The following is a 131,516-nucleotide window of genomic DNA, read 5'->3' as shown; positions in this document are numbered from 1 at the left end:
TTAGATTCGTAAGATTTTGAAGAATTTTCAACTTATTGTAGTTATTATTTACATTCCAAGCAATTTCCAAGAAATGGAAGCTATTACAAATTGGAATTGTTTTATTGATTTATATATGATTTCTTTTTTTTAAATTGGTTAGTTGTGTAATGAAATAAAATTGATTGATATTGATATTTATATGGATTCTTGAACTTGATGGTTTGAAAATGTTAAGTATAATTAATTATTTTGAAAAAACTATGTGGATGGCTTGAGTTGTTTTTTTCTTTCAAAAACTAATGTTTTATGTATAAGTTGCTTGTGTATTATACTATCATTTGAGCAATACTTAAATGAGTACTTTAATCTTAAGTGTAAAATACTATTGGTTATGTGAGCAATGTATGTTTCATGAATAACTCTTTTTATTTAGGCCAAAGGTCGTGAGTTCTTATGGATTAAGACGAGACTTTGTTTTTTATATTCTTAAGTTATAATACTATTATTCTCAAGCATTGCTTTGATGCTTAAATAATACGACCTATTGCTCAAGTGATATATTGTATGATGACTGAGGAGTAAGTTTTGTTTTAATTTAGTTTATTTTCTTGGTTTTGGTTCTAACTGAGACCGTAAACCCTTAAATTTAATTAATTAAAGGGTCTATAGCTTCGGTTGAATCTAGAACTGAGACAATAAACCCTTTTTTGCCTTGGTTATTACCAGAACCGTTGTGTAAAGTATTTTTTTTTAAATGATTGTTTTTGTAAACATTTCATATCATATAAACCATATCACATAAACCCAGAAACAGACTTGTACATAAAAAAAAGTATCCACAACCCAGAAATACAGTCATGCATATAACTATTTAATGTGATTTTTTATTTTGATAGCTATGGTTATTATTTTTGAACGAAAGTTTTTTTGACCACTCTTTTAAACTCCTATTTCAGGAAAAAAAATCCCAAAAGCTCTTATTTTGGGTGAATCTGAAGTTTAAATTTTTTTTGAATTGCAGATCTTAAAATGATCCTAACTTTCACTCTGGTTATAAGTTTTTGCATTATTATATACGAATTTGGGGTATAAATTTTTGTTATACCGTGATAACTCGCGTAGCTCGCTAATCCTTCTAGATTTTTCAGAAAATGTTGTTTTCTATATTTCGGAAATTTATTTTGTTTTTTTTTTCAAACTTTGCAAAAATATTTAAAATAGTTGGACTTTGAATTTTGAGCTGAATTTTTTTGTGAGTGGTTTTTATGATTTTTTTGCCATTCCAACATTTTTTCAAGTCATTTGGAGTTCGTTTGAGCATAATCTCAGTTTTACCTATACCTATGTTTTGATGTGTATGTTGTATGAAGAACAAACAACCAAACGAAAACATGGAAAACATAAAACGAAACTAACCTTGAAGGTGAGTTTGATGCTGAAACGAAACGAAATGAACATCACAAAGCGCCTATCCAAAGAGCACATGTGCACATAATCAATTGGTCAAAATGAAAGAAAATCATACCTAAGTACTCAATCAACATAAAATGAAAGAAATGTTGAAAATGATGGTCGCGAAAGTGGAAGATGAGAGAGCGGCGCATCATAGCAGAGAAAATGTTGTTTTTGTCTGAAATGTGCAAGAGACCTATTCGTGAAATTTAACCCTAGAAACAAGTTATTACTTCGGTTATTTTATTAACCGAGACAATAAGGACTCTATGACCTCAATTTTATTAAAAATCACGGCCTAAAACCTCTAAAAGAATTAAGTTATTTTATGCCTCAGTTTGCGGCATAACCGAAACATAAGTACTATATGGTCTCAGTTCTCTAAACAACTGAGGTCATAGACTTCTTTAGGCTTTGATTCTTTGTGAACCAAGACATATATGTTTGTGATAATTGAAAAAATGTCATTGCACCATTTATGCTTTGGTTACAATAAAATTGATGTCAAATGCCGCATCTCATCGGAGATTGTCCACTCCTCTGTCGCGCGCTGCTCTTCCTCCGCCGCCGCCGACTGCGCGATGCCTCTCCTTCCTCTTCATCGCGTGCTCTTTACGGAAACGGTGGCAGATCTGGGGCTGGTAGTGGCGTGGTGTGGTTTAGTTGTGGGAGGTTCGTGGGGGTAAGGAAGAAGCGGCAATGGAATGGAGGGAGAGAAGAATCCAAGAGCGAGAGGAGGCGAGAGCCTGGGGAGGGAGGCGAGAGCCAGGGGAGGGAGGGAGAGCCAGGGAAGGCGAGAGTGCGGAGGGAGCTAGGTTAACTTAGGGAAAATTTTGGGGAAAAAAAGAAAGGCTTATATGCCTCGGGTCTGAGGCAGTAGAGGCTTATGCCTCGGTCCTTCCTACCAACCGATGCCGTATAGTTCTTTCACCTCGGGTTTCTCTTAACCGCGTCAGAAACTGCGTCAGACACTGATAATTAGGCACCGGTTGCCTTCACAACCGAAGTGATATCTCTTTTTGGCACCGGTCTCGTCTGAACCGAAGCCTATAAGGTCTCGTTAATTACGAAACTGCCACCGTGTCTGAATAGGCAGCGATTTTGTGTAAAAAGAGATCTATTGTGCGAGTTTAAAAGTATATTTTGTACTAGTGATTAAATGAAAGAATCGTTACAAATCTTTGTTTGATCTTTGAATCAACTTTAGTGTGACTTATCAGTAGTTAGTTGCACTTTAGTGTGACTTATATTAAATAGCTTTAATATAAAAGATGCATGCACTCCATGTATACATAAAATGAACATATTCTCTTGAAGCAATATATCAGTAGTTAGTTGCACTTATCATGAACATTGGATTTTTTACTTGAAGCTGTGTAATATATAGAGATATATTACAACTTGAAAATTGTATATATAACATTTAATTTAATTTTTCTTTTGGGTGAGGTGTAGGATTTAGGTGGAACCCTAGATGCAATGAGTTGTGCAAAAGAGAAGAAAAATAGGGTGCAGATAGTACAGTTGAATCACGCGTGTGTTTGTAATGAATCAAGTGGTGGAAAATTAGAATGAGATTGGCGCGTGGGGTAAGGTAATCCCACGTGGTGAGATACATTGCACAGAGCCAAACACAGAGAGAAGATAGTATTAATTGAATTGTAACCACCACTTGCACTGCATATATTCTCCCTCTTCTCTCATCCACGCATCATTCTTCATTTACCTATTTATTTCATCATGCCATTTCATCATCATAATCATCATGTGATATTCTGTCTCTCACTCACCACCTTTGATTTCAACCAAAAGGATATCTTTTTGTCAACACTTCTACCACATTCATTTCAATGATTCATTTTTATCAATGGGTATCACAAGATTGATTAAAAAACCAATCAATGCATAAGATCAACAACTCCTTTATGGTGCACGAATAAAATATAAAAAAGTTATTGCTTTAATTAACTTTTAAATTTATTCTGAATTTAGATATTTTCAGTTAAACTTTATTAATTAAATCTTTTTATATATTGAGTATCAAAGCTTTTATATTTTAATTTAATAAGAATGCAAGGAGAGAGTGAGTAGAAGTGTTTGGAAAGTAATGTGATATATTAGAATTTGTGTGTGAGAGAGAGAATGAAGAAAAAGGCAAGATGAATTTCGACAGAAAATGAGGTAATGCAATGAAGAGAGACACTTAGAAGGTGAAAGGGAACGTGAGCATTTCCTATGTTGATTCTTGTCTCGTGTCTTCATCCTATTCCCACTTCCAACATCAAAGCATTCTTGGACTTTGGAACACACCATATCTCTCAACTCAGAAAATTTCTGGACTATGTGATTATCTCATAATCATAAAGTATGGTACTCCATAGCATCAACTTTTTCATCTCCTCTTTCCTAATCATCAATAAATTCACCACAATTAAATACTATTTTCATTCTTCATATTTTCATACTTTTCATATTTCTTTTCAACTTTATTTTCTTCTTTTCATATTGTTGAAGTACAAATTTATATATGGATAGAAAATATTATAATGAGTCTAATATAAGTGAGAATCCTTTCAAAAATTATAAGATGAACAAGTTAACGGGATCAATTTCAAGTGTCTACTACTAATGAGTTGTAGATATTTTTAAGGATTTACAACTCAAAACAAGTATATAAGTTAAATGATTTGCAAACTGTTACAAATCTAGCAACTTAAGCTGATGTTACATATGAAGAAATTTATGGAGTGTTTAAGTACAACAAAGTTTAGAGTTTAAAATAGGAAGAAATTGTATTTGATGAACATTTATAAGAACATGAGTGCATGTATAGGACAATAGAGCACCGTCAAGTTTCATTTGGTTTGTGGTGATCAATCACATAACAAATAAAATTTAAGACTTTAAGCTAACATGTACTCAAAGAATATTTTAAAGCTTAAGTTTGAGATGTAAAAAATGTTTATAAAATCTATCATCAAATATTTGTGTCAAGTTCAAAACCCTTATTAAAAAATCTTCTGAGATTCGACCTAAAGTTTAAATGTCTGCCAACTTTACGTGACACAAACATATGCCAACTTTGGCTTACTATTTATTTAGTGTGATGTGTATTTTATCACTTATAGAAATAAAAATATATGAAACCAAATGAGAAAATATTACTTGTTGAAAGGGAGAGCCCTTCAAGTTCTTCAAACCAAGTAACTCAAAGTGTTTTTGATGATGATAATTAATGTTCAATTCCTGGATAAATAGGTTGTAAAGATAGGTTAGATTTCATGTGAAACAAGTCTATAGTTGTTTAAATGTTCATCTCTGCAAAGTGTTAAAACTGTCAAAAGCTGGACTTTACTCACAATTTTAATTGATTAAGAAAAAGAGGTGATAGATTAAAACTGTGTGCAAATTTTAATTGATTAGAAAAATAATCTAATCAATTAAAATGGTCTGATGCACACTAGGTAGATTGTTCTCTGTTTTAGTCGATTAAGAACAATACCTAATCGATTAAGACAATGTGTAAACAAATGGTCCAATGTAAATGATTTTTTAAAATGATATATGCATCTTTTCTTCCTCACTTCTTCCTTGAAAGCATATGCATGTGACTTGTCTCTTTTCTGAAAACTACCATAAGTGTGGTAGAGGCGTCATTGGTGATCAAAATAGTTCATTTATTCATTTTTTGTGGGTGGTTTCTTATGGAGAGTGGTTTTGTCCGATTGCATTTGTGTTCTGCACTGAGGTTAGTTGTTTAAACCTTAGTTTGCTCACATTAAAATCGTGTTTTTTTTGGAGAACTCAATAATGTTTTTCTTTTTACTTATGACTTTTGGTGATGATTGTGAGTGTATTGTGATGGTTGTCGCGATTGTATTGGATTTCTTATGGATCTAAGTGTTTCATTAAGATATGTTTTGTAATATGTGTGGTTACTTTTAATATCATAATAAAAGGAATACATAAATATTTTTATTGTGATTCTCTCTTGTTTTTCATATAGTTGTAATTTGTGTTTCGTACATATAGAATGAAGTCATTACAATTGATTTTTAAGCGAAAATCAATTTTTTTTAAACAACACAAATTTACTTAGATGTTATAAGACTTGACGTAAATTTATATTAATTGTATAATATTAAGATTATTGACAAATATATAAAAATTAAAATTATCATACATCAAAAAGTCGTATTTATCCTATTTTCCAATCAATTTGAATATATATATATATATATATATATATATATATATATATATATATATATATATATATATATATATATATATATATATGGGTTAAATATGTTTTTAGTCCCTAAACTATTGACCGTTTTTGGTTTTCGTCCCTCTTCCAAAGTAAGGTACAATTTGGTCCTCAATCTTTAAAAAACGTTCGTTTTAGTCGAAAAAACGAACGTTTTGAGGACTAAAACGAGGACTAAAAACAAAATTTTGAGGACTAAAACGAACGTTTTTCTAAAGAATGAGGACCAAATTGTACCTTACTTTGGAAGAGGGACGAAAACCAGAAACGACCAATAGTTTAGGGACTAAAAACATATTTAACCCTATATATATATATATATATATATATATATATATATATATATATATATATATATATATATATATATATATATATATATATATATATATATATATATATATATTTCAATTTCAGAATTTCTTAAAAACATACCTTAACTATGCAAGTTCTGTTCATAATTTTAGTCATTTTTCTCTTTTAAATATTATTTTAAACTTATTTCTAATTTAAATTTTTAAAAAATTAAAAATACCATTTTATTATAGTATAAATTATATATTATAAATATTAAGTATAAATTACAAAAATAAAATATCTTTATGATAATATTTAAATCATTTATATATAAAAAAGGATTTAATGAACTGGGTTCTTTTACGTGGTCTTGTTACTCAAGTCTTGGTAAGCTTCTTCTTTTTTTTAGTTTTCTTGGTGCAATAATAATAGTATTCTACGCACGTAAACATGGTAGGTGCTAGTTAACATCACCATTATTTTAAAGCTGATAAGAACATTTCTATTTTCAAACTATATAAAATAAAATTGAATAAATATGTATTTGAATGATGCAATATATTGAAACATTTAATTTAATTTTCAATTAATCATAATTATATTTTTACATGTGTATAATCAATATTTTTCAATTTTAATCGTATAATCTTTGTATTAATGTTTGCATAGAAAAACATCAGAGGAGATGAATAATGGTTTCAAAATATTTTCACAAGACAACGTCTAATGACTTGTGAAAAAAAGTATATAAAGATATATACTATGTTTAGACGTTGGGTTCATGAGATAAACATAAGAGTTCTTTTAGACGATGACATAGAAAATTTAATAATAGTTTTAAAAGAAGAAAACATTAAGGCATAATTTTTATATTGGTTCACTAAACCTTGAGTTACGTGTCCAGTTCTTTCTTGAGAACTTTTAAGAGGTTTCATTAATCTTTTCAAGATTATATGAGTTTAATCCATTCCTGGTTGTAAGTATTATTACACCATTCCTGGTCCCTTAGACAACACGTTTAGTCCAAGTTTATCCTCTTTAGGATCTATTCCTAGACAATTGTCTAGACTGAGTTTACCTACTCTTGGTTAAGTATTCTTACATCACTACTGGTTTCCTAGACAACGCTTCTAGTCCGAGTTTAGTCTCTTTAGGATCTATTCCTAGATAAATGTCTAGTCCGAGTTTAACCACTTATGGTTGCAACGTCCCTAGACAATTGTCTAGTTGCAAGTGTTTTGATTCTCTCCAAAATTTATAACAAATCCACAATAGGATTCTCACAAGATACAAATTAGAAACTCTCAATGAAAGGATACATTTTCAGTATAATATAATTTGAAATCTTGTTTAGTTATAGTGAGTAACTCTCTAAAAGAGGATAGATGTATTGAAGCGCAGTCTGATATCTAATGAGATTGTTCCTTTGAGTTGAATAACATCAGACAATGTATGCTTGAAGCACAATGGAGTATATTTCAATCAAATTTCTGATGCTTGCTCCTTTCTTCTTTTCTTCTCTTCTACTTCCACTCTTTCCTTCATTCTAAAAGCTTCAGAAGTTGTAGGTTTGGAGATGTAGTAGAAAGCTAGATGTGATGAGAGCTTTTTTTCTTTATATTTTCTTTTGCTCGAGCTTGCTTTCATAATTTTCCTTTGGGTTGAAGGTTATAAGACGATATAAGAGTTGGGATAGATTAAAACTGAAATGTTATGATCTCTTTTGAGCATTCTTTCCTTGTTTCTTTCTCATCGCTTACTTCTTTTCATTTCTTTTTCAACTTTTCATATCTTCATCATATTTCTTAATTTGAAGAGCATCAGACTATATATGCACTAAGGTGAAGTAGAGTAAATTGTTCTTAAATATATTTCTAAATTTTACTTTTAACTCTTTCTTTTTCACTTCTTCTCTCTTCTACATTTTTCAACAACACTTTCTCTTGGGTTGATCTTCTTTACATATTACTTCATGAGTTGACCATTGGATAGGCTTAATAGACTTTTTCAGTAGTTTGGTTAAGCTCAGATCTACACTGTAGAGCAGTAGAGCTTTTTCTTATATCCTTAACCGAAACTTGAGCTTGTACGATGTGACAAGGCAGATGAATTCTAGTAAACATTCTCAAAATGTTCTTCTTTTCTCACAATGTCATTTTCTTGGATGTCGTGATTCTGATCACATCTTTATGCTTTATTGATCTGAACAAATAACAAGAAATAAAGTATATAAGCATAGAAATACTTTTTCGTACATGCATTAAATATTTTGAACGTTGATAAACGTTAAGTAGTGTAGCGTGTTCAAGACATTTTATCTGTTGTCATTTCATTAATAAATGCATCGTTTGGTAAAAACATGTATATTCATTAGATGGTATAAACATAAAATGCCTTCTCAAGGCTAAAGCATTTAGTAGTCACTTATCAGACGATATGTTCTACAAAAAGCTTTACTTGATATAATATTGTATTTGAATAAAACATCTCTTTTATCCTTAATGTTATATAAGAGTTATACTTTTGTTTTCATAAGAAGCTAGCTTATTTTTTTCATTTGATCTATTGAGAGATTTCAATAAGAGACGTTGTTTGTGATTTTTTAATTCATTTAAATAGTTTGGTCTAGAAAACATTACTTCATCTCTTGGCTTCGGATGTTATAAAATGCTTATTCATTAGACACTTCTTATGAGAGTGTTCGTGTAACTTTGTGTCTATGTTCAAGCAAGGTTAGTGCTTGGATGCTAGATCATACATGTGTCATTTAGTTCAGAAGTATAGGGTATAGATACTCTATCATGAGTTTTATATCGTTTAGCGTATGTATTTGAGCTAGTGTTTTGTTTAATGGGATGACTATCATTTATCCTGATATGTTAAACATTCCTATAATTTTCATAGAAAACTTTTGTATGTGGCTACTAGTTACATGCCACGTATCCTGGGCAGTAAAGATTCATTCTACACGTCTTTGTAACGATTGTTGCTCTATTATGTTTTTCAATTTGCTTTAATCCTTTGTTTTGATTTTCCTTCTCAATCGATGTTAGTTATATTTTTTTTTCTTTTTTCTCTTTCGATCATCTAACAAGAGATAAATAGTCGGCCTCTAATAAATTAAATATCTATTTTATGACATCCTTTACTTTTATCACCAACATGATATGTTTCAACTTCTTCCATTTTACCAATTTTGTTAGCTTGCTTAACTATACAAAACACCTTTCTACTAACCCTTAACTTCATAACTAGTTTAAATAATTTCTTTTCACTTCTTTTAATATTTAAAAAATCATGAAAAACGCCCATGCATTAATACATATAGAAGATAAAAAATACACCAGAATGTTTTAGTAAATTGTAACACACTAAATGCTGAATGTAAATAAACTAATCATATATTAAAATGTCATATTTTTCTAATTACGAGTATTTTAATACAACTGTATTTATTTTTTCGAAGTATGATATCAAATCTTCCTGTATCTCCTTTGAATAACCAAAACTTACCTCCCTATTAATAGTCAAATCATATAAATTACTCCTGTGATTTAACGTGAATTACCTATGTGACAATCTTAACTTTAAAATCACTCTTATGACTTTGTTATTTATCACCAAATCAATTTGAGTCAACATTCAGTTCTTTTAACAAATTACCAAGTTATTCAATTAATAAACAAAATAAAGCATCACAACTACAACATCAAAATAATTCAACATTGTCAACTCCTTTCAAACCAATACATTTACAAAACTCAAAGATATGCATAAATTCAAAATAATCATCAATCATATACACATATACAAATCAATGTCATTATTAGACCATTTCTACCTACAATGTTTCTCATAACAAGAGTCTACATTTTACTATAAAGAAAAGTGAAATATTTAGATTTTAAAGAGAGTAAATATTTAAAATAAACGTGTTGTAGAATAGTGGTGAAAATAAATGTATAGAGAAAAGTGGTCACGTTTTCATTTTGGTACTCATAAAAGTTGACGCAGCCAGAGAAAGTTTGAAGCAATGTGCAACGGATAGTCGTAAAAAGACGATGAAAGTTGAATATGATTGGTTAAAACAACAACTAAAGGACCCAAGTCAAATTAATGCTTTGGTCCAGACATCCTCTTCTTCCTTCTCACGTGATCTTCGCGCATTCTAATCTTTTGCCTCTTTCACACTATTCAAAGTGTTTTCGACGAAGGATAAGGATAAATTATATAGATATAATTTTAGTTCAGCAGTAAAAAGTTTAATATAATTTTCAACTCAAAACTTTTAAATAATAATTTTATAAATTATATGTGATATTTAATTTTCTCAATTTTATTCGATATAAAATTTAAATTCATACTTGTCTTTTCAACAAATGAATGTTCTCTTTTTTCTTATTATATTTGAATGTAGTGTTTTTGCAGTGGAAATATAAAGGTTTTAATAATAGAATTGCTGTCTTCTTGAGAGTTTCGAATTTCTAAGAGAGATATAAAAATTCACCTGTAAAATATTTTATGTTTAATAGTATAGTAAGTGACAAATAAAAATTGGGTGAATATCTATAATAGTAATATATATATATATATATATATATATATATATATATAATTATGTACAACAAATTGTTTTACTTTATATATGTCTCAAAGATAATCAACTATCACATCATATCAATTTTTTCAAACCATTTAATAACAAAAATATATTTAATAATATTATTAATTGTAAATATGATGAAAATTTGCTTCAAATATTAGTCCAAATACTTCGGATCGAGTAACACAAATTTTCTAAAGTAGAAATATTTAAAGAAAATAATTGATGATTTAAAAGAAGGTGTGAAAAATAGTATGAAGAGTCTTTAAACTCTTTCTTAGTAAAATGTTCTTATTTTTTAATCATACATGTTTTAGGTCCATGTTTTTTCAAAATTAAGAAAAGATAGTCAGGTATGTTAGATAGTCGTTCTTAATGTTATAATATTGAATGTAAAGTATTTAGTTTGATGATTATACTATTTATAGGATAATTATGATGTTTGTAGACTCTCACCTGTATGAGTCTAGATGAGTGCAATGACTCATTTAATTCACAAGTCAGTTGTTTGATTGAGATTTTACTAAGTTACAAAGTAATGTGATATTAGGCTTTTTAGTCTGAAAGGTAGTCAGACAAACTAGCTCGTGATCGAATAGTGGCAGTCAAACATTGAACTTACAAGGTCAGCTTGTGATGGGTAAAATCAATTACACAGGTCGGTTTGTGGTTAGGTAGAAACAACCAAACATTATACTTATGAAGTCGACTTGTGACCAAGTACCAATTTGTGGTTAAGTAAATCACCATTAACGTTAGCAAGTGACACATGATACTAGTATGAGGCATGCACTCCTAGTCAGGCAATGCCTAACTATCAGGAGACGACTCCAGGTTGAAAACACATAGTCCTTAGTAAGCAATACATAATGTTCAACAAATAGTTTGTAACATTCAATACGTAGTATTCGACTTCAACATGCACCACATGATTCTCAGTAAGCAACACTTAATCTTGACAGGTAATACTCAACCTTTGACAAACAACACCAAATGTTTAGAAGACGACACTTAACTCTTAATAAGTAACACTTCTCAACGACACTTAATTCTTTAATGTTGATAAAAATAATAATTAATCGTAAATATGAAACATGTGAATGAATTCTCATAAGTTGAATATGATAAATAAAAATATAATTTATGAAAAAGAAAAAAATGATACTTTAATGAATACAAATTTTTTATATCATTTAATATTTTTTACAAAAAATTAATTTTTAATAACGATTTTATCTTTATATTTTAGTGTAGGTTAAATAAATATCACCATTAAAAAAATGTAGAATGGAAAGAACAAAAATGAGAGGCAAGTTGATAAATGAGTACCGCAATAAAGAATAGATAAAAACTGCAGAGGCGTATCAAGAGTGTATATATTGGGATCTGTTGTTACGATTCTGCAGATTCCTACCACCACCCCATCACTCTCTTCTGCAAAAACTTACTTAACATTTTTTTCTTATTTCTTTCTCCCCCCTCATAAAATTCAATTTAGTCAATAAAAAATGTTAAATAATATATTAACAACACTTTCCATTAAATTAAACATTATTATTACCCCCACCCCACGTCAACTCAAAATCAAAATAATCACCTCAAGTTAACTTAACCAACCGCACACATCCAGCACATGGGGCCCACACCACTTGGTCCATCCATCGAAACTCGAGCCATAGAGAGAGAAACAGACCCAATCCAATGCACCACGCGCCACGCCTGCTATATATATATACACACACCCAAAACCGCGTCACCACTCTCTGTAACTCAATTTGCAAAGCCCAAAGTTAGCGTTTCGGAGCAACACATACACAGTCAGAGGTTCAGAGAACGCACCTTGTCGGAAACTACGCTTTTACCCTCTCGCGGTGTCGGAGAGGAACATGATCGTAGGGAGAACAACAACATCATCGTCAGCAGCAAAAACAACATGGTGAGATGTTTCAGCTTAGGATCCGTTCTCATTCTGGCGGCGCTCGCGGCCTCCATGGTGGTGCTGCCGCTCATGCTGCCGCCGCTTCCGCCGCCGCCGCTCGTCCTTCTCTTCTTCCCCGTCGGGATCATGGCGGCGCTCATGCTTCTCGCCTTCTCGCCCTCCGACGGCAACGGCGTCGTTTACGCCACGTAGGATCCATCGGTGCCACATTTTGGTGATTCTGGAATGTTCCGATGGGATCGCTTCGTTTCTAATAGTTTTTTTTTTTTCTTTAATTTTTTTTAAGTTACGCTGTTTATATGAAAAGGAATTAATTGTAAAAGCAAAAAAAGGAAAAAAGGAAAAGAAGAAGGAAGGATTCATTGTATTGCGGCATAGACACGGAAATTTCATTTTTGTTTCGTTAATTATAGTTATTATTATTAATTGAAACATACTTGTCCATCATCCCCACCCACATTCTTATGGTAATAAAAAACGGACAATATAATTAAAAATTTAATTATTATCACCTTATTACGTTAAAATAAATGCTTACCAGATAAAATAATATATATATATATATATATATATATATATATATATATATATATATATATATTCTTTTTTTTCTGCTATTCTTTACGTATTTAACATTTGCAAACTTTACTAATTTTTTTTAAAGTGACTTCATTGTAATTTTATAGTTATTTACTTATTGTACTTGTAAGTACGACCGTAAACAGATATAAGAATAGACTAAAAGGATGAATTGATCGGTAAAATATTTTATTATTTTAAACATTTTTAAATAATGACAATTAGTGACATTTTAGTTCTCTTAATTATATCATTTTTAATTTATGGATTGGTGTTATCTTTTTAATGAGAATAGTTGGCAAGTTAACTAAAATTGGAAAAATACTTTTTTTTTGTTTATAAAAATAAACGAAATGGTGTAATCATTTTATGAAGAAGTGTAAATGATCTTAATTTCATTATAATTTAAGACTTGATTCAACGAGTTCTGTCGAGTTTCTAATTTTAAATATATATATATATATATATATATATATATATATATATATATATATATATATAATTGTATAACATTATATAAATTTTAACAATTAATTTTATAATTATACTTTTATATTTTATTATAAAAATATAGATGGATGTGTTTCCACGGATTAATATAATATGTTTAGATTAAGTTGAATGGAGTTTAAAACTTATTAATTGGATATCTAACTAAACTTTAATTAGGTAAAATAAATTAAATCTAATAAAGTGCAATTCAACTTTATGAGTAAATTGATTCAAATGTATAGTTAGGATTGATTTTTTTTCATTAGATATTATTATTAAACTTTAAAATAAGAGTTGTTAGAAGATCTTGTCTTAATATAATATTGATATTTTTTCTTCTTCAAATAAAATATACATTATATGATTGTTATTATATATTTAAATTAGTTAGATTGAGTTATGGATTTAACTATAATTGGACTGAGTTCAGGTTTAAAATTTTTAAAAGTTATTAAGACCTTTAAAAGTAAAAAAAAAATGAATATTTCAAAAAAAAATTATTCTTTTATAAATGTGATATTTGAAAAATAGAATATATAGTTGTGTGCATGTTTTCGTAAGATAATAAAGACATAAAATTAAATATTAATTATTAAGAAACTGAATAATAAATTGATGGTAATAAAATATGAAAAATTGGATCAGCAAGCTAGTTTTCCATTTGTTCAATTTTCATGAACAGTATTTTTTATTTTGTTTTTTCTGAGATGAGAATGAAAATTGGAGGTTCATTAAGTAGTGTTTTATGCGTAAGGGCTGAAAAAATCATACTTGTAAGAAAAGCTTCTTTTGTTGGAAGAAGATAAAGATTGAAAGACCTAATAGTATGTGAGGAAACCTAACTACTTAACTTTTTCTAAATCAATATATTATTTCCAATTATTCAATAGACAAAGTTCCAATAATTAGTATTTACTTTAATAAAATTAAAAGAATTCTACAAATTTGTTTGCTATAAAAGAAATTTAAAAACGAAAAAGTGTAGGATAAAATATTAAAGAGAAACAAGTATAACATATTATTCCACCACCGTATATTATACGTAGACATCTTATCTCCATTGTACAAAATAGTATTATTGGAAGCTAAGATTTTTTTTGTATATATTTGGCCAACTTGTTTTTTCTTTTTTTCTAAAATAATTTTTTATCAAAGTAAGTAGTTTCTTTTGTTTATTTTTTTCCTAATTTTATTATTTTTTTAAAAAAATCCTATGGTTCTTAAATATATACTTTGTTAAAAAAATATTAGTGGAAGTGACTAAAACTAATCATTATCCACACACAATAAAAATTAACTAATTAATATTATTTAAATTTTCGAATCACGTAATCTTTTTCTTGAAATGTTTTTATTTGAAACTTGGTATCAAAATAAAGAGTCGTTGAACATATAACCTCAATTAGTTAAAGAATATAAAAAGATGAAAACAATTCAAAACTTTATAATTGAATTTACGAATTTTATATTAATTAACATTATTTTTAATTGAGTCTCAAAAAGGTATATTTTTGGCTTTTTATTATTTGATCATATTCTTTTGATTGGATAACCTAAGTGTTAGGTGAAGCATGTATTTAATTGTACAAAGTGGAAGAAGCTTTTTTCGTTTTTATATATCCATTTTAGTTTTGGATAGAAATAAATATATATGTCTTATTCTTTTCCATCAAAATCAGAGAAAAAGGTAATTAGGAGAGAGAAAATGTAAACAAAAATAAAGTATGATTTAAACATGATGAAATACCTTGTACCAAACTTACTTGAATTGAATTAGTTGACCTAAGGCTGCTAGCTACACCACGAAAGGGAAATGAATATCAACAATTTTAGTATTATTTTTGGATTGGAAAAAAGAACCTTAAAAACATTGAAACATTAATGTACATATCACAACTTTGCTTTTTCATTTGATTTCAAAGCATGAGACCATAAATTAATGCCTATGAAAAACTTCTAGATAGTAACTTTTCTAACTAAGTAAAATTGAGGAAAATAAATAATTTTAGATTTTAAAGAAATAAAAATGAGAAAGATCAAAATTTTCTGGTGGATCATGTTTTTTTAGTCGTCATACGAGAATTAAACATTTGGAGAGAGTAAAATTATAATAGAGATATTAGTCTTTAGTTAGAAGAGAGATGATAAAAATATTGGTATTTATATGTATTTGCGATTAAAACCAACGATAAGATATTATAATATTTATTATCTTTCGGTAGTGGATAATAAACCGGTTGAATGTGAGTATTATATTATAACTTCACATATTTGTTACTTACAAAAAATAAAAAAAAATTTAATTTATAGTTAATTTAATTTATAATAGTGTTTGATATGGTATCTTTTGTACAATTTGACATAGTATTTAGTGTCACGTCTGACATCAGATTTAGATAAGTATTAAATAACCCATGATATAAGTAAATATTGAGAATTTTTAGCATGAGAAGGGTTGGATTGAGTATTAATCAAATAATTCAAGTGAATTTGAATTTGGATAACATTTAAAATTATCTATTTAATGTGAATTATATGAAATGTAATCTTTAATCAGTTATTGGTTACCAATTAAAAAATGTAATAACTATTTTTGACAATATCAAAATTCAAATTTTATAATCATGACTAAAGTGATATTTCACGTCACTTTTAATATTAGGTTCAGATAAACTTATAAATGTGAAACATAATTATTTAATCATGATACAAGTTAAGATTTTACATGAATGAGATTTAATGAAGTCTTAACCAAATAATCTATAAAATTATCTATTTAGTGTAAATTATGAAAAATCATGATCATTTATTAGTCATTACTTACTAATTAAGTCATAATTTTTATTTTGATCACAAAGACGCTATAAAAGTATAAATTTTATAGCAGTTTCCGACATGATATCTGACGTCACGTCTGATCCAGCATCTGACGTCGACAAATATAAAATAATCTAAACTTTTAATCTGATATAAATAAAGATTGAGAACTTTTAAGATGAGTCGGGTCGAATTGAATGTTAATCGGATAATCCGTAAAATTATCTATTTATTTAATTTTGTGTAAAAAATTGAAAATTACATATTTCTCTCTTATCTTTCTTTGTGTGAAACTTTAAGAGAGAGAATACAAAGAAATACAAAAGAAGATGGTGGGATAGGCTAAAAAGGAAAAACATTTGGTATGGTATCTAAATTTTATAGTAGATATATATTTAAAACCAAAAACAGATAGTTGATATTCATATATTTATTATCTGAATAATAAACATGTTGAGTGTGAGTATTATACTATCTGTAACTCCACAAATTTGTTATTTACAAAAAATAAAAATAAAAATTTAATTTATATTTTATTAAATTAAATTTAGTTAAAATTAAAATTAATTTATGTTTTATCATATGTTAAATTTAATTAAATTTATATTTTAATTTAATTTATATTATAGTTTATGTATTTTTTAATTTCATTTATAAATTTATAACATATATATTTAAATATTTTTGGATATTCACGAGTATACGTGAGTTTTAAATATTCGTGAATATCCATGAATATTTAAAACATATATACAGATATCCACATAAATAGTAGGTGATTTTTTTTCGGCTTAGATAAAAGGTAAGCATTATCTGTATAAGCTCGACCCGTTATTATTCCTTATCATAAGTCCATTTATATAATCTTAATACTATTTCTAATTCAAAATTTTAATGAATTTTTTCTTATATTGTTAAATTTGCTGAAATTCTAGTGTTCTATCCATGAATCCTTTATTTATATAATATTTCTTAAGAACATCACCAAGTATTGGATTTTTCAAATAAACATACGGAAAAGAGTGGATATGTAATCAAAGAGATCAAATACAATTATAAACATTAAGATGATGAATTTATACATTTTCCCCCCCTTATATAAGTAGCAACATTTTCTGTTTCTTAACCAATTTATTTAAAAGATTATTTTCGAAACCATGTTGAGAGGATATTAATCATCTTGTTTAGATTTAAAATATAAAAAATATTATTTATATTTTCCAATAATATTTATTCTGTATCAATATCAGTCTAAGAAAAAAAAATTATAAAACGTTTATGAGGATTAAAAAAATGGTTTTTAGTCTATTATTTATTGAAAGCAATTTTTTATGTAAATATTATTATTTTAATTGTTATAAATACATTATTAATTCTTCGAAACAATAGTATTTATTAGAAGAGAATTAAAATTAATTTTTTAATATTCAATGAAAATTAAAAAAAAATCAATGAAATTACTATAGTAGGCCTTTAAAACATCAATCATCACAATTTGGAAAATTCGCAAAAGTGAAGGTTGTTAAAAGGATTATTTATCCTTATCGTTTCTCTGATTAAAGGAAGAAAGAATGACTATGCTCGATTTTTTTTATGTCAAACCTTTGTTGCTCAATACCTAATAAAAAACGAAGTTATAGGATAATAATACTAAACATCTTCACCAAAAATGCAAATTATTTAAATAAATTTCTCAATATAGAAATTGATACGTAAATTAAATCAGTTTGAAATTGTAATTTAATTAGATCCAATGAAAACCAAATTATTTAATTTTGTTCATTTAGTTAATTAATTATTTTACATAGCATTTGATGATATAGTTACATAACTTTATAAAACAATTGTGACTATTATTTATTTTATGCAAGTGAATTATAATAAAAATGTTTTTCATTTCGTTTAGTGAAAGAATTATGTATGAATTTTTGGATAATGATATTTTTTTCTATATATATGTTTGTATATTTACATATAGTCAGATTCAATTGGTCTAAATTAATCTATTTTTTTATTAGATTAGTCTAGTTTGAATTATTTTTTCTTGAATCCAAACTAATCCAACCAATAAAATTTTAAGAATATATCTATCCAAACTAATTCAAATCTGATCCAGATCAATCAAATCATCTACTTTAACATAGCTCATTAAAATGTTAAGTTTTTCTCCTGCTTTGAATGAATGTAGAACAATATCTATAAACAGTGGTGACTGCTTCAATGAAATTTCATTTCAATTTCCTTTTTGTCTTCTTAACACAATTTTATTCAATACTTCACTGCTTGTTCATTAAATTATTATAAAGTCAGATTTTCTCCATACATTTTCATTGTTAAAACAATTTATTCTAGTCAATGTAATAGTAGGAACTACACAACATTGTAACCCTTCTGAGAAATGAAACCCCTTTTTCTTTTTTTATTAGGATTTAAGTTAAAAATTGCTAATTTGAAAGAAACTACAATAATTTTCAAACCACTTTGTGCTGCCAAAATAAAAAAAAATAAAGTAAATTCTTCCAAAGACACCCTTTGAATTTCCCTTCTTCCTAGAATATGAGAACCATGCTTGTCACATTCAAATGCACCCCAGAAACCCATCATCAAGGTGACAAGATAATAAATTTGAAGCATGTAAGCTCAACTCAGTCACCACCTAACACACACAGATTGTCCCTTTAAATACCATATTATATATTTTGATGAATGGGGTGCTGCAAGTCCATGATTGTGTTACATGATGCAATGTCCTTCCATTTGACATCACATGTGGCACACTACAGAGCATTGTCGTGGTCAAAGCTTACACATAAATATCATGCAATTTCATAACCCTTCAAGAGCCAAAATCATATGAATCGGTTAGCACTTCAATTCTGTCCAAGATATGATGCCATTGCACCAGACAGCATATTGCAGGATCCAGGAACAGAAACTGTGTCAGCTGACCATAACTCTTTCCTGTTTCACATATCCTTGTCAATGATGTCCCTCATCATCTGTATTGGTATAAGTCCCTCAGTTCGTATAGCATCTTTGTTTGGATCAGGACTGATAAAGAACACAGTTGGCAACCCACGTACCTAAAATACAGGTAGAATAATTCAAATGTGAGTCTAAATCCCATGTTAAGTACAAAATAACATAAGTCATTATATAAGAAAAATGACTGAAATCTAATGTGTTACGGTTTTGGATTAAAAGGGACTGTCAGGATTGGACTAATGTCATCACATGAGGCATCACATTTAAGTGTGTTCTTTAGTCACTGTCACAATCCAAATTTCAACTGAAGGGCAAATCAATTATCAGGGTCTAGATCTGTTTGCTAATAGTCCCCTTTGAGTGTCTTGTCTAGTCTAGGCTTGAAGGTTGAAACACCAACCATTAAAATAGTGTTCTTGTCAGCCATAATACAAAGAAAATACATATACAAGATCTAGATATTTAAGATTATTATTATCTTTAAACAAACAAACAGGATTAGCATGTGTTGGTTTATGAGGAAACTGCTTACACCCCATGATGCAATGCATGTTTATTTTTGTCCCCACATTTTTAGGGTACCCTACTACAAGTTCACGTGCCATTTTGTAGAGTAGAAAAAGTGGAAAATTATGAAGAGGTAATAGTACATAGACCCTAGTACTTGTAATACTAGGTTATGAACATAAAAGCATGAGGGATTAACCCATTTACTCTTTATTATAATAACTCTTTGACAACTTTAATAAAAATAAATAAGGTTTTTTAATGGATCTCTAATGAGTATTTGTACGTGAACACGTTGTAAACAAAATTGAGGGTGTATTACCTGCATGTCGCGTGAAAATTCATACTCGTCATCAGTATCAACCTTAACAAAGACTGCCTTGTTTTCGTACTCAACTGCAAGCTGAAAAAAATTTAAATATGAATGGTTATTTCTGTGCTTTCAAATCAACTACTCAACAAGACAAGTAACCACCCTATTGTGAGATTAAGAACCACCCTATTGATTAAAACATGACATACTTATAGAATTAAGGAAATAAGACAAAGTATGCAAAGATTGTTCAAGTATTAAGTAAAAAGTCAGTGCTAAGGGAAAAAAAGCAACCACTTGGAGAAGAACAAATTCTAGATCCCCATATGCTTAAATTGGTTCTACCAGTCAGAAGATATGTGTATTTCAATGGAAGATGAACTATTGCAGCGAACTTCATTGTCAGAATGCAACGTGACCCTTAGTGAAGTAAAACAAAATATTAAATATCATAAAATTAGAGCTAACATTCGTTTGCAATTTCAATAGAACTTTAGGATAAGTGTTTTGCTTGTAAACTAGTTGCAAAGTTGCAGCCAATGCTATGAACTTGATTAATAATATATGGATAACCGTTTTCAAAATCACACCGTCTCTTAACTAAGGATGCATTTGAAAAAGAGTGTTTAAGCTGATCTGGCGGAAGCTTTTGGGATCGCTTATAAGCTATTTTCAACTTATTTATATAAACTCATGAGAATAAATTACAAAAATAGTTTGACCTTGTTTCCTCTTCAATTATAGAAACAATTTACACGTAAGTACTTAAATTATAAGCACTAATTTATTATGTGCTTAATAAGGTATTTATAACCAAACACAATGATAAATGACTAAAGCCTCTTCCTGATGAACTAAAACTCATGAATAGAACAAGAGTAATGCAACTTAATTCAGACACGTTAGAGACTAATTTCCATTTATAAGCATAGAGGCCCAGTCTCCTTAAATAGCATTCAATTGACCCGAATCTATCAAGTTATTTTTGAGATCAATCTCAAGATCTATAAATTCAAATATGGCACAAGCTCCAGATCTAAGCAAGTTTAGCAAGCAACCAATACTCTCGTATCTACCATTAATTCAGTCATGTACAACAAAATAATGTTAATGAACATGTTTAGAAGTCATGAAAATGTTGTATATAGCCGGTCACATGGAATAACACCGAAAGGAGGGCAAGGATTGTTTATTAAATTATCAATTACTAGCAGCAGTGTCAATAGTGCACTATAGCAACATGGCGGAGTGCAGTGGAGCCTGGCCTCTGTGCACTGCCCTGTGTACTGTAGGGTCTGAAGTTGTCACCATAGAAACTTTTTGCATCACTATAGCATCACTATGTTGACGGTGTACAAAGTCCCCAGAACAACCTCAATGAATTTGATACACATTACGAGTACTGAACATCCCTGTGCTACCCTCTGCCAACCAGTGTGTGTGGTGACTCATTCTCTGGCCTCTCATTCTCATTCTCTGTTTTTTTACAGTCGCCTCTTATAATCTCATGTTTTTGCAGTTATTTTATCATCACAAATCTCTGTTTCTTTTAATCTCTTTCCTGTGTTTTTGCCTCTAATTTGAGTTCTTTTTAAGTTTTCTCTGTTTCAGTATTGTATCCGGAGTCTAAGTGTCTGAGGTCTGTTTTGCAACTATCTACCAGTGAAAGACTCAAAAACCCATTCGTTCCTCTTTTTATGTGTCTATTTGGTTAGTCATGGCCATCCTTTGCTACTATCTCTTTGCAATTTTTCCATTAAAACAATTTTGTACATAAGTTTCAACCGTACATGCTACTGGACTAATGATGATGGAATGAAATATGATAGCAGATTAGCAACCTAAAAAATAGAGAAGTCACAAGCTTCAGCTTATCCTGGACATTTTTTCCACTCCATGTTGGAATAAGATCAGATATGATACAATATGAAAAATAAAGAGTTTTAGCAAACAGTTTTTATGTGAAATTAAAAAATATTTTGCCTTTCTGTTTTCAACCACCGGCACTAGCAATAACTGACATAATATTGAGTGCAAGAACCAGCTAACTATGGCCTCATTCACACATAAAACTGATAAACATCGTGACACGGTTAGGATGTAAGGAGTAGCAGGAGTTAGTTGAGATAGTTAGATTATTAATGTGTTAGTTAGAGGGATTAGTTAGCCATTAATAGAACAATAAGGATAGGAGAGATTTAAACGTGTTATCATTGCATATTGAGAATTGATTCTTTGAGAAGGAGAAACCTTGGAAGAGTTTTCTTCATTGTACTTTTCATTCTATTCAATAAAAACCTTTCTTTTCTCTCATTTCAATTCTTGGACCTAACACACTCAGTGAATATGAATAATAGAAAACTCTCAAATGATAACAATGCTATTGGAATATATAAAACCATAATCTGTTATGATCAAACCAGATAGGCTGTCCAACAGATTGGAAACCCTTAATTTTGGGGGCAAGGAAAATGAATAACATGCCAAATTCATTGTCATACTGGACAATTAACGATGAAATGAATCATTGTATAGAATCAAGGTTTTAAAATTGAAGTTGTGGTAGTAGTTGCAGTTTTGTTGCAATCCTTGACAATGCGGAGCAATGTGGCAAAAACTGCAGCAGTGTTGTGCCCAAAAACTTTGATGTTGCACCAAATATGACAGTTGCAGACTGTTTTCCAAATGCGTGTCAAATATAAAAGTAGAACAGAAAAAAGAACCAATAAGACAAGCCATTGCACGTCCAACCAGCCCCCAATAACTACAATAACTATTTTTTTATGCAAATAATTGAGGCAAACTTTATTAACCGTTGAATTTCCAAGTTTGGCATCTGTCCGTTTCCTTGTAGGAAAATCTTTGTCAAATATTTAATGAATTTAATCCATATTTTTGGTGAATGGTATTCAATCTATCCAATAGCACAATCTGAAAGATAATTAAAGACTAGCAAAGGAGGCTGATACAAGTAAAGGCTGAATTAAAACATCAAAAATACTTTATGGCATTGTGCTAGCCTGAAAGTTGAAACAAACATCAGATGGCAACAACAACACATCCTCGTAGTCAAATCAGAGCAGAGGTTAAGAATTTTACAGATCATGTAAACCACGTACCATTTCAAGTTCTTGAGCCATTAAGATGCAAGGTCCACACCAAGTTGCATAGAAATCTATAATAAGAGGAACTTTTCTTTCTCCCTTCACCAGCTCCTGGATTTCCTCAGCTGACAATTTTTTCTACAAATCGAAAATAACAAACAATGGGATCACTGCAGTATCAGATAACATTTAGTTTACGAATAATAAACACAAAAAAGTAAATAGTCTATGTTTGGACAGCGTTATTTTTTTACATTTCTATTCACTCGCAAACTGCTTATCTTAAAATTTATTGATTTATCCGTTAATTGCCTTCAAAGTCCTGCCAAAGATTACTTTTTTATTGATGTGAGTAAAGCATTAAAAAATTTAAACCCTTCTGTGTTCTTTCTTCTTTTCAAGAATTCCTACATTTACACAGTAAGAAGTCATAAGGAAACAAATAAAAAAAAAAAAATTTAAGTTCTTACTCATAAGGGGTAAAAAGTAGAGAATTTTATCAGAAGAAAAAACAAAGTATTACCTCCGAAACACAAAACCATTCATTACACTAAAAACAAGAACCATTTTTGCGACTTGAACGGATGTACAAAGGAATAAAAAGAAAAAAATTCACAACAAAAAGTCATTTTGTTGAAACCTAGATAAAACTGGTATGAAAAACGAAAATTCAGAAAGAATGACATAAGACCCATAAGAGGAAAAAACAAGATAGACCCAGAAACGATATGGTAGAAAGTGAAGTGTTTGAAGTGGCATACCACAAGATAGTCATCCCTGATATATTTTCCTTGGGGTGGCTTGCAGAGCAACTTTCTGGGTACTGTGGAGAGTGAAAGAGGCTTATTGTTGTTTAGGTGAGTGGTTGTGGTGAGAGGATAAGGGTGGTGGTGAGCTGTGAAAGAAGGGTTTGGTAGAGAAGCACAAAGGGGTTTGGAATTGAAGGGTGAGAGAATGGCCATGCTGTGGTGAGGGGCATGGCATTGGAAGAGAACCATTCTTGTTGGTTTGGAATTTGCAGAGTGCTTCAATGAAAAGAGGGTTTTTGAGTACAGGGGTTTACCATATCTACTTATTCTTTCATGAATAGATAGATAGACAAAATTTCTCTTTAACCTAGGTTCTTTTCTGTCACTAAATAGTGATAATAATTTAGACAGATTATGTTTGGATTTTAAAAACAAAAGTTAAGGAAATGAATGAATATTTTTTTTTATTTTTTTTTTCTGAAAAGTATATTAAGTGTATTGTTTTTTATTTTCAATTTTCAGAAAGACAGAGTTAATGGTTTAAGAATTTTAACATGTCTTTTGTCGTATAATGGTTTCTTCTTCGAAAGATAATCTTCTATGTACATTTTTTGAGTTTAGATATGTTTTTAATTATTTTAATTTCTCTTCTCGGATTTAAAGTTTATCTTTATAATTTTAAAGTGTTTGCTTCATTTTTTTCAGATTTGAAATATAATTAAGGATTTCATTTATTAACTACAAATTATTTACATGATATTTTATTTTAACTTCACATTTGTATCATTAAATATCTAATTATTTTTATGTTATTTTTTAAAGTATTAATTTTAACTTTTGGACGAATAAACTAAACCAATTTCTTTTAAATTACATGAACTAAAAAAGTTAATTCTAAATTTAAAGAATGAAGAAAAAATACTTAAATTTTAAGGATTAAATCATTTTTTATTTTATTTTCATATCTATGCAACTGGTGCAGACCATACCCCAACATTTTTGTCAATGTAATCAGTCTTAGATGGAGTTCCTGTTGAAAATATTTGCGTCATAACTTGAATGACTTCATCTTGTAAGCGAACAAGACGGATTGCATCATGAAGCGTTGTAGGACTATGTGTCAAATCTTTCAAGATAATCCAACAAAGTTCCTTCTTTCTTTAATCTTGCCAAATATGCAACAAGATCATCAATAGCACCGGAATAAAATGTGTTTATATATTTCCTATTTTTTTTTTCTTTGTTCGAAGTTTTACGTTGAAACCAAATTATAGTATATAAGTACACTATACATCTTATTTTACAAATCAATTTTATGAAATTAAGTTAGACTTAAAATCATTTTCTAATATTCTTAATATTCTACATGGAAAGCAATAGCAGACAACTTCGTTTTGATTTTCAAGGGTTCTCTCTAACTCAGAATATATTGCATAATTATTTTAAAAAATAAAGAGACAAATTTGTTTACTGAGAATATAGCTTAAAGTTGATCAAGACGTGTGATTTGTGTTATAAACATTTTATACTTTTCAATTTTGCTGATAAAATAAAGAGATGAGTTAGACGTTTTATACATATACATATTTGTATGATTGTGTGTTTATATATAAACCAACAACCCAAAAATTTACCAAGCTACCATTTTTATCTAACTAGAATAATGAGTATATAACCTTAAACGCAAAAATAGTTCGTATATTGTAAGATTTAGTGTATTATGCTAAGAAGAAGGACTTAAATTAAACGAAAAGTATAAATATCCTTTTAAAGGATATTATAAATATTTGTAAAATAAATCAATTATAAATATTTAAAACGATTTTAAGTAAAATTATGACATGCACAAAAAAGTGTTTTAGTGTTCACTAGTGCAAAAATAGTCTTTAACGTCACCCTTTAGACGTCGGATCCCACAATACCCAACGTAAAAAATTGACCGGTGGTATTTTGGTAAATAAGTTGGCCTTGGCGACGTCGATTCATGGGACGCCCGACGTCTATACTTTAAACCAGGTCAATTTGTACAATTAGACGCCAAAAAGGGAACGTCAGAATATGAAAAGTCATTTTTTTCGCCATTTAGACGTCAGATCCCACCACACCAACGTCTAGATAGTCATTGAGAATTCGGTCCCCCTTACATCTGACGCCTAAATGGCTTGACAGGGTAGGTGAAAAGTTGTTTTGGACGTTGGTTCCCCTTGCATCTGACGTCTATATACACCGTGAATCTTAATTTTTAAATCGAATGGACGTTATATTATTGAGGTCACCGACGTCTAGTCGAGAATAGACGTCGGGCACTGGGGGCATCGACGTTTTGGTTCCTGTTACATCAGAAATCGCAAACCCACGGTTACGCGCACTTCATCCTCTTCCTCCTCGTCTTTTCTCTCCGCGTCATTGCATTTCCAGGTGCGTTTTTATCTCTTTTTAACCGTTTAAACTTACTTTTACTCCAATTAAATTAGTCTTTGATGAATTATCTTCCATTTGAACCGATTAAAATGAGTTTTTGTTGTGTTTTTGTGCAGTTTTTCTCGTGTCTTTGGGTAGCGTAGTAGCACCTTCTCCCTTTGTTAGTTTTCTCGTAAGAAAAACTTGCGTCTTTTGGATCTCTTATAGCATTTCAACCCAAAACCGAACCTGGGTCCTTGCCTAGTTCTCATGTCACCGTATTCTTTTTCATTGGCGGTTGAAATGGAACAAGGCAAGGACCTAGATTGGGTTTTCGGTTGAAATGCCATAAGAGGTCCAAAAGACGCAAGCTTTTCTTATGAGAAAACAAGGAAGAAGGTGCTACTACGCTACCCAAAGACACGAGTTGCAGTAGACGTCGGTTAATGCCATGTCCGACGTCTATAGTGCTCTTAGACGTTGGACTCTAACATCACCCATAAAGACGTCACATATGGATCTGACGTTAAAAACCCAAAATAACAGACGTCTAAAGCCCTTTCTGCACTAGTGGCTGTCTAGTGTTTAAAATCTCCCCTTCACGTTATGCACACTCCATTCATAAGAAATTCCACATTAGTATTAGATTATGAACAATAAAAATTTCACCTGAAGAACAAGATAACTACCTATACTATCAGCTTCACTTTCCCCCTTCAGCTGCTCCAACTGAAAAGAATGTATCCCTAAGCTCACACCATTTAGGTGATCATCGCAAAAGAGAAACAGACACACAAAGACATGCCAAAGAAAAGCAAGGGTAAGCTAGAGTAATTTAATTGATTACACCAATCATGCAAATTAAACAAATACATAAGCATGTGTCAACCAATCATTTCAATCATACAATAACCGACCATACATTACAGGCAAGGACCGAACATAACATACATGTAATGACCGACCACTTGACATGACTATCCGGATTGTATGAATATGTAGCTTGTGGTTGTTCTTGCACTCGGGTGGTGTAGTAATTGGAAACCCCTCAGCTGCCACCCAAGGTTAGTCCGTCATACCTCACCCAGATCCCCTTTGGACTAGGACCTCCTGCTATTCTCACCACATGACTTACCCATCTCTACTTGAGACTTGGTAATCATGAGAATGTCAGGATGAACACCGTGGATTTCGCTGTCCATATTCATACTTTACCACCACCTTGATAACCAATCACTGAGACATTCCTCCTTGGAATTCTCTTTCACATTCATATTACAATTATCATACCATACTTTCATTTTTACACCATTATGATAATGCATACATAAACCATCAAAACCATTGGAACAATTAATTAAAATAACACATTGGAATAAATATAAATATAGGCTGAATAGAAAACATCAACATATATGAACAAGACCAAACACCTTGTGAATAGTGGAGACCGAACGGTTTCTCACTACCCCAGTACAGAACCGAACGGTAACGACAACCACCCATAATATGACCGAACGGTCAATTTAAAGAGTAAGGCTCAAACATGAGCCAAATAAAATTTGAGGGTCAAACACTTTAACAACTGAATACTTAGAGCTTGGACCGAATATTAAGAACTTAGACCGAACACTTAGTGTAAGACCGATCGGTCTTTCACTATCCACTGAACAAGACCAAATGGTCCATACTAGGTAAGGCTAAGGAAATGGCCGAACACTATTAATGACCAATCATTAGGGAAAAACCTAACACTAATACAAGTCCGAACACTACCAAGACAAAGTACCCACCTAAAGCCGAACACTCTGGACTTAGACAGAATACTCTCTTAGGATCGAACACTAAAGCATGACCGAACAGTCATTAACAGGTAAGGCCCATCAAATGCCGAACACGGTTAAGACCGAACATCAATACCAGATTGTGTACTAGTGCAAGACCGCCCGGTCATTAACTGAAAACTCCACAGAAGCAGAACTCAGTTAAGACCAAACACAAAAGGAAGACCACCCACACCTAATACCGAATGGTCATGAATTGGTAAGACTCTAAAGAAACTGAACCCAATTAATGACCAAGCACCTGAATATGGCCGAACGGGCAATCAACGCATGACCGAGCGGTCAACAACGCATGTTCCACATTCTGCATAATTCTATAGAAATATCTGCAGAATTATGAAAAACTCCTAACTTTACCAAAACTGAATATTTTTCCCAACTTCTAATTCCCCATTGCTTGAATCATATACCAATTTACATTATTCCAAGGATGTTTAAACCTTTATAAACACTTTCTAAAGAGTTTGATACCAAATTCATGATCCAAAACTGCATAATCATCAACCTAAGGACTCAAATTCAATTCTACTGGGTTTTTTTTTGGCACAGTTTGGTTGACTTAGGGATTCTAACAAGTCCTAAATAACTCATCTAAGCTTTCCCCAGTGACCAATTGAACTCCTAACCCCAATTCCCCATTTTTGCTACTCCACTTCCTTAAACACACTCAATAACAGCACCAACAACTCAAACCAGAATAGTTCAACAAGGTCACAGGTTATATTATCTCATACCACTATACAATTCACACCTTCACTCAATTACATACCCAAGCAAACTTCCAAACAACATTATACAACAATACAGTTCCACAACACATCAACCAATTAAATTAACTAGCTTCCCTTATCTCTAAACGAACCAGACAACTTCCACACCCTTTAGGAATTTGCTTACTCTTCCAAGAAATTCTAAGAACACCTATAGACCATCGATTTATGAAAGGAGATCAACCCTAGCACCAAAATTAAGTTAGAAAGAGGAATAGGATACTGTTAAACACATGCAAACAACAAAGCTTTCTTGCATGTACTAGAAATCCTAGAAATTCATGAGAATTTAAGGAACGACACTTACTCGCTCTAAACACGAAATTGATCGGAGGAATATGAAGCTTGTGATGCCAGGATCACTCAGGTGGCCCCTGATTACTGAACAGATGAACTATGGGGGAAGAAATCTAGAGAGAAGGAAGAGGTAAATTAGAAAATAGTGGTTTTAGAGAGATAAACAATTTTAAGATAATGAACTCAGTGTTTAGAAATTCATATTTATACTGTTGATGTATTTCAACATTAAAAGCTCAATTAAGTTATCTTAATATCTCTATCTACTCTATTATTCTATTTTCTGGGTCTTTACATATACAGTCATCATTATAAAGACATGTTGAGTCTATAAAATATTTATTAAGATATGTTATTAGGACAACAATGTGTTAGAAAGGTGAAAATTTTATTATAAATTTTCTTAAGTCTATAAGCAGGTTAGCTATTTTGTATACAGCAAAAGAACTTAGCTTCCAGCAAAGCCACCTAAAAAACTTATAATAGAAACATAATTGTTCTAATAGTGACTAAACTATAAAACTAGTTATTTGATCATAGCACCCATTATATATTTTTTCATAATCTAATTTTCTACGGGTACTATGAATGCGATTTTCAATTACCCCACAACTAAAAGAGCAACACTTTAGTCAAATCTCTTTAGAACTTGTTTTATTAATTAGAATTATTTTCTCACTAAAAATACTATTTCTAAATCATAATATAGAAGGATGCCATTGGGACTGAAAAAGCTTAAAAAAAAATTAGTTTTTTTCAGTTTGATTATCATTTTTTAAAATATATGCTCAGATGTCGTAGAATTTTAGTGTGCTTTTATATTATTGTATGAAATCAACACACATTAATGATATTCATTTAACAAGGTAAAATGATTCTAAAAGAGTGAATTAAATTTTTCTTTTGAAAAAGAAGAAAATAAAATGTAAAAAAAGATAATATCAAATGAATATAAAAAGATTATGTGTGTCAAAGTATCATCTTTCTATTTATATTTGTATGTTGATTTTATATTATTGAAGATATTTTAGACTTTTTCATAAGGCTTTTGATATGCATTGTTACCTAAAGAATACCATACACCAATAAAAATTCATGAAGTGCCTTCACATGACAAATTGTGTTTTACATTAATATTGAGCTTTAATTAGTTTAAATGCCATTGAAAAGACCACATGCAAAAAGAGGTGAGACACAATGAAGAAACATTCCTTCATTTTCTTAATTAATGAAAGAGAAGGTTAATTACAATTAAAAGTCTACATATAATTAAAGTTAGGAGAGATAAGGGTTTTACCTCTACCCTCTTCTATATATGGTATATATGGTGTTCTCTTAAAATACACTGATAAACATTAATTTTAATGTTTTAAATTATATTAAAAAGAAATTTAATATCCTAACATCAGTGTATTTTTAATATTCAGTAAGAGATAGCACAAAAAAACCAACTGAAAATCTGGAGTCAACTTTCTTCCTCCTTCAATCTATATATATATATATCTATATATATCATGTTGATGTACACACAGAACCATGTCATGATGAACTTCTTCCAATTCTTAGTGAAGAATCAACACCTTTATTGACACTTGCAAAGATCCTAGCAATCTCTAGTTGAGTGTTGGCTATGATTTCAGTTCTCTTCAGCTCCATCTCCCCTCTCTTTGCCTCAGCTTCAACCCTCATCTTCTCAATCTCTTTCATTGTCTCCATTCTGCTTTGTTCTGACCTCATTACCACTTCTGCTAGCCACCTTATGCTTTCTGCTATCTCCATGTCTTCACTGTTTTGGTTATTGTTATTACTGTTACTGTTCCTTCTCACCCTCTTGTTCTTCTCACTTTTCATCTTCCTCTTGTTGCATCTCACCTTCTCCTTTTCACTGTATAGAGCAGGTGTGCTACTATCCGAGTCCATCACATTCTTCTCAGATACATGCTCACATGACTTGCCTCCTAACCCATCTTCCTATTAATGCCAAAACATTAATAATATATATATAATATGGTTGTGTGTGTGTGTTATATATATAATATTCTGAAACATAAGATCACAATGGTAACACACTCAAACCATCTATGTCTGTTCTAATGTCTATTTTACCTGCATAATATAAGGTTAAGTTTTATTCATAGGTAGCAACCTAGCACCTGCAGTTTAAGACACTGTTTTTTTGTCCCTTGAAATGATTTTCTGGTATAATAATGCTTATTTAGTATAATGATGGTCTTGGTAACTTTTACTTAATATATAGATTAACTATTTTAACATGAGTTATCAATGTAAAATTTTATACAGTGTTTCAAGATAACATAATTTTGAAATAGTTATATTGTAAAATAAATTAATTCGCAATACATAACAGTTTATAATTATATCACAGACAGTGTGACTTTTACTGACAGTAATTTTTAAGTAGAGTGTATTACAACTATTTGAATATGTCATTTTTCAGTTCATGTTTGGTACCTTTCTTTAAGAGATGAGTTTAACTTGCTTTCTGTGAATTGTCATCCTTCTGTTGCAAAGAAAATCAATGATACATTTTTTTTTTCTCTTTGTATGAAACTCAAGGTGCTTGGAGCAACAATCATATATACATTTTTTCATGAACAAGTTTAGTGATATGATTTCCAGTTTTACTCTTATGAACAGAATGTTACACTCACAACATAAAGCTGAATAATTAGCAAAAAGGTTTTGAGCCATGTAGTGCTAACTTCACCAAGTTAAACATAATTCTGAAATGGATGAGTCATGATCATAAAAGGAAAAACAAAAGAATGAAGGCAGAGTTAAATAAAAGACCACCCAGAATGAAAAATTGTGCATCATATGATAATCTATCTCTACCTTGACTAGTCTTTCAACACCATTGGATCCGTGAGAGTTTTGTGTGGGTGGTGGAGGAGCAGCAGAAGGAGGAGCTTGTGAGACAGCCAGTGAAGGAGGATCCAACAACACCAGAGCCTGGTTACTATTGGTGGTGGCGTGTGGTGGTTGAAATGATGGTGGTATGGTTGGCGTTGGTGTTGGATTTGGTGTTGGCGGGAGTGAAGATATTGGTCCTGTGCCACGCAGGAGAAGATCAAGGCGAGAGTACAAAGGCCAAGATGATGCATCGGCAGTGGTTGCAGACTCTGATCTGTACCTTTTTTTCATGGACTCAATCTTGTTCTTGCACTGAGTCTGTGTCTTTGGTGACTTGGTGGAGTTGGCTCTTGATGAGACATGTTTTGCAACATCTTCCCAGTCATGGCCCTTGAGTTTGGCTCTGTTTCTGAGCACCCATTTGGCCTCATAGGCCTCAAGAAGGGTTGACACAGCCCCTTCACTCCATTCATCTCTCTTCAGCCTATCACTGCCACCACCAATGGCTTTTCTTGGAGAATTCTCTTCCTTGATGGTGGCATGATCCGAGAAGAAGAGAGACGGGTGGCTATCATCTTGCTTCTCTGATTTCTCCTCCATCTCTCATCCCCCATCTACTACAAAGCTTTTAACCCTTTCTCTTTAGCTGCTAACATGCTTCAAACTTGACTCTCAGACCATCACATACAACCACTAGCATTAGAAAGAGAGCTAGAAACAAAAAAAGAACCAGAAAAATGGAAAATATAGCACTAGTGGGCGGTGGAAAGGAAAAAAAAAATGTTCACCTTTTGTCAAAGGACTTAATCATGTCAATGCCCTCAACCTTTCTTTTTCTTGCTTTTTTACAAATAGGTGGTGCTCCATATTGTTACCTCAAGATTTTAATTCCTAGTTAATTATTGCAACTGTGACTCGACAATGAAGCTCTTATAATAGGATTGCCTCTTAGTTTTCTGGTGTTTTTCTTTGTACAAATCACAAAGATTTTGTATTGAAAATAGTTGTTTGAGTTAGATCAGATAACTATCTATATACAACAAAACTTCTTTTATACTGTAAATAAATACGACTGTCTGTCAGATTCCAAAAAACTTCCGATACAAACTAATATAATCAAAACAACAAACAATTTAAAAATTGATTCTGTAGTAATAATACGAAAGGTTTTATTATTGAATGAATAGTTTACAACTGTATCAAAAGCTATGGTTAAGAGTAAAGGTGAAATTCCTTATATTTAAGAGCATAATAGTCAAAAAGCTATTAATTTAATTATGACTTGATTTATCTAATCTCTGACAGAATAATGTTTTACTTAATTCAATCTTAAAAAACTAGTAAAGTTTGCACGAATTTATATACAATGAATATGGTTTGTCTCTAATCAATATAGAATATCTAACCATGTCAACTACAACATTCAGAAATATAGTTAACGTAGGTGTGCATAAGTTTGAGTTTGGTGGTTGTAGAGTGTTTTTGTAAAAGGTTAATTGAGATTAAGGAAGAGGCTAATTGAGTCTAAATTGGAAAGTTTAGTGTAGTGTATTGGTTTTGGTAGAGTTTGTTTGGCTGATAGCGTTGATATGAAGCCAAGCATGACATCTAGTGGGCCTAGCAGAAGAAGGGTGGTGGTGGTGATGGTGGGTCAGTCACGTGGGTCTGTCACCCACTCCCCTCAGAATCCTCATCACACTAATATTTTCACAACCATCCACCACCCTCAAAATCCAACTTCCTCCACCACCAGTCAATGTGCTCCCCTCACTTAAAACAACACTTTAATTCACTTCTAAATCATACACTTTATTTCAATAGATAACTCGAACCTAGTTCAATCCTACAAAACTGGTTTATAAGATGAAGTTTGCATATTATAAATTGACTTTTTCTTTAACTGATGTGAGACTTTCAACATATTCCCTCACACCTCAAACGTTAATAAATGATCTGATACATGTTAAGAAATGGACATACATTAAAACGTGAGACTAAATATTAACTTATGGTCTGATACCATATTAAAAAATATACTTTAAGTTAATTTTATAAAATTCGATTAACTTAAAGTTCACTTCTTAACATTAATTATACAAAATGATTTATTAATATAAAAAATAAATTTTAAATCTAACTTACCTTCACAAAGTCACTTATAAAATAATATTTGGATTTATTTATCTATTATAAAATTATAAAATTGTTTTATTTTTTTCTCTAGGGATATAGAATAATTAGTTATATTCTTTTATATGAATATGAAACTTTATAGCCCTTCTTTATTTTTTTGTATCTTCTCTCTCCTTGTCTTTCTCAGGTAGCACTTTTGTTAGCTATGCTAATGTGGGTTTTGAAAGGTGTTTTGGTGATGCAGACACAGCCACTACACTCAAAGCTACCACTCCTATTACCTTTCTGATGACGACTTTGGGTGGCCATTGTGGTGAGAATCTCATGCTAGCTAGCCAACGTCACCAAAAACAAACATGAAGGCTTTCCTCCACCACTCATTTTTTGCCACGTACTCCTATAGCCTCTTTCATTTCGTTCTTTATCTTCATTTTCCATAATAATAAGGATCTTTATATTCACTATATAAATAAAAAATTAAATGATTTTATAAAATTATTTATATAAAAGTATTTATTTCCTAGTAAATAGACAAATAAATATAAAACTAAGTCAATAGGACTAAATTATGAAAGAGAACATTTCTAATATTGTTCTAATATCAAAAATAATAATAGAATATCTATTATTATTAACATCTTTAATAGGTCATGTAAGATGATGAACAATAGTTTTACTATTTTTTTTTAAATAAGTTTGACATAAACTATCCGATTAAGTCATTTTAAACATATATGTAGTATAAGTTTGAATGTAATTAACATGTCTGACAAAGAAATTAACAATATTCTAAGAACTAAACATGATCAATATTTATTCTTATGGAATTGAGATGTTAGTACACTTATTTAAGTTCAATTTCTATTAGTAATATTGGATTAACTTCTTTTTCAATACATGAATTATATTGTGAAAACAAATTTATGCCTCCTTTTATCATTAGTATTAAAATTATTGTTCCATATTATATTGATAAAGTTTCTGAAGAATTTAAGACAATTTTCACAGAAACAAAAATTAACCAAGTTATAAATGAGTTAAATTAGCAAGTTTAAGTTTAATTTTTTCTAACAAGTGAAGTTCAAGCTTCTAATTAAGTTCAAATGAATAAATGAGTTTAGTTTGGACCATTAACGTTGAAGAAATAATCCTAATTGGTCTTAGTAAAAATAATAATACTTAACACTAACTAAAAATAACATCAATCTATGTTAATTGAAAAAAAAAATCTTATCCCCATGAAAAAATCTTAATAGACTTTAACAAAAAAAAAAACCTTAAGTAACATTGAATGAGAAACATTAAGGTTGTTCAAAAATATTTTCACTAAACCATATCGATTATTGACATTGAATTGTTCTATATATTTAGTTTATAAAAATTGAATTGCTTCTAGTTACGACTATTATTTGAAGTAAACTATATAACTTATAGTATTGAAAAATATACTTTAAAATAGGATGCTCATCAATAATAATTCAAATATTTTATATAATTTAGAAGAGTTCTATTTAATTTAGTTTACTATAATTTGAATGAGTTCATTTAAACCATTATGTAAGTTAATTCAATTACATCAACCTACTTGTAAAGTTTATTACAAGTTTACAGGAACACAAGTTTACAGGAACACGGTTCCATTCATTTGTCCAATTCTAATAAACATCACAAGATAACAATTATTAAATTTTATTTATTATTTAGTAATAATTGAAATATTCCATTTAAATAAAGAAATTAAAATTTAATAAATTTAAATTCTCTTTTTTCAAACAAAAGCTATTAATTTTAAATTCTTTAAAGCTGTGAAAGTTTAGCTTATATATATACAAGTCTCAAACAAATAACAGTAGGTACCCATTCCCTTCTCTGTGACATCAGTGGAATCGATTGACTTATGGTTTTGGAATCGATTCATATTCTCTTCTCCCAATTAATCCTTAGAGAGAAGAAAATTTTGAAAAATGCTTTTGCCAATTCATAGATTATCATGAAACCGTCATTCTAAGAATATGCAATCTGATCTTATCCCTCACACCTCCAAGACTGAGCTCTCACAGCCATACCTTTCTAAAGGAGTAACACTCACTACACATTTCTATTATATTCAACTGTATTTAAGAATTGGATATTTTTTTTTTTTGTGAAAAATCGTTTTATAAAGAAGAAAATAAGAAAATTTGCAAATATTACACCACTCTATCATGAACTTAAAGTCGAAACATTTACGACAAACTTGAACTCACCAACACCAATAAAAAAAATTAATCCAATCTAATATAAAGAATTGATATTATTTTTGACAAAAAAAATCTTCAAACAATAAATTTATGATTTTTTATTTTTTATTTTTTATATGATGGTTAACTTTTTTTTCTTTTAATTAATTTGAGACTCAAACCTACAATTGAATTCTAATAACTTTTTTTTGTTGGATCACACAATAATATGACAATGATGATTTTAATAAAGCATATGGAATCCAATAAACAGGGTGCATTAAGAGAAGCATTACGAAAAGGGTTTGGTGAATAGAAAAGGAAAAACTTGTGAGAAGCAACAACCATGCAAGGCATTAGTGTGTGTAAAGCAAAAACCATTATTCTAAAGCAAGGCGTTTGGAAGAAGTCTCCCTTAATGAAGGGGTAACGAAAGAAAAAATGTTTTAAAAACTAAAATGGCTTGCAAAGTGGATCCTCTTTATGCTATGCTTACAAAGACAACACAAAAAGAGGGCAATCGAAACCTTCAGCAAACACGAAAGGACATGCAAAATATAAGATGAGAATGTTTGCATCGTGCTTAGAGACTTTCATCTTGCTTTACATTTCTGTACTGTTTCAACAGACCAGTTTACGTTTACCGGCTGATCAAGCATATAACAAGTCAATTCCAATAAAAATCACAACTAAGCAAACGAATGATCGAATACTCAATTCAGTGACAGTTCAGTCTAAAAGTCTTATTTTTTATTAACAAGATAAAAATATACTTAGGTGATATTAGGTCGTAATTAGTTCAGTCTTAATAAAAACTCAATTTGAAATCTATAAATATAGATGGTAAAAATGTAGGCGATTGTATTAACTAAACATTTAAGATTTAACTGTAATAATTAATCGATAAATATAATTTAACTTGAACATCAGAATGTCTTTAGCATATATTCACCGATCGAATTTAGACTCTATCGTAAATAACGTGGCAAGAGAAAGAGTAAAACAAAGTAGAAGAGAAGTGACTGAATCAAATTACGAAGAGATAGTTCTTAACCCTACGTAGTGAAACAATTTCTTTGAAAGATGCTTGATTGGTACATTATTTACACTACATACTGAAACAATTTGTTTGAAGGTTGCTTCATTGATACATTATTTCACATGTTATGAAGAATCTTTAGTACTTCCAAACGCCAACCAACAATTTAATTCAAAACCACAAACAAAACTAGCAAGGCAAAAACAGAGGTTGCAGTAACATCATTAACTGTCTTTGTTTATACCAATGTAGACCACAACAAATATTTCCATAGCTCAGTTTGATGAACAAGAGTTTCACCAACCAACAACTTACCACCCAAAACTAAACCTACGCTTCTTTTGTCTAATGTTTTTAATGTTAGATGAAAGTGTAGTAACATTGAAATTTTAGTATTCAATCTGAGACTAGTTTACATACAAAACAAACTACGTTTGGCAACTAGCAACTTGAACCCTAATCAGAGTGCACAGGATACAAATCTTGAGCAATTTCAGCACTGCTTCCACCATCAAGCAGAAGCTTGAAAAAAGCCACGGCTTTGCTCTTCCCTTTGGGGCTACCGTGTTCCTGCACGTAGGAGATCCCATCCAAGGACGCAACCTTGTTCTTAACCTCCCCAACTACTCTCTCACTCCCATATCTCACCAGATTCAACAACGCCGCAACAGCATTCTCCTTTGTCCTCAAACTACAGTTTCCACTTTCCGAACACAGCATCATGGCCAACCTAGAAACCCCCGAAACCTTAAGAAACGCGTCCTCGCTCTCCTCACACCCCGCAATCTGCGCGATCACCGCCGTCGCATCCTCAATTATGCCAACTTTTCTCTTCCCGTCCTTGTCCTTCGCCACCAGAGCGAAGAGCACGGGAACTGCTCCCAGCCGGACCAGTGCTGTTCGGCTCGGCGGGTAGAGTGCAATTCCGAAAGATGCTTTCAGAGCATCCTTGATCGTCCTCGTCAGCGAATCGGGATCACTCATTATGCTGATGAGGGCACGAAGAATTTCGGGTTTTGCACCGACGGTGGGGCGGAACTCGGCTACCACGGCGAGGAGGCTGTGGAGGGTCGCGGCGACGGATTGGACGGCGGATGGGGCGGAGGAGGTGGCGTGGCGGGAGAGGATGTGGGCGAGGGCGGGTAGGAGGGCGGGGCAGGACAGGAGGGGTAGGCGGTCGGAGATGGAGAGGTTGAGGACAGTGGCGGCGGCGTGTTCTTGGATGGAGTGGGAGGGGGAGTAGAGGGCGGAGGCGAGGAGGGGGACGGCGCCGGCGGCGGAGATGAGGGGGCGGGCGGCGGGGTCCTCGTTGGAGGTGCGGCGGAGGTGGCGGAGTGCGGCGAGACGGGTTTGATCGGAGGAGGAAGCGAGGGAGGAGACCAGTGTACGGATTGTTAACGATTTCGTGTCCATGGATTGAATGGAGATAATTATGAAGTAAATTTTAAATTTTTAAACTTTGAATCCATTTGGGATGTGAGAATTGAATGCAAATTGCGAATATTTTTTCCGGGGGTTTGAGTTTAAAGAGTTGAAGCAATGGAATGTGATTGGTCGGGTGGTGTAGAGTGAAAGGAAAAGGTGAAGATAGAGATGAAAGAAAGTGAAGTGATTCTGAAGATGTCACTCTGAATGTTATTTTACTAACTTAGTTGACTTTTTTCCAAACCTTTGATTGAGTCAGATGCTTATGATTTTACTATAACAATTAACCTAAGATACCTTAATTTCCTATGTAGTCGTATCTTATTTAGTTAATAAAAACAAAAACACTTTAAATCTATATTCATAAAAAGTAATAGAGCTTAAGAGAACTTAACAAAATAAACTCAAACTTCATAATTTTCTAATAAATTAAGCCTGAATATTTATATTTAAATAAAATGAGAAAACATTATATATAAAAATAATACACTCTAATTTATTTTTTGTAGTCCTCCGTACATGATTGGCTGACCTTTTCAATCTTAAGAGATGCATTAAAAACATAGAATTAACAATGCTTCTTGCTTTTTTCTTCTACGCAACTTGGTAAGGATAATGATTACGTTTGTGTGAAAATTACATTAGAGGGAGTAATGTTTTTACTCTTAACGGTGTCACATGGAAACATGGTCAAAGGATCTTCCAAAAATAATACCTGGATCTGTAGTATTAGATGAGTTATTTGAGGATTGCATATTCTTAATAATCTTAAATATGTTTCAATCTCTCTGTAAATACACTTTTTTCCTTTTTTTTTAATATTTATCTAAACAAACAATAATACTAAAAGAATAATTGAACATCTATTTCTCAATGCCAACGCACAATTATTAATATACATAAGTAAATTACTGCAATTAATTAAAATATTCACATCACAATATAAATCAACACATTTCATTTCTGTCAAAGGATTTAAAAAATTAAATAAAATAATTTAAGATGTGATGATTATTTTGGAAGAGTCGACAGAGTATTAACAATTGATTTGACTTATAGTTCGAGTTATACGTGTTCATCAAATTATTGTTCTATTTCAATTATATTAGAATAAATTATGGCACATTTTAAACAATACTTTGGTTAATATGATTTAAGTCATTAGTAAAGTATAAATGTTGTGCAATATGTCATAACTCATTAAAAACCCCAAGCAATGGAAGTCAGGTATAAAAGAAAAGGGTTTAGATTTTCAGAAAGTGAAAGCCAGGTGACTATAGGAGAATGGATCAATCGGTTTTAGCAGGAGGTATTTAAGTTGAGATTTTGAAATTTGGTCTCACTTTCTACATGCACCCTTCTTCTCCAAACTGCTGAACCCCATTTTCTCCCCCTTCTCTCTAGATTTCCTCCACATTCTCTCTAAGAAATTCTCATCTTTTCTTCTTCCGATCACCACTCAAGCACCATTTGAATTCTCCTGGCATCAAGGGCTTTCATTTAAATCGATCAAGTTGTGGTTTTAAGCCGGTGAGTTACTTTCTCCTTAGAACGTTTGTTTTCTTTCACATGCAAACCCAGATTTTTGTTGCATGAGTGGATCATTTTATCCTGAGTTTTTCTGGTCTTTTGTTTGGTTTAGTTTCTTAAAACGTGACTGTAGAACTCTTAGGTTTCTGGTAGTGGTGAGCTATATCTTGCATCATTGAGCGTTCGACTACGTTAGAGGTAAGGGAAGCTTGTAATTTAATTAAGTTTCTTGTTTGATGATTGTTTATTGTTGGAATGGTGTTATGATGGATGATTGTTGATGTTGAAATATTGCATGTTTGTTTGGAAGTATTGATAATTGATGAAAGCCATGAGATGAGTAGGAATATAGTCTCAGAGTGATTATGTAATAATTCCTGACCGTTCGATTTTTCTTTGGTGTGTTTGGTCTTAACTGGATTCTCCTTCTAAAGAGAATTTAAGTTAATGACCGTTTTGTCTCTTGTTGGTAGGTTGTTATACTAAAATACTTAGTTATGTTTAGTTTTCTATATCCACTTAGTCAGAATATTCAAATGAGTTAAGTAAATCAATATGATAGTCGTTTTCAGTATGAGAATAGATGTTAGGTTGTTTCCATGGTTGATTATATATATATATATATATATGTATGTATTTTTATTAGCTGGAGCGTTCAGTCTCTACAGTACGAGGTCTGAGAATAGCACTCGGTCTCTTCAGTGTTCGGTTTCTTTATGGGATTCCGTGTTTTTGGATATTCTGCGTCAAACAGTATTCAGTCTTAGTAGTGCTCGGTCATAAACCAAGTGCTCGGTTTCAGTGGTGTTCGGTATTATAATATTCCTTAATATATTTGCATTAGGTATTAAAAGTGTTCGTCTAAACTCCAAAGCGTACGGTCCAAGTTAATAGTGTTCAGCGAAAGTTTGTAGGGTTTGGTTTAAATTCTCTGGTTCCAACAAAAGTTATTATAATTTTTGGTTCAGTCTAAAATCATAGGTATTCTTTAGTATTTGTTACCTTTTTAGGTTTTTTGTCCAGTGAATTACTGTTCTGTAGTAACTGTTGAGTTACAAGTAAATGCCCAAATATTATCAAGAGTGTTCGGCTGATTATGAGCCTTATCTCGCATGGACCGTTTGGTCATGTTCTGTGTATAAGTGGAAGATCGCTCGGTCTTACACTAAGTGTGCTGTTAGATTAGTTTTAAAGGTGGTCTTTCGTTCGGTCTTGTTTTGGAAATGAGTTATGACTTTCTTAAATTTAGTTTGAATGTGTTAATGTTAAAAGTATGATGATAATGGAAATGTGATATGAATGGAATAGTATGGATGTAAAAGAGAATTCCAAGGAGGAATATCTCATGGATGGTATTGGAATGGTAAAGTATGAATGTGGACAAAGCTGAGCTAGCGTTTATCTTGATATTCCATGATTACTCGTTCTCACGTAGAGAAGGTAACTCATGTGTGGGAATGGCAGGAGGTCCTAGACCATAAGATGAATATGGACGGAACGGACTAACCTCGGGTGGCAGCTGTTGAGGATATCATAGTTATTACATCACTCGGGTGCAAAAACGTCATAGCTACACAAAATTCATACAGTCCGGACAGTCAGAGTGAAGTGGTCGGTCATTGCATGCTTTGACGTATGATTTTGGTTGGAAATGTATGATTGGATGTTTGCATGATTGATTATTTGATGTGTATCAAATTTATGTGAAATAAATGTTTTATAGAATTAATTAAATTACATAAGCTTACCCTATACTTTTCCTGTCTGGTTTGTTTTATCCGTTCGATCGTATTGTCCTGTTGCAATGATCATCCTGTGGATGTGAGCAGAAGGAGAAGAGTTGCTGGAAGAAGCTCTGGTAGAAGTGGAAGTGAAGGCCGAACCTTAGAACCGTTTGGTTATTATTCTGCTTCTAGTTTTGTAGAATCGTTCGATGTAGGTAATTTTGGAAACCGTTCGGTCTAGGCAGTAGAATTGTAAAGTTTAAATTCTGTAGTATTTTTGATAAGGCTGTTCGGCCAGAACTGTACTTCTTAATCTCAGAACTGAAATGTAATATTGTTAATACGTGGATATTCTATATATGATTTTATGTTGTATTTTTTGGGATGTTACATAACATAATACTCACTCCATATCGAATTCTATTATTTTTTAGTTATCTATCTAACATATAAATATATTTTTAATCTCATTTCATTCATTATTAATCATTATGATATATTGGGAAATTAAAATTCGTTTCCTTCAACAAGTGGACCTAATGTTTATTCTGTAGGATGAACAAGTGGGTGTGCTTTCTTTGAGGAAAATGACATAGTGTTTATAAAAAAATTTAATACTTCAATTAAAGTAATAAATCAAGTCATCAGAAGTTTATGAAAATTATTTTAAGACATAAAAAAAACACAACATAATATGTCCAAACTAACAAAGTTATGCCCATAAAGTAAATATAATAATTTAAACAAAAATCACAATACTTTTATACAAAGAACAAAAAAATCAATTATTAATAAGATCATGTTTATGAATGAAATGTGTAAAATTTAAAAAGAAGATAAATCGTACATGTAAAATGAATTATTTCAATTTTAGTTTTAATATTTTTAGCCCAAAAAAATAATAATCCCAAAAGTAGCAATATTTAATATCATACCATACAACTCTTGTAATTTAAACAATTAAAAATATATTAATTATAATATATTTTCATGTAATTCAAGTCACAAATCTTTTTTAAGGTTTAATTATCAGTTTTGAATCAAGACAAAAATAAACACTTAGTGCTAGGCATTCAAATCAAATCAAATCTTGCATATATTTTAACAAATTTAAAAGAAAGTCAATCAATTATTATCATCCTAACAAGTACAAGAGTTTTCTTTTGATTGAATTCAACAAGTGTCAAACTCATGGCATTAGTGTCATATTTACATCCTTTTCAATACTTAATGTCTTGTTTCTTATCAACATCCATGTTAAGATTCATATAAAAATGATTTCAATGACCGTGTTAGTAGTTTCATATTTTTATTGTTATCATTATATGACTTGTCACAATATTCACAAATTGAATTATCATTATCCTATTGTAAGTTTTTTCTTAAGTTCTTGACATGAGTTCAATAACCATATGTAAGAACTTCTAACACTGATGGTGATTAAACTTCAAATGATGTAGATCGACGATGTTATTGGTATCTTAGAACCTGAAGCATCATGTAATGATAGACCTTGACAACTAATATTTTTCATTTGTATGAATATTAAAACAATTATAAATTACTAAAATATTTTAGTAAGATTAGCACTTACATGAATAATCAATAAAAAATAATTATAAATCAACATTATCACCACCTAGCCATCATGTCCACTCAATCAAATGTAAAAAAAAAAAAACAATAAAATCTTGCAACATATATATTATTGGTGTGCTTATTCTTCCCACGAGGGAGAGCTTGTGTTCTTCAAAAAATAGGGGTGATAGAGAAGAAATATAATTTTTCATTTGAAATAATAACATCAAAATACAAAATATAATTTTTCATTTGAAATAATTTTAGGTTATTTATATTAAACTTATTATCAACTTTTTTAAAAGCAAAATTTTAAATTGAATTAAGTTGAGTTTGACTTAATTATGGATGAAATATAACTCAATATCTAATTAAATTAGATTGAATTATTGAATATTCCAAAAAAAAAGTACCCTAGGTATAATAATACTCACCTTATCTTTTTAATCTTTTATTTTTTTTTTACTATTGGTTTCATACTTAATATATGATCACTAGATATATAAACACGTAAGTGAATATTTGGACAACCGTATTTATATATCTTTTATAAATACTCGTCCATGCAAGAGTATCAATGAATTTTTATTGGGACCCAATTAAGTAATTCCACAAAACATATTTTTAACCATATATAATCAATATAAACTATTTATTTTCGAAAACAAGGAGTCATTATGTGAGAAATCTTAAAGGTAAATTCTACTTTTAATATGCTTTATTCAGTTTATTTTATAATCAAAATTTTATTCTTAAGATTTAATACCCGAATTACTTAAGTAATCAATGAAAACAAATTGCTATCATTATTCCAACCAATATTGATTGAGATAACATTATTGCGTAGTACTAGGAAGTCTCTAGATATTAATTCGTCTATAAATAGATGTACAACTTCTTTGATATGACACAATTAAAGTGCATATAAATTTAGGTGGTGCTTCAAATTAAATTCAGTAGATGTGACTGTACATAAACTATATTTATCATTGAAGAACATCTTATATCAGTTATAATTTAAAACCAGTGTTATGGATCCCTTGGTGAAAGATATTACATTAGTTAAATCCAGAACTAATGTAATATATATGATTTGTCTTCTTAGCTTAACATATTTCTACATTGGTCAAATATTTCAACAAATTTATATTATCTTATTTTAATATATTATCTTATTTTAATAGATATTTTCTTATCTTAATAAATATATACTCTTTAAATTTTAAATATTTGTACGTATATTTACATATAAAGTCATTCAAATTTTAACTAATTAATTATCAATTAAAATTATCTTATGATAATAAATCTTTTAATCTTTTTATTTTATTTTATCTCATTTTATCTTATATCTTTAGTTTGTTTACCAAAGACTTAAAAAGTCTATAAAAACAATCTTGAATTTATGCAAAATACTCATTCATTCTCTTACTAAAAAATTCTTTCTTATTTCAGTGTGAATATTGAAAAGAGTTTTTTTTTTTCTTGTCAACTCTCATTCAATATTTGTCTTTCTCTTACTATTCAAGACTTGGCTTCAAAGAATCGTCGCAAGGAATTTACAAGTTTGGAAAATACATCATTTCTTCTCCAACTTGATTCAACAACAGTCTTTGTTTTGTTTAGGTAAGATCACATCATGTACGTTTAAAATTTGATCGATAGATTTATAGATTATTCTAAACTATGCAATGCACAAAATTTTGTTATTATGTATATAAATATTTTTTTCATTTTCTTTTTGAAGGTTTAAAAGGTGAAAAGAATATGAGCTCAAATATCAATGAATCCCAAGATTTTGAAGGATCGTCAAAGAATTGCTTTTGCTCTCAAGAATATTTGATTCATGAGAATGGTCATAATGCTTCTTATTCACCACTTCTCGTAAACTACAGAAACTATGTCTTATATCATAGTGAAGAACGTCTTGAAAAAAGACTCACAAAGAGTGATGTGAATGTTAATTTAAATAGACTTCTTTTCAATAAAAAAGAAGCTGAAAAATATTTTTTACCAATATTGAAAGTTGACGATGATATCCAGAAGGGAGTAGAGGTTTGTGCCTACGATGATTATGGGAATCTTTATTCACTGGCCTTCAAGAAGTGGGCAAATAAATATTATGTGTTGAATGGCGAGTGGAAAGTTTTCTTCGAAAATCATAAATTGCAAAGCAATGATATCATCAAATGGATGTTTCGTCATTCAGAACATTCAAAGCTATGTCTCGCACTTGAATTTAAAAAGATTGAAATATAGTCTTAGTTGACTTAATGAAATGTTATAGAATTACGTTGGAGTTTTATTTTTTAAGTATAGTACATTTTAGATGAATTGTTCATCAAATTTCTTATTTTTAATGTTGTAAAAATTATATATTTGATTTTCATAATAGTTTTGAGACGTTACTAGAAGCAATATTATTTAAAACATTACTAACCTCTAATAATTATTTTTATCCTTAAGCTATTTAATGAATTTCCCTTTTAATAATTTTTTGTATTAGATATGTTTATACGCACACATATATCGTTATTAATTATTGATAATTTTACATTATTTTAAATTTCGTTAAAAAATATTTTAAAATATAGCCTAAGATTAATAATAGAATACGTAATATTAAAAATACTTAATTGAAAGAAATACATATAAGTGATTGTTTAAAAATTAATATGCCTTTTTATATATATTTATAAGCTACTTTAAAAGGTAACTTTACAAATAATATTATTTTTATAACATAAGTTTTAGAAAATACTAAAATAAAAGTTAATAATAATAATAATTTTTTATATTTTCTTTAGATAATAATTATTAACACCCATTAAATATTCATATCCATTATCAATATATATTCATTAAAAATATTTATTTAATAATTTTATCTCAAATATCCACAAGTAGAGATATATTTTTTTTCATCCGTATGTAATAGGTTCTGCGAATTGAAGCAGTGTGTATTGAAAAAGTAGTGAGGTGTGCTGATATAAAGAAGACTTTTCGTACCAAAATCTCTTGGAAGAGAAAGAAAACTTAATAAAAATATTAAAACAAAACAAACAAACATTTTTATTTAATTATCCTTTTAATATTGTTTTTTATTTGTTTAAAACAAAAAGTTAAAACACACTTTAGTATTTTGTTTATTATTTATTTATATTTTTATATTTTATACTTTCTTAATTTCACCTTTTTTTTCTTTACTTCTTTAAATGTATTTAATATTTTTTCATTTATTTACTAATTATATTTTATCATACTTTGGTATTATTATCATAGGACGAAATTGGATGTCATAATATAACTATTTTGAATTTTGTATTTAGTATATAATATATTATCTTATCTTAATATATATTATCTTATCTTAATAGATATTTTCGTACCTTAATATTAAATTTTAAATACTATTTGTATCCATTTATATACAGTTTATTCACATTTTAATTAATCAATTATCGATTACAATTGATAATAAATCTTTTAATAATTTAATTTAATTTTATTCCATTTTATCTTATATTTTAGTTTCTTTATCAAAGATTTAAAAGTCTATAAAAACAATATGAGTTCACATCAAATACTCATTCATTCTCATTTATTTCTCATCATTACTCAAAAGTTCTTTCTTTTCTGGGTTTGGGTGTTGAAAAGAGATTTTTTCCTGTGAACTCTCGTTTGGTAGTTGTCTTCCTCTTATTATTTGAAACTTGCTTTCAAAGAATTGTCGTAAAAGAGTTTGCAGGTTTGGAAAAAAAACATTATTTCTTCTCTAACTTGATTCAACCAGGTAAAATTACATCATGTATGTTTAAAGTTTGATTACGTATTTTTTATTGTGTATATTTAAAACTAATACATAATAAGAGATAGGTGTTTTTATTGTGTTATATTATTGAGATATATATATTTTATATATATAAATGTATAAATGTGTTTTTAAAGTGTAAATATGTATATGCGTTTTTTAAGTATAAATATGTATAAGTGGTTAAAAATGAGTTTTTGAAAATACACAATTACATCTAAATTTGCAATAGATAACTTTTTGTTGTTAGTATATAATTTATAATATCTTATCATAAATACGTGTTTTAATATTTGATTGATAGATTTGAATATTATTATAGAATATGCCATGCACAAAATTTTGTTATTATATATAAATATTTTTTTTCATTTTCTTTTTGAAGGTTTAAAAGGTGAAAAGAATATGACGCCAAATAATAATGAATTCCAAAAATTTGAAGGATCGTCGAATAATTGCTTTTGTTCCCATGAATATTTGATTCATGAGAATGATCATAACGCTTCTTATCACCACTTCTTGCAAACTACATAAACTATGTGTTATATCATAGTGAAGAATGTCTTGAAAAAAACTCACAAAGAGTGATGTGAATGTTAATTTAAATAGACTTCTTTTCAATAAAAAAGAAGTTGAAAAATATTTTTTACCAATATTGAAAGATGACGATGATATCCAAGAAGGAGTAGAGGTTCGTGCCTATGATGATTATGAAAATCTTTATTCACTGACTTTCAAGAAGTGGGCAAATAAATATTATGTGTTGAATGGCGAGTGGAAAATTGTCTTCGAAAATCATAATTTGCAAAGCAATGATATCATCAGAACATGAATGTTTCGTCATTCAGAACATTCAAAGTTATGTCTTGCACTTGAATTTAAAAAGATTGAAAGATAGTCATAGTTGACTCAATGAAATGTTTTAGAATTAGATTGGTGTTTCATTTTTTAAGAATAGTACAATCTAGATTAATTGTTCATCAATGTTTCTTATTTTCAATGTTGTAAAAGATTATATATTTGTTTTTCATAATCATTTTTCTCAAATGGTTTCATATCACCAATTCAGTTTTAACTCGTTAAAGATATTGTAAGTTATATATTATATATATATATATATATATATATATATATATATATATATATATAATCCATTCATTTTTTACAATACACAAGAAAATTTTTAAATGATGACAAATTTTAGTGATTAAAAATAATTAATTACTATAGTGACTAATTAAATAATAATTTATAAATTAAAAATTATTAATAACTAAAATAATTTCAATTATGAATAAAAAGTTTTATTGGTCTCTAAATTGGTAACTAAAATAGTTTTTATATGAATCAATCTCTAAATTGATTACTAACATTAACTACCAAAATTTTGATTAGGAATGAAATTGATCTCTAAATTGGTTTCTAAATATATTTTTTATTGTTAAAATTGATTATTATTTAGAAATTTTCTTGTTTAGTACATAATCTTTTAATATATAATTTGATCATGTATATTATTAAGTTCATTTGGTAGAAATGAATCTATTTGATTCTTAATATATATATTTAATTTTTTTTAATTAGTTAATTAATATTTTTGGTTGAATAAATTAAAAATTTTATTATTTTACATATTAAATTATGTTATTAAAATCATTAATTGAAATTTAATCTATAGATATTAATTATTTAAATCATATTATTATAATATATTTGCAATAATTCAGATATTACAATATCTAAAAAGAATATTTTAAAGTAATTTTTTCATTTAAAATTTTTATTTATTTGAAGGAATTTTCAGAACATTGTTTGTGACAACTTAATTTTTATCAAATTATTTTCTAAAATATGTTTGTTTCCATTAAAGGATAAACATGACTTTTATAAGCATTAAATTTTGACAAATTCAAAGTGTTTTTGTTATTTACAAATACATAATATATAATTCTGTTTGATAAGTTTTCGTTTGAGAAGATGATAGAAATATGAGGATTTAAGCAGTACATGGTATGACTTTAACATTAAAAATATTAATTTTAGATTGTAGAAAATATTTTTTGTGTCTGTCTTTCAAGAAGATTACCATCTTTTAAGGAAGCACTAAAATTATCAAATTTTTGAAAATGATTGAATGTTAACTCTCTAAAGACCATCAACTTGGTACAACACTAAACTACAATTGATCTATTACTGCATGATTTGGTTATTGTGATTACTTGTAGCGATTAGACTTCACTTATCTTTGTTTAAAATCTCATGGATCTCTACTACATGCAAGTTTTATTATATGATTTGCTTCATTTCTATACATGCAAAACTGTGATGGAGTGGAACAAACATCACGCAAAGGTGAAAGTTTTATCTTTTGGTCGAAAAAGGTTTTATCTTTTGGGAAAATATCTTTTGGGCAAAGGTTTATCTTATAGAATAACAAATTACTACCTTAATTTTCTTAAAGTAGTTTTGTACAATATCCAATGTTTAACATTCATGATGATGCGCTGTAATAATAATGCTGCCATTATTGTATTTTGCGTAATTTTACTATTTTAGTTCAATGAGGAAGTGAAGTGAAGATTATGAAAATGAACTTTGCATGCCGTGTGTATTATTTCTGCTTTTTTTTTTCTTTTAATTATTTTTGTGTGTTTAACATGTTATTGAAATTGTTGCAGCTTTATATGGGTTGTTGCATTTTTTCTTCTTCTGAGTTTTAGTTTAAAACTGTGCTTTTTGTGTTTTTTTCCTTTTCCTTTTGATTAAGCATCGATGATGTTCGATTTTTTTTTTAAGAAAAGGAAAGCCATTCTTCTCGATCTTTCAGTATCGATTTCTCCTAGGTGTCATAACTGTTAACATGTTTCGAAGGTAGATTGCATTTTTTTTTGTTTTCTAAGATCTAATAAGTTTTGGCCAAAACCATGTTTTTTGGAAGGCATTCCACAAAGATGCTTAGAAGTCTTATAATTATTTTGGTCGGATTATGGTTTGGCTCCTTTTTTAAGAATTTGGGTTGAGTTTGTTGGATTGATCTATGTCAGATTGATCTTACCTAAACAAAACAGAGACTGTTGTCGAATCAAGTTGGAGAAGAAATGATGTATTTTCCAAACTTGTAAATTCCTTGGAACGATTCTTTGAAACCAAGTCTTGAATAGTAAGAGAAAGACAAATATTGAATGAGAGTTGACAAGAAAAAAAACTCTTTTTAATACTCACACTGAAATAAGAAAGAATTTTTTTAGTAAGAGAATGAATGAGTATTTTGTGTGAATTCAAGATTGTTTTTATAGACTTTTTAAGTCTTTTGGTAAACAAACTAAAGATATAAGATAAAATGAGATAAAATAAAATAAAAAGATTAAAAGATTTATTATCATGAGATAATTTTAATTGATAATTAATTAGTTAAAATTTGAATAAACTTTATATGTAAATATACGTACAAATATTTAAAATTTAAAGAGTATATATTTATTAAGATAAGAAAATATCTATTAAAATAAGATAATATAAATAAGATAAGATATATTTTTGGTGTTGTCCGAATCTTTAAAATATATTTTATAATATATATATATATATATATATATATATATATATATATATATATATATATATATATATATATATATATATATATATATTATATTTCAAAGACACAATACAAATATGTGGTGTTAGATGACTTATATGTGGTGAGACTTATCTCGTGTAGGGTTAAGGCATCAAGAACACTTGGCCACATATAAGTCTAACACCACTTTTAACCAAAAAGCTTAAGGTTCTAAAGAAATTATCAGGGAGAATATATATATATATATATATATATATATATATATATATATATATATATATATATATATATATATATATGACTTTAGTCTAAGACATAAGACATTTGATATCATTTTTAACCCAAAATCTTAAAACAATGAATTTATGGGTCTTTCATCTTATATAATGTTTAACTTTGTATTTTTTACCCAATGTGAAACTTACACTTGGATTATTCCCAACAACGTCACAACAAAAATGCATTAGAAACCACAGAGGAGATGCATGATAACAACTTTTTAATAGTTTGATTCTCTTAACCATGTCTTAAGTTACTGGTTAGCATTGTCTTATTTTTAACCATATAGACTTGTCCTCATTAATAATTGTTAGTAACTTTACCAGGAGAGAATAATGGTGGAAGGAAGGGAGAAAACGCATCTTGCAGTACTCATTGAACATCAATGTGAATATGATTAATGGAATGGTTGAAATAGAAGCAGCTGGTTTTAACTTCAGTCCAAATAAACCAATCATGGTTATCTGCATGAGAATGATTGCAAGGAGAATGTAGTGATGAATGTACGGCCAATATTGCCCACATGTTTGGTAAGTAGTTTCATACACGTCTTGAATCTGCAAAGGTAAGTTTTGCACGTCTTTAAGACAGCATTCATGGAAGACAAAATGAAAAATACCTAAACATGTGTATGAATTGGATATTTGTCCATGCAAGTGGGTGCCTTTTCAGAATTCAACATAAGAAAAACTTACAATAATGATATTTCTTGAGTACAGAATAATAATGTAGTAGAATGATCAAGTATCAACCGTTGCATATGTATAGCATCTATTGCCAACTTGCATGATACAATCTAAATCTAATCTAATCTTAGAGGCGTTGTTTCTAATTGTTTCGACTGGATCCGGGCGGACCCCGCAAAAACACACTTGAATTGTGAACGATCGTTGCAGGAGGTCGATGGCGTGCGGACGGTTGATTGATGACGGGCAGGCGAACGCTTGCGGCTCTTCAAGTGGATTGGACGGACGGCACAAAGGCGGACGGACGCTTTCTGGTGCTGCTCCTCCTCCATGTTGGGCGGACGTCCTCCGGCGCTGCATCTCACTCCAAGTTGGGCGGACGTCCTCCTACTCCAAGTGCTACTCCACACTCCGAGTTGGGGAGGGGCCGGGTACCTGCTAAAGGCACTCCGACGCTCAAGTCAGTATTATGACAGAGCGATTGTAATGCGTGTATGCATCGTTCTTCAAGTTAGTCTAGAGTTCATACCTGAGACCTTTATTTATAGCGAATTGTAATGGGCTTTTACCTTTTGGGGGCCTTGGGACGGCCCAATAATACCTTAATCTTCGTTAAGGACTTTAATGTGTCATTAGCATTTAACCGTGTAATCAGCAACGTGCGTCGGTTGGGAATGATGGTCGGTCAGGGATGTTACCCTAGGTGGGCGTCCTGCTCTCGGGCGGACGTCCAATCCTTGGGCGGACGTCCAGCTCTTGGGCGGTCGTCCACTCCTTGGGCGGTCGTCCAACTCTTGGGCGGTTGTCCACTCTTGGGCGGACGTCCACTCTTTGGGCGGACGTCCAGCTCTTGGGCGGTCGTCCACTCCTTGGACGCCCAGCTCGTGAACGCATTATCAGATTATTGGGCGGACTGGCGGATGACGGACGTCCTTGGACGGACGTCCGGTTCCTAAGGACGCTCGGTCCAGACTGTTTGGCGGACGTCCGGTTTATTGGGCGGACAGGCCAACTAAGGCGGACGTCCACTTCTTGGGCGGTCGTCCACTCTTTGGGCGGACGCCCAGCTCTTGGGCGGACGTTCTACTTTGGGTAGACGTCCTCTATCAGTACATATGGCGCCGTCTATGTGGGCGTCCTTCCGTACGGCATCCGGCACCTCTGGTACATAAGCCCCCCAAGTCCTAGTGCACGTAGTGTGCGTAGGATTATGAATAAGCATCTAAAATAAGAAAAGATTTGACGCCATGGTTATACATATTTCCCAGACGTTTCGTCCCTCGGCATTTTCCTGAAGAACACTTTTTGTGAGTGTAGAGAGTGCGGTGCTATCTTGTGGTGATAAAATTCCATGTGAGTTCTTCAAATTTTCTCTTACAAACAGGGGTTCTACCCGGTTGGCGGATGGGCATTTGGCCATTTAGGTGACGCTCTGCACTCCCTGGTACATACGTTCTGCCTTGGTTGGCTGGACGCTCGCCACATTGGACGGGCGTTCCATATTGGGCGGACGTCCAAATGGCTGGACGCGCGTCCTGAATTCCATCTTTGGGCGGACGGCCCCTCTTTGGGATGACGTTCTGTCTTGGTTGGCTGGACGCTTGCCATCTTAGGCGGACGCTCGTCATTTTGGACGGGCATGCCATCTTGGGCGGACGTCCTTGGACACTCGCCACATTGGACGGGCATGCCATCTTGGGCGGACGTCCTTGGACACTCGCCACATTGGACGGGCGTTCCATCTTGGGTGGACGTCCTTGGACACTCGCCACATTGGACGGGCGTTCCATCTTGGGCGGACGTCCTTGGACACTCGCCACATTGGACGGGCGTTCCATCTTGGGCGGTCGTCCACATGGCTGGATGCTCGTCCTATGTCGGGAGGTCCTGTTATTACATAAGCCCCCCAAGCCCGAGCATAATTTTATTGTGCGAAGGGATTTTCTAGATGGCCTCCGAATTGCGGGGTCCCCGTAAATGTTTCGACTGGATCCGGGCGGACCCCGCAAAAACACACTTGAATTGTGAACGATCGTTGCAGGAGGTCGACTCGGCGTACCCTGGAGGACAAATGGCCGGACGGTTGACTGCTGAATACCAGATCTGTGGCTAAGTTATGGACGGCCGGCTCTTTCTGAATGCCAGATTTGGCTAAGTTATGGACGGCCGGCTCTTTCTGAATGCCAGATTTGGCTAAGTTACGTGCGGCCGGCTCTTTCTGAATGCCAGATTTGGCTAAGTTATGGACGGCCGGCTCTTTCTGAATGCCAGATTTGGCTAAGTTATGGACGGCCGGCTCTTTCTGAATGCCAGATTTGGCTAAGTTATGGACGGCCGGCTCTTTCTGAATGCCAGATTTGGCTAAGTTATGGACGGCCGGCTCTTTCTGAATGCCAGATTTGGCTATGGCTAAGTTATGGACGGCCGGCTCTTTCTGAATGCCAGATTTGGCTAAGTTATGGACGGCCGGCTCTTTCTGAATGCCAGATTTGGCTAAGTTATGGACGGCCGGCTCTTTCTGAATGCCAGATTTGGCTAAGTTATGGACGGCCGGCTCTTTCTGAATGCCAGATTTGGCTAAGTTACGTGCGGCCGGCTCTTTCTGAATGCCAGATTTGGCTAAGTTATGGACGGCCGGCTCTTTCTGAATGCCAGATTTGGCTAAGTTATGGACGGCCGGCTCTTTCTGAATGCCAGATTTGGCTAAGTTATGGACGGCCGGCTCTTTCTGAATGCCAGATTTGGCTAAGTTATGGACGGCCGGCTCTTTCTGAATGCCAGATTTGGCTAAGTTATGGACGGCCGGCTCTTTCTGAATGCCAGATTTGGCTATGGCTAAGTTATGGACGGCCGGCTCTTTCTGAATGCCAGATTTGGCTAAGTTATGGACGGCCGGCTCTTTCTGAATGCCAGATTTGGCTAAGTTATGGACGGCCGGCTCTTTCTGAATGCCAGATTTGGCTAAGTTATGGACGGCCGGCTCTTTCTGAATGCCAGATTTGGCTAAGTTATGGACGGCCGGCTCTTTCTGAATGCCAGATTTGGCTAAGTTACGTGCGGCCGGTCCTTTGCTTCGTCGCCCAACCAAGCTGAGAGTTGTTCTCGTTGGAACACTTTCACCAGCTTGGAGTTTGGTAGGGCGGACGGTCCTTCGCTTCGTCGCCCAACCAAGCTGAGAGTTGTTCTCGTTGGAACACTCTTTCACCAGCTTGGAGTTTGGTAGGGCGGACGGTCCTTCGCTTCGTCGCCCAACCAAGCTGAGAGTTGTTCTCGTTGGAACACTCTTTTTCACCAGCTTGGAGTTTGGTAGGGCGGACGGTCTTTCCCTTCGTCGCCATTGTTGCCGGTTACCTGCACCATGAAGGGAACATAACGAATTTCAAGTTTAAAGAAAGATGTGTCCGTACCTTGTAAGGCCGAAAATATGCTATGGCCAACTGTCCGAGACTAGGTTGAGGCCGAACGGCCGAGACTATGCTGAGGCCGTACGGTCTTAAATGTTGAGGACGAACGGCCGAGACTATGCTGAGACCGAACGTTCTTAAATGTGGAGGCCGAACGGCCGCGATCACGCTGAGGCCGACCGGCCAAGGATAGGTTGAGGCCGAACGGTCAATAATACGCTGGGGCCGAGCGGGCCGATAATATGTTGAGGCCGAGCGGCCAATAGATGTTGAGGCCGAACGGTCGAGAGTTGAGGCCCAATGGCCGAGCGCCTCATGAGGCGTGATGGATGAGCGCTACTATAAGCTTTTCGGCCGGTCGTTGGCTACAGCCAAGTGGACGGGCGCTCTTTGAAGCTGGACGGACGAGTGCTTGAGTCCAGATTGGACGAACGCTCTTTGAATCCGGGCGGACGAGCGCTTAGGTCCGGATTGGACGAACGCTTAAGTCCGGCTTGGTTGGTCACCTGCAGTATAAGGGAAACATGATCGTATTTCCAGCTTAAAGGGTGTGTTCGTACCTTGTAAGGTCGAAAATATGTGTCCAACTGGCCGAGAATAGGTTGAGGCCGAACGTCCGTGATTATGCTGAGGCTGAACGGTCGAGACAATGCTGAGACCGAGCGTCCTTACATATGAGGAGGCCGAACGGGCCGAGGGCATATGTCGTGCGGCTATGAAGTACTGGTGATGGGATTGTCCGTGCTCATTTCTTGTGGTCACCTTTGGGTAACCGAAGTCACACGGCCCCACGGTGGGCGCCAAATGTTTCGACTGGATCCGGGCGGACCCCGCAAAAACACACTTGAATTGTGAACGATCGTTGCAGGAGGTCGATGGCGTGCGGACGGTTGATTGATGACGGGCAGGCGAACGCTTGCGGCTCTTCAAGTGGATTGGACGGACGGCACAAAGGCGGACGGACGCTTTCTGGTGCTGCTCCTCCTCCATGTTGGGCGGACGTCCTCCGGCGCTGCATCTCACTCCAAGTTGGGCGGACGTCCTCCTACTCCAAGTGCTACTCCACACTCCGAGTTGGGGAGGGGCCGGGTACCTGCTAAAGGCACTCCGACGCTCAAGTCAGTATTATGACAGAGCGATTGTAATGCGTGTATGCATCGTTCTTCAAGTTAGTCTAGAGTTCATACCTGAGACCTTTATTTATAGCGAATTGTAATGGGCTTTTACCTTTTGGGGGCCTTGGGACGGCCCAATAATACCTTAATCTTCGTTAAGGACTTTAATGTGTCATTAGCATTTAACCGTGTAATCAGCAACGTGCGTCGGTTGGGAATGATGGTCGGTCAGGGATGTTACCCTAGGTGGGCGTCCTGCTCTCGGGCGGACGTCCAATCCTTGGGCGGACGTCCAGCTCTTGGGCGGTCGTCCACTCCTTGGGCGGTCGTCCAGCTCTTGGGCGGTTGTCCACTCTTGGGCGGACGTCCACTCTTTGGGCGGACGTCCAGCTCTTGGGCGGTCGTCCACTCCTTGGACGCCCAGCTCGTGAACGCATTATCAGATTATTGGGCGGACTGGCGGATGACGGACGTCCTTGGACGGACGTCCGGTTCCTAAGGACACTCGGTCCAGACTGTTTGGCGGACGTCCGGTTTATTGGGCGGACAGGCCAACTAAGGCGGACGTCCACTTCTTGGGCGGTCGTCCACTCTTTGGGCGGACGCCCAGCTCTTGGGCGGACGTTCTACTTTGGGTAGACGTCCTCTATCAGTACATATGGCGCCGTCTATGTGGGCGTCCTTCCGTACGGCATCCGGCACCTCTGGTACACTAATGTTAACAATTTGATATATTTGTGACTTGAGTTTAACCTACATAAGGCATTAACATTATTTTAACCCAAAATCTTGAGACATTAGCCCAAACAGAAGTACACTATAAGAAACGGTAGCAACAATGGTGCCACTACTGCGTACACTATGCCGATTATAACTGAGAGAGAGAGAGACTAAAGGGATTATTCTAAAGTAAGGAAATGAATAAAGGTAAGGACTTGTCTCTTTTTGAGAGCCATAAACACAAGACTTGAAAATATCCCAAATTAGCATGCCAGGCTGGAGAACCTCCAAAGAAAATCCAGAGAGACCATCTGTCAAGATGTATGTCACAAAGAAATCTGCCTACAACGAGTACAGAAGAAAGAAGTCAAACTCATTAGAGGACTATCAAAATGTAACAAAATTAGGCAAAATTAGACTACCCAAATGAACTTTTGAAATTTGGGAATCCAAAATTGGATTCACACCAAGTCTAAGATGTTAAAAACATAATTTAGCCTAAAATAGTTCTTGAAAATGTGGCTCAGTTATTGATTCAGAACTATTATGAAGAGTAGCATAAATGAAGTAACATACTTACTTGGGCAGAGACAGCTCCGGCAAGATGAGTTGGAAGGGCTTTGGGTTGAGTAATAAATTCTCCAATTAAATCAAGAAGGGATCCTGATAACACACTCCAGAAGAACACGTTTCCAACCAGAAAGTAGAAAACCATGTATTTACCAATATTTATATACATATTTGAATATGTAGGTAATGCAAATATTACATACGAATTTTAATAATGGACCTTTTTACAAATATAGGACAATTAACACTAAAATTAAGAATCTGGTGCATGTTTGGAAAAAAATTACAATCGGTGATAAGTCGTGCCACACACCATCAGTACAAAGAGATTGTCTTAGGTTGATACGACATTAAAATCATGTCAATATGACATTATTTCGTTCTAATTATGGTACACTCGTGTCATCTTAAAATGACTTCTTTATATTAAAGTAAGTGTCGTATGAACACTTTAACGCCTTGTATTGTAATTTGTACATAAGTTACATCAAATTTATATTTGAGGGTTGAATTGCCCCCCTATTCATAAAAAAGCCTCGATACCAAATACAAACACAACCTAACACCGAACATTTTACAGCATTATTTTCACCAAAATAGTTTCCTTTTATTCATTAAGAAACGACAAACAAATATCTAATTTATTACATGACCCGTGAACTCGACGATTATCTATCCAAATATCGAAATCTCAAAAATTCAATCAACCTGAATAAAAAGACAAAAGAGCTACAATATATAAACCCGTGACACACACCATCACATACCTATAATAAATACGAACGAACTTTAAGCACAAAATGCACGTCAACACATATATCAGTAACTCAAAATCTTGCACTATAAAGTTAGCCAGCTAGCAAAGAAACCCTTATTAGCATATCCTAGAACCAAACCCAGTAGAAGAAATAGCATCATCACCCAAAAGACTCTGCAATATGTAATTAAAGAGACACGATCATATGAAAGTCACACTTGTTTTATTTGGTGCAAAGTTCACGTGCAACACCGAGCCTTGAGTTGGGGACGTCGAAGAGCACACGGTGGTTTTGTTGTTGCATATTGGCTATGACGTTGAGCACTGAATTGACGTTATCTGGAGCTGAAGCCATGGCCAAGCATGTGGTGCTTCCTGCAGAACTGTGTATGAGAATGTTGTCCTGTGGCAGGGTTACGTTCATGCCTGAGAACATGAATGTTATGGTGGGTGCAACTATCGGAACTGTGTAGCACGTGTCAAACCCTCCAAGGGATGTCACCGTTAGGTTTGCCTTTCCCCCCACTCGCCGCCGGAACTCGTCCCGGACTGCCACATACGCCGGCGCAACTAGCCGGCTGAACACCGTGCCTGCATGTTAACCAAAAATATAAAAAACTTGACCATCTTCTAACTTAGTGTTTTATAAATAAGTGTATTTCATTTTGTTTGTATTTTAGTTGAATAAGAAAAGGCAGAAGGCATTACCAGAATCAAAGATGGTGCCGGCTCCGGTGACCGGATTGAAAGCCAAGGCCTCCTGAGGAATGTCGACGACTTTCCGGCCGACCCTAATCGCAACCAAGTTGACATAATAGAGTGAAGATCTTCTAGGATTCTTGAGAAGAGGGGTGTACTTGATCCTAATGGGCTGGGCCACAGGCCCAAGTCTGAGTGAGCCAGAGAAGTTGAGTGATTTGAAGCTGGGCAAGCAGTAAGAGAAGGTGGACTGATAGAGGTTCTGGGTCTGGGACAGCAAAGACAATGGGCCTCGGCCCAAGCCCAAAAGCCCCTGAGGTGGTGTACTGGGCCCAGTAGTCTTTTGAACACATCCGAAGGTGTAGCCAGGAATAGGGTCAGTGGCTAGAGTAACCGTGTCTTGGACCAGGTTAGCACCAATGGTGGAGCTACCATAAGTGAAGTTGAAGCTGCAGGAGCTGCTTCCACAACTAGGGTTAGGCACCTGAAAACGTTCACATCACAAAGTCATATTATACAAGGGAATTATATTTTAATTATTTCATATATTTGAGTATTTTTAAGTTAAGAAAGTTTTCTTTTGAAGGAATGTTGAACTAAGATTGTTTTAATTATTTAAAAATATTACAGCATCTGATTAAAATAATATAAGAAGGTACAGTTTGAAAGATTGAATGTGCCTAGGAAAAGGTTGGTTTAGCAGAAAAAAACAAGTCTCGTGAACCCTTCCTTGTCTGGGGCACACAGATTTCAAAATTTTTAGAATTTGGGATGGGAAAAAAGGTCAGTAAGTCAACCCCACAAGCTAAGGGGCAAGGGAATTCATGTGTCTATGTGATGATGATAGCCAAGAGAATCATTAGACTCTCTTTCTCCTTCCAAGTCAAGAAAATGAAAAAGACTAATCACACAATATCAATCTGGGCCATGCATGCTTATGTTTTAATCAATTATCACAATTTTCTATGTGCTGTCCTCTACTCCAGTGGGAAAAGGGTCACGAGATTCTCAGAAAAAACACCATTAAGTAACACAGTGAAGGAAAAATACGAATATCACATGATGTTTGTTATAAATAAAGTAATTATTTCTAATAAAGTGAGTGTCCAAAAATCACTGCTCTGATTCTTTTAAAGTTTTTAATGATTCTTTTCTGTTAAACATCTCATCACCAATTCTTTTTTCCATTATTATACAAAGTTGATAGAAAACATAACGAGTTAATGAATCATCTCAACCAATACTAAGGTAAAATGAATTTAGATCTTGGTATGCTGTGTTTGTTTTTTCTCTTTGGTTAATTGTGCCTCAGAGACAAAGCACGAATGCTACATTTTAAATAGTGATAGCAATGGGGACCAACAATAAGCAGGACTACGTGTTAAATGCCTTTATGCATTGTTTATACTGACCCTTTGGAATATTATGTTAGAAACATTAGATTGCCATGGTTTTATAAGCAGTTTTGCAGAAAACAAAATAAAAAAGTCGTGTAGACTTAAAAAAACTGAGTAAATGGCAGTGTAATTTAGTGAAGAAAAGATGATGATGAGATTGAGAAAATGTGAAGGAGATGGTTAACCTGGTTGCATTGAGGAGCACCACAGTTAAGATTCTTGAAGGAGGTGGACTTTTCAGGAGAAAACAAGGTTGATGTGCAGCCATCACAGGCAGTGCAAGGAATCCAAGCGGCATCATTGCTGGTGTCCATGGCCAAGAGCAAGGTCTGAGGTGGGGTACCTATTTTGGCTCTCACAATGTAAGTTGGGCTCTGAATAATCTGTCTGCCTGAGGCAATAGGCACCACTGACCTCCCAGCCACCAAGCTAGCCAGAAACTGCAGCCTAGCTTGGTCCTTGGCCTGCAGTTGGAGGACACTCTCTTCCCATGAAAGTGCCTTTGATGGCCTGAATGGAGAACAAGGGCTGAACACATGGAAAACTTGCAGGGTTGAGCCATGCTCTTGTATGTCACATTTGGGGTTCTGCCCTTGGACTAGGGAGAAGACTAGGAACAGGAATAAAGGAGAGAGTGAGAGTGAGAATGAGAGTGTTCTTTCCATGGCTGTTGATTTGCTGGTGTGATTTTGCTGCTTTCGTTTGAGTCCTTTATATAGTAAAAAGGCAAAAAAAAAATGAACTTTTTTATTTTTTATTTTTGTATTTAAGGGAAAAGATTATTTTGGGGTTTGTAGGTGAGAAAGGGGTATGGGTCACTATACTTAGTGGTATTAACACTGTGAGTTATTTAGAAGTAAGTGGGAGATAACAGAGTGTACTCCATTTGGTTTTGTAGCCTACTCTGCTTATTTCCTGTATCACAATTTCAATATGGAAAATACACATCTTTCACTATTTTTGACCTAAAGAAACCTTTTTTAACAACTCACTTGTAATTTTACATCAATTTTTTCATTTGGGCAAGAAAAGGGTAGGTTAAGGAAGAAAAGCTTTTGGCTACAACGCTTTTCAATGATGCAGAATTATTAGGGTTCATCCATTTGGGACAAATCATGTAGCTATGAGAAATAAATGTTCAATAATAGTGTGATTTTGCAGCTGTGGGGATGCTACTGTGGTAGAATGTAAAACAAATAAAGGCATGCATAATTGAAAAGTTATGGGTTGAGGAAAGGTGTTGTCTTTCACAAGCCAAAGTGAAGTGCTATTTGGTTGTTAAGGCAAGAAAGGATGGTGCAAATGTGGGGGCATGGAAGTACCATAATTCACACTATCTAGATTGAACTTTGAACACTTTTTCAGAATATCCATTATTTATTTCTCCTCAAAATTTGAAATGCAAGAGAGAATGGTTTTCAAGATTTGGAACAAAGAACACAGATCGGGTAATTAATTTCTTGCAGAAAAGACAAAGCAAGCATAGCACCAAACCAGAAACCGTGATTTCAGCTGAATTGTTGTGCCATTTTACTCCATAGTTGGATTTACCTTTTCACGGGTTGTGTTGTATATTTTTTTCTTATCTAGTTATAACCAGGCATCATATTTGCTATGCTGCATCATTGTCACAAATCATTACACAAGCAAAGAAATCCATAGATTCAGCTTGGAACCTCTACAATAATAGGTTTCCCTCTTCACAAAATGTTTCATCTATGTATAATACGAAATCTTACGCAGTCAATTTCACTGTCTGTGACATAAACAAAGTTGTTTCGATCCAACTGACATATTCTCTGGTATGTGTAGGAATATACTATATATTAATGGGGCCATACATGATATTTGTTTAAACAAAAGAAAACCAAAGTGAAGGCTAGTTCCATGCACCTTAAATATGATAAAATGAATCAAAATCTCATGTAGTGGTGCCAAAATGATTAGACCCCAGAAGGGGATTTGCTGAAGAAAAGTGTAAGAGATTCTTAATTATCATTGCTTAGTGCTGATTGAGAAAAGTTATGTTTGTTTAAAGATAAAGCTGCAGTATTATTTGCAGTGTAGGACCCCCAGAAAATGGGAGTTGATGATACCAAAAAAATGATTTTCTCTGAGACCGACTTGTGTCGGTAGAATGAATTAAAATTGTGAGAGGTTACAGTGATAACCACATACAAACACCCACTAAGTGGACAAGTGACATGGTTGTTTCATAAGCTATAAAAATAAAATATTTGAAGTGTGATCTTGATCTGATGAGTGAAGTTCAAGAACATGGAACATTTAATTTAAGGAAGAGATTAGATTCTCATTATTGTGGTCATTTTCTTCAGCTCACTTTGAAATCCCTTGATAAAGACCTTAGTGCCATCAAGCTCAGCTTTGAAGGGAACTGCATTGGGGACCTTGTTCTATTATGTAAGTTAACAGACATCAGAACCAAGAGAATCTATCTATGCCATTGACAGTGTCACATGTGAGTTCACCACTGTTGTTGGCACTTGAGAAAAGTTTGAGAAATAGTCATGTGCATTCTGGTTACCCCATTCAGATGATTCTTCAGTCTATTACACTTATATTTTGGATCCATGCCATCCAAAAATGACAGATTTTGAATTTTGACTCTCTTGGATAAAAGTACAGTTTTAACTTAACCAACCTTTTACTCGAGCTCGAGATAAGATAAATTTGGAGAAGAAAGTTCACTTGAAACATCAATAAAACCTGAGTACGTGTAGATCTCAAACATCAATAAAAGATTTGTTAAGTGCTACTTGTAGGAAGGGTCAACAAACATTATAAGACATTGTCTATTGGATTTGTTTTTAGTATTATTTAAAAGGTCTGTTTTCTCTTTATGTTTATAAACTCATTTTCATATCTTATTTCATTTGATGTGAGAGTTTTTTTTTTATGTAACATTATTTTTATCTTCCAAAGCTATAACTAGTACATGATACACTAAAGAAATCATTAACCAGAAAAGTAAAATTAAAAGAGTTTGAATATAAGACACTCTTCATCTTGCAAAATAAATCATCTGCAATTATTGTAAGGGATTCCATGACCTCTATGTAGAAAGACATATGGATATAGTCAAATCATATAACAAAGCATAACATGGTAGGAAAGAGTAACACTACTGTTTATATTTATAACAAGATGAAAATATCAAATTTATATTTGTAGTATTTGTTTCAAAGAAAAATAGTGGTGACAGAATAATTTTTATTTTTGGTGGGGTTTTGAGAAAAAGAAACTTCAATAATGGGAACGGGAAAGCTGCTTTTTTTTAATTGGATTTTTATGAAAAATAAATAGCTTCAGAAAAATATTATCTTTGGTGGGACAAATTAAAGGGGCAAAAATTCCCACTCATGTGACATGAAACAGGGAAAGTTGATAATTTATTTCATTTAGAATTTTATACTAACATAAAAGTATTAAATAGTTTTATATTAAAAAAAAGGAGTAAAAGTTATTATTGTAGTTAATTTTTTGAGTTGTTAGAAAAATTTACACAATGTAATTGTGGTATTAGTATGAACTATTTATGGTTTGCACTATATCCAAAATGGTATCACCAAAATGTTAACAAATTGTAACTACTTAATATAGGAAGGTATTAGTATTCAGATGCTTACATAAATAAATACAAAGAAAATCTTTCAAATATATTAAAAGGTACAATTGTATTAATGTGTGGGAACAAACTTACTTTTCATAAACAAAAACAACTAAAAAATGAAAAAAAAAAACTTTCAAGATATTAAAAATAAAATGTTGGCAGCCACACATGTGGAGCACTCTTATTTGTTTACCAAATCACACGCAATGCGCAAGCGTGCCGCACAAGTAGCAAACTCTACTATAATAATTTCACATGTGATGAATACTGAATGCTTTTTTTTTCTTATGAATGAAAATTAGGATTTATAATATCTCATACATTATGTATGAGAAAATAATATATATATACATGCAAATGAAAAATATTTTATAAATATTTTAAAAAATAAAAATGAAAAAAGAAATATAAATTAATATTAAATAAAAATCGTGTAATATAATTATCTAAATTTATATTTTCCTCATTTATAAATTTAAGGAAAAATTTATTTAAATAAATATATATATTAGTTGGCATAAACTTATTTTGGGCTTTAGAAACACTTTAGCGCAATTTGATCTGGGTGAGCTTAAGTTCCCTACTGGGACAAATTCTTGCTGTATCTCCATTATTTTCGTCCTGGGCCCTAAATATGAAATCACTGTTTTGTCATTTCTCAATTATATAATTTGGAAACTAAAAATGGTTTTTGCATTAGAATCTAGAAGTCATTTTTTTCTTTCTAAACTTCTTTTACGATTGTACAGCTTAGAAGAAGAAAAAAAGTCATTTTCGATTAATATTTCACTTGTAGAAAATGATTTTTGGGTTATATAATCTAAAAGTAAGAAAATATATAATTTAGAAGTTTTTTTCTTTTCTTAACCCTTTTCAACTTTTACAATTTGGTTTTTATTTTTAGATTCCATAATCTAAAAGCAATTTTTAGCTTTTATGGGTTGTATAATTTTGATGGCATTTTGTTTGGTAATCAGCAAGCTTTTTAGGTTGTACTATATTTGAAAGTTATATTTACTTTTAAATTGTATAATTTATAAAATAATTTTTTATCAGTTAAATATATTTTTTGTTTTCAAATAATTATAAAAAAATTATGTTTCATCAAGCTTTAAAAAAAGTCGATTCTAAAGTAACAAGCTAAGTTGCCCCAAAGACCAAATTTGTAGCAGATTGAAGGAATAAACTTGAGTTGTGATTTTTATATTCATTAGGTTTAAGTTCTAAAATCTTCAATATAGTATTAAGTTTTAAAAGATTTATCGAGAGGTGTAATCTATTGGCAAGTGCAGCAAGTCATTTGTAGTACAATCGAATGGAAGTTTGTTTTTGGGTTTCTGCATTTGGAAAATATTGATAGTAGTATATATTATATAGATTAAGTGAAGTAGAGGCTATAAGTAAATTTCATCTCATCCTTTTTCACTAGATCATTATTGATCTTGTCTGTGTACTTATGCAAATCATTCACTATCATGTGAGTGCTCTTTAAATGTAACTCTAAGTTCATTCTTGACACTTAGATCCTAAGTTCATCAAACTTCAGTATAATCCCTCAATGACTTCTTGAATTAATCACTTGCGTTGAGATCATGACTCTATAACCAATTAAAATCTTAGATATATTCATAACATCTAAATGCACAAGGAGAATTAGTTGAATGACAACTTGGAACTAGTTCCTACTCAATCCCAAGCTAGAGAAATAAGAATGGGAGAAGGAGAAGCAAAGCAAAGATAAAAGCCTCGATATAAAGGTGCATATAAAAAGTGTAGAGACGAATGGTGAAACGCAAAAGTTTAGAAGAAGAAAATTAAACATTTTCTATCGATTATAGTAACTAACAAATATAAAAAGGCATTTTCTATATTGTAGGTCTAACCAGTATAGAAAAACTTTGCAATTTATTACAGTTTTGTCAATGCGTCAATAACTATACCGGTTCAGTGTCCAATCAGTATAAAAAGTTTTCTAATTTATTACAATTTTGTTACCATGACACTTTTTATACCAATTTTGTATCCAACTGCACCACACCATTTTCTATATAGATTATATTTATGATCGATATAGAAAGTCTTACAATATTTACAATTATCCTACGAAATCACTTTTTATACCAGGCAAATTACAACTGGTATAAAAATTCACTAGAAAAAGAGTTTTTTTATTAGTATCTTAAAATTAATGTGTTGTCATCCATATTAAAACTTAATATCTTTCCTTTATAAGTTTGTGTTTTTATTTCAATTTTACGAGGAAGAAACACTAACTTCCTGTATGTGAAGATACTTGGGAGTTCAATGAATGGAAAAAAAAAACTGAAACATCATATAAGAAGGCCAACAAAAATAAATCAATGTATTTGTTACATAATTAAGGTCAAGAATACTGAATTGAGTGTGTAGAAAGATATGAATAAATTAGTGCATCATCATGAGTGTAAACTCATGAAAGCTGAGGAGACCATCACCATTCAAATCAAAGTGATGAATCATAGCTTTGCATTGGTGAGTGGATTTGGATTCACCTAACCTAGCAAGCATGGTTTGCAAGCTATTGGGAGTTATAAAGCCTAACATTTGAGAGTCATTGTACAATTGTGTGTATTTGTATATAATTTTGATATACGAAAATATTTGTTATATTGGAATTGTTTTATAAAAACAATAACTTATTTGATTTTTTTTTTATCATGATTCATTTGAGAAAAAAAACCATTTCTTTTTAAATTCAAAAGTCCTTATTACATTTTAGATGTGAAAACAAAAAATAAATTAAAAGTTTATTTTACATATAATATTTTTTAAATAGTTTATCAAAATAAATTTATAAAAACTTTAATAATTAAAAGAAAGTATGCTTTTATAATTGTGTCCGAATATAAGTAATTTTTGTACTTAGAAGAATAATTTATTTTAAATGTTTTTAAAATTATTTTATTTTTAAGTTTAAACAAACTCAACCTATATTATATGTTTAACTTTTTAAAATAATGAAATTATATATCTAAAATATTATTGCAACTAAAAAATAATTTTGAATAGCTTTTTATAAAATCAATATTTATGATTAAAAACAAATATAAATTAACTTACATTTTTCAAAATATGTACAAAATAATCATTATACTAATTTCTATCAAAACGACCTTTTATTATTTAATTAAACAGTATGGGATGAATTAAAAAGTATAATCTTTTAATATCATAGACCAAAAATATTTAATATAAACTTAATTTAAAATACGCTAATCTATGATGAATTTGAAACTTAATTAAATTTATAAAATAATAATTATATATATTTTAAAATAAAGAAATATGGTTTAAAACAGAAATGTATTGTAAATTACATATAAAATTAAAATGAATTTCATTAATGTAACGTAAATTTAAAAGATAAATATTTGAACATTTTCTTATTCGAATTTATTTGTGTTTTGAAAGTGTAAATATTTTACCAAGAGAATTCAGGTAAGCCTTCGTGTTACATACACTAAATGATTTTATAGAATAATGTTAGATAGGTTCGCAGCAAACTCGTGTGAAAGTTACAAAATTGACTTTGTTTTGTACTGATATATATAGTTGGTAATAAAGCGGTACAAACACGCCATTCATTATTCGTTTGGCATCGTATTCTCCAATGACGCTGTGTTTTGGGCGCGTTAAAGCCCTTTTCCTCTCTCCTTCCTATCTTTCTATATATATTGAGATCCCACAGGAAACATATGAAAATCAGCATCAATTTACATAATCAGATAATCTATCTCGTGTTTGAGAGGTGTTGTTGATCGAGTAGGATGAAAATGGCTAAGAGAGATTATGAGCGTGTGATGAAGTATTTCGATGAAGATGGGGATGGTAAGATATCTCCATGGGAGCTGAGGAAGAAGCTGGGGATGATGGAGGGTGAAGAGTCAGTGATGAAAGATGTGGAATTGTTGGTTGAGGAATTGGATTCTGATGGAGATGGGTTTGTGAGTTTGGAGGATTTGGTGAAGCTGATGGAAGAAGCAGAAGAAGAAGAGAAGATGAGAGATTTGGAAGATGCTTTTGAAATGTACAATGACTCTCAGATGTTAGGCTTTATAACTCCCAACAGCTTGCAAACCATGCTTTCTAGGTTAGGTGAATCCAAATCCATTCACCAATGCAAATCTATGATTCATCACTTTGATTTGAACGGTGATGGTCTCCTCAGCTTTCATGAGTTTACAGTCATGATGATGCACTGATTTATTCATATCTTTCTACACACTCCATTCATTATTCTTTGCCTTAATTATGTAACAAATACATTCATGTTAATACAAAGCAAGTAACTTATTTATGTTTTATAATCAATCCAGAGAGTTCCACTCGGGAGATAAATTCTTCCACCACCTTCATATTTTTCTTCCTGTTCGTTAATATAAAGAAAGTTAATACAAAATTTGGTATTATAAGAAAGTTTATCCACTGACGTGTAATTGGTGAGATTAACATGAATGTTTATATTAGGTTAAAACAACTAAATTTAACGTTACCTAAACTAGTTCGATTCAATCAACTGCAGAGAATTCAGAATACTCATGCAATTGCTGAATTATTCAGCTTATAAAGTTCACTTATTTAGAGGAACCACAAGAGCAATAATCACTTTCTGACTGTGCAAAGGACAGTTTCTTGTGAGAATGAAAAATGTTGAATTTGTCAGCTGCCAACAACCACTGAGGTTTATAGTGGTTAGGCTAAGAAGAAACACAGATAACTTGCTCATACATTGATCAGTTAAGAAATCAACTTTCCGAAGATCCAAGCATTGAACAGATTCATTTTTGTACCAGATATGGAACTTTCTATTGTGAAATTATTAATTTAGCAACTACATGAATTTTAGAAATAACAAATAAACAACACTCGTACAGGACTTGCGACATGAAAAACAGCAGTGCATCCAGCAATTGCTGAGAGAATAGATTCGTAATTCAAGAGATCTGCCTTGAAGAGTGTGAGGTTTTCAGAAGCTCCCTCCAGTTTCTGCAAGTGCTCATATTTCTCACTACTTGCTCATAACTGCTTCTCAAACTTCACTCCAATATCAATCCAATCCAAACATTGAGAAATCAAGTAACCGGGTTGTCTCACTGTTCCATGGACATTGTAACCTTTGGAGAGAAGAAGCTTAAGAAGCCAAGACACCACGAATCCGATACATGCGTTGGTAATCGATTATACGGTATTTGTAATTGATTACCAGTGGCTTAATGGCTATTTGTACAAAAACTTGCAAGTCATGTCGGGAGAACGTAATCTGTAATTGATTACCAGTGGCTTAATGGCTATTTGTACAAAAACTTGCAAGTCATGTTGGGAGAACGTGACTCTCCATGGTGATTTTTCTATGCATATGGTTGTCTTTATCCATTTTTTCAATGGATGACTCGTGTTGATCATGGTTGATGGTTGCAAGTTTATAAAGAAATAAAATAAAATAGAATAAAATAAGAAACATGAAACAATAACTTGGAAGTAAACTCATTTAGGAAACTTTAAAAAATGTTGTTTTTGGGAAATTAATTGCATCTAGTATAGTGCTCTAAAAATTATGAGTTAATAGTCATTTGAAAGATCAAGTCTAGATTCCAACAAAACAAGAATCAACTCATTTGGAGTTGAGTGGAGAAAGTTATCAGCAAAACAACCAGCAAAGATCAGCTGACACGAATATATAAAATGTTAACTTTAAGGAATTAATTGTACCTACTCACATGTTCAAAAATTACAAATTAGTAGTCATTGGAAATATTGTTTAGTCTATTTTCTAATAAGAAAAGAATCAACTCATTTGGAGTTCGGTTTTACCTACTCAATTGGGGACGAAACAATCCATATAGGTGTTTGAACCAAGGTAGGTGAAGTCTATGACCATTTAGGAAGCTTACAAAAATGTTGTTTTTGGGAAATTAACTGCACCTAGTAGAGTGATCTAAAAATTATGAGTTAGTAGTCATTTGAAAGCTCTTTGAGTCTAGATTCCAACAAAAAAAGAATCAACTCATTTGGAGTTCGGTGGAGAAAGTTAAGAGTAAAACAACCAACAAAGGTCAGAGTTAACAAGAATATGTAAAACGTTAACTTTAAGGAATTAACTATACACATACTCAGATGTCCAAAAATTACAAATTAGTAGTCGTTGGAAAGATTTTTTAGTCTAGTTTCTAATAAAAAAAAGAATCACATCATTTGGAGGTCTGCGGGAAAAGTTATAATTAAAATAGTCGACAAAGGTCAAAGTTTACCGCACGTTATCTTATACGTATATATTTCCCTCTTGTTTACATATCTATTACTTATTGAAATTTCCTTTTAAAATTTGTGCAATGTAACAACATTAGATGACATGTTTCTTAATTAAAAAAATAAAAGAATTTCCTGTGACACTCCGAGAAGGGGTGTTACAACAATAGTCATGCACCTAACCTCAGTTGGAGAAAACCACCTAAATGAACATTTTTTTTTGAAGAAATAAATGGCCTAACATCATCATTGATGCACGGAACATACCCAATAGCATTGAACTCACTCACCCATCTCAAAAAATGGAAAAATTTAAGAAAAGCAGAACAAAAACTATCACGGGGAGTATTGTTGTTCCAACTAGGGAGTCATGTTGAAACTTTGTGTATAATTGTCCCCCAAGTCTCTGGTAATCGATTACAAGACCCCTTATAATCGATTACGAGAGCATGACATGGGACACCAATAGTCATGGACTTCATCTAACTTGGTGCAAACCACCTAAATGGTCATTTTTCTCAACAATTGAATGACTTATGTTGTTCATTGGTTAAGTAAACACCACTCATGACTAATAAACTCAATCATCCATCCGAAAAAGTGAAAAATGTCACCCAAAAACACAGACAAAATATATCAAAATTGAAATTTTATTCATACAATATTAGATAAGTACATATTATCCAACATCTATAATAATAATCTTTTGTATACTAAAACATGTATAAGACTTCATACAATGACAATCTCTACACATGTAATTAACATAAATTGAAAACCTATAATAATCCTAAGTCATGCATCACTTGTTCTCTTCGCACTTTCTCATGGTGCTACCAACCTTGACACGTTGGGGGATGTCAAAATTGCAAGAGGGAGAGAAGGGAAAAATAGCTCCAATGAAAGAGAGAGAGAGAGAGCACGAAGGGGGAAATGGAGGAAGAAAAGAGCAAGAATCCGTGCTTATTGAACCAACTTCGACACGATGGAGAGAGGAGGAACGAGACGGAGAGAGAGAACTTCAGTAGATGAGACCCATAAAAGCAATGGTGGAGAGAGTAAGAGCAACGGTGGTATATCATTTTAAAAAGAAAATTCAAAATGGACCAATCATTATGTGCCACGTGGCATTATAAAAAAGTTGGCAAAAATTGGTGATTAAAGAAACGTTTTCCAAAAATGTAAAAATACGAAACTTGGCTCCAACAACTTGGGCTCTTACTGTATGTTTAATTTTAAATAGGTAGTTGATAATGGAATAGAGAATAGTGGAGTGCAACCAAAACTGTTTTACTAATTTATATTTGTACAAAAAATAATAATAAAATATAAAAAAGTAGATCATGATCTATTATATTTTATTATTCCACTCCAGTTAAGATGCAGTTGGTGTAACTAAGCTTTTAAATTATAGAATAATTATTCTGTCATTGTAAATTTAACTTATTATGGTTCATAAAAAAAATAATGTAAAAATTTAAAAGTTATAACTCACTTCATCACAATTCATTCAATACAATTCACCACTATACGGATGAGATCGAGATAGTAAAGGCCCCTAAACGGGTTACATCTCATAAATGTGATAATGTTTCACACTTAAGGAATTGCAAGTAAATAAGAGACAAGTTGTGAGTGGTCAAAATAATACTTTAGCTTAAATTCACCCAAAGGTTCTAGGTTATGGTAGGTGACTTTGAGTAGTGTGCACAAAATTATAGGTCCAAAGCTTATTGCCACTATTGTACAAAACAAAAATCCACCCAAGGCTGGCATAAAATAATTGAAGGGGCTGATCAGAATATTAATCTCCTCACAAAAAAACTGGAATAAGAAATTGCATCAGTAATTGATGCGAGGATTGTAGTGTAAAAACCAGACCTGAAAACCAATGATTCAGCCTCTTGAGCAGTTTGGTTCACACCTGATTGACCCCAATAAAAATGCACAACCCAGCCGACTTTTCATCGTGCGGCTGGTTTTCTTTCCAATATGTTCATGTTGGGGGTTTCTTTCATCTAATCTGACCACCAGATATGCAACCCTAAGTTGCCATACTAGTTCGAGATCTATAGCTATGATCAGGATTATCACGAAGACCCAGCTTAGAGATAACAAAGCAATAGGAATCCCAATCAGTTCTTCTGAGGTATTTCAGTAATCTTTTTCTCCTCTGAACCATTGCTACCAATCCTTTACGAGAATGAACATCCTAAAGAACCATGGAATGAATAGAGTCAGAAAAGAGTATATATATATACTACTCTATATTTACATCGGATTAAATGGACCTTTTATTAAAATGACAGGGTCACATTGCATGGAATAAATCTGATTAGTTACGTTCACAAAGTAAATATGAACTGGTTATAAAGGGTAATAACTTCCATAATATATAGCATAGGCTGGTCAACTGACATAAACAACAGAAAGATGAAACAAAAAACACAATGAGAGTACAGTCACCAATCCAAAAATCCTGTCTACAGCCATATCCAAGATTTTATTAAGTTATAACAACGTTCAGTATATTTGACCTTCTCTAGAAATCAAATAAAGCTAAAATCAAATTGTCTCCTATGTTAAACAACTGAAACACTCGCATAGATGAAACTACAACTCTGAATATCTAAAAAAAATGGCAGGGAAGCCAGCTAATCTCAGTCTTAAATCATCTGCTACTGAAAGTGTAATGCTCCATGCCAGGCAAACTAGAGTTAAATCACTTGTCAGTAAATAATTATAATGCAAGTCAAAGTTCTAACTAAATAACAGAACAACCAACTAACGTCTTCAATGATTGGTGTGTTTTTCTGTGTAACAGTACTATAAGATCATATGGCTCTCTCATTGCATAGTAGAGTGTATTAAAATAAAAGTCCTGACACTTTATGATGAGTTTTCAAAAATCTGCTCCTTCCTAATAAAGAAAACATTCAATTAATCATACAGTTGGAATAAAATTTTAAATCAGTTTTTTTAAAAAAAAAAACAAATCTTACATTCTATGAACACAGAACACTAACAAAAGAAATTGGAGGAATTCCTTGAATTTCAAACTAGATTTGCAAGTAGATGCCACAATTAAAATGTCCTCCATAAATTAAGCAACAATGCCCGTTAATAATGTATATAGAACCACAGATAACAACTTCTACAAATTTTCTAATGAAGAGTCTTCTAGTCACTGGTCATAAACACAAGAGTATATTAAAAAGAAATGGAATACGAAGGGACAACTCACCTTCTTGTGTAGGACTGCTGATAGATGCTTAATCTTAGTTGTAAGTTGTGCAACTGCATAACATCAAACGGACAGTATTAATTCCCTAACAAGTGCCTATCAACATTCTCATATGGATCAGCAACCTCAATTTTCACGAAGACCAATATAGCAAATAAACAAGCAAAGCAAAAGTAATCCCTTCCTTCAAGATCTTTTTCATCAAACAAAGACATCACAAATCAGTAATGAGCAATTTCCCTTACTTTGAACACGCGCAGAACCGCAGTCCGACTCCGACATTTTAAACTCATCCCTAACCTTGGCAAGCTCAATTTTCATCTTCTCAGCGGAGGACATGTTATCCGGATGAAAGTACTGGAAATAAACAGTGCCAATATTAGGACATCAAAACAAAAACACTATAACAGGTTGTGGATAGAATGAAACGAAGGTTGACACAAACAAATAAAAGCAAAACATGTAAAATGTAACAATAATTACCTTTTCAACAAGATGGGGTATAGGAGGTTCCAGAGAGAAGGTTGGAGCCCCACTCAAATGGTTCAATATGCTATGTCCCTGTACTGGAAAACACACACATAAAAACAGTTAATCAACCAGGTTAAAAAAACGACAAGAAGAAGATTTTGTTAAAGTAGTTACTGACATGAAGCTTTCTTCTCGGTAAGATTTTGCTCTTCATTAATCTCAGCGAGACATCCCCTTATTACCTCAATAGTAGAATCACGGGTATTGGAACGGGCTTGCTCCTCCTCCATCTTCCTCAACCTCACCAACCTCTCACTCAACTCCCTCACTGAAAACCAACCCTTTTCCTTTCCCTGTGGCCTCAGCATCCTCAATTTCTTCCCCAAATCCTCCACGTTGTAAGTCTTCAAGAACCCCGCCGAAAACATCGTCGTTGACTTCGTACCCTCTTTCCTCATCTCTTTTCCGAAAATGTTCTGCGGCAAGGCATTCGTGCCGCCGATCATCCCAGGACGACCCTGCGACACCGGGGTTTGGGGAGCAGACAAGTTCCGCAGGCTCTCGCGAATGAATTGAATGTTGGGGGAGGACGATTCTCCCAATCTAGGGGGATTCCCCTGCACGTTGTGGCGCTGGTAGATTTGCTGGAACGAGAATTGTTGTTGCTGCTGCGACGGGTTACCGGGCGGAGGTGGAGCGGTCTTGGCACGAAACTCGCTGAGGTTTTTTCGGATCTCGTTTGCGGAGGGTGGTTGGGAGCGAGGGTTTGAGGAAGGGGAAGAGGGTTGTTTGAGACATTCCCTGACATCTCTGAAAAGGGAAGAGAAGGGAGAGTTGGAGCCGGAGTTAGAATCAGAATTCGAAGTAGAGAAGAACAGGGTGCGAGAGCTGGTTGCCCTCCGACGATTGAGACGGAGAAGAAGGGCCATGGCAGAAGATTGCACTAGACCTAGTTGTTTACCAAAGAGGTCAAGGGTTTGAAGCTCTAAAAGCTTTCCTATCTCAGTCGGAATAGGACTAGATAACTTATTCTTCTGCAATAACCTAAGATAATACAAAACTGATAATATATATGAATATCTATTTTAGTTTTTGATGAAAAAACAATTCTCCTTGCATCGTAGTTTAATTAAAAAATGTATGCTAAATATGAGATGAAATGTGAAATATTACGTAGAAGATTTTTTTTTTAATATATGAAAGTATATATATATATATATATATATATATATATATATATATATATATATATATATATATATATAACCTACCTTGACATAACTAATTTAAATAAAATTATTTATATTTAGAAAATGCAAAGATATTTTGAAAAAATAAACTTTAATATCTAACCAAATATAATTAAACATCATTAATAAAGAGATATAAAGAATAAATACATTAAAATTTTAAAAGATCTAACATTTTCATACTATCAATAAGTTCTTCTATTAAAACAATGCAAAATGATATTATTCGTCACACGAGAAAATTTTATTGTTGTGAACCTAGTAGTCATCTTAGACTATCCAATAAAGGTTCCCTAATTACTAAAATCAAAAGAATCATGAAGTTGAAATTAGTAGTGAACTTCTCTAAAAATATTATATAGGAGAACCTATCTAATATCGCTTGATGACAAACAATTGAGGCAAAAATCTAACAAGAGAAATAGATGACTATCATGAACAAATGTGAGTCTAACAATCATATCTCCTAGCTATAATATGATAACAAATGTGTTGTAATAAAACTTTGCGCCCCTTGCTTCTGCAATAAACTTTTCAAAAGAAGTTCTCCTAGAACTAGGCACAAACATCAAAGATTGATGTCACACACAAACGCACATAGAAGCCATTTTAGTAGTGGGTTTTAAGCCTAACTCAACCCCACAAAACCGGCTTGTAGGATGAGGTTTGCACCTCACTTATATATTATAATTTGGCCTTATCTCTAGTCGATGTGGGACTTCCAACAATCATGACCACACTGTTACTATGAAAAATGTGAAGACTGACTGACCCAAATGAAAATATATGTATGAAAAGTAAAAGCCTCAAAAGGGAAAGCTACAAATCACCATAACATGCCAGCCAAAGAGGCAAAAGACTTTGTGGAGCTTCATGATTAGGACCAGCACCAGTCAAATACAAAAAAGAAGGACCCTTCTTTTTGAATCAAGAGCTTCCTTTCGTCACCTTGATTACCAAATCCTCACCACTTTTTAACACCTCCAAAACTTGCTAAATAAATAACCTCTGATCAATCATATCTGACTTCATGATCACTTGAACCATTCCTCCATCTTAATCTTGTTCTTGTGCTTCACAGATAGAGTGCAAAACATGACTGTGAAAGATTTTCCTGAAGAATGTTGGGAATCAGTCTTCAGATTCCTTGGCCTTGGTCATCGTCATTTGGAGTCTCTATCTCTGGTTTGCAAGCAGTTTCTTGCCATTACAAATAGGCTTCAATTCTCTCTCACAGTGTATGATCCAACCATTCCACTTCTTCCTCGGTTGTTCCTTAGATTTCCAAGGCTCAAAATCTTAGACCCGAGTCTCTTGAATGGCCACCGTGAAGGCTTGCTTCGTCAAATTTCACAATCTGGGTTGGAGCTTGATTTGATTAATCTATCCAACCAGAGAACACTTCCTGTTGATGGCTTGCGAGAACTTGGCTCAAACATGAAAAAATTGACGGTTCTGATCTGCTCAAACATTGGCTCGCTTCGTGATAGTCATCTGGTAATCATAGCTTACTGTTTCCCATTGCTTGATAAGCTTGACATAAGCTTCCCATTGAATTCTCAAGCATCTGGTTTTGGGGTTCTAAGGCTGTCTTCTATGCTTGAGAATCTTCGCAAGATTAATATCTCTGGTAATCATTTGATCACTGATAAATCATTGTTCTCTCTTTGCCAAAACTGTGTCATTGGAAGAGATTTCATTCTTCATCTGTTTTAAGATCACTCAAACAGGCATTGCCTCTGCGATCCGCCTCAGACCCGGTTTGAGCTCCATTGCCTTTAACATTGAAAAGAAAAGAATACATGGACCTGGTTTAACACTGACCCCCATTGACTTGAATTTGATCGATTCATTAAGGACTTTGAAAAGGTTAACTGATATTGATTTGTCCAATTCTGTTATCTCGGATGAGTTTCTCTTTGCGGTTGCAGAAGGTGCAGGTCTTCTGCTAAAGAAGCTTATCCTCCAAGACTGTTGCAATTGTACATTTTCAGGAATCTCTTATGTGTTATCCAAATGCCAATCTGTTCAATGCTTGGATCTTCGGAAAGTTGATTTCTTAATTGATCAATGTATGAGCAAGTTATCTGTGTTTCTTCTTAGCCTAACCACTATAAACCTCAGTGGTTGTTGGCAGCTGACAAATTCAACATTTTTCATTCTCACAAGCTGAATAAGTGATTATTGCTCTTGTGGTTCCTCTAAATAAGTGAACTTTATAAGCTGAATAATTCAGCAATTGCAAGAGTATTCTGAATTCTCTGCAGTTGATTGAATTGAACTAGTTTAAGTAACGTTAAATTTAGTTGTTTTAACCTAATATAAACATTCATGTTAATCTCACCAATTACACGTCAGTGGATAAACTTTCTTATAATACCAAATTTTGGATTAACTTTCTTTATATTAACGAACAGGAAGAAAAATATGAAGGTGGTGGAAGAATTTATCTCCCGAGTGGAACTCTCTGGATTGATTATAAAACATAAATAAGTTACTTGCTTTGTATTAACATGAATGTATTTGTTACATAATTAAGGCAAAGAATAATGAATGGAGTGTGTAGAAAGATATGAATAAATCAGTGCATCATCATGACTGTAAACTCATGAAAGCTGAGGAGACCATCACCGTTCAAATCAAAGTGATGAATCATAGATTTGCATTGGTGAATGGATTTGGATTCACCTAACCTAGAAAGCATGGTTTGCAAGCTGTTGGGAGTTATAAAGCCTAACATCTGAGAGTCATTGTACATTTCAAAAGCATCTTCCAAATCTCTCATCTTCTCTTCTTCTTCTGCTTCTTCCATCAGCTTCACCAAATCCTCCAAACTCACAAACCCATCTCCATCAGAATCCAATTCCTCAACCAACAATTCCACATCTTTCATCACTGACTCTTCACCCTCCATCATCCCCAGCTTCTTCCTCAGCTCCCATGGAGATATCTTACCATCCCCATCTTCATCGAAATACTTCATCACACGCTCATAATCTCTCTTAGCCATTTTCATCCTACTCGATCAACAACACCTCTCAAACACAAGATAGATTATCTGATTATGTAAATTGATGCTGATTTTCATATGTTTCCTGTGGGATCTCAATATATATAGAAAGATAGGAAGGAGAGAGGAAAAGGGCTTTAACGCGCCCAAAACACAGCGTCATCGAAGAATACGATGCCAAACGAATAATGAATGACGTGTTTGTACCGCTTTATTACCAACTATATATAGCAGTACAAAACAAAGTCAATTTTGTCACTTTCACACGAGTTTGCTGCGAACCTATCTAACATTATTCTGTAAAATCATTTAGTGTATGTAACACGAAGCCTTACCTGAATTCTCTTGGTCAAATATTTACACTTTAAAAACACAAATAAATTCGAATAAGAAATGTTAAAATATTTATCTTTTAAATTTACGTTACATTAATGAAATTGATTTTAATTTTATATGTAATTTACAATACATTTCTTTTTTAAACCATATTTCTTTATTTTAAAATATATATAATTATTATTTTATAAATTTAATTAAGTTTCAAATTCATCATAGATTAGCGTATTTTAAATTAAGTTTATATTAAATATTTTTGGTCTATGGTATTAAAAGATTATACTTTTTAATTCATCCCATACTGTTTAATTAAATAATTTAAGGTCGTTTTGATAGAAATTAGTGTAATGATTATATTGTACATATTTTGAAAAATGTAAGTTAATTTATATTTGTTTTTAATCATAAATATTGATTTTATAAAAAGCTATTCAAAATTATTTTTTAGTTGCAATAATATTTTAGATATATAATTTCATTATTTTAAAAAGTTAAACATATAATATAGGTTGAGTTTGTTTAAACTTAAAAATAAAATAATTTTAAAAAAATTTAAAATAAATTATTCTTCTAAGTACAAAAATTACTTGTATTCGGACACAATTATAAAAGCATACTTTCTTTTAATTATTAAAGTTTTTATAAATTTATTTTGATAAACTATTTAAAAAATATTATATGTAAAATAAACTTTTAATTTATTTTTTGTTTTCACATCTAAAATATAATAAGGACTTTTGAATTTAAAAAGAAATGGTTTTTTTTCTCAAATGAATCATGATAAAAAAATCAAATAAATTATTGTTTTTATAAAACAATTCCAATATAACAAATATTTTCGTATTTCAAAATTATATACAAATACACACAATTGTATAAAATTAAAAAAAAACTAGATATTATTACTATATATGAAGTATACCGATTAGAGTTAAAGGTCATTTATGGACAGTTAGCAGGTATATTAGCATGTATTAATGGGTCAGATTATCTAACGTTTTACAAATATACCATATTAATAATTAATTTGATTGCCTAAAAATATACTGCATTAATGGTTAATCAATGGGCTTGGCTGTCCCAAGCCCTAAAAATATACTATTGATGTCCAGGTAAAGACATCTTTTTCTATCCTCATAAAATAGAGACTTCTTTATAAAATATATTTGACTATATTTTTCTATCATAATAAAAACAGAGATTTCTTTATGAAACATATCTGATTTGAGCGTCGGAGTGTATTTTGTAAGTCAACAACCCATCAGAGCAGATTGTGTTATTGAAGATAATTGAACGATCGGAGTAGAGGAAAGCAAGGAAGGACGACCGACCCTCGTACCAATTCAACCAAAACATTTGGCGCCCACTGTGGGGCCAAACAACATCCCCATGAAACCATGAGGGACCAGACGCGCGCTCGGTCTCGACATCGCTATTTCGGATCAATACCAAGTTTTGCAAACTAAGAGCAAAAAAATCCATATTAATTTCTAAAGGCATGTCTTTTGTTTTAAGAACTCTCAGGTAACCATTAGAGGTTTATGAGGCAAAAAATTAAATGCTTCCGCATAAAAATAAAATTATAAAATTTGAAGCATTTCCTTTATTTTGTTTAACGCATATTTTTGTGAGTAAAAATATCTTGTACAGGAAGAAGGTTCAGTTCCTTCCCACTGGGTCAGTTGGACCACCTACGTTCAACCTTGTCAGGTTCCAATGACTTTTCATTATAAAAATAAATTATAAGAGGTTGAAACAATTACTTTATTTTGTTTAACGCATATTTTTGTGAGTAAAAATATCCTGTACACAAGAAGGTTCGGTCCCTTCCCACTTGGTCAGTGGACCCCCTACGTTTAGCCTTGTGAGGTTCTAATGGCTTTTCATTGTAAAAATAAAATATAAAATATTGAAGATTAATGAATGTTGTAATGGTTCTCAACTTTTTGTTGCACCTTTGAAATCTAATTAAATTGAATGTGAGAAAAGTTTTGAAATTGGCAGCTTCGGGATTCTTGCTTAGTCAGCTAAAGCAATGCAGCACTTTCAAACACAAGCACATCATAACACGAATTCCTCATTTTTGGCCACCAAACGTTCAACCAAAGACAGAACGGTCTCACCTGCCTGGCCATCCGGTTTCATGTTTTAAAGATAGGTAAATCCAATACATTGAGATTGATTTCCGTGAGTTGAGTTAGAAAATTTCAAACATCGATTTTACAGCACAAACAATGGGTCGAAGGAGAAAATCTGAATAGGAGAGAAAAACAATAATCTAATGTTAGATTCTTTAACCATATAAATAGTACAACAACTCTTCTCTTTTTCATCAAAAAATAAAAACACCTTCCACACTTGTTTCTTTCATATTCTCTTTTTCTCTACACTTTTTCAAGTCATGGCATCTCAATCATTCTCCGTCAATTTCTTCCTCGTTGCTCTCATGGCAGCTCTTTTCTTTGCCGTGGCCTCCGCCGAAGAATTGTCTCCGGCGCCGGCACCGGGACCTGATGCTGGAGATGCTGGATCTCTTTCTAGCTCTATGGCCATAATTGGAGCTTCCATTGTGCTTTCAATGTTTGCCATATTCAAGCACTAATTTGATATTACGGGAACGATGATTGTGAGATGAGTTGATCCATGTTTTATGGAAAGAAAAGAGACAAAAGAGAGAGATTCGAGTGAATCATTTATTGTAGGTGTTTCTGAGAAACAAGAGGGATTTTTATACCCCATTTCTACCATTCGTTATTTCAATTTCAATGAGTATTAATACATATTCCCATTGATTCATTATTGCTCTTCCTTTTTTCCAATATATATATATATATATATATATATATATATATATATATGAGTTAATGATGTAATTAGAAAAGGTTAGGACTTAAACATTACAAAATAATTCAAAATTTTAATTAATGAATAAATTAATTGAGATAATATTTTTCTCAGCTAGCAAAACTAATAAAAAAAATTAAACTCATAGTTTATCTTGGAAGATATTGGAGAAAAATCACACTTCAAATTAAAATATGTTGGGATAAGAAATGTTTTTGGATTCCACATAATGTGATATAACATTATTACATAAAAAGACTTTTTATATGGGATATTTTCTGCTTTTTTATATTAAGTAACATTCAAATATGGGTGGTGACATAAATTTAACATAGAGAAATTATATACACAAAAAATATATTTATTTATTTAACATCATTCTTTTTTATTATTTTTTAATATATATATATATATATATATATATATATATATATATATATATATATATAAAGTTCACTTCTTTATAATTATTTCGAATGTAGATCTAGATCAATGTCTAATTTTTTTATGATAGTTCAAATGATTTCACTATTGTTTTGTTTCCTAATTTGTAATGATTGTTCCTTTTATATTGTTTGGATGACATCAAATACTCTGATGGTAAGGTCAATTCAAATTTGACAATTCAGATATTAAATTTGTAATAAATACAAATATTTATCTTCTTACTTCACTTCAAATTTATATTTAAAAAAATCGAAATCAACCTTTGATTAACAACCATCTAACTTATGGTAATTATACTTTATTTTAAATTGCATAATATTAAAGTCAATCTCTTCGTAAACTAATCTTTTAGTTTCATTTATAATTTTATGGTTACAAGAATTTGTTCGGAAGATGTATTACTAATAATTGATTTATCTTGTTCATGACTAAAGAAAGAGAGTCATGCATACACTAATATAATTAGAAACATTATAAATGTTGAGTGAATTCATATTATCTTTTATCTTATGTTCAATGCTCTATGGCAATTATCTTCAATACTTAAAATTGAGTTCGTACGTACCTACTATTTTTTGTTTATTTTAGTTTTTACTATATATTGAGCATTCACCGACCAATTTGAAAATACTTCATTAAGCAAGACGCTTTAAGGAAACAAAGATTATAGATAGAGAACTACTTTTGGTTTTCAATAAATGATACTTTCTTCTATATTCTATATTCAAATATATTGTGCATACAATAAGGGTTCAAAAAACCAACTCAATTAAATAGTATTGAAATATTTATACTTTATGAAAAGGTACATTTATTTTAAATTGTGTATAAAATGTTGAATTTATGTACTGATATCATTTTTAATTTTTCAGTGTGACACGATCCAGGTTACTGTTAAGCAAACTTTGATTGTAGACTTTGAATCTCTGCTAGAAGATGAGAGGTGTTATACAATGAAGAAATCTTTTTTAGTTGGTTGAAATTTTAATTTATTTTAGAAAACACTTTTTTTTTTACTATGTAAGCCCAATTAAATAATTTTAGTTAAATCAAATAAACAATTATATTATTTTAAAAAACATGACTATCTACCCACATGTTTCATGATTTCTCTTATTTTATTTAAAAATAACGTATTAACTAAAGTTGAATTAAGAATTATGAAACTCGAATATTTAAAATATGAAAAATAAATATTTTTAAATAAAAGATTGAATGATTTAATCATAATCTTTCTGAAGATTTTTTTAAAATGACATTCATACTCTTTCTCACCCAACATGATAAATCTCATTCATGATGCATGTGACTGGGTTGATGTTGTTGTTGGCTTTAAGAGCCATGAAGAACTCACGCAAATGCCAAAACCAGTAGCCATTCTCATTCTATCAAACTAACGGTTTAAGAGAAGAAACATGTCTGCGATTAAAACAAATGACACTATAATTAGGACCAAACCAAAATCGCATATTTACCACCACCTTTTCTCTGCTTCCTTGTAATTGTCTGGTCTCCTAGTACTTTTCGGAACGTTAATCACAGAACCATGAGTTGAATCCCTTTGGTCCAATTCTAAATCAACAAAAAAAAAAATAAGGGAAAAAAAAAGGAGAGAGAAATTGCGCAAGAACAAGTAAGAAAAAAGACCAGTCTTCCAACCAACCTTTTGATTTCCTCGTCAATCCAACAGCATTGTCGTTTCTTTCAATATCTGAAGACAACCCATTTTACACGACCACATAAATAACACAGCCAAAAAAGCACAAAAAGTTTTTTCATTTTTTTCTGTTTTGGGTTTATTTTCACAATTTGATTGATTCCCCCCATTGTGTTATTCTGTTCTGGGGTTGGTGCAGAAATGTTTTCTGCCACATTGCATTCATTAAAGATTTTGTTTTTAATCGAGGGGCATTTGGGTTGCTGGCATTGATGGATGAAGGAGAATAGAGGTAAGGGTGTGTGAGGGAGGGTGTATCAAAGTGGATTCCTTAAAGAGAATGAGCAAAGAGATCAACAAAGCCTGGGAAGCAACAATTCGCAAATCGAGTGGTACGAAGAAAAGGGCAAGCAGCATCTTCTCACAAATGTCTGTGGCCCATGTGGATGACGATGTGTCGTCGGAGGTGTGTCAGGTTGAGAAGATTCTCCCCAACGGTGACTTCTACACAGGCCAATGGCTGGAGAAGTTCCCCCATGGCCAAGGAAAGTACCTTTGGACAGATGGGTGCATGTATTTCGGTGAATGGATCACGGGAAGCACCATGGGAAAGGGGAGGTTTAGCTGGCCTAGTGGTGCTACCTATGAGGGTGAATTCAAGAGTGGTTACATGGATGGGAAAGGCACTTATATTGGTGCTTCCGGGGACACCTATAAGGGGTCTTGGGTGATGAACTTGAAGCAGGGACAGGGGACTGAGAGCTATCCCAATGGAGATTTCTATGATGGGGAGTGGAAGAAGGGGTTGCAGAATGGGCAAGGAAGGTACCAGTGGAAGAATGGGAACCAGTACATTGGGCAGTGGAAGAATGGGGTGTTCAGTGGGAATGGCACCATGATGTGGAACAATGGGAATAGGTATGATGGGGCTTGGGAGGAAGGTTTGCCTAAGGGAAATGGCACATTCAGGTGGAGTGACGGGAGTTTCTATGTTGGGGTTTGGAGTCAAGACGCAGAGGAACAGAGTGGGACTTATTATCCTTCTGAATCTTCTTCTGAAAGTCCTATGGATTGGGATCCTCAGAATCTTTACACAGTGGAGCTGAGTGATTGCCATATTTGTCCTTGTGAGAAAGTGGCAATTTACCCTTCACAGAAAACATTGAGTGGGTGTGGTGGAGAGGATGATAATAGGCCACTGTTTAAGAAGAGAACTGATGGGAGTGGGAGGCCAAGGTGGACTTCAGAGGATGGGAGGATCAGTAGCTACAGTAATGATGGGAATGGTGGTTTAGATGTAGGTAGAAAATCTGGATTTAGTGCCCTGGAAGCTCGTTCCATTTCTACTAGAACCAGTTTTACGAGGTTGAGAATAAAGAATCCCAAGAGACAAGGAGAGACCATATCCAAAGGGCACAAGAATTATGAGCTTATGTTGAATCTGCAGCTAGGTATCAGGTACTACTGATCATGGAATTTAGTATTTCTTTAAAATGTCAACATTAGTTGAGTTAAATGATGTCTTAGAATGGTGTGGCATTCTAACAGAAAATTTCCTTCTAATTTTTGCTACTCCACTGTTAACTTATTGTGCCATAGCACAGACATTCTGTTGGAAGACCTGCTCCAACTCCATCGCTTGATTTGAAGTCTTCTGCTTTTGATCCCAAAGAAAAAGTATGGACAAGATTTCCAACGGAAGGATCCAAGCACACACCACCTCACCCGTCTAGTGAATTTAGATGGAAAGACTACTGCCCGGTTGTGTTCAGGTAGACACCATGGCCTAAGTAATCTTGTTTTTTCATTTCAGCAAACTTTGGTCTTGGTTAGGTGTACCATGTTTTGTAACAGAATCTTCTTCTATGTGCTAACTTGTTGAGAGTGCCCTTGAAAATTTATAACCTTCCTTTTGAGTCACAAAGAGGAAGGTGATATGCTCTGAGTAAGTCTTTTTTTTTTTTCTCTAGAAAGTGGCACTGGAAAAACCATTTTGATATCTCTCTAGGAAGAACAAAGGATGTTAGGAAATTCCATGTTCATTTCATGGTTGCTGTTATAATTGTTTCATAATCTTTTGTATAAACTAATTGTCTATATTATATTCAAACTGATTGCATTTATATTTCTAGGGCTCTCAGAAAATTGTTCAAAGTTGATCCGGCTGATTATATGATTTCAATATGTGGGAATGATGCCCTTCGAGAGCTCTCATCCCCTGGGAAAAGTGGAAGCTTTTTCTATTTGACAAACGATGATCGTTACATGATAAAGACCATGAAAAAAGCTGAAGTAAAGGTGAGTTCCCTATTATTTTGTTGGATACAATATGCTAAGGATTAGTTTATGTATAGTTACATACATATACATACATACATACATACATACATACATATATATATATATATATATATATATATATATATATATATATTCTCTTAATCTCATAATTAGATAGTTTTACACGCAACCTCAGTTCTAAGTCCAGTAGTCTAGTGGATCTATGCATTACAAAAGAACAACAGTTACTATGTCAAGAAAATTATAAGTTTGGCAAAGATATGTATTACTCCACTTAGGCATGATGCTTGCCAATCAATGTTTGCTTAATCCTATGTTTATTACATGATTGCAGGTTTTTCTGAGAATGCTCCCTGCTTATTACAAACATGTTCGATCTTTTGAGAACACTCTAGTTACCAAGTTCTATGGCCTCCACTGTGTTAAACTAACAGGGACTTCACAGAAGAAGGTAGTACACTAGTACAGAGGTGTGTATAAACTGTGTTTTGGTATTGAAAGCTTTTAGATAATTACACTTCCGACTATTTCAGGTTCGCTTTGTCATCATGGGAAACCTGTTCTGTTCTCAATATGCCATCCACAGGCGCTTTGACCTAAAAGGTTCAACCTTTGGTCGCACCACTGACAAACCCGAATCAGAAATAGAACCTACAACAACACTCAAGGACCTTGACCTAAATTTTATATTCCGGTTACAGAAGTCTTGGTTCCAAGAATTCTGCAGGTGAAAAACCCATGCTTATTGCTTCTATTCCCACTATTTTTTGCCTATGCAAGGATTTGTTTCATTAAAGCACATTCTATTAGCTGATATGACAATTTCAGTTCAAAGATACAAGCTTTACACCAGCAATCTGAAAGATATGAAACTTTCACTGATAAGGTTGCATAGCTGGTTGATAATTGTCTGCATTCTACAACATTATGTGATATGATTGACGCACTGGAATGCGGTTTCTGTGATTTGACATTGATGTTATGCTGTATTTGGAAGTTGGTTACATTTCTCAATATGATGTTATGCAGGCAAGTGGATAGGGACTGTGACTTTCTTGAGCAGGAGAGGATTATGGATTACAGTATGTTGGTTGGTCTTCACTTTAAGGAAACAACATCTGCTGGCACTGTTGCACCTACACGTATCAGTTTAGACAGTGCAGAAGATGGAAGGCCCGGTCTCTCTGGAGTTGATGCTGATAATCTTTCAGTAGATCCTAGCCGGTATGTTGTCCCTAACTTCATCTTTGCAGAAGTTTCATTTGGTATCGGTTAGAGATAAAGGCAATTCACAGTATATTTCACCTTACAAACCGGTTTTGTGAAGTTGAGTTAGACGTTTGATTCTTAGTAATATCAACTTTAGTTTCGACTGAAACAAGCACAACAAGCTTAAGTTTTCAGTTATTGAACTGACCCTGGGACCTGTTTGGACAAAGTTCTTAGTAAGCACTTATAGGAGGAAAGAATAAGAACAGAAACTGCATTAACCTTTTTCTATAAGTTAATTTGTGTAAACTTTCTGATTTAGTTTGTCTAAATTTTGCAGTTTGATGGTGTTCAGTTAGGAAGTGTTTTTTTCATTTAGAGTGTGTTTTATGTTTCAGGTGGATTCAATTAGGAATAAATATGCCAGCAAGGGCTGAAATGACTGTGAGAAAAAGCACGAGTGAGACTCCTCAGCTGGTTGGAGAACCAACTGGAGAGTGTCATGACATCATAATCTTTTTTGGTATCATAGACATATTGCAAGACTATGATATCAGTAAAAAGCTAGAACATGCTTACAAATCGTTCCAGTATGATCCAACATCAATCTCTGCTGTTGATCCAAGGCAATACTCAAAACGCTTTCGTGATTTCATCTTCAGAATTTTTGTAGATGACACTTGAAGGTGAGATTTTGATGCTAAAAATTCATCTTTCAACAGGTGCCCATCAATGTATAGTTACAAGGAAATCACAAAGTTCTAACAATCACATTCATACTCATACATAGTTTAGCAATCACACACTTATTGGAGGCTATTTTGTGATCACAGAGACATACACATTTTCTAAAACTTCTGCATTTTCTAGTTCATCATTATTCTCTCCTTCATTTAGTAAATTTTACTTTATCTATAGGCACAACAAATGTATACTTTAGTGTAGATCAAATGTTGTTAAAGTTAATCAAAGCCTTTATCTTTTCATTTGTAAATGAATCAGTAAAAACTGGTACACAAGATTGAAGATTATTCTTTTCTGCATGCATTATTTTGTCCCCAAATAAGACCTGGAATTCGGCACTGGATATATTGTACATTCAGAGGATGAAAATTATAGTTTTTTGTGTACAAAAGTAAATGGAAATCTTCTTGGTATGGTTTTGTGTTATCTTCTACTAACATCGTTTCGCACAAATTAAAATAAAATTGAAAAAAATTAACGAAGTTATTAGAGCTGTAAATAAAATAATTTATGAAAAATCTAATTATATTTATCACACAAAATTATATATTTATGTTTAATATACATTAAACTTTATTAGAGTTTTACTTTTTTTTATGAAGATATAAATCTATTAAATTAATGAATTTATCGCACACTATTTTTGATAATTATAAATTAATAACATTAAATATTAATTAAATTTATTTAATTGAGTTATTTCGTAACATAAATCATAAGATATTAAGATTTTTATTTTGATAAATTCAGATTTTAAAAAATACTACTACCCATTGCATATAAAATTGTAAATAGTATAAAATAATAATGTACTTATCGTTACAGCGTCTTCCTGGATTAACTTGGAAAATTATAAATGAATAACAAATATAAAAAATAATGGAATTGAAATCGAAGAATAAATTAATGATAATAATAGTAATTCAAATAATGGTAAGCGTATTTTATTGAACTAATAGGAAATCTTCAATTTAATTTGAAATGACGTTAATTCGCTTAAAGCTTAACAATATAACATAATTAAAACTAATAACTTCAAAATGATTAAACTTATCATTATTTTTTAAAATAGTTTTATAATGAATGCATTTAACTGTAGATACTAAAAAATAGTAATCATGGTATTATATTTCCTATGAAAAGTGACTTTTAACTGATTGTTTAAATTTTGACTTAATTGTTAATATTATTACTTAATTGTCCTCTTTTCATGATTTTTACCTCTTAAACTTATTATTTTAGACATTTTATCATCACAGTTTCAATTTTTACATAAATGTTTGAAAAAGGTGGGATTGTGAAATCTTGATACGTCCCATTAAAATTGAGATAAGGTAAAATATAAGAAATAAATTTTAAATTTAATTTAACTTTATAAAATCAAAACATGAAATTTTTTTATTAATATATTATAAATTTGTATTGCTTTTAATCCACGTAAATTCTTTGACATAAAACTTTAAATAAAAATATGAAAACTTGAATTAAAATTCCTCAGCAACAATGTCCCTAATCTGGTACACCAAATTTGGAAGATAAATTTACATAATTAAGACCTTTTCCCAGAAAATTAGCAAAATCAACTTCCTTTTCTCTCATCAAACTCATCCATCATCACCTGTTATTCATAAACAAGGTTCCAATGTTGTTAGTACCCACTAAAACATAGTTTCTATAAGGGTAAAACAGTACAATTTAAAAAATAAAATTGTATTTTGGATAATTATTAGGTCAAGGAAAAGTATCAGATAGATTTGTATCAAAAATCATAAACAAATTTATATAAAACATCAAATCACTACTTTTAATCCAATTTTTTTAAATTATTCACTGATAATTATTTTTTATATAAGTGATGAAGCATGCAACTTTAGGATGTAAGGGTGGAAATGCAACAAAGATGGCAACGTGGAAATGCAACAGACAGTCTGATAAGATAATGGACATTGAGAAGTGCACCATAAGTGCTTTTTTCTAGCTTCCTTTTGGTTTTCGAAACTCACAATTTTCCAAAAGTGATTCTCTCTCTTAATTCCTTCTCTGTTCACCCTTCACCCCAAGTAAATGCATGCATCATCAAATTTCTTTACAAACACACAACATCTTGTTTTTATAGACTTTTTTTTTAACAATTTTTTTTATAATGTCTCATTATTTTATTGGTTCATAAATTTAAAATAATTAATTACAAGCTAATACATATATTATTGTAAAAAAAATTATTAAAAAGACATTTTTTAATAATACAAAAGGAAAATATATTTTAACAATTTTTTTTAACAACCTTTTTACATTATAGAACGTGTGATTGATTCATTTCAAATATTTTAATAAAATTAAATTTATGCATACTAATAAAATAATAGCACTAAGTCTATTTTCAAAAGTTATTAAAATTAGTTGGTAAAATATAGGATGCAGTACAAAATATAAACAATATATCAGTCAACAACAATTGTGTCACTCACACTTTCACTTGCATATTTCTAATGCAAACCTAATTGCAAACTCTTCTTCTACTCTTTCAACTCATTCGTTGCAGGGTGATGATAAAAATCCTAACCAATTTATAATAGATAAGCGATTAGAAACAAATTGAGTTAGATTTAAAATAGATTTTAATAATTATAGCTCTTTGTCTTGTATTATCAGTAATGGTATTCATATGATTTGTTTTTTCATTTAACAGGAAAAAAAAATGAAAAAGGAAAAAAAATGTAGCAATGTAGCAGATCAATACCATATGACAGATTTGAAAATGTGTAACCAGAATCAGGCCTTTTCCGTGTAACTTAAACTCAGATGTGATGTAACAATGTAAGATTTGGTAATAAGACAAGCTTTTTGTGTGTTTGATAATTTGAATGTTTGAGAAGCATTGAGTTATTGTTTTTGAATGTTTGAGAAACATTTGAGTTATTGTTTTTGAATTAAAGAGGGTCTAATTTGGTACCTCTGAAGAAGAATGAACCAAGTTGCTAACAATGTTCAGGTGGCAGAAGCAGGGTATGCATTGTTATTTGGAAGTCCAATTGCAGAAGAACATTCTCTGTTCTTGCCACTGCAATTGTTTCCCAGCTGCAGTTCCGAAACACAAGGCACTGCATTTGCAATTTTCCCATCAACTCCATGGTCATAGAGAAACCCTTTGAAGACATGGCCACTGATGTGCACCGTTGCCAAGTAGGCAAACTCATCTTCACCATTCCCAATGGCAGAGACTCTGTGACACTTGAACACTGCAGGTGCACGAACATGACCAGGTAAAGACTGTTTGAAGCTAGCATCTGCAATTCCAGAGAATCATTTCAACCCCATAATGCCTCAAATTCATCTTAAACTTCAATTTATCATACCAGATTCTTCCATCCAACAACTCTCATCTAATCACTTCTAAAAACCACAAATTTATGGCATACAAGTTACACCGATCAAATCACACCAAAATTTACTGCTTGATACCATTTAACTATGAAAAATAAAAACTAAAAGTTGTTCTTAATTTCTTTGATGAGTGAAAGAACATGAAAGTGAAAGGGAAAGCACCTTGGTGAGAAGAGATTGTGGCTAAGCTTTTAGGTGTTGTAGCATTGGAGTTGGAGCTGTGAGAAGTGGCAGTGGCATTTTGTGAGGACCCCACTATAGCTCTTGGCCTCTTACTGCCACCACCAACGCCTCCGGCGGGAGCCACCACCATTTCCCGCTCCCGGCGGCGAATTGAAGGGACCCACGTGCTCTTCACATGAGTGCTGCAATCGTATCCGCGTCCCTTGCAACAAGTCCTGCATCTTCTAAAGATGCAATCTTTTTTGGCCCTGTTGCCACAATCTTGACACACTCGGAAGTCAGGTCCATAAATTCCATTTTCTTCGCTCTCCATCATACCCTTATGGTGATGATGTCTCTCGTCATCCTCCTCCTCGTCATCATCCATGTTGATCACACCCTTCTTCGGAGGATTCACTTCTGGGCACATCTTGAGGTTCCAATAGTTGGTGGTGGTGGTGTTGCCACCAGCAGCAGCACCACAGTCTTGAATCTCATTGGTTTGGTGAGGGTGTGGCACACAGGGTGTGGCAGTGAGGAGAGGGAAAATGCCAAAGCCAACACTGAGAGCGGCTGAAGAAGGAAGAGGAAGGTTGGGAGTTTGGTTTTCTGAGATGGGTTGGCCTTGGTGCAGGGAAGGTGTTTGAGCTATGAGCACTAAGTCTCTAAGGCCTAACATGCTCATTGGAACAAACAAGTCACAAGCTCTGAGATTGAGGTTCTGGTTCTTGGAAAAAGGGTATGTTTCAAAGTTCTGAGATCTTTATCTTATGGAGCTAGCTGGTGTTGATGAAGAAAGTATACATGGAGATCTTATCTTATTATATGGAGAGAATTGAATTGCAACACAGAACATGAGTTTCCATTCTTTTGATGCAAATGTTATACATGGTTTGAATTTTAAAAAGCAAAGATAGGGAAGAAATAATAATAAAATCCCATGATGGAGAAAACCATAATTCCTTGAATAGTTTTATCTCATTTTTTACACTTTGATTTGGTTAATGAGTTTAACCATATATGTTAAATTTGTGAAAAAATGGTGAAAAAATGATGGTGGTTTTGCATAGTGGGATTGAGAAAAGGTGATTTTTTGGGGGTACGAAGAAGGCTACTGCTACAGGTTCTGACACTGAAAGTCCACTTAGAGATTCTTGGATTGGTAGGGTGAGTAATAATTATCATTGAAGTTTTGTGCTAGGGAGCAATTTTTGTGCCCGCATGTGTAGGTTAAGGATTAGATTTTCTCTTGCACCTTTTTGTTTTCAATTCATTTTTAGAGAACACTCATTGGGGCCTTCTGTGTTTTGTTGCAAACGGAACCTAGAGAAATAAGCAAAATTGCACAACAATTGGCCTTTTCTATTTTCAAATAACACAAAACAAAAACGGAAAACTCAACCAATTTCCTGCTTTCTTCTTTAATTTTTCTCCTAATTCACCTTAAAAATACATATTGTTTCTGGTATAGAGTTGAGAATCACAGTTAAAACACTTTTACACAGTTTTTTTTCAGGTTGCTAAACGTCATTTTAGATCTCTCTTTCAAAGTTTTCTTAAATCCTTTATATTTCAACTCTAAATCGTATATGAAACATATATTTATTAAAATTATTCGGACGCTGAAGTTAATGATATAATTCATTCATTATCATAACAAAATTTTAAAGGGTTAAATATGTTTTTAGTCCCTAAACTATTGGCCGTTGGTTTTCGTCCCTGTTTCAAAGTAATGTACAATTTAGTCACTCATTCTTTTCGAAACGTTCGTTTTAATCCTCGAAAAATAAACACTTTTTAAAAATTTGGTCTTCATTTAGCAACAAATGAGGACTAAAATCAAAATTCCGATGACTAAAACGAACGTTTCAAAAAGAATGAGGACTAAATTGTACTTTACTTTGAAAGATGGACGAAAACCAGAAACGGCCAATAGTTTAGGGACTAAAAACATATTTAACCCAATTTTAAATTTATAATAAATATAATTACCTATCTTTTTATCTCACAAAATAATACGTCATGATCAGAAACCAATACATGATCATCACGAACCAATACATCGTTATTATTTCTTCTAATCACCTAATAATACCTTTTCTTTTAATTAAAGACTGAATTTTAATATTAACTCAGTCTTCATTATAACATTTTCTACTTATATATATTCTACAAATTTAATCTTATTCCAGATAAATGTAAAACGTCTAATTACTAATGTCGCCACACTGGTATACATTTCACAGGTAGAACAATTTTCCACAGCTTATTTAAGCTAGAGTGATTCGTATACACCTATATTTTATTTACACTTATTATGTACTTGTTTCTTTATTTTATTTTATTTTCTAAAAAAAAAACTATAAACCTCTCATTTTTACTCTTTCTAAATATTTATGGACTCTTTTGATGTTCATAATCATTTTTCTAATTTAAGTGGTGTAAAATTCTATCTAAACCAAACTGAATTAACGTTTTCTTACTTTTATGAATGATGAGAAAGAAATTTCTTTCTCATGTTTTTCTCTTTCAATAAATAGTTAAATTTCCTTTTTCTTGCTAGAAAATTTCCAATTTTTATTATTAAATGATTTGAATATCTTTCTATTCTTTATAAAATGAGACCTTTTGTCTTTTACCGCGAAAAAGTCACTTGCTTGATACGTGCATATATATATATATATATATATATATATATATATATATATATATATATATATTCTAATTATAGTAATTAATCGCTAACTTAAATTTGGACAGCAACACCAAATTCAAATTAAATCAAGAAAATTGTGTCGAATTAAGAAAATTACAGTTTAACTAATAAATTAAAGCCAATAACGTCTAACTAAAGTCAGTTTTTCTTTTTTATATAAGCAACTAAAGACAGTTAACTAACAATTTTTTTCTTTGTCCTCAATCATCACATGTATAATTATTTACTTGTTTACGTTAATTTTTTAAATTTTATATGGGACTGCTTTATTTGTATAATTTTAAAAAAAATAATTGAATTTGTCAAATTTATTTTAATTGTAACATCTGATTTAATAACATATAACTATTAAAAAAATATTATTTAGTTATATTTAAGTAACAGATAACTCAAATAAAAATACGGCTATTAAAATTATTTAAAATATAACTATAATATATATATATAAAATTAATGGTTTTATATAACTATGAGATGATATTATGATGCTCAACAATTCAAAACTAGTGCTCAGCAGTTTTGAGTTAAAATATTCATAGATTTGTCAAATGAATTGGCATTCAGCTCCTCCTCCCACCCTTCAACATTGTATAAAAAAACAGTAGATGAAATTATGTGATTTGAGAAAAATGAAACCTATTAAAATAGTCAAATTGGATTCTTTTTTTTGTACTTAATAACAACTTTTAATATTAAAACACATCTTAATTAGTTCAATTGATGATCCTAAGTTTCTTAATAATACAAGCTCAACAAAGACAATTTAACATGACAAGTATCCAACAAACTAAATTTAGTAGATCAATTTCATCTTAATCATAAAGGCAATTCATAGTAAAATCATACCATTAGTAATTTCAATGAATCAATCACGTAAAAATAATTAGTCCTTTACGTGATAGACATACCAAACTGTTTAAGAACCTTTAAAACACTTTCAGACACATAGAAAGCCCTATTTGTACTTATAAACAACACAAACACCATCAGAACACACCATTATGACTATTAATCAACAAAAACTTTTATAGAAGACTCAAATACTACATGTGAACAAAGATAATTCACATGCATCGAGAAAACATACAAACTAAGAAAATGGACAAAACTTTAATTTGTTCTATTGAAGAAACTGATCGGATAAAAGTAAGAGTTCGCCTAAAGGATAAATATCTTTGATCTTTGAACAGATAAACAGAAGATAAGAAAACTTATAGAGAAGAAAAAGCTTTTTAGAGAAATGTTTTTAGAGAGATAATATATTTTTAAATAATGGAACTTGTTTATAAAAACTCTATTTATATTTTAAACTTTTAGTATTAATAATGGCTTAGATGCATACTTGATCCCTATGTTCAGGGATAATTTTCAGTTTAGTACCCGGTTTTAAAAATGTAGACATTTGGTTCCTATGTTATTAAAATTGTATCAATTCAGTCCTATCCGTTTAACGATGTTAAAATTGATAACGTTGAAGTTACTGTGGGTGTGAGCTGTACAAAATATGTAGACGTGGCATTTAGTTGACCTAGAATCAGTTAACGTGGCAGCCAACCGCGACGTTCCGGTGAACGGGAAACACTCTTCGCTCTCCCTCCTCAAGAACGACAACCTCGTGTTGTCTAACGCCGGACAAATCGACGTTTGAGACACCAAGACTTTGTCGGAGAAGCCGTTGGAGTTGCATTTGCACCACACCGAGAATAGACCAATAGAAGCTCTGTTTTGTGGGAAAGCTTTAATTTTCCCACTGATACACTCCTCCTTTTTCATCACCCGAGGTCATCACCCAACTTCTTCTTCCATTTTCATCACCCAAGAACATCATTTCATCACCTGCAATTCCAACACAATAAACACAACCCATCTACATTTTCACCCAATTTCCAACATCTTCCATGTTTAAAAAATGTACCAATTTAGACAACGAATAGAGAAAAGATAGAATAACAGATAACTCAAATAAAAATACGGCTATTAAAATTATTTAAAATATAACTATAATATATATATATATATATATATATATATATATATATATATATATATAATTAATGGTTTTATATAACTATGAGATGATATTATGATGCTAAACAATTCAAAACTAGTGCTCAGCAGTTTTGAATTAAAATACTCACAGATTTGTCAAATGAATTGGCAATCAGCTCCTCCCTCCCACCGTTCAACATTGTATAAAAAAAAGTAGGTGAAATTATGTGATTTGAGAAAAATAAACCTATTAAAATAGTCAAATTTGAATTCTTTTGTCAGTGCTTTGGTAAATAACAACTTTTAATATTAAAACACATGTCAATTGTTCAATTGATAAGATCCTAAGTTTCCTAATTAATACAAGCTCAACAAAGACAATTTAACATGACAAGTATCCAACAAACTAAATTTAGTAGATCAATTTCATCTTAATCATAAAGGTAATTCATAGTAAAATCATACCATTAGTAATTTCAATGAATCAATCACGTAAAAATAATTAGTCCTTTATGTGATAAACAGACCAAATTGTTTAAAAACTGTTTAAAAACCTTTAAAACACTTTCAGACACATATAGAAAGCCCTATTTGTCCTTATAAACAACACAAACACTATCAGAACACACCATTATGACTATTAATCAACAAAAACTTTTATAGAAGACTCAAATATTTTTGACCATTTTTTTTAAACTAATAATATTTATTTATAACAATCAAAACTGTATTTTTTTATGTGCATTTTTTTTATCATCTGTAACCTTGTAAAAGTAATCCAAAATAAATAACAATTATCTAGATGTAAAACCAATATTTTTATTATATTATTATAACATTTTAAATTAATAAAAATTATTTTATGCAATACCTTTTAGACAATTCCAAAACAAAGTATATCAATCGTATTTCATTTAATAATTATCAAAATAATTAATTTTTTAATTACTTTTATCATTAAAAGAAGTGGACACTATACTTGCACACTATGAAAAATAATGTTACACAATATACTTTAATTATAGATGTTGTTAAACAACATGGTTTGTCTCATAAACAAACACATGCAAGCAATGACCTAGAAAATGAACATTTTCTTGTTGGAAATATTATGTTTTTAGATGATTATTAAATTTTGATAATGTAAACATTCTTTCTACCTAAACACATACCTAACTCAACAACATTTCTTACAAGTGTACTAATACACCTAATTTTAATTATGTCACATGGATCTTTTCATTCACTTTTAAAAATTAATTTTAAAAGAAAAAATAAAAAACAATTATTAAAAGACGATTCTAGCTTGTCCCAAAAATGGACCAGGGACAAGGAGTAATCTCATGTCAAGTCTGAAGAGAGTACTCACTCACATGAAAGATTAAAACAATTATTATAAAACAAATTAATAAATGTCTTTTTATTCATTTTAAACTAAAAAGAATAAAGCTTAATTCAATGAGCTAGTTGGAGCTAAAGCTATTTAATGCATATGTGTGAATAAACAGTGGCATGTTAGAACATGTGAAAAAAGGTTTATAAAATGAATTTTTAAAAACAATAAAATATTTAATTTTATTTAAAGTTTATTACAATATTTATATTATGATACTTAGTCTTACATAGGAGTTACAACCTAACACATTTTAAATATTTATTTCTTATTTCATTATTCAATACATCTTTTAAAAATAAAACTTTAAAAAATGAATAATACTTTAAATATATGATAATTAAATTTAATTATGTCTTCACATATTTAAATATCACAATTTGAAGTCTTTGACTTTCAAATTTTGACTAAGCAAAGGAGACAATATGAAAAGAATAGAGATAAATTACATAAAGTAAAAAACTGTGAATTATACATTATGAAGAATTGAAAATTCTCAAATGTTTTTAAAAAACATGATACGTTGATTTGATGATATGTACACGTGCTTTTCATAGATTCTTATTACGATTAAAACGTAAAGCATGAATTGATCTTTAAAATAATCTTAATCATTTTTTATTTAAAATTTTATTTTATTTTTATCTTTGTAGATATAATAAACAATTATGTTAAGTTTATGATCAATTATATCTAATTAAGTCAAATTTGGATTCTGGTCAATTAAATCACTATTTTCACTTTCAAATATCTACCTTCTTTTTTTAAAAAAAAAAACAAGAGCAATTAAAAATTTCCAAAGTCAAATTTTATAATAACCTCTTAAATTATCAATGAAGTTTTCTTGATTTACTAATTTTATTATAGTATTTTTGAATTATATTTCATTTATAATTTGAAAAAGATATAACAACCCAATTTTAGTTACAGTTTTATTTCTTTTAATAGGTTGATAAACCAACTTTAAAACCCACCAAAGGTTAGGTTAGTTTGAAGTGTTCGACCTAACATAAGGAATCCTTCAATCGCCGACGATGGTTGGAGACTATACATAACGACGATGTAAAGAAAAGCGTAAAAAACAATAAAAAATACCAATTATGACATAAACTATATAGAAAGTTAATTTCTTCGTCATTTATAGTTAAATTTGATATAATATATAATTTCTTCGTCATTTATAGTTACTAACACATGCTACTACACTTTTAATATGTTTTAGGGAAACTCACATACTACAACTTTAGAATAATGAACATCACTAACACCACCATACAACCTAATACAGACCATGTTTTCAGACAATAATTTAATATCATCTATGCTATGAGGACTCAAATTTTATTACTTTATAGCTTCCATAAAGATTGTATCTTATCAAGCATCACATGATATCCAATAATCTTATCCGATAACTTTATCAACCATCACATGAATCGATTTTTCTTTTATATTTTTTATTATAGAGTTAATATATACTTTTTTTTTCTTTTAGATAAAATGTTGAAGTATACATTTTTTCTCTTTAATAATTTATTTAAGGATTAAATATGTTTTGATCGTTTAATTTAAGTGAAAATTAAAATTAATTTTTCATTTTTCAAAATATGTGGATTAAGTTCTTTTAATAGAATTTTGTTATTTAACCTTTATAATGTATTTCTCAACTAATATTAAAGAAAAAATATATATAAACAATTTAAATGTTATTATAAAACAAATTTAAAATATTAAATAAATTTATCAAAATTTGGTTAAAAAGATTACATTCACGTATTTATAAAATTAAAAAAACTAAATTGAATTAAAGTTTAAAAGAACTAATTTTAATTTTTACTTAAAATTAAGGGACAAAAACATTATTCTTCTTGTTGACTATAATTTTTCTAAAAGATAATTTAAAAATTAATATAATTTATTTAAATTTTATTTCATTTTAAAATGTAATTAATGTAACATCTAAAATCATAATTAATTTAAGAACATATACGTAAGTTGTTCTTGAATATCTACATATATTTCCACAATCAATACATATAAATTCAAATATCTCATCTCAAGTTTCTTGATGTCCATATACATACATTGATAATACTATATGCACTTTATTAGAACCATAACTATAGTAATACACGATATAATAAAATAGAGTATATTAATTAAACCATAACACAAATTACTCATCGGAAATATTTTTGTCATCGCTAGTTATCAATGTGCATAAAGGTTTACATAAATCCAAATATAAAAATCCTTATATATAAACAGATTTCAATATCCTCATCAGAATCGTTTACTTATATATTTTATTACCAAAATTTAATAATTCAAATCCGAAATGAAGAACACCACATTTAAATCAAGAATTGCTCAAAAAGCCTAGAAAAGTTAGGAAAGTCCCTACTAACTCCTAGAAGGCCTAACTTATAATCAAAATTATCACTATAGAGCTACAATAATATAAGTTTATTTATTCGATACAAATTTCAACACCTTATTATCTTAATTTATGTGATCAAACTATCAGTGAAATTAAAATATTATATTTCTTTTTTCATAGTTAGTCTCATGCTTAATACTTGATTCTTAAGGATCGCAATACAATTCCAAGTATACCTCACCACAACAACCAACAACGATAGAGGGTAGCAATACCCATAAGAAGTCAACAACATTCATAAAAAGGTAAAAAAAAACATAAAATACAATATATATATATATATATCATAAACACTAACAACTATGATTACAATTTAACTATATTTATACATGTTATCATCACAAGTATATCACACAAGAGTCAAAGTCTTGCTTGAGTGAGAAATAATACATAAAACAATTTTTCAAGATTTTTGCTTGAGCTAAAACTTGTAATAAAAAAAGAAAAAAAATTATTCTTCAATATTTTTCTTGAGCAAAATTAACTAGAGAAAAGAGATTTAACTCCTTGTTTACTCAAGTAAAAATCTTTTATTTGAGGTAAAATCACCTAGACAAGAAAGACTTATCTCATTCTTTTTTTTGCTCGAGCAAAAATTTCTTCCTTAAGCAAAAATACAAGAAAACAGAAATTATGTATCATTATATAAAATATCTCAACAAAAAGTAAATAGTTTATACAGAGTCTAATAAGATTATAATACTTCTAAATAATTCATTTTTTTCAACATATATGTTGAGATTGTCTTAGATATATATAGTACATTACTGCTCACACACGATATAATTCAAATAAGAGTCTTGAAATTTTGAAATACTCTAGGTAACATGTGCCGATATAATGCACATAAATACAAAGAAAATTTAAAGTTATTTGGAGACTAAAGTGATGCTGAAGAAAGCCAAGAAGACTATTGATGAAGAAAAAAAAAGCTTGTGAGAGGGTGGTCAAAGAGTTGATCGAATGTCAAAAGCTGGTGGTATTTGAACTTGAAGAAGGCTTCAAGAAAGCTCTTCGCCAAGCCACACTCATTTTCAACTTCTCGACTAATGATGAACACTTTGATGTGAACAAAGATGTTCGTCATAAGGCATTGGCAAACATTGATAATATCTCTACAATGTCAGCAATAATAGGTTAAAGATGTATTTACATGTGCATTTCCTTCGTTAGATTATTTGGTACCAACATATTAAGTGGAAATGAGTATAACAAGATCATTGCAATGCATTTTTCCTAAGTTTAGTGATCTTTTTAATGTATACACTAATAACTATAGTTGTAAAGTTTGAGATAATAGACTAGAAAATTCATTTGAATGTAACTATTACATCTTGTACTATATGAGGATCATTACTAATGATATTACTAATTTATAAACTGAGGTAGTATACACTTATATATTAAAATAAGATTAATATTTATTTTGATCAGAGTGTTAATATACTTCATATGTTTAAGTTATTTCAAGTATGTTGCATATACAATGACAATGGAAAATTCATCTTCTTCAACTTATTTAGGCTTTTTTTTTGTTAAATAATTTAGATAGTTTGATATATTTAGTACTTTAGGTTAAAATAAACAATTAGTGGTTCAAATTGTCTAACTGTGTAAATTATGTATTACATTTAGAGGTTCTGGATTGATATCAAAAACTAAGTTTGTTTTAAAAAATGAAATTTTTTATGTCGTCTAAGGTAAGAATGAACATGTAATGTACTTTTTACATTAATTCTTACGTTAATTAATATAAAACATCTAACTTTTTTTTCATTTTTTTAACTCACTTGTTATTTTGATTGATGTAATTTAGTCCAAATAATTAACGTAAAAAGAACTACTTTACCCTGGTGTTTGTAATTAAATCTACACAAGCGTCTCAAATTCTCCATCCTTCATTGAATTTCTATTAAAATAATTTTTTCTCCCACAATAATTTAATAATATGTATTTCCAAATCATACCAATTATAAATAATAGAAAGTACTTAAAACAATTATACAAAGTTAGGAAATGGTAACTTACTTACGGGGAACTTGACTCAAACAAAAGTTATTATTATAAAAACCTAACCTAGAAAAGATTAATCATATGATCTCATATCTGACATGTGAGCTCCATACCCACAACAAGCAAACATTACTATGAAAAGTGAAACTTGTTATATGAAGAAAATAAAAACTCACCTAAAATAAAAAAAGTTGAAAATGTTTTATAATTATATAACGATGAGGTTGTGTTTATATACATATATATATACATGAAAGAAAAGACAATGATGAATGGTGATAAAGCATGATAATTATGAAAGATGATTAGCAGACAATAACCATGATTAATGTGAAAATGGAAGAATAGTATTAAAAAGAAAAGTAGGGTAAGATTTGATGGTTGAAATGTTAGTGTTAATAAATTGGGGAGCACAGTTAGGTAAGGATGAGTGAAGGTTGCTAATATTGAAAAACTTAGCATAATAATGGAAATGAAAAAGGGTAATAGAAGGTGTGGGGGACCAATCTACATGCTAAGACTAAACGAGAGAGAGTGTGTGTAGGTCAAGATCAGAGCCTAACCCTAATTTTCTGTATAGAGTTGGCTTATAGGAAACAAAAATAGGTAACTATGACCCTATTATTGAACCCTAGTCTTCCTATTCCACTGCATAAAAGTTTTTCATCTTTTCTTCTTTCGCCAACCCAACTGACATAGATGTGCCATAATCATCCTCCTTTACCTAATTATTCACCCATTTAGTTTTTCTCTCACTGCCTCTCCACACATCACATCACTTTCTTTCTTCTTTCTTTTTTCATAAAACTCTAATTCTTTTCATTTATATTATTTTATAAACAAATGGAAAATTTTTCATGCATAATAAAAAGTTTTATAATGATTTAATATAAGTTTCAGTGTTCTCAAAACTGGTTATCCAGTTCAATCTGACTCAGTTCACTACGAATTAGTCACTTAGTAAGTCAATCTAATTCAGTTCACTTATTAACAAGTCAAAAATATTTGAATTCGATCCTGACTCACTACGGGTTAGGTTAAATGGATTGTCTTACTTAATCACTAAATAACAATTTTTTTTAATTAAAAGAAAATAACAAATTTTTTCTAATTCAAATCTAATTAAATTTCTATCCAAAATAATGTTAAATTTTAAATATAATAAAATAAAAAATAATAATACAATCCAAATACAATAAAAAAATCATCTTAAACTCCAAATATAATATAAAACAAAACACAAAAAACAAAATTAAGTGGATTGACGAGCCAACCTCTCCTCACTATAAGTACAACCGGGTGAATTAAGTTCTTAGTGGGTCAAGCTTAAAATTAACTCGTATCAAAATTTTAATTTTTTTTTTCAATCTAACTCAATCCGAACTTGTGGTAGGCTAAGTTTGCTTACGAGTTTCAACCCATTTTAATCCCACATTTAAAAAAAATATAACTAACATTTATGGTTGATGTGAGAAAAAAATGTGTATAATAGATATTTATAAAATGAAATCAAAGTATTATTAATCTACCGAAAAATTATTAATTCTTCAGCACACACAAAAAAAAACTTGTAATTTAATACTTGATATACATCGAGAGAAAGGAAATTAATATATAGGATGAAAAGTGTAATGTCTATTGGTGTTCTTTCATAAATTCCACTATATGTTCATATTATATCTTTATATTTATATACTACGAACTGGGACATTGAAAACCGTAGTTGGGAGAATCATGAATTTAGAATTTGGATCTTTTAAACATTTCATTCACTCTTATTCAATACTTTTTAATGTAAAAATACATCCAATCTCACAGCAAAATTTACGCATATAAAGTAACATAATAACATATTTGTTATTAAAGGAACAATGTTAACATTTATTCTGAAGTTTTTTTCATTAAAAATATAGTACAAAAAAACTTATTATACTTTTTCAGAAAATAGAAAAGTAATTATTGCATAAAAATAATATTAGGTGATTTGTAACTTAATATTAGGAATTGTGGGGGGGACGAGTTTTTTTGCATTTTATCTTTAATCTCGAAATAAAAATTTATACTATTCTAGTATAAAATTTGTGTTTCATCTTCATTCTTATTAAATAATGGGTAAACATGTATTCATACCTACTTTCTTACTATTTTAATATTAATTAATTAATTTTTAAAAAAATTACACACAAAATTATGATATTATCAAATTTTTAATATCAAAAAGATTTATTTAATGTCAAATATTTATAAAGAAATGAAGATTTTATAAATTTGAAATCAAAGTATCAAATAATCAATTGGTTAAAAATGAAAAATATATTTATATATATACACAATAATACATCAATAAAATTTCACAACAACCAAGATATCCATAAATTTTGAAAACATTAATGAAACAAAATTGATAAAATTAAAAATATTGTTTAAAAATTTTAAAAAGAAAAAAATATTCAAATTCAAATGTATTTCAAATGTTTACTTTTTTTTCTTTCTAATGAAATATTTTTTCATACGTTAATAAACTACTTAAATGAAATCTAATATAAAAAAATTAAACTAATCAATTTTTGAATTTAGAAATAAATATTTCATCCTCATGATAATAACATTATATTATTATATTATAGTAAATTAAATTTTTTTATATAACTGCGATAATATAATTATATTTGAGAATAAGTTACAAAATAAAAGTAGTTATATAAAATATTATTAAAACAATATTATATATGATAAAAAAACACCAAATAAAATTATTAAAAAGAATAAAAAAATATTAAATTCATCTCTAAAAATAATTTAATATACCAATACATGAAATTACATAAAGAAAGAAAATTTATAATTAAGATTTTGATAAGTTAAAAAATATAAAAAAAACTTTTCAAATATCAAATAGTTAAACTTGAAAGATAATAAAAATTATTAGAGCAAAACCAAATGAAAGAAAATTAAAGATAATTAAGAAATAAATATATTTATATTATATAGTAAATAAAGGATTTAATTTTAGATACTTGAAATTAAGATATCAAACATTCTCGTGTTAAACTTGAAAACTATTTAATTTATAAAAATTTGAACGTATCACAAAAAAAAAATTATAATAAGGTTATGATAAGGAAAATTGTATTTTGAATTTTGTGAATATCAAACAAATCAAATAATTAAAAAGATAAGAAAAGATGTACAAAGAAAAAAAATTACAAAATTAATTAAAATATTTATCTTCATAGTAATTAAAAAAAAATCGAATAAATATATATGTATTCAATGAAGATTTTCCTACAAAAAAATAAAATGGAGATGAGTTTGGAATATACTGATGTAGTTATATTAAGCGTATATAATTAGTTTCGTGATTTGTATTTTTTAACTTTTAAATACAATTAAGGATAAAATAAAAATATATAATTTGTATAAAATAGGTAAATGTTATTATATATGGTTATAAGTTAATAATAGAAAGTAGGTGTGATTAGCACATAACATTATCAATGAAAATTCTAGTTACATCCCCTATTTATGAAACACACCTCCTCTCTCCTAGACCATTTTTCATTAGAATTCTAATGGGCTTCACACTCAAGCTATGGTTGTTGCCGGACAGTTTGGGCAGCATGGGGTAGTCAAATGTTTTCAGTGTGGGGGGCCTCACTACAAGTCATCATGCCCTCAGTTGGTAGGAGGGAAATATTGCACTCGCTGTAGAAGAAACGGTCACCTGGAGAACGAGTGTAATATGGGAGGACGAGCGGCAATGAGGCCGCCAAATGCTGGAAGAGTTCAACAAGGTCGGGGTGGACGAGCGCAGGCGGTTGGGCGAGTGTACGCAATCACGGGCGCTGAGGCAGCCAGCTCAGGTACACTCATCATCAGCACTTGCTTATTGTTTGGAAAGCCTTGCTGTGTATTGTATGATTCGGGGGCGACCCACTCCTTCATCTCGAAGGCGTGCGTTGAAAAACTGGGATTGACAGAGAGTGAGATGCAGTTCGACTTGGTGGTGTCAACCCCAGCGGCTGGTGAGGTTAGGACGTCTACCGTTTGTGTTAGATGTCCTATAGAGGTCGAGGGGCGTAGATATAAGGTCAACCTAATCTGTTTACCTCTAAAGGAGTTAGAAGTGATTTTAGGAATGGATTGGTAGGCTACCAATCGCATTCTCATAGATTGCGGCGAGAAGAAATTAGTTTTTCCTGAAGAAGCAGAAGAAGATTTATCTGTGACGCTCGGTCAATTGAAAGAAGACATCATGGAGGGCGCTTGCTTCCTGATTATGACGTACTCGGATGAAGAGTCTGGAGGTTCAAGTTATGAACGATCGTCCGGTCATAAGTGGAGCGAAGAACGATCGGTCCTAGAGGAATTCCCGGACGTCTTTCCGGATGAAGTACCGGGACTACCTCCTCCTCGCGAGGTAGAATTTACGATTGACTTGGTGACGACGACAGGACCCATTTCGGTGGCACCTTATCGGATGTCACCAGCTGAGTTGGTTGAACTCAAAACGCAGATTGAAGAGTTGATGGATAAGAAGTTTATCAGGCCGAGCGCATCACCTTGGGGAGCGCCTGTTCTCTTGGTGAAGAAGAAGGATGGCAGCTCTCGGCTCTGTATTGACTACCGGCAATTGAACAAACTGACTATCAAAAACAAGTATCCCCTACCACGGATTGATGATCTGCTGGACCAACTACATGGTGCGAGCGTATTCTCAAAGATTGACTTGCGATCGGGATACCATCAAATTCGAGTGAAGGAAGAAGATATCCAGAAGACTGCTTTCAGGTCTCGCTACGGACACTACGAATATGTAGTGATGCCGTTCGGTGTCACTAATGCACCAGCGATCTTCATGGACTACATGAATCGTATTTTTCGACCGTACCTGGACAAGTTCGTGGTCGTCTTCATCGATGACATTCTGATCTACTCCAAGAGCTGCAAAGAACATGAGGAACACTTGAGGGTCGTACTTGGCGTGTTGAGGGAGAAGGAGTTGTACGCTAAGTTATCCAAGTGTGAATTTTGGATGAAAGAAGTGCAGTTCTTGGGGCACGTTGTTTCGGCTGGAGGGATCTCTGTAGATCCGGCCAAGGTACGAGCGGTATTGGAGTGGGAGAGTCCACGTTCGGTCACTGAAGTCCGAAGTTTCGTGGAACTCGCGGGCTACTATAGACGATTCATTGAGGGATTCTCTAAGATAGTAGCTCCGCTGACTCGGCTGACCAGGAAGGATCAACCGTTCGCTTGGACCGATCGGTGTGAAGAGAGTTTCCAAGAGTTGAAGAAGTTAACGAGCGCCCCAGTGTTAGTCATTCCTGACACGGCCAAACCTTTCGAAGTATATTGCGATGCATCTCATCAAGGTTTGGGTTGTGTACTTATGCAAGAGAAAAAGGTGGTCGCATACGCTTCTCGGCAACTGAAGGTCCACGAGAAGAACTATCCGACGCACGACCTGGAATTGGCAGCGGTCGTCTTCGCGCTGAAGATTTGGAGGCACTACTTGTATGGATCAACTTTCCAAGTCTTCAGTGATCACAAGAGCCTCAAGTACCTCTTTGATCAGAAGGAGTTGAACATGAGACAGAGGAGGTGGCTTGAGTTCCTAAAGGATTATGATTTTGAATGGGAGAAGTAGTAAGATTGCATGGGATCCCAAAATCCATCATGACCGACAGAGACCCATTATTCTTGAGCATGTTCTGGAATGAATTGTTCAAAAGCCAGGGGACGCAGCTGAAAATGAGCACCGCATATCACCCAGAAAAGGACGGGCAGACGGAAGTGGTGAACCGTATTCTGGAAGGGTATCAGGTGTTTCTGTTCAGAGCAGCCTCGAGGTTGGATGATAGTGCTATCATGGGCGGAGTTTTGGTATAACACGAGTTACCAAGGAGCAATAAGGTGCACACCTTTTGAGGTTGTCTACGGGAGAGCGCCTCCTTCTTTGCACAGATTCATTCCTGGTGAATCTTTGGTAGAGACCGTGAATCAAGAACTTCAAACCAGAGACGAAGCTCTGAAACAGTTGAGGTTCCATTTGGAACGCGCGCAAGATCTTATGGTGCAACAAGCTAATAAAAAGAGACGGGTCGCGAATGTGAATGTGGGGGACTGGGTGTATTTGAAGATACGACCCCATAGACAAACCTCAATGCCAACCAGACTCCACCCAAAGCTGTCAGCAAGGTATTTTGGACCTTTTCGGGTGATTCAGAAGGTGGGGGAGACAGCTTGTAAATTGCAGTTCCCAGAGACAGCTCGAATCCATCCGGTATTTCATGTTTCACAGGTGAAGAAGGCAGTAGGAGAGCACCAGGTGGAGAAGGACCTACCGCCTGATCTGCAGGCAGAAGGGCCTTCGTTTTGGCCCGTGAATGTTTTGGGAAGGAGGCAGCGGACAGAAGAAGGAGGAAGCGTGCCGCAACTGCTAGTGGAGTGGCAACAAGGAGGACCAGAAGGGGCCACCTGGGAAGATGAAATAACCATCCGAGAACAGTACCCCGATTTCAACCTTGGGGACAAGGTTGATGATCAAGGGGAGGGTATTGATAGGGATAAGAATAAGAAAGGATGTGTAGTTTATGAGAGAAGAAATAGGAGGAAATGAATATAACAAACTGTAACAAACTAACAGTTAGGACAGTTTTGGTGAGATTGTAAGATTGTATAAATAGAGGCTGAGAAGAAGGGATTGGGAGATTTTTGATTGCTTAGTTGCTTACGGGTTTATACCTGTGGAAGAGGGTTATGCCTCTGCGGTTGATTGTACATATATTATACTTGTGAATAACATTCAGACTTCTCTTTCTTTCTTTCTTTCTTTGTTTCTTGGGGGAGGAAGGGAGTCTTGAAAGTGGGTTCCCAATTTAGGAACCCAACAAAAACTGTATGAGAAAAGGAGTCAGGTAGAGGAGAGAGTGGGGGGAAAATAGAAAGGGCAGGAGGTATGCGAGGAGTAAAGAAAGGTGATTCAACAACTGATTGAGAAGAGTAGACTTAAAGGAGAACGGATGGAACGGTAGTGTATATTCTAGAATTACTGTTAGTTGGGTAGCTTTATGATGAATTAGGGAACTTTTGCTGCATGTAGGTGATTATCTATACATTTTTCATATAAATACAGCAGTGAACAAGGGGTGAAACAAGAATAAAACTAATGATAGTGATATAGCATGTGATTGAAGTAATGGAACAAATTTTAAATGCCATGCATCATGGCGGCATTCAGATTTCAAACACCCTAGCAGATATACATAGTTGTTACAAAGCTATAGAATGCGCACACTGAACAATAACATCAACAACTGATTATCTAAGACTCTAAGTTAATGAGGAAGTTGACAATTGGTAGCCGGGGAAACACTTGAAAGACAATCATCACTCAAATTCATTACAAAGCAATTGAACAATGAATTTGATTAGAAAAACAAAACAAAAGAAATGTAATTGCCAATAATCCATAAAAATGATAAATTAAAAAAACAATTGACACATTTGTAGGTTATTGAAAAAAACATGTTATCATAGCATCCTTTCCAGCATGATATGAGCACTAAGCGCAATTGACAAGTTAAAAATGTTCAACATTAATTGATCGAAAAAGAGCAGATATCAAGGGTTGAGGAGTGTTAGCTTTTATCCACCTCGTAGATACAAACAGTCCTTGCTGAACAAGTCCTTTGAAACTTCCATTTGATCCAGTGAGTCAGGGCTGATCACAAATACAAAGAGAAACAAATTAATAATTAAGCTTACTAAGAATTTATAACCCCCAATTAGAACGAACACTGTAAAAACTCACTCCATCAAAACTACAGTTCCTTCATGATCCATGCACATAAACATGAAAGTCTTCTCCTGAACGTAGACCCCTGAAACAATTAGCGATTTGTAAGTGCAGGAAAGGATTACAAGCCCATTATCTCAAGGCTTGATGTACCCTACCGGACACTGATTGGAAAAGGCAGATATTGCTCAACATCTTTCCATTTAAATTAAAAGAATGGAAAATGTACACAGGCTTCATATAGGTTATTGGATCTAAGAACAAAGACACACTGCTGGTCCTCATCAAAATCTAGATTTATTCTGAATATGTAGAGCTTTATCTCTGATTTGGTTACACTTGAAAAGAGAATGAATTTAATTATTATCATTGTTGATATATATTGTATTGTATAATTGTACTTTTAGTTTTTGGGCTTTTATGTGCTGGTCTGTTTGCTCCTTATATAGGACATTTGGTGTAATAGAAACTTGACACAATGGAGTAATATTTTCATCTCTACATTTTCTCTCCCAAATTTAACAATCATTTATGTCTATTACATACCTTACACCTATTTGTAGCAATCTAATCTTCCAAAAAAGGAAAATAAGGAAACAATATACTGAAAATAAACTAGAAGATTCTAAAGATATTTTCTCTAATTAGGAAGATTTTCCTCTAATTACAACACTCTCTGATAGCATAAAGCTAAAAAGAAGAAGTTTTGATGATGTCTCAAAGTCAAGTCTTAAGTGCTCTTGTTGCAAGAAGATCTTCATGAAGACTTGTTTTGTGTTAAAGCTTTTGTAATTTAGTAGATTCATGTATAGGATGTGGTTTATCTTTGATTCTATGTATTGTTAGACTTAGGTTGCATTAAAATTTGTTTTGAATTAGAAAATGATATCGAAGCCAATCCTAATGGAAGTTGTTGGGCCTATTAAACTATTATCGAACCACCCATAAATATCTATTAGCACACTTGAAATGCCAAGTCCTCAACATGGGTGTGTGTGTTAGAGATCCTAAATGGATTAGAGATATGATCAAATTATAATATATAAACCTTACAAGTGGGTTTGGAAGGGCTGAATTAGGCCTAAATTCACTTTACAAGAACTGTAGTTACCCGGATTGGAATGATTTCCGTCTATGTAATTCTAGTGCTCTATCTAGTTTATGGAAAGTAAAATATACAAAGCATTTTCCCGAGGGAGAGAAAGAGTTGTAGAGAAGAGAGAAGGGGAAAAATAAAGAAAGAACACTTTCGTTATATTGATTTACCAAATCTCACACAGAATAAAAGATAGTACCATCCTCCTAAGGACTTCCCTCCAACAAAAATTTTCCCCTCTTGCAACCAACTTACTCCTCCAATTACAAACTAACCAATTACCTTCTTCTCTTCTACCTCTCCAACTATGAAAGATAATTACCTACTTCTAACAATTTAAAGTGCCCAACAACCCCTTAGACGTGAATATTCTAAGTACTCTCCAGAAACGTATCAATGTCATCTCCTAAATGTTCAACATTGTCCTCAAGGAAAGGATTGGAGATTCCCCTACCAAATGCATCCATGAATGTTTTTCATTAAATTGCTTTGCAACATAAATATTAGGCAATCTTGGACGTAACAAAAGGTTATGAACAATGGTACCAGACAGCAAGAAGTTACTAACAATGGTATCAATATTAACAAAACAACTAAATCAACAAACTTTGCACAATGATTATATTACTCAGAGATTTGCATTTGACATGTTACATATACAAGTACATACTTTCAATATTGTCATCAGTACCCATTCTTTGTGTTATCTTGTTTCCCTGACCAATGTCACGAAGCTCCACCTATTATCAACAAACTAGTATTTGTTACAAATGTAGTTGATTGAGAGAGTCCCGAGTAACAACATACAACTTTAACTGATAACAAGAGCATTAGTAAGATCTCCTTTAATTGTTGTATTTCCTTAATAAAGATTGACAGACAGGTGGTATCATCTAAATACAAGACAAGGGCTTCTCCGTTTTCAGTTTTTACGGAACCATGTAATAAGTTTCTAAAAACACCAAATAAGAAATAGTTAGGACAAAAAATTCAAACCCTAAATGTACACCCTCTAAAGAAAACATTACTTGATAACATCTATTACTAGGTAGATCTCATTCGTGCTTTTGCACACTGTTAGTTGTTGTAGGAAGTTCAGTAAACTTGTTTGTAGCAAATTAGTGGAGAAATGGTTGCATTATCATTCGAAACAACTACCAGCCAATGTCTCATCAGTTTCTACAAATTGTATAGCTCAATTATAGAGAAAATAGCAGAATACTTAGATTCTCAAATCAAACTTTGTTGTTACTCCTTGATCACTCTCTTTCACTTTCTCACCTTGCAACCAAATCAAATCATAAGAATATTTGGGATTTTGTATAACATCTATAGTAAGGTCATGAAAAAAATATTAGTTTATCATTTAACAGTGTATCGAAGTAAGTTTGTCCATTACCACTTTGTTGGTTTTTCGATACAGTCCAAGTGAGTTTGTAAATAGCAAACAGCGTATATACACATGCATTTTAACATGTGGATTCAAGCCAGTAAATTTACAGATAAATAAATCAAGATGAGTCATAATATAGAATTTTGGTACGAAAGATGAAAGAAACAGGAAGACAAGAAGAGGGGAAAAGGGAAGAACACAATATAGAGGATAGAGAGAAGAGGAGAGAAACAGAGGTAAAGGAAACTTTGCTCTGCACTTGACTATCATTTCAATCTATCTACATTCAGTCTAGATTCAGTTGTCTAGAATACAACAGTCTAACTTATTTACTGACAGCTACCAAATAGCTATGAAAGAAAGTAGCTGCCAAACTAAAATATTGTCTTATTTGCATTTACATATCAAACATATATGCTTTTATTATGGATAATAATAACTTGTTAGGGTCCAGAAATCTTAACTCATAAAACAAGTTATTTAACTATGATTAAATAAGTAAATTGTTACCATCTACACAACTAGTTTTCTATTCACTTTGTTCACCACTTTTCTAATATGTGAAGATAAATAAGAAAATTGTCAAATTACTGATGAAAATTTTCCTCTACCAAATAGGATATGCAGTATAAAATTAAGGCATACTATATTTTGCACCAAGGAGTTGATTTTGTGTGTCAAGAAAAATCTTAAAGAGAGTGCAGAAAAATGAGGAAAGCAGGTTTCCTGGACACAATGGCCAAAAAACTTCCCATTAGTTACCTTTAGAAATATATACGATAGTAATTCCTTCAAAAGACAAATAACATGATAGCATTCACTACACCAATACTATTTTCCTAATTTAAGGCATATTCAACATAGTACACTATTCCATTCCCAAGGACATATTTGAACAAGTTTCACCGTATGTCCTTCCTGGAGAGAAAAACAAAAAGAAAAAAAATGAAATTATGTTCTCCATAAGCTAAAATTAGCTCATGTACAAGTTAAAAATAATAATTAAAAGAAGCTAGAAAGTGCTTATACAATGCATTTTAGCTTATGTAAAAGTTCGTCCAAAAGTAAATAAAGATAAGCATGCTCATTAATAAAATTATGGAACAAGTATGCATTTAGGGAGGGTCAGTATGACAAAAAAAGAGGAAAACTTAGGACAAACCTTGATTGTGGCTTTTCCTCTTCCTTCATGAGAGTGATCTACTTTAAGAACCTGAAGAGGTTTGCATTACAAAAGAAAGTGTGGGATAACAAGATTCAATGGAATAAATTGATTGAGTAGTAGTATTAAGTACCTCGTAAATGCGCCCTGGAAGCAAGCACGACCAACACAATAAGAATGCAAAATGAATCTGTTAGAAAGCATACATGTCGAATTGAAACCATAGTAAAATTCAATAACCGAAGAGCAAAGGAACCTTGTTTTCCAATGATATTTCCAACTCTAATCTGCACCGCAAAAGACAGTGAAGAAGCACCTATAAAATTTGACCAAAAGCCCAATAAAATAGTCAAATTTAAAAGATGCATACATCAGAGCCAGATACTTTGATTCCCCGACGTTGAGAGGAAGACCACGGAGATGTGAACAAGTTGGTTGCGGTGGAGGAAGCACGAGACGGTGCTGATAGTGAGAAAAAATTCAATGGTGTCCGAAAATAAGAATACAAATATGAAGAGAGCCTGATAAGAGATCTGTTGTCGGAATTGGAAAGCATCAGCCGCATAGTTTGCATTCTCTAACTGTTGTTGGGTCAATTTTATTTCGGAACAAGCTGAAGCTCTTTGCGTTACTTAAAAGCTAGATATACCTGGATTCACCAGTACATTTAACCAAAACATTAATACATGTCAGTTTTTCACTTCCAAAAGCCCCACACACATAGCAAAAATAAAGAACAGAGCAACACAAAAATCACCAAGGGTATACACAGAATAACCATTCCAGTTAAGGAATAAAAGGGTGAATAACACGCAGCTAAGTGATTTCTGCACAGATGAATTGGTTTGAGAAAGCGGCTTTGGCAGCGGCAAACAGAGAAGTGGATTTTTGGATCTCCGGAGTAGTATACTGGCAGAAATTCCCAAATTCACACTGTCACGGATTATTGGAAAAAACCATATATTTTAAAACTTTTTATAATGCAAAAATGTATTTTTTAAAAACTTTAAAATTTAAAGTTAGGAAAACAATGTTTAATTAATAACTAAATAACTTCAAATTACATTATAATATGCTTGAATCTAGGTTTAAATTGAGAATCTACTTTGATTTAATTTAGGAACTTTCATATGATTAAATGGTTTTTACTATCAATTGAGAATGTACTTTGGTTGGTAGTAATAATTTCAACTATAATCAATTGAGAATTTACTTTGATTGATTAACTTTTAACTTGGTTAGGAGATTTAAGAATAGACATGATTAAACACAATAGAATTTGATTGAGAATGTACTTTGATTGAATTTATTGTGAATAATCTAGAAAGGTTTTGCATTTGATTGAGAATTTACTTTGGTTAAATGCATGATCGTCCTCAAATTAATTGAGAATGTACTTTAATTAATTTGAAACTTAAACAATAATCAAAACAATTATCCGTGAATAACCGATGACGAATCTATCTTGGAAAAGCAGTGGAATTAGCCTATTTAATCATAATTGTTCTTAAGTTTATTATTTGTTCTTTAAACATTCTCCAAACATCATTTTTATTCATAAGCATTGCATAGCATAAGAGTCAGATATTCAAAAGCAATTCCGTGTTCGTTGGGAGACGACTCAGGGTTACTTTAACCCTATCTACTTTATTGAATACTACTTGACAATACTGAAGTTGCCTTGAAAAGTAGTATTAATTTGATAGCTTCAACGACAACTTATCAAAGGGTTTGGGAATGCATGTGAAATAAAGCTTAGTGTTAGGGGCATTTGCTTTTGGGGTTTGTGCAATATATTCTACCTTCGACTACCCGTGACTTCAATTAACTAACTAAATACTTGTACAATATGTTATTCCTCATAGAAATAGCATAAACTATACTATTTGGTTGCTGTTTGTTGAGCATGTAAATGAGTCACATTCACAACACTTTATCCATAAATCACATTGTAGGAGAAGATATTATGTGTGTTGTGAAATTATAGCTTTAGCACTTCTATTGCACACGACTTAAGTATGTTCAATGAATCTGAAGGATTGCATGTGACTAGCTAAATTCTAATGAATTTATTACATCTATTGAGGTTACTGTTTTAATTGATTTTGACAAGAAATTATGTTATCTATTGAGCTTACTCGCCGCCACCCTGTCAAAGATGGTACCCCCGTTCCGTTCTCCAAATTGCACCACCACTGCCCCCTTCAGACCTTCCCAAGAACGATTCTTGGCTTTCTCCTTCCAGGCTCTGAACCAGTAGCCAGCGCTCCCCTCCATACTGATGTCAGCTAGGCGCACCTTTTCCTCCTCTGCCACCCCTTGCAACTCGAAGAACGTCTCTGCCTTAGAGACCCACCCCAACGGATCAAACCCTTCGAAAGTGGGTAGTTCTACCCTTTTTCCCCCGTTAGGTTGGACGTCTCTTCGGTCTTCATCCAGTTCCTCCTCTGAGCATTCCCTTCTCCTCTGATTCTCGTTAACAGAATGTTGATCTTCATCTACAGACCCTGGACTGCCTTCTAATCCCTTTTCCTGGGTCCACACCCTTCCTCCAAGAACTCGCAAGAGTTCTCTAGTTTCCTGCCGCATTTCTTGCATTTTTTTTTTCATTCTGCTAGCTCCCTTTTCTGTTCGCTGATCCTCCTTTCCCAAGAATTGTCTCTTCCTTCCATCACGCTCCTTTCCCCAAGAATCCGACACCCCTCTCCAAATGGGAATCCGGCAGTTTCTCGATTACTTCTTGATCCTTCACCCCCACTCCGATCCGGCAGGTCGGACCACTTTGTTAGGGATTCGGGAAGGAATTCCTAACAAGCTCTCTCTCTATCTCAAACAAAACAACAGCTTAACCTCCTCCACCTGGTGCTAAGACCGGTCAACACATACAAACTACACAACTGGCTAACTGAAACAATAAAGGGTCCTATAATATAGGCCTTTTCCCGCCCCCTCACTTAACTGATTAACAGTTAAGTGTTCTATTTTCCTTTTCTCCTTTCCTATACTCTCTAAGTCCTAACAGACCATCTCCCATCAAGGATGGTCTCCCATGGCCAACCCATTGCTTCAACCAATCTTTTAGAAATAAAGTTATGTGATGCTTCACTATTGATCAAAATAAACAGATGCAACTTACGTACCTTTCCTTTAAATTTAAGAGTTCGAGGCAACTCTATTTCTTTAGCTCCAAGATTGAGCAAACTCAAGGCACTACGCTCACCATCTGTGTCTCCCTCTTCTCTCTCATATGCATTTCTTGTCATCACATTCCATCTGGAATTTCATCACCCACCAATATGACCCTGAGCTGTTTCACGGGGCATTGGTGCATAAAGTTGTAAAGTCCACCACATTTAAACACAACCCTCTCTTTCGCCTATCCAACAAGTCCTGATAGGCTAAATGCCTTTTTCCCCTATCTATAGGCCCACTTCTATTATTTTCACCTGATTCTCCTATTGTGTTTGGACCAACCCCATTAACCCCTTCACTAGTCCCATGGTTTCTAGGAGCAATGCGACCTGAGATATTTGAACTAGTCTTGTAACTCGAATAGCTTCCCATACGTGTTTCTTCTTTCCCATGCCATCCTCTGTTCTTATTCACAAAGTCCATGTCAATGGCTCTTGCTACATTCATCATTCTTGCTCTCCTAAGTTGACTTACAACATGCAATTCGGGCTGTAATTTCTTTATGCAAACTGTGAATATAGGTAGTTCAATCTTTTTCACTGTTTGTCTAAATTCATCAAGCTCCTCTCCTTCTAAGGACTCAAGCCAATCTAATACTAGTGGTCTCCTTCTTCTACTTCGTATCTTTTGTCTTTTTAGGCCCGATAGAGCTCTCTCCCTCCATGTGAGGGATTTTCTCCCAGCTATGAGTCATCAATTTCACTGACTTCGATTGGTTTATTGTAGCCTCCTTACTCATCATCTCTATCATTCACTGATTTTCAATTGCTTGGAATCGTATCTCCTCCATGACAACTCTCATTCATTCCAGTTCTCCCTCAACAATCTCAACCCGAGCCTCCATGACTATTGTATTTTCTGGTTCCCCTTATTTCACCTTACTTCCTTTCTTCTTTGGTGACATTCACCGAGAAAGAGATATTTGGTAGGTCGGACCAAATATTACAAACTCCACACATCAAAAGCAAGAAAAAAAAGAAAGAAATGAAGCAAACACAAATCTTTGTATTATTTTGTTAATGAAAGCATAATATAGAAGGATAACAAATCTCACTGGGCCAGAGCTATGCTCCTCTAGAGCAACACAAGCGGTTCCTCCCATTTTTACCAAAATCCCTCTCTCCCTTAACTAACAGCAAAACCGAATACAAATAGGATTTCCATTCACCCAAATATCCTTCTCTCTCATCTAACTGCTCTGCCCCTAAGTCATGCCACCTCAACCATTCGATTCTTCTTTCTCACATACACTTTTCCTCGTCTTGTCTTACTACCTTCATGGCCTAGTGGTTCATGGAGCCCACTCATTCTTTAGGCCTCATCAAGGGCCCATTGGCCTCATGGGAGCCTACAAGTGATCTTATTTAGAGAAGGCCAGAGAAAAATGGAGGTATAGTGCATTGCAACATTTGACATTAAATCAGAGCACACTCCTTGCATATGGCATTATGGGTAGTGTTAACAACTAAACCGTCTTATAGGAACAATGAAATCATTATCTTTATATTTTTTTCTCAAAGAAGGGATAAAAATCAAATCGGTTGAACTGGCAATGGCAAATATACAGAAGCATCAATGCAATGAATGATGATGAGTAGCAACTTGTTAGTGATAGGATGGCAAGAGAAAAGAGACCATAAATAAAATTTATTATGTACTTGATAATGTCTAATTCAAGTCTCATTCAAAAAACAAAAATTTAAACTTCCTTAATTTCCTTCATTTCAGTTTTACATAATGGCCTTGTCCTGAACTTCTTCAACTTCAAGTTTCAGACTTAAGTCCAACCACTGCACCCCTTTCTCCCAATACATTATTTTTTTGTTTAACACCACTTCTAATTTCTTACATACAACAAATTAATTGTCAGCATTATCCATTTATTTAGCATAATTTTAAACTAATCAAAACTAAAGTTTCCCCAAAGTGAAACACAAAAAGATGGCATACCAATGTAGCCCCTAAGCAACCACTCAAACTGATGTCAACAACACATTTATACATTTGAAGAGCAAAAACATACGAATCTTGAACCACCTAGGCAAAACCCCTACAGTATAACAAATGAGATCATATTTTCCAAGAAATTCAAAGTTCCTAAGAGGAATACTCCCCACTGTCTTAATTTAAAATTTAAGTTATATTTTAAACAAGATCTAATGCAAAATTATTACTTGTCTAGGATCACCCTGGTCACATGTAATTGAGTGTTGTTAAAACTCTTCTGTAAATTGAAAATCTTGAATTTATGTCACATGAATATTCTTGGGGATCATGCACACATGGTGGTCCAGGACCATATACTAATTTTTCAGTCTAAAAGGTTGTATTTAACCAGACAATGCATTAGTGGAGTTGGTGTAGCACACTCACAAGAATACATAACAAGTCCTTACATTTTAGAGAAACCAAAACATTAAGTAGCCAGAAATGTTCAAGCCACGACACTCACTTATTTTACCAAGACACCAAACCTACCTTCATAAGGAAAGTTAACAAAAATGTAATAGACTAATATAATAATAGAAAGATATAACATCTCCACCACATACATGTGTCTTCTAAATTACTCACTAAAAAGATCAGATAATATTATCTGTTGGAATAAGCATTAGAAAGTAGTTGTATTGGGAAAATACCAGTACCGTACCTATCTTCGTACCTAAGTATGTATGATTGATCTTTCACCGTCCCTATACACATTGTATCATAATACTATCAATATAAATATGAGATCATACGAGGAGAGTTTTCAAGCTCTCTCAGTTCAATCTTAAATATAGTCTCTTTTATTTATCTCAACTTTATCTTACCATAGTTAAGGAACCTAAAAAGTGAACTAACCAAAAATTTCAGTAACTTAATTATAATATTGTTTTTACAAAGACACGAAAACCATGCCAGTTACCTAACTATTAGACTCAATAGAAGAATCTTAAGTTACCTGCTTTTGGTTCCAATCATATATGGATTCTTCAGTACCAACGGAAGGAGCAAACTGGAGCAACATATAACCTTCCCTAGACACCTCAAACGCCCCAGACTGCAAAAACAAACACCAAAGCCTTCTGCCATAACTAAGCATTTCACTCACTCACGTTAAAACGGCTTTGTTACCAAAGTAGGCAAAAATGTGGTATTTATTACCAAAGTAGGCAAAAATTGACTAAAAGTGAAGTCGTGGGGGGTCCAAACAACTTCAAATGAAGAAGTCGTGACCCCCCTGCACGACTTCACACTGTTCATAGCAACAGTGTTGAAGTCGTGCACCCCAAAAACGACTTCTGGGTCCTGTAATCGATTACCATTTTTTGGTAATCGATTACACAATGTTGAAATCCTGACCCCTGCAAGACTGAAAATGGACGAGCGTTCACTGAAAATGGACGAGCGTCCACTTCTCCTGCCGAGCGTCCACTGAGCGCATCTCGACGACGCTCGTCCAGGCAGAGAGAACGCTCGTCCAGAAAGCTAAGAGGACGTTCGTCCATCTAGCTAAGTGGACGCTCGGCAGGAGAAGTGGACGCTCGTCCATTTTCAGTGAACGCTCGTCCATTTTCAGTCTTGCAGGGGTCAGGATTTCAACATTGTGTAATCGATTACCAAAAAATGGTAATCGATTACAGGACCCAGAAGTCGTTTTTGGGGTGCACGACTTCAACACTGTTGCTATGAACAGTGTGAAGTCGTGCAGGAGGGGCACGACTTCTTCATTTGAAGTCGTTTGGGCCCCTCACGACTTCCCCATTTTCGTAAATTTGGTTGAATTTGCCCATTTTGGTAATATTATAGGCAAATATGCCTAGTTTGGTGCAAAAACCCGTTAAAAGACACAAAACACCAGAAACTCAGATATCAGAGCATACAGCTTTTGATTCAAATTCCGGAGGTTTAGGAGTCAAGGTGAGCACACCCTCCTGTATAAACAGAGTAATCTGCATACACCCTTTGCGGCAATTCTGCAACTGAAAACACAAACACCCATTATTCCACTCCGAGTTTTCAAAGAAAAATGATAAATTTTGGAGTTAAGTTGAAGAGTAAACCCGAAGGATATTGAGGCAGTGGTGGGAAGGGTTCCACGATATTGGAGTGGTTGCATCTGACAGAGAGTGAAGTTGGAAAAATGAAAGAAAAGTTCTTGTTCAAAGGAACAATGAATATGCGAGGAACAAAAGAGAGGAAGGGTAGTGAGAGGTGCTTTAAGGGGAGGGAGTGAACAATGTGGAACATCTTCGTCTCGTTAATCTACTTCCTAGTCTTCTTATCTACTTCCTAGAGTCTTCTTAGCTGAAACACACATATATATATTTAAATTAAACCCACATATTTATATTATATTATATTTTATTTTATATAAATATGTATAATTATAGTAATTATAAATATCATATAATTATATAAAATTTTAATTTTATAAATTAGAATAATTATATAAATACTATACTATTATAATATTATTTATCATATAATAATATAATATTTGTGTATAAAATATTAATTTATTGATAAATTATATATAATAATCATCTTGAATAGAATTATATTTATAAAATATATTTTTAATAGCTTGAATAATGTTATTTTTTACATTAATTAAATAAAATATAATTAAGTTTTAAAGACAATATGTTGTTTATAAATAACTTTGCTAGATTGAAAAGGGCTTATATATACTCAATCTAATTAAATTTGTAAAACTCTTTGGAACGAGGGGTTTCATGTCTCCTTCTTCTTGCAGCTACTGTGACAAAACCTCATTCCTCCGCGACGATGAGTCTGGTGCGTTGATATGTTCTTCTTGCGGTTGCATTCAGCAATTCGACCAATTTGAAGCCCAAATCGGCGGCATCGATGGTCCCCAGGGTACTTTCATCCATGTGGGCACCGCCGGTTCCGGCAGCGTATACTCTTATAGAGAGAGGAAACACTTTACCGCAAAAAGCATCATCGAGGAAGTAACCTACAGTCTAGGGTTATCTTCCAAGAACAGCGACGTTAGGAGCATGGTGTACACCATAACCGATGGTGAGTTTGGCCAGGGTGAGTGGTTCCGCGTGCTCATCGGCGCTTGCGCGTATGTTGTCATGCGGAGGGAGGACCGACCCTTGCCCATGGCGGAGATTGCCTCCACGGTGGGGTGCGACATCTATGAAATCGGTAAGATGATTCAGCGTGTTGTTGATTTTTTGGATCTGAGACCTGATTTTCCGGAGTTTGACATTGTGCATTCGTTGGAAAGAACAATTAAAAATTCGAGTGTTTTTTCCTCTGTTGAGAGCGGTGTGATTGAGAAGATGCGGAAACAGGGGGTGTTTTTGATTCAATGTGCGGTGAAGTGGTTTTTGAGCACCGGCCGCCGGCCCCTTCCGCTGGTGGTGGCGGTCTTGGTGTTTGTGGCGGAGTTGAATGGGGTCGTGGTGGTGATGGAGGAATTGGCTAAGGAAGTTCATGCTACGGTTTCAACTTGTAGGCTAAGATATAAGGAGTTGCTTGAGACGCTTGTGAAGGCTGCGCAGGTGTTGCCTTGGGGTAAGGATGTTACTGTTAAAAACATTGTTAAGAATGCGCCTTTGGTGATTCGGTATATGGAGAGGAAGGTTATGTTGAATCCTGGGGAGACTCAGGAGAAGAGGAAGGGTCTTGATCGAGCTGCGGTAGACTTGGAGGATGTGGTTGCTGAATGCTTGAGACATGACAATGAATTTGAATACGGCGTTGATGGCGTGACTTCGCGTAAGGATTTACAGTATTTTTCGTTGGAGAGTAAAAGGGATGCTGACAGAATGCAGATTTCCACTGAATGCTTGTCTGTGATGTATAAGAAGTTTTTAGATCAAAATCGTTGTGCTGAGCCATTGCGAGGGAGCGGGAATGCTCGGAAAAGGATTATTTTTCAATTTGATATTCTGGAGTGTAGGGAGTGGTGGGATGGAAAATCTGAATTGAGCAAGAAGCTTATGCTTAAAGAACTAATGGAGAAGGATGTTGGTGTGGATACAATGCCGCCATCGTTTGTCAATGGGCAATTGAAATGTAAAATGAGGAAGGAGAAAATCAATGCTGCTAAGTTGCGGATAAAACGAATTATGCATCCAGTAGATGCTAATCTAGGTGATGTTTCTGTCCCTTTAGATAGCTCTTGTCCTGAAAGAAGGAGGAAGAGAAAAGGAATGGTAGTGGACGATCTTGATTGGGAAGACCTCATTATTGAGACCCTTGTTCTTCATCAAGTAAAAGATGAAGAAATTGAGAAGGGGCATTACAATACCTTACTGGATCTACATGTGTTCAACTCTGGCATTGTATAAGCGGTTCAGATATAGAGGCATCCTGTGAGAAATTTCAGATAAATTTATCGTAATTGTCAGTTAACATTTTGTCCAAGACAACCATCTAGAGCAGATTTTTTTGTTGCTGCAAGTTTTGTACGAACATCTTTTTTTGTACATACATGATGATTCAGGGACCTTAATGTACATACATGATATCAGGATACAATGATGATTCTATATACAGGACAACCACAACACCTCACATATCACTTTCATCCATCTCACCCTGAGATGTCCAATTCATCATTTAAATTTGCAGTCATATTATCACAGTAATTTAACATATCACATGCATTCACATACTTTCACATAAATCACATCACAGTATACATTCCAAACATTTTGCACACTAACACTATTTGACCGAATAACACTATTTGACCGAACACTATTTACTGCACTATTAGGTCGAACACTGTTTTGAAACGAACTCTAAGAGACCGAACGTTATCAAACCGAACACTGTGAGGTCGAACACTGTTTGGACGAGCACTTATAAACCGAACACTATCACGTCTAATACTATTAAGTCAAATACTGTTTGGACGAACGCTTATAGGCTGAACACTCTCGGATCGAACACTGTGATAACCAGGAAAAAATTATCTTGGAATGATGTTTCCCTTTTAAAAACTAAGTACTTGTTCAATTCCCAAATGCTAACAATTCATAATGTGTGTGTCCCCTTACATCCTCCTATTTATCTATCTAAATAACCCTCTATTACTAGCTAATTGGCTAACTACTATAGCCATTCCTAACTAATTTTACTTTCCTTCCTGTCCTAATTCCTAACTAATTCTACTTTCCTTCCTGTCCTAATTCCAAATACAATCCTATGCTTTGATGTGTAGGTCGGAGAGAGTCATTTTTCTTTGATAAGTTGTGTTGGAATAATTATTAAGTCTACTTATGTTAGTGTAGTTAGAAGGACTAAAGTAGGGAGCAGTGTGTTGGGTTATGGTAGGATACTACATGCTTATGAGAGAAGGAAGACAAGGGGGAGGTTAGACCGAACGGTGGAGGAAGAGAGGTCGAACGGGGGAAGAGAGGTTAGGCCGAACGGTGATGAAGAGAGGTTAGGCCGAACGGTGGAGGAGAGGCCGAACGGTTGGAAGAGATGCCGAGTGGTGAGGACGAGAGGTTAAGCCGAACGGTGGAGGATGAGAGACTGAACAGTAGTAATTGTAAAAGGCCGAATGGTTGTTTTTCAATTTTTTTTATTTTTTATAATTAACTTTAATTTAATCCTTAAAATAATTGTTAGGGAACACAAACTTCGGTTCAGACCGGGTTAATAGAGAGACAAACGGAACACCTATAAAACTCGTTCATCTTCCGCCAACCGAAAAGACCCTAGATTATCACAGAGCTGGTTCCTCATTCTTCTTCGTCGCAAATCTCACAATCTTTAGAGAAACCTATCGCCTCTATTCCAAGTAAGCTCCTAAAGCCCCACGCTATTCCTCACTCACTTCACGATTTAGCCTCGCTCTTCTCCCAGATCTCGTCTTCCATTTGTTTTTTGTTATTTTATTCTAGTTAAATCAATTTTGCCAAATTCTTCTGTTTTGATCATATTCAAACAGTGTGCCTTATCCACGAATCTGGTTTTTATCATTGTTCAATCTGTTTCTGTATTCGATTTTGTCTTCTCAATTAAATCCGGATATTTTGTTGTTTTCCCTGTTTTCTGGTTTTTAGTCGAATTGATGCTTCAATTTTGTTTTTCATCTGTTACGTGTGTGGGGGATTATTTATTTAGTGTTCTGTTGAATTATGAAACTGTGAAGAAGTTCAAGTTGTGCAAAATAACATTAGGGTTAGGCATACCTTTGTTCCCAAGCAGTAGTGGCAAGCATTTGGTGATGTCAATTCTGTAATGTTCTTTTGGCACGTATATAATGATATTTGCTCGAATAATTGACGAATAGTTTATAATTATAACCACCTTTACCCCAGTCACTTCTCCTGCACATCCATAACCTCATATTTGCATATTTTGAATGATCAATTCATTCAATTTACGAAAATACGGGGCAGTGTGCTTGGTCTACAAGCATGAACAGTTGCACCTGCTACAATTTATAGTATACAATGGTACTTGGTCAAGAGACTTTGGAGTGGTGAGGAGAATGTAGCAAGATATAGTTTGTTACTCACTGGAGTTTGGAAAGCTGTTTCACTGTATATGTAGAGCTGTTTCTAATGTAACATCTTAGATATTATCTGATGAAACTGAAAATTGTCTGCACTGGAGTTTTGCTATATAGCTTTTGTATCTTCTTGTTCACCTGAAAATCCCCACTTTATTTGATATTCTAGTTTTTGGTAGTATGGTGCTTCAGTTATATATTTATCGCGTTGTTCCTTTTTTATCTTTTGTTTCTCTCCTGCTTCGTTCGATGCCTAAGTTGGAACTAGGTAAAGCTTCAAGTACTTCTCTCTATCTGGTATGTTTGTGATGGTGACAAAAGCGGGGGAGAGCATCCTTCAAGTCATGTTTTGTTTCAATTCATTTCATGCTATGTTTTCTTCCTATTTTAGATAGTTGGGAAAAAATGAGATAATCCTTGGCTTTGGTATGCAGGATGTCGGAAGCACCATTTAGACCACGTGAAAAGCTTTTTGAGAAGCAAAAATATTTCCAGAATATTCCCAAGCATACCTACTTGAAGGGACCCATGGATAAGGTTACATCTGTGGCCATACCTCTGGCTTTGGCTGCATCATCACTTTATCTGATTGTAAGTTTAATTGTAATATGGTCTTTTTACTTGTCTCTGTTGACTTCGTTATCAGTATATCTCCAATTCTCCATTTTTTTGGAATCATGTTATATCGACACTGTGTTATGCATTTTGTCCAGGGACGAGGGATCTATAATATGTCGCATGGAATTGGAAAGAAAGAATGACCTGGGAATTTCGAATTGAGGAGGTGGCTATTTGCGACACAAAACAACCATAGCCTCCTTAATATGGACCACTGGTTACCCTTGCATTTATGTTTGTTCTCTTAATAAAATTTCTTAGTTGCAGATTTTGACTGCCATTGGGGTTTATAACTTTATAACGAAAGTTGTTCATTGTATGTTTTATAAAATCAAATTGGGTGAATTGGCTCAGACTGCTGGCATTAGATTCTGGTTTATGCTTTGCCCCTTCTTTTGCATGCGTTAGACAAGCTCAACGGCTTTCCTCATCGGTCGTTATGCATTTCACTTTTTTCTTTATGGTGTGTCGTCCAGTGGAATTACTTGGTGAGTAGTTGCCCTTAAGCTATAGGTGGTGGCAGGAACCTGTGAAATGGTCTTAAGGTGGAAACCAAGTGCGGATTGGAACTCCATAGAATTTGTATTTATAATGCATGTTTGGTGTTATATTGGAGAGGTCTCTAACCCCAACCATGGTTTGGGTAAAAGAACATGTCGTAGTTTTTTCCCGTACCATGATTTAGAAAAGTCTAACTGAAAATAAAACACGTTATCATTAGAATCTTGATTCAATACTTTCAAGATTCTGAGTTTGTATGATGTGGTTGGGTGCGAGTGTTCTCTGCCTAAATCGGAAGCACAAAACACTAAAGGCAATTTTTCTCGGTCCAAACACGCTGTTAAGCGGCAACTTTGTCATTGAAGAAGGAAGCAATCTGCTTAACAGTGATCAGAGCATATTTTGTCAAGTGCGTGAATGTAAGCACAGATTTGCCCCTTAGTTGAAAATATGTGGCTGCAAGTCCTGCGCGTACTTTGTCTTCCTCGAGGTTTTGTTTGATCACGTACCAAAAGAGTATTACACAAGCAGCAAACAAATTCTTATTATGAGCAGGCAAAGCAAAAATCTTTTGTAGGATAGATTCAGTGGAAATGTGATACGGTGGGCCTATGCAATTCAAAGCTCGACATGACGTACCACAGCCAGTAGGTACTGCTCTCTAAGTCGCAGCAGTTATAGAGCTCAGATATTCAACGCTGCTGATCAAAATTCAGATACTAAGAAGTTCATGGACGGTCAAAACCCAAAAACAAGAGCACAACAACTAACAACTAAGCTGGAGACTAATTTTTTGGTGGGTGGACTGTGGGGCATATAACATTCATACGCCTCCAATAAGTCAGCAGAAAGTTTGCAGATCTTTGAATGTATACACCACGCTTGACAGAGTTGGATTGACTTGAAGCCTGCAAAATTTAAGTAGACAGAACTGAGAAGGAATCATTTGTTTCACATAATAAATTTCAGACAAATCTTTGGGACAAAAAACTGAAGTATGTGTGGAAAGCATTTTTATCACAGGTAAAGGATTTCTTTCTCTGCAGTAAGGGTAAAGGAATGTACCATAAACAAATTTTAAATTTTCTGTGCAAAGAGAGATGGTTTTGTCTTTTCATCCAATTACTTTCTGGCTTGTAAACATATAAGACAAATATAGAGTTGTGAAAATATAAATAGAAAAACATTGTTAGTTAGTTGGCTGTTAGATAGGTTAGGTAGTAGCTGAAGTAAAATTAATTACAAACAGTGACAAGTCTATTAGAATAAAAGTAACTACTTGAGATTAAAAACAGAAAAATATATTTTTAGGAGGCTATTTGGACCCTTCTCATGAAATACTATGCAGCAACATTGTATATGAACCGACTCTTGATAACTGTAACCGAACGCTGAAAAGACCTCGCCAAAGGCTACAACTCTAGGCTGGAACCAATCCATACAGACACTTCAAGATATTCCAACAATAATACTTAGAAGAATTCTCATGAAGAAACCGAACGCTTATGAATATTTAACTTATTTGATTTTACATCAAGAAATCTGAATGCCAGTAAATGACCGAGCATGGTAGAGAATAAAATTCTATTGAAGTTAAACGAACGCTATTTTCATCAAGATAGATTATACAAGAAACGAGTACGAGCGCTTGGTATAAGACCGAGCACAACTCAGTACGAGCGCTTGATGTAAGACCGAGCACTACTAAACTTATAATAAAAGACTTGATAAATATAATAAGATACTATCGAACTAGTGTTTACGAACAACGAAAATATACCATTATATATATATATATATATATATATATATATATATATATATATATATAAATTGAGTTTATCACAGGATACCCAGATACAACTGTACTTGGTCGAACGCTCAGGCATAGTATTACCACCCGAGGACGCTCGTCCTCAACTGGGATTCTCTCCAAATGAAAGAATCCCGTTTCAACTATGTTCAACAGGAAAACCGAACGGTCAATGATCGTTCAGTAACGAACGTACACTTTTATATGAGAAATTTCATACGAGACTTGTTTATTTTCAAACTCATTTCTTAACATATAGTTTCATAACTTTATACATTTATATTATAATCAACTTTCATACTTCATACAATCCATATCATATAAGTTTCATATTTTTCATCCATCAGACAGGGCAACCATCATATATCATATAGTCAAATATCACAATACTCATACTTCACTTTAATTTTAGTAACTCAACGAACGTTCATTCAATCCAATCACATTAGTCATCATGCATCAAAATCATTCAATCAACTAAACGAACGTTCAAACATTTCAACAGCATACAAATTAAATTAAATAAGCTTCCCTTACCTCTGAGCGTGACCGAACGTTCCCAGATGCCGAAATACAATTTCCCCACCACAGGTTCTCCCACCGTCAACGCTCGACAATTCAAACTACAACAAGTGATAACCCGACACTATCAGAACCACTCATTTTAAGAATGGTGATCCACGCACGAACCCAGAATTGGGTTTGTATGTTTAGGGAAACGAGTGACAGAGCGAGGGGAAGGACTTACCAGCCCAGCTTCACAAACCGAACGGTTTATTTGGAAGCTCTTGACGCCGGAAGTGCTCCTACGATCCCGGAATAGTGATTGGAGGAGAGAAAGTGGGTGTTTTCTCAAAAAGAAGATGAAGAGGATGTAGAGAGAAGGAGGAGAGATTGGGATTCTTCAGAAATCTGAAAAGAGGGTGCATGCAGAGAGTGGGGTAGGTTTTTCTGAAAATCCAAGTTTTGCTTCACACTTCAAAACGGACGTCCCCTCATCTGTCGACACCTGCTTTCCACTGATTGATTTTCGGGTCTCCTTCGCTTGACACCTGGCGTTCGTCATCTGAGTGTCGAGCCTCCCTCTTGACACGTGAATTCCACTAACGACACGTGCTTGAATTTTACTGGTTCTGACACAAAAACCAATATTTTTGTATCATGAATTATTAATAACAAAAACTTAAGTAAGAAGGAGGGGAAAAAAGGGAATGGTATGAAGTGCAATTAAAAGAAAAGAATGTTTATCAATTTTAAAATTTACTAAAATTATAAAAAAGATTATTCCAAAAAGTATAATTTAGGCAGCTTCTTGTAATTCAGACAAAATTTGTAGGTAATTAAACCAAGGTCCAAACCTAAGAATACCAACTTAAGGCCGAACGTTCACAATCACAATTAAACCAAGGCCGAACGCTCAAGATTGAAACCTAAGAATACTATCTTAAGGCCGAACGCTCACAATCACAATTAAACCAAGGACGAACGCTCAAGATCCTTCCTGAGTACAATCACTAAGTCACAAAGACTGAACGCTCAAGATTGAAACCTAAAAGTATCAATTTAAGACCGAACACTCAAGATTGACCGAACGCTCAGGATCATTATCCGAGAATACCAAATTAGGACGAACGCTTATAATCACTATTACACCAAAACCGAACGCTCGAGATTGAAACCTAAGAATACCAACTTAAGACCGAACGCTTACAATAACTATTACACCAAAACCGAACGCTCGAGATTGAAGCCTAAGAATACCAACTTAAGACCGAACGCTTACAATAACTATTACACCAATACCGAAGGCTCGAGATTGAAGCCTAAGAATACCAACTTAATGCATGATCTTGTATGAATTTTGTGTTCTATCTTGATTATTCATGCCTACGATGGAAATCTAAGCTAATTGAACGGTTAAATCATTGGGAAATGTATGAGACCGCGGACCTAGGATAGAACAACTAAAGGATTTCAATTCCTAGACATAGGTTGGAACTTTTAGTCATCTATGACATTGTGTTTAAGGCAAATATGAGAACTGAATTAACTAAGGGATTAGTAATTTAGTTTGAATGATTCTGAAACTGTCATCTTAGGGATCAGAGGCTGTATGCGCCTAGGATGTCGATGCTTAATTTTAAGGAATTGTGTTAGTAGAAAATTACCTGAGTGATGAACTTGAATTTCAACCCCAATGAATCTAAATTCGACTGTTTCTACCACTTTATTTTACATCTGTATGCTAATCTTAAGTTTGTTACAAAAATACGTTTAATACATCTGTATGCTAATCTTTTAAGCAAAATAAGGTTCATAAATAATAGAAAAAAAAGAGTCCTCCGGAGTCAAATACGAACTTGTTTAGATTTCCAATATGAAATGGGTTTGGTAAAGGAAATTTTGTAGAACCTTGAGGGAAGAAGATTCTAGCCGCTTAATGAAGGTTTAGAAGCACCTTTTATCCCATATAATTTCTTAATGCATATTTTGAAAGTAAGCTTGTTATGCCTGTGTCAAGTTGGATCGAGTTTGATGTCAGTCTAATACTACTATAGGGGTGTTGCTCCCTCCACCACCACACCTTTCTCCCTCCACCTCCCCAATTTTTTTTAATTCCAATTATATCCTCAAATTAAAATTTTTTACTTATACTATTTTAATTTATTTCAAACCTAGTTCTCCTACTTTACTCCCTGCACTCAATCTTTCCATCTCTCAATTTCGTTTAACAATTTGTCTTCAGTTTTACTCTACAACTCCATTTGTCTTCTTCGTTTCACTTCTTTCTTTCTTCTTCATTTTTCTTACATTATTAAAATACATTAAAAATATATTCAAAAATAATAAATCAAAACATTTAAATTAAATTATTAAAATATTTCTAAAATAAAGAATAAACTAATAAAACAAACCCTAAAATTAAAAACGTAGGTGACATCCTTCAACGGATGTCAACATCCGTTTAACAAGACAAAAGTACATC

The 131,516-nt window shown here is 32.7% G+C and overlaps 12 protein-coding genes and 1 pseudogene across 18 annotated transcripts; 5 read left to right on the top strand and 8 right to left on the bottom strand.

Annotated features, from left to right (window-relative positions):
• Positions 1 to 19,101: 19,101 nt before the first annotated feature.
• Positions 19,102 to 24,386, bottom strand: LOC124833039 (Thioredoxin z). The gene is made up of 4 exons (XM_047307407.2): positions 24,102 to 24,386; positions 23,356 to 23,478; positions 20,246 to 20,326; positions 19,102 to 19,514 (listed from the first exon to the last, which is right to left on the bottom strand). The coding sequence occupies exons 1-4, from the start codon at positions 24,336 to 24,338 to the stop codon at positions 19,398 to 19,400; spliced, it is 558 nt and encodes a 185-aa protein (XP_047163363.1). The 5' UTR covers positions 24,339 to 24,386; the 3' UTR covers positions 19,102 to 19,397.
• A 6,365-nt stretch (positions 24,387 to 30,751) lies between these two features.
• On the bottom strand, positions 30,752 to 33,265 carry LOC124833040 (uncharacterized). Of its 2 annotated transcripts, XM_088108301.1 has the most exons (3): positions 33,063 to 33,265; positions 32,257 to 32,938; positions 30,752 to 31,371 (listed from the first exon to the last, which is right to left on the bottom strand). In XM_088108301.1, the coding sequence occupies exons 2-3, from the start codon at positions 32,872 to 32,874 to the stop codon at positions 30,940 to 30,942; spliced, it is 1,050 nt and encodes a 349-aa protein (XP_087964427.1). In that variant the 5' UTR covers positions 32,875 to 32,938; positions 33,063 to 33,265; the 3' UTR covers positions 30,752 to 30,939. The 2 variants fall into 2 exon arrangements, with proteins under 2 accessions (XP_087964427.1, XP_087964426.1); XM_088108300.1 differs by lacking the exon at positions 33,063 to 33,265 and having other exon boundaries at positions 32,257 to 33,047.
• A 4,599-nt stretch (positions 33,266 to 37,864) lies between these two features.
• On the bottom strand, positions 37,865 to 39,402 carry LOC124833037 (U-box domain-containing protein 18-like). The gene has a single exon (XM_047307405.2). It carries the CDS (start codon positions 39,076 to 39,078, stop codon positions 38,122 to 38,124), a length of 957 nt encoding a protein of 318 aa, XP_047163361.1. The 5' UTR covers positions 39,079 to 39,402; the 3' UTR covers positions 37,865 to 38,121.
• A 19,374-nt stretch (positions 39,403 to 58,776) lies between these two features.
• Positions 58,777 to 61,643, bottom strand: LOC124844726 (aspartyl protease AED3-like). The gene is made up of 3 exons (XM_047321721.2): positions 61,126 to 61,643; positions 59,553 to 60,027; positions 58,777 to 59,435 (listed from the first exon to the last, which is right to left on the bottom strand). The coding sequence occupies exons 1-3, from the start codon at positions 61,603 to 61,605 to the stop codon at positions 59,068 to 59,070; spliced, it is 1,323 nt and encodes a 440-aa protein (XP_047177677.1). The 5' UTR covers positions 61,606 to 61,643; the 3' UTR covers positions 58,777 to 59,067.
• A 6,661-nt stretch (positions 61,644 to 68,304) lies between these two features.
• LOC124829976 (calcium-binding protein CML38-like) lies at positions 68,305 to 68,832 on the top strand. The gene has a single exon (XM_047303563.2). The coding sequence runs from the start codon at positions 68,378 to 68,380 to the stop codon at positions 68,810 to 68,812; it is 435 nt and encodes a 144-aa protein (XP_047159519.1). The 5' UTR covers positions 68,305 to 68,377; the 3' UTR covers positions 68,813 to 68,832.
• A 3,494-nt stretch (positions 68,833 to 72,326) lies between these two features.
• On the bottom strand, positions 72,327 to 75,615 carry LOC124829971 (S15/NS1, RNA-binding protein). The gene is made up of 5 exons (XM_047303557.2): positions 74,750 to 75,615; positions 74,584 to 74,666; positions 74,346 to 74,457; positions 74,101 to 74,153; positions 72,327 to 73,068 (listed from the first exon to the last, which is right to left on the bottom strand). Exons 1-5 carry the CDS (start codon positions 75,498 to 75,500, stop codon positions 72,901 to 72,903), a joined length of 1,167 nt encoding a protein of 388 aa, XP_047159513.1. The 5' UTR covers positions 75,501 to 75,615; the 3' UTR covers positions 72,327 to 72,900.
• Positions 75,616 to 76,822: 1,207 nt separating this feature from the next.
• On the top strand, positions 76,823 to 77,994 carry LOC124829975 (F-box protein At5g51380-like; annotated as a pseudogene).
• A 388-nt stretch (positions 77,995 to 78,382) lies between these two features.
• LOC148201369 (calcium-binding protein CML38-like) lies at positions 78,383 to 78,967 on the bottom strand. Its single transcript, XM_088110241.1, has one exon. The coding sequence runs from the start codon at positions 78,835 to 78,837 to the stop codon at positions 78,403 to 78,405; it is 435 nt and encodes a 144-aa protein (XP_087966367.1). The 5' UTR covers positions 78,838 to 78,967; the 3' UTR covers positions 78,383 to 78,402.
• Positions 78,968 to 83,869: 4,902 nt separating this feature from the next.
• LOC124829972 (phosphatidylinositol 4-phosphate 5-kinase 6-like) lies at positions 83,870 to 88,687 on the top strand. Its single transcript, XM_047303558.2, has 7 exons — positions 83,870 to 85,573; positions 85,720 to 85,887; positions 86,248 to 86,413; positions 86,751 to 86,867; positions 86,950 to 87,143; positions 87,446 to 87,640; positions 88,024 to 88,687. Exons 1-7 carry the CDS (start codon positions 84,456 to 84,458, stop codon positions 88,307 to 88,309), a joined length of 2,244 nt encoding a protein of 747 aa, XP_047159514.1. The 5' UTR covers positions 83,870 to 84,455; the 3' UTR covers positions 88,310 to 88,687.
• Positions 88,688 to 89,827: 1,140 nt separating this feature from the next.
• LOC124829974 (protein LATERAL ROOT PRIMORDIUM 1-like) lies at positions 89,828 to 92,819 on the bottom strand. Its single transcript, XM_047303561.2, has 3 exons — positions 91,916 to 92,819; positions 91,323 to 91,656; positions 89,828 to 89,987 (listed from the first exon to the last, which is right to left on the bottom strand). The coding sequence occupies exons 1-2, from the start codon at positions 92,598 to 92,600 to the stop codon at positions 91,358 to 91,360; spliced, it is 984 nt and encodes a 327-aa protein (XP_047159517.1). The 5' UTR covers positions 92,601 to 92,819; the 3' UTR covers positions 89,828 to 89,987; positions 91,323 to 91,357.
• A 17,017-nt stretch (positions 92,820 to 109,836) lies between these two features.
• LOC148201368 (uncharacterized) lies at positions 109,837 to 121,373 on the bottom strand. 6 transcript variants are annotated; one of them, XM_088109298.1, is made up of 11 exons: positions 121,154 to 121,373; positions 120,974 to 121,072; positions 120,052 to 120,150; positions 119,758 to 119,800; positions 114,286 to 114,564; positions 114,172 to 114,202; positions 114,049 to 114,062; positions 113,916 to 113,966; positions 112,031 to 112,100; positions 110,280 to 110,349; positions 109,837 to 110,189 (listed from the first exon to the last, which is right to left on the bottom strand). In XM_088109298.1, the coding sequence occupies exons 5-11, from the start codon at positions 114,487 to 114,489 to the stop codon at positions 110,114 to 110,116; spliced, it is 516 nt and encodes a 171-aa protein (XP_087965424.1). In that variant the 5' UTR covers positions 114,490 to 114,564; positions 119,758 to 119,800; positions 120,052 to 120,150; positions 120,974 to 121,072; positions 121,154 to 121,373; the 3' UTR covers positions 109,837 to 110,113. The 6 variants fall into 6 exon arrangements, with proteins under 6 accessions (XP_087965424.1, XP_087965426.1, XP_087965422.1 ...); XM_088109300.1 differs by having other exon boundaries at positions 119,770 to 119,800; XM_088109296.1 differs by lacking the exon at positions 119,758 to 119,800 and adding an exon at positions 114,673 to 114,824.
• A 426-nt stretch (positions 121,374 to 121,799) lies between these two features.
• Positions 121,800 to 123,586, top strand: LOC148201367 (plant-specific TFIIB-related protein PTF2-like). The gene has a single exon (XM_088108781.1). It carries the CDS (start codon positions 121,829 to 121,831, stop codon positions 123,416 to 123,418), a length of 1,590 nt encoding a protein of 529 aa, XP_087964907.1. The 5' UTR covers positions 121,800 to 121,828; the 3' UTR covers positions 123,419 to 123,586.
• Positions 123,587 to 124,721: 1,135 nt separating this feature from the next.
• LOC148201366 (uncharacterized) lies at positions 124,722 to 126,569 on the top strand. Its single transcript, XM_088110156.1, has 3 exons — positions 124,722 to 124,881; positions 126,033 to 126,189; positions 126,312 to 126,569. The coding sequence occupies exons 2-3, from the start codon at positions 126,034 to 126,036 to the stop codon at positions 126,357 to 126,359; spliced, it is 204 nt and encodes a 67-aa protein (XP_087966282.1). The 5' UTR covers positions 124,722 to 124,881; position 126,033; the 3' UTR covers positions 126,360 to 126,569.
• The last annotated feature ends 4,947 nt before the right edge of the window (positions 126,570 to 131,516 follow it).

Source organism: Vigna umbellata, chromosome 3 (genome assembly GCF_029865625.1).
Source record: "Vigna umbellata cultivar VRB3 chromosome 3, Vumbellata_1.0, whole genome shotgun sequence".
NCBI classification, from domain to species: domain Eukaryota; kingdom Viridiplantae; phylum Streptophyta; class Magnoliopsida; order Fabales; family Fabaceae; genus Vigna; species Vigna umbellata.
The sequence above is the reverse complement of the archived record's forward strand: the minus strand, read 5'-3'. Positions and strand labels throughout refer to the sequence as shown.

Excerpts from the sequence above, each read along its gene's own strand:
- LOC124829971 (XM_047303557.2), bottom strand. The coding sequence starts at position 75,500 with ATGGCCCTTCTTCTCCGTCTCAATCGTCGGAGGGCAACCAGCTCTCGC. Across the intron at positions 74,458-74,583 it reads TACCCCATCTTGTTGAAAAG|TACTTTCATCCGGATAACAT; the intron begins GTAATTATTGTT and ends GTTTATTTCCAG. Across the intron at positions 74,154-74,345 it reads CGGTTCTGCGCGTGTTCAAA|TTGCACAACTTACAACTAAG; the intron begins GTAAGGGAAATT and ends GATGTTATGCAG.
- LOC148201368 (XM_088109298.1), bottom strand. The coding sequence starts at position 114,489 with ATGCAAACTATGCGGCTGATGCTTTCCAATTCCGACAACAGATCTCTT. Across the intron at positions 114,203-114,285 it reads TCAAAGTATCTGGCTCTGAT|ATTAGAGTTGGAAATATCAT; the intron begins GTATGCATCTTT and ends TTTGCGGTGCAG. Across the intron at positions 112,101-113,915 it reads GAGGAAAAGCCACAATCAAG|GTGGAGCTTCGTGACATTGG; the intron begins GTTTGTCCTAAG and ends TGTTGATAATAG.
- LOC148201366 (XM_088110156.1), top strand. The coding sequence starts at position 126,034 with ATGTCGGAAGCACCATTTAGACCACGTGAAAAGCTTTTTGAGAAGCAA. Across the intron at positions 126,190-126,311 it reads CATCATCACTTTATCTGATT|GGACGAGGGATCTATAATAT; the intron begins GTAAGTTTAATT and ends CATTTTGTCCAG.
- LOC124833040 (XM_088108301.1), bottom strand. The coding sequence starts at position 32,874 with ATGGAGGAGAAATCAGAGAAGCAAGATGATAGCCACCCGTCTCTCTTC. Across the intron at positions 31,372-32,256 it reads GTGTTGAAAGACTAGTCAAG|GAAGATGGGTTAGGAGGCAA; the intron begins GTAGAGATAGAT and ends TGGCATTAATAG.
- LOC124833037 (XM_047307405.2), bottom strand. The coding sequence starts at position 39,078 with ATGGACACGAAATCGTTAACAATCCGTACACTGGTCTCCTCCCTCGCT.
- LOC148201367 (XM_088108781.1), top strand. The coding sequence starts at position 121,829 with ATGTCTCCTTCTTCTTGCAGCTACTGTGACAAAACCTCATTCCTCCGC.
- LOC124844726 (XM_047321721.2), bottom strand. The coding sequence starts at position 61,605 with ATGGAAAGAACACTCTCATTCTCACTCTCACTCTCTCCTTTATTCCTG. Across the intron at positions 60,028-61,125 it reads GTGCTCCTCAATGCAACCAG|GTGCCTAACCCTAGTTGTGG; the intron begins GTTAACCATCTC and ends GAACGTTTTCAG. Across the intron at positions 59,436-59,552 it reads CGGCACCATCTTTGATTCTG|GCACGGTGTTCAGCCGGCTA; the intron begins GTAATGCCTTCT and ends GTTAACATGCAG.
- LOC124829972 (XM_047303558.2), top strand. The coding sequence starts at position 84,456 with ATGAGCAAAGAGATCAACAAAGCCTGGGAAGCAACAATTCGCAAATCG. Across the intron at positions 85,574-85,719 it reads AATCTGCAGCTAGGTATCAG|ACATTCTGTTGGAAGACCTG; the intron begins GTACTACTGATC and ends GCCATAGCACAG. Across the intron at positions 87,641-88,023 it reads CTTTCAGTAGATCCTAGCCG|GTGGATTCAATTAGGAATAA; the intron begins GTATGTTGTCCC and ends TTTATGTTTCAG.
- LOC148201369 (XM_088110241.1), bottom strand. The coding sequence starts at position 78,837 with ATGAAAATGGCTAAGAGAGATTATGAGCGTGTGATGAAGTATTTCGAT.
- LOC124829974 (XM_047303561.2), bottom strand. The coding sequence starts at position 92,600 with ATGAGCATGTTAGGCCTTAGAGACTTAGTGCTCATAGCTCAAACACCT. Across the intron at positions 91,657-91,915 it reads CACAATCTCTTCTCACCAAG|ATGCTAGCTTCAAACAGTCT; the intron begins GTGCTTTCCCTT and ends CTGGAATTGCAG.
- LOC124833039 (XM_047307407.2), bottom strand. The coding sequence starts at position 24,338 with ATGGTTCTCTTCCAATGCCATGCCCCTCACCACAGCATGGCCATTCTC. Across the intron at positions 23,479-24,101 it reads TCAGGGATGACTATCTTGTG|AAAAAATTGTCAGCTGAGGA; the intron begins GTATGCCACTTC and ends TTCGATTTGTAG. Across the intron at positions 20,327-23,355 it reads TGGCTCAAGAACTTGAAATG|CTTGCAGTTGAGTACGAAAA; the intron begins GTACGTGGTTTA and ends AATTTTTTTCAG.
- LOC124829976 (XM_047303563.2), top strand. The coding sequence starts at position 68,378 with ATGAAAATGGCTAAGAGAGATTATGAGCGTGTGATGAAGTATTTCGAT.